The sequence below is a fragment of the Salvelinus namaycush genome, chromosome 29 (assembly GCF_016432855.1).
Source record: "Salvelinus namaycush isolate Seneca chromosome 29, SaNama_1.0, whole genome shotgun sequence".
NCBI classification, from domain to species: domain Eukaryota; kingdom Metazoa; phylum Chordata; class Actinopteri; order Salmoniformes; family Salmonidae; genus Salvelinus; species Salvelinus namaycush.
In genome coordinates, this window is record NC_052335.1 from 20,466,438 (window position 1) to 20,610,616 (window position 144,179).

Below are 144,179 nucleotides of genomic sequence, written 5' to 3' on the forward strand. Positions count from 1 at the left end.
GGAGAGCTGGTTTTCATATTTCAAATAGGTCGAACGTTTTCTTTAAATTGAGTGAATATGCACAGAGAGAATGGAATAATGGCATTCATTCAAAACTCTCCAATGTCCATAATTAACAAATTAACTGAGTTGCGATATGTTCAGGAATTTAAATGCAATAACTTTGTTCTTGAATCCAACCACTGCCTCCTCTAAAAAAAAGTTTGAGTAGGCCTGTGAATGAGGAGAGAACCATGCTTTTATTTTTAATATACCACACACAGAGGCCACAATATAATGCGCAACTGTTGGACAATAATGAAAAGCGCAAAAATGTCACACGTGGTCACCCAAATGTGCAGGTGAAATTCAAGTAGATCATTTGTAACTTGATGCCTTGATAGGAATTCATATCTAATACATGTCAAGGCTGTTACATTCTGACGTTTTTTTATCGGATGTTTCAGAAATTGGCATTTTATTCCAAAATGCAAGAAGCGCAAGAGAGCATCAGCGGGAGCAGCTCGTTCTCGAACCTCGCGGGTCCGACGATAAAGGAGGAGGACTGCGCGCGCGAGAAAGATCACCCTCCGGAGGCCGAGTACCTGAACTCGCGGTGCGTGCTCTTCACCTACTTCCAGGGGGACATCAGCTCAGTGGTGGACGAGCACTTCAGCCGGGCCCTCAACCAGCCCACCAGCTACGTCCCCGGGTCGGTCAGCAACAAGTCCATACGAGGTAGACCTACATCCACCTCTCGGAGAGGTGCCGATCACAGAACCACTCCAAACACATGTTCGCGCGCGGGGTTTCATTTCACCCCAAAACGGTGTATTTAGGCTACATAGAAGATAAAGGAAACGTTTTCATAAATATTTGCATTAATTTGGCAAGTAGGCCTAGGTCTTGCATGCAAGTGAGTTCTTGGTTTTTGGTATATTATTGTGTTCACATTCTACTAAAATAAACTGCCTTTTAAAAGTTTGGATTTTAGAACAAATCAATGAATCCCATGTTTTGCTCCCATAGTTTCAGTTGGCAGTCATTCACTCTCATTTGTGTTTGATCAAAATTACAAAGGAATCAGAAAGTCAAACAAAATTGATGGGCATGATGAATTGCTGTAAATAAGGAAGTTGAAAATATAATCACATGGGTTCTGTGGAATTTAGGGCTCAGACTTGTTCACTATATTGTAGGGGAACCTGTAGTGAGGGTTTGGTATAATTTTTCTGTTGCATGTTACTTCCTTAATTAACAAAAATGTAATTCTATGACCAATATTACACAGCCAAACATTCTCCAATTTTGATCAACCATCAGAAATTATGGACAACAACAACGATATTCATCCATGCATCTTTTCCATCATGTTCTCCTTTATTTCATCCTTACAACTGAATTGATCATTGAATGATCCGTCTTTAAGCTCTGCTATTTTACCACATCCTCAGAACAGGCTTATCGATCCTCATCCACAGATACGTTCATAGTCTTTACCATTTAATTGATCTGTGATTGAGCATTTCAGTGTGTCTGTGGTTTCCCAGATGGATCATTCCCGATGAGCCAGAGGAGTTTCCCTCCGTCCTTCTGGAACAGTGCGTACCAGCCCTCCTCCATGAGCAGTGCCTTAGGAGCCTCCCACTCAGAGATACCCTTCCCTGGGGACCCTTACTCCTCCGCCACCCTACACAGCCACCTCCACCATGCTACCCCAGAGCCCTGGCACCACTCACACCACCACCACCACCACCACCCCTACTCACTTGGCGGGGCCATCGGCACCCAGGGCTCCACCTACCCTCGACCCAGCATGCATGAGGTGTATGGCACGCACTTTGACCCCCGCTACAGTTCTCTGCTGGTGCCCTCCGTACGGCCGCTCCGGCTCCCTCAATCCACTGTCCCCGGGCCGAGCGCCTCACCGTGTGACATTGGGAAGAGTGAGCCAACCAGCTCGGCCTGGACCGGGACCTTCACCGGGGCAGGGGCAGACATCAGCCAGAGCATCGGCCTCAATGTAGACGCAGGTAATAATAGCAGTAACAACAAAAACACACTCTTCATAAAGGAGTAGTGGTTCCAAGGGCACTTCAGAATAGCCTTCATTATTTGATTGTCCCCAAACATGCGTGACTACTATTGTGGGCTCTACAATTCATTTAAGATAGAAGTTAAGAAACGTTGCGACGCCTTACACCAGGGTTATCCTTACATTCATAACACAATGTAGGGTTTCTTTCTACCTGGGAAAACTGTTGTCTTTTCAAGGCCACTCTCCAACACTAAGAAAGACCATGTCTCTGTGTTTTAACAGGTTAAGTTCTCTGTCTCTGTTCTCTGTTTCCTGGGAGGCAAAATGTTTTTTTTTTTACACTTTTCTGCTTCAAGGCTTCCTGCTTCTACCTTTAAGACATTTGATCTCCCTCTTCCTAATCGTCTTCTCTTGCCCTCCCTTCTCTTCTCTCTTTTTTCTCTTTCCTGTCCTCTCAGGTCTGCAGGCCCAGGATAAGAGCAAGGACTTGTACTGGTTTTAAAGCTCTGCTGCCCTCCAGGCTTGAGCTGGCCTCTGTGTTTCTCTGCACTGTGTGATATTGACAGACATTTTCTGTAACAGATTCTAATCTCACTTGCAGCTCGACGCTACACCCTCTGTGGCGGAAAAATCCTCAGCTGAAATTACGCCATTGTGGATACCATCTGCTGGAAATGCAGTGGACAAGGGAGAGAATCTAAAACTGAGTCTCTCCTACTTAAGAGAAAGGAGGGCAGGACTTGCTGGACAGCATGCCAGAAATACTAAGTGTTGTGACTGACAACTTTTATCTGGCCAAGACTGAACACTTTCAACTCCTCCAAAGAGGACACTTGTTGAAAAATAAAACAAATATGGTGAATGTGTGAAACTGGAACATCAAAAATGAGATTTGACAAGAGCATAGTCAGAGACTGGACAAACATTATTTGCCATTGTTGTTTTTCTATCCGTGAAAGGAGAGGAGCAAGAGAGAGGAGCATTCTCTAACATGACTGAAGTGAGCACTGGCTATTTGAAGCCACTTGACTCTATCTATATTGCTCCCCAGCAGCTGTCAACGACAACTGTTTCAGAACTCAACGGACACACACAATCGTAGTGTCACTGCACAGTGTTTGACGGGGGCTCCGGACTTCATAAAAGGAGCATTTTGTCAAATCTGAACCCCGACCCACAGGGAACAACTGGTTTGACTGGTGATTTTGAGGGGGAAGGGTGGACAGGTGGTAGCAGAAGTGGACACACACAACTGTGCTATGTATGTATGTCTGTGTGTGATCTATGGGCAGCTCTATACATGTGTAGGATCTTAATTTGATCACCCTGTTGCAGGATCACTTTTTTCTAACTTGTAGCGTATGTGTGGTTTAAAAAGGCTTCTGAAATTTGTAATTTCCACTTTGAAATTTCAGAGTTGATTTTCTCTTATGAAAAATTGATCAATCCCTACACTAATGTCCATTAATTATAATCCACATAATAATTCACATTTCCTGTTGCTGCAGGATTATTTTCCTGCTTTACCAATTCTGGCTCAAATTAAGATCCTACATCTGTGATAATGTTGTATTTAAGATTTGGATCTTTATAAACTTATTCCTCATTGTTTTTCAGTCATCCCAGGTATTTTGCAAAGTCAAACGATTACCCATTGAATATTGTATTGTGAACATATTAATATATTGCCTTTTAAAGTATTTTTTCTTGATACAGTTCTGATGTAATGTCAATGTGTTGCCTGTAACTATAAAGCAACGGCACAATGTGATTAAAACTCAACTATAGGCTCTGACTGTTTAGGCGAACATGTACACGGCAGATATGGGTGATCTTTAGAAAATACAATTTCATTGAGAGTCCGATTGAAAAGTATTATGTTTGATGATGTGTCAGTCTATTATTCTGGTTAATTTCTTCAATGATATTATATTGTACAACATCCATATCTTCCAGTCATCTGTAAGCACAACTTAAGAGTTACATTTTTATCCTCCACTAATGCATTGTCAGTGTACTGGGGTTCACATTCATCTTATTTTCTTTCTCCCCTCTTAACCTTTTACTGCAGTGGGCTAAATCAGGGTCAGACAGAGTGTTTCTTGGTAGTCTTAAACAAATCTACTTTGAAACAAAAGTACACACCTCACACACATGGCTATGGGCTTAAAAAAAGAAGACCTAGATTTGATCTAGATTTGAAATGTATTCCATTTTGAGTTTGTATCATAATACTTCACTTTATATACATCACAGAAAACTGAAATATAACAAAACGGTTTGACATAGAAACACAAGATTTTCATCGTAAAAAAACAACTTTATTAATGAGAATATTATAACAAATATCAATAACGTTCCACCCATGAGGCCAAAGAGGGCGCTTTTGGCCATTGACTGCAAGAAAGGGCTACATCATTCTCTTGTAGATATTGTCAATGCTAATGCTTCAACTTTTCAGTGTGAAGACATACTGTATGTCTAAAGGGAATTCAATACCGTACACCAGCAAAAGTGTATGAAGTATTTGTACAGAATATTATTCAGAAAGTTCTTTACAGGGAGATAGCAGCTATGCACATTCAACTGAGATGTTCTTGAGAAGAGACCACGGATATTTATTTCACTATACTCAACACCACCACTATTTGCTTTACTTTTCTCCATGAGGTCATACAATAGGCTACATACAAACAGGCCACAAATAACACATAACTTACATATCAGACGGAGAAAATAAATAGGGGTGAGAAAGAAAAATCCAAAACACAAGTCAAACAAAATAAAAGTGTGATGATGCCTCCATATGTTTCCACTCTCAGATGGTCATTTTGATTGTGTTTCAGTTTAGCACTGGACAGCTGTAGATTAATATCAGCTTCTGACAAAAGTGATGAAAGACAAGCGAGGGGTGGAGGGTCTCTCTCCCTTCCCAGAGAGCCACTAACAAAGGACTCTTTTCAGAGAGATTATTTTTCAATAATCATGGAAGCGTTTTAGCATTTAATGGGATAAAATAGGCTACATGCAGTGTTTGGGTCAATGAATTAGCCTACTGCATGTAGGCTAAGTGAAAAATTATTGATGAGTTTTTTAACTATCAGTATGTAGGCTATGTGTTCTTATAACATAATTGTTATTGGTAGCCTACCATCAAAGTGTGGGCTATTCAGCGTCATCTGGGCTATAGCCTACTATCATCAACTTGTCTAGGTGGCATGTATGCAAAAAATAACATTGCATAATAGATTGGTGTGTAGCATAGCCGCGGGAAGTAACATTGCATAATAGATTGGTGTGTAGCATAGCCGCGGGAAGTAACATTGCATAATAGATTGGTGTGTAGCATAGCAGCGGGAAGTAACATTGCATAATAGATTGGTGTGTAGCATAGCAGCGGGAAGTAACATTGCATAATAGATTGGTGTGTAGCATAGCCGCGGGAAGTAACATTGCATAATAGATTGGTGTGTAGCATAGCCGCGGGAAGTAAAGGTGCTGAGGGTGCTGCACCCCCTGTAAAATCAAATGTAAAAAATACAAATATATAAATAAAACAAAAGTAGTATATGTATTAGCGGACTGATACAGCCATCTGCAGCGCGGGAGAAATGTGCCCCCCCCACCACCACAAAACATCTTCCCACGGCTATGGTGTGTAGGCAAAAACAGACCAGTAGCAGTTTGACTGTGCCACCCAGAACTGTCAGAATATAAGTCACAAGTCTTGTTTCCAAGCCATCGGCATCACGTGGGTAACTCTGACCGGTTGCAAAGAGCGCGAGCCAGCTGGTCCTCTGGAACATGCGACGGGACACACGATAGCCTTTCGTGTCGCTATTAGGAATATTTGTGAGGTTAACATATAATCTAAAAGCAGGAACTCATAAAGTCTTGCTTGCTCATTAGAGATAGAGCGGAGCTGTCATTCACATTATCCTAAAAACACACAGACTTCCATTTCCTTATACGGAGAGTGTGATCTGGGTCCAGTTGTCACTATGTGTGACCTTCAGCAGTGGCGGGACAATGATCTACACCAGATCAGTCAGGTCCAGTACAGCAGACAGCCTATCACAAGACGTTTTGATCACCGTGTGTATAAATTACTTTAGGCTTCTTCTTTATGTGTTTTTAGGGGGTAGATTAGTTTTAATATTGCAGATTGATTGTGGCTTCCATCAACGTAATTGTCTGCATAATTTACAATCGCCCATATATATATATATATATATATATATATATATATATATATATATATATGTATATAAAATATGTATATATATATTTTTTTTTAAATATATTTTCCTTTATTATTTTCCCCTAACCCTACCACCCCTCCCATAACTGGAGTAAACTAATGGACAACAACACTTAGGCTTCTACTTCCAGCTTATACATACTATACATATTTTACAGACACAATCTATTTTACAATAGTTATCTTTTGTTTGTTTTTAGTCTCATCCTTCAGCCACCCCCAACCCCTCCCATCTATCTCTGAAGACCATCCAGTTTGATTTCTATTTGCCATATATTTTTAACTGTGATACTTTAGGCTTCTTTGCACCAATAGGCTATGCTATAGGCCTAAGCCCTATGTAAATGGATTTTTGTATATGGATAGACAGGCTATCATATTACAGCATGCGTTCTCCAAGAAGAAAAAGTTATTAAATTGGCCTTCTCACTATGGTCTCATAAAAGTGGAAACCACACTGTGAACAGGTTATTTGTGTTTGCCAAGATAGAAGGTATCCATCAACACATACTATATAATTTTAGTGTGCTTAACATTACATTTCCCCTTGTATAGTTTGTCTCAACCATGCAAAAACATTCTCTACTTCTGTAAACCATTGGCACTATTTCAATTTGTTTGGTTAGAATATCATTACCCCTATCAGTATGCTCAGAATTAAAAAGTGCATCTGATATATTCCACCCTGGAACGAGGCTTGCATTATAATATAACCTTAGAGAGTTGAAATATGATTGTTAACACATGCCAGGCTAAATGGCAGAAGACATTGTGTTTTTTAATTTAGTCCATTCATTAATAACAGTCTGATCTCTCTCACACCCTCAGCTTCACCATCCCAAGCACTGGCTTGCTCTGCTCTCATTGCCACAGTCTGTTCTCTCTGGGCAGCGTGCCACATCTCTGATTAGCGTTCAGCCTTTTCTCCATCATAGTCATACAGAGTATAGGGCTTGTGGTGGGTCTATTGCTATGTAAACGCAAGACAGGATCACTTACATGAACCACCTGAGAGACTGGTAGTGTGCTAAATGCAGCCGTGTTGCAGTAATGCCTTATTTTCCAACTCTGTTCATCTTGATTTGAGAGGAGCCCTCATGACCCCTCATGACCCCCACTATATCATGTCATCTCTTTAGCCTCTGTTTCTTTTTTTGTCTGTCTTTCTTTATGGCTCAGGAATCCATCCTTGAATTCAGATGAATGAATGGAGGCTGTTTATGAAAGAAATAAAAATCAATGGTGGGCCCTTGTAATGCACTGACAGTAAACTATATAATTAGTGGCCATTAAAAAGGTCACAGGTCAATAGTTTGAAAAGAGAACATGAGCATCTCCTACAGCATACAGTATGTCAATAATTCATAAGGTATGCCCAATAATCTTTCCAACAATGAAGGCAGGATCTTTTAAAATGATTAGTACAGTATACGATCATCTGTGTCTGTGAGCTTGCCTTTGTATTGAAACACTTTGATAATACAAATTCCTAGGGATCATATTGTAGAACGTTATTTGCTCCTGAAATGAATTAACGTCAAGGGCCACATAAAACCTCCTGGCGGGGCTCTGTGATAGTATCGCTGTTGTAATGCCTGCTACTTGGCCCTCTCACCACCATTGAACATAGGAATTGGATGTTGGAGTTTGTGTGATAATGCCTCTCCCTGGTTGTAGAGGAATGCCAACCACGCTAATGCTGAAGTTGTAGAGCAGCTCTATATGACATTCAGACCATGCACGTGTGCCACATGGCTGCCGATTCTCACACCATGGCCATTGGCATTTTGCACATTAGTCAACATAAGCACTACAAATGCGTACTTGGAACCCTGTCCACACAGGAGCATCCTGCTGGTGATATGGAGCAAACTGTTTTTAAAATGTGTTCTTAAGTGGATCATTTATCCAAGGATGCTATTGATTTGAATGTATTTCAAAGCCAGCAAAACAGAATACCCATCTACATACTACATAGCTAGAGTGACTCAACATCCACCAAGAGTATCTGTATTTCTTTAAGTTTGACCTCAGACCGACATTCCAGGTCTCAGGATGGACATAGGATGTTCCTGAACTAACAGCTGATATAAGACCATCCAAAGCATTTTAGTCAACTGGTCTGATGGGGACTTGTATTCTCCTCTAGGGTCTACTTTAGAATGGTTTATGACAACACATGGTGATAGGCACTGATGCCATTTTGAACTCACAAAGATCAGAAGGCATGTCGTTAATCATGTAAAACATACAAGGGTCATTCCACGAAATGAGTTCCTTTCGGGTAGTAAAAAAATAAAGAAACACTGCACACTGCTGCTCATGCTCCCAGGTGATTTTATTATTGCAACGTTTCCACCGTTAGATCTCCATCAGGCTCCATATCCCAGATGGGGGTGGAAGGTCCTATATATAGGGGCAGTACTCAGTGACATCACTCCCTAAAACAGGACGTAAAAATATATAACATAGGTTCTCAATATCAGCATTCAATATATCAAAATATATGAGCATACATGAGGAATGTGATCAATATTTTGGGTAGTGTAACTTGATGAAAAATGTATGTTTTATTTCACCCATTAAGTGCTAAATAAAGTAATAGGGTTGACCATAACAGGGTTGAAGATGTCATCTTAAATCAGCCATAGGGATTGACGCATTAAGTTTTCCACCACAAAACACCAGAAAATTGCCAAAAAGAGTAGAACCAGCTCACCTGCTTTTACACTATGATTGATGATTAGATGTTCAAATTATTTAAAAAGGAATAGTTTCACCATATTAAAACAAGTGTTCAGTTCAGTTCATGCAACAGAGTTGACCTTAAAATGAGGGACAGTTTTTTTTTAACCTTAAACCAAATCACTAATAACATGAAATAAATATTAACACACACACAGACTAGATAAATCAAAATCTGTGGGGCAGAATCTGTGGGGAAGAAATGTCTACTTTTACTTAAATGTCTAATTGTACTACTTTTACTGAAATGTCTAATTGTACTACTTTTACTTAAATGTCTAATTGTACTACTTTTACTTTGCACCAGTGCACATCCATCTCAGCACTGATCCATCTCAGCACAATATCCTATTTCACTGCAGCACTCACTGTTTGCATGTTAACTGGGCTGGAACACTCTTAACAATGGAAATGAATCCTCATGTCTTGTTCTAAGAATGCCTCACATATCTAATACGCTTTGCTACAGTCCTCTGGATGGGAGAAACAAAGTCAGTGGTTACAAATGACTGACAAAATGACACTGGAAGGTAAAAAATCTTGTGCCATGAAAGAGGCCTCAAAGACAAATAGTTGACATGGGAGTATTTTTAAGCAATTTTGTGTGGAGCTCTGATGGACACAAGAGCCGTCTAAAACAATGGATGGGGGACAGACAACGAAATCGTAGAAAAACACACTTTCACATCCAACCATCAAAGCAAAGTAAAAGCTTCAGAGTCGTGAACTTCAGCCACAAAAGGATTGACTTTCCACCTGCAGCCTGAGAAATCACTGGTTTTATTCCATAGCTGCATTTAGCTTTTTCCTCTCCATAGCCTGCCACTTTAGCCAACAACAACTGTCACCTTCCCCCCTGGAGTGTGTACAGTGAGAGAGACTGTAACTGAATGTGAGTTTCCACACAAACACAGAGTTTCTCTGGAACTGGAGCCCCTTGGTGAAATACATGCATCAACAAAGTCATTGACAACCCACATTAACAAATCACAAATTGTATGATCTTATTGTCAGAATCTGCAATTACTGACCAGAAATGTGGGACATTAAAAGAGAGATGAAAAAGGAGGTAGTATGGAAAAACAGCTGTGGTGGTCGCCGGCCAAGACTCCACTGCCAAAACTGTCCGTCGCTGAATAAAACAATTCTTTTTGGAAAACATACAGTAGGGTGATTTTTATTGAGGTTTGTTTATGCCTATTTGGGGTAATTCACAACACGGTCATCTGTGAACTTGAAAATGCCAACAATGTATACAAAATACATGCCAATATGAAGTTAATTTAGACCCATTACATGCTTTGCATTTTTAGTAAACATATGCAGCAGACTTTCAGGTGTACCCATCTAGAGAGTCTGATTTACAGTATTAGAACAGAAAGAAGAGCCATTGTCTATCAGAATCCCCTAGAGCAGGGTATTCAACTCTTACCCTACGAGGTCCGGAGCATGCTGGTTTTCTGTTCTACCTAATAATTAATTGCACACCCCTGGTGTCCCAGGTCTAAATCAGTCCCTGATTAGAGGGGAACAAAGAAAAAAAGCAGTGGAACTGGCTTCTAGGTCTAGATTCGAGTTTGAGGGCTCGAGAGAGTAAATACATTTTCAGTTCACTGAATATTCCATAGTTAGCTGTTATGGGTCAGGCCTTGCATAAAAAATGAATTCCAAAAAACTCAAATGCAGTAAATGCATTATTTATTTTCATATACTTTCTTCTAGAACTCAGATTGAATTCCCCTGCTTGGTGTGATTACTTCCCTTTTAAATGATATGTATACAGAGGACCACCTCCCAGTGGGATATAATTTGAGGCAGCATTTAAAGTGATGTGCCATACATTGAGCTCCAGGATTAAAGGACCACTTCATTCCTGCAAATTAAGACGGCAGATTGAGATGGAAAACTCTGATTTTCAGAGGGAAGCAGCTGGTTACATAAATCATACTCATATGAGCGGAGGTGAGCTTAAACAGTTTGCTGCTCCTATTTCATACACCCCCTCAGTGCATTCTGACCACCTCTACTTACACTCACTGCCTCCAAGGGCAGAGAATCACACACAACCAAACCTGCACAAGCAGGGCAGCAGTTCAGATGGCGTGAAAGGATCTACAGTGCCTTCAGAAAGTATTCACACCCCTTGACTTATACCATATTTAGTTATGTTACAGCCTGAATTCAAATTGATTAAATGTATTGAGTTTCTCTCACCCATTTACACACAATACCCCATAATGATAAAGTGAATCTATCTACTGAAAATTAAATACAGAAATAATCTAATTTACAGTGGCCTAAAGTACTTAAGTACAAATATTTAAGTACTACTTAAGTATTTTTGACAACTTTGATTTCACTTCACTACATTCCTAAAGAAAATATGTACTTTTTACTCCCATACATTTTCAGGGACACCCAAAAGTACTTGTTACATTTCGAATGCTCAGGCAGGACAATATCAATATAACGCATTGTAATCCCTACTGCCTCTGATCTGGTGGACTCCCTAAACACAAATACTGCATTTGTAAATGATGCCCGAGTGTTGGAGTGTGCCCGTCTGTCTGTAAATAAATTTAAAAAACTACAAAATCATGTTGTCTGGTTTGCTTATTAATATAAGGAATTTGTAGTATTAGTATAGTATTACTTTTTACTTTTACTCAAGTATGACAATTGAGTACTTTTCCCACCACTGTACTTAAATGGATACTTCGGGATTTTGAGAATGAGGCCCTTTATCTACTTCCCCAGAGTCAGATGAACTTGTGGATACCGTTTTCATATGCACGTTATTCTTTTTCATGCTCTGTCAAATTGGTTGTTGATCATTGCCAGACAGCCATTTTCAAGTCTTGCCATAGATTTTCAAGCCGATTTAAGTCAAAACTGTAACTTGGCCACTCAAAAACATTCAATGTCGTCTTGGTAAGCAACTCCAGTGTAGATTTGGCCTTGTGTTTTAGGTTATTGTCCTGCTGAAGGGTTTTTCCTATAGGATTTTGCCTGTGCTTAGCTTTATTCCGTTTCTTTTTATTTAAAAAAACCTCCCTAGTCCTTGCCGATGACAAGCATACCCATAACGTGATGCATCCACCACCATGCTTAAGATATGAAGAGAAGTACTCATGTGTTGTGTTGGATTTGCCCTAAACATAACGCTTTGTATTCAGGATATGAAGTTAATTTCTTTGCCATATTTATAGCACTTTTACTTTAGTGCCTTATCGCAAACAGGATGCATGTTTTGGAATATTATCTTTCTGTACAGGCTTCCTTCTTTTCACTTGGTAATTTAGGTTAGTTTTGTCAGGTAATTACAATGTTGTTGATCCATCCTCAGTTTTCTGTTATCACAACCATTAAACTCTGTAACTGTTTTAAAGTCACCATTGGCCTTAAGGTTGAAATCCTTGAGTGGTTTCCTTCCTCTCCGGCCTCTCCGGCAAGTTAGGAAGGACGCCTGTATCTTTGTAGTGACTGGGTGTAATGATACACCATCAAAAGTGTAATCAATAACTTCACCATGCTCAAAGGGATATTCATTGTATTTTCTTTTACCCCTTTTTCTCCCCAATTTCGTGGTATCCAATTAGTAGTTACAGTCTTGTCTCATCCCTGCAACTCCCGTACGGACTCGGGAGAGGCAAAGGTCGAGAGCCGTGCGTCCTCCGAAACACAACCCAACCAAGCCGCACTGCTTCTTGACACAATGCCCACTTAACCCGGAAGCAAGCCGCACCAATGTGTCGAAGGAAACACCGTACACCTGGCGACCATATCAGCGTGCACTGCACGCGGCCCGCCACAGGAGTCGCTAGAGCGCGATGGGACAAGAACATCCCTGCCGGCCAAACCCTCCCTTAACCTGGACGACGCTGGGCCAATTGTGCGCCGCCCCATGGGTCTCCCGGTTGCTAGTGGCACAGCTAGCACTGCGATGCAGTGCCTTAGACCACTGCGCCACTCAGGAGGCACTCGCTTTTTTTGGTGCCCTTCTTTGCAAGGTATTGGAAAACCTCCCTGGTTTTTGTGGTTGAATCTGTGTTTGAAATTCATTGCTCGACTGAGGGACCTTACAGGTAATTGTATCTGTTGGGTACAGAGATAAGGTTTTCATTCAAAATCATGTTAAACACTATTATTGAACACAGAGAGTCCATGAAATTTACTATGTGACTTGTTAAGCACATTTTTACTCCTGAACTTATTGACTCAAGACATTTCAGCTTTTCAATTTTAATTAATTTGTAAAAGATTCTAAGAACATAATTCCACTTTGACATTATGGGGTATTGTGTGTAGGCCAGTGACACAAAATCAAAATGTTTATCCATTTTAAATTCAGGCTGTAACACAACAAAATGTGGAAAAAGTCAAGGGGTGTGAACACTTTCTGAAGGTACTGTAAGTGGATAAGCTGTGCCTGGTCAGCCGGCCTCTAAGATGGCTGGCACCTACAGTACACTCTTGGTCGGCCTAATTTACGAGACTCTGTGGCTCCGTCCGTACAGTGTGCCGTGCTACAGGGGAACAGCAGCGTGGCCACCGGGTCCTCCGGACCAGCTGTTTCAGAAGCTCTCAGAGGCAGTGAAAGTTTGCCCTCTGGACGAGCTCCTTCTGCCAAAATGTCAGTGTCATATCGCATCTGCAGGATAAATTGTTCCCATCAATTGTAATCACTTTATTTTTAAGATGATGGACACTGCGTCTGCATCGGGCCGCCAGATTCTTTGAACTGTGCGGTTTGTGATTAGTATTATATCTCCCTTCTAAAAGAGGCAGACCCTGTCTGACAGACATGTTTTGACTGTGTATATAACTGTGGTCTTTGTTTGATTTTTTAAACAGTTTTTTTGGCAAAGATTCTTTATATTTTACTATAGTCTTTGTTTGATTCAAAAAAATTGTTAAAGATTCTTTATATTTTTTTGTAGTTGTTTGATTTTTGACATCGTTTTTTTAGTAAAGATTCTTTATATTTCAATATATTCTGTTAGATTTTTTTACTATTTTCTTTGGTTAAAAATTCTTGATATGTCACTGTTCGTTTGGTTTTTGAAATAGGTTTTTTTGGTAAAGGTTCTTGATATTTTATCTTAGTTAGAGTTTTTAAATCGTTTTTTTGGAACAATTCTTATTTTTTTTGTTAATTTCATGCAATTCTGCACATTTTGCCATGGGGCGTAAAGAAAATGTTGCAGTTTTAACGCAAGTTGGCTGCAATTCTACACATTTTGCCATGAGGTGGAGAAAAGATTTTGCAATTGTATAGGAAATTTCATTAAATTCTGCTCATTTTGCCATGGCGCGGAGAGAAAAATGTGCAATTTTACAGCTAATTTCCTGCAACTCTACACATATTGCCAGAGGATAGAAATGTTAGCAGTTTTTAATATGATATTTGAGTGAGAGTGACTAACAAAATTAATAGGGGCACCCGGTCGGTAATTCGACCTTGATTACTACAAGTTTAGATAGCTGGCCGCTAGACTAATTTACCAATCCAAAGACATTTAGCTGACATGGTTAATTGAGTGACTGTCAGTGGCTGACATAAGCGAAAAACTGCTGATGCACAACCACATTTCAAAATTGGACCTCGTATTCTAATATTCTAACTCTCAACAGTAAGTTGAGACCCCGACTGAGTTCTTTAAAAAATCTTTGGTGATAAACTGCATGTGCAACAATTTACTTTGACCTGAATACATGAGGGGAGTGGAAAGTTGCCATAACACAGGAGCTCTCTGACATAGATACTGTATTTGAGGAACAACATGTTGTTTTCTGTTCGTTGCTGTAATTGATAATGCACAAGAATCAAACAATGTGTCCGCATGTGTGCATGTTGGTGTAGGTGTGAGGATCATAGGGGAACACAGAGAGAAAAAAGGGCCTCTCTCTCACACCTTTAGACCTGCGCTGTCTGTCCATGGTGGGTGAGGAATGTTGAGAGCCGGGGAGCTAGAGTGCTGGATCCCACACAATGCCAGGATTAAGTATCAGCTATTCCAAATGTCAACAATTCTTCACTCTCCAAAGCCACAGCACTTTTTCATGTCCCATGACCTCCTGACTTGCTGTGATAATGGTAAACAAACATGGTCTTACCTGGCCAGGTAACATAAAACCCCCAAACTGCTCTGGCTGCTCTGGCACCCCGTAGAGCCCAGGTCCAAGCCCCCCTACCATTAGGGTTGTTCCCCGGGGGGGGGGGGGGGGGGGGGGCTTTGGGAAGCAATGAGAGGGTGCCTGGGGGAGGCATAATGGAGCTCAACAGTCAGAACGGCAAAGAGGGGAGGAAACAACAGAAGAGAGCAGAGACAGAGGAAAGAAAGAGTAGGGGATGATAAGAGATTGGTGAGGTGTGAAGGTGAGGTATGCTGAGAGCACTTCGCCTGCGAGGATCCTCCACAAGCTCAAGAAAATAGTAGAGCCTGACAGGTGATCGATAGAGACAAGAAGAACAGAGAGGGTCTTGGGAGGTTAGACTAAGAGGGTAGACCGAGAGGAGGAAGTGCATAGAGGATTTTGTCTTTCTTTGTGAGGGGGTTGTTTAATAAGAACATAGAGATTTTAATGATTGTCCTCGATATGGGAGCAGTGTTAATGTCAGAGGAGCCAAAGATTTCAAAGGCTTCATACGTAGAGCAAAGAGCATAAACAATTGACATACTTGTTTACTGAAGGCTTTATTTAAGTATGTAGAGCAAGAAGGCTTTTATTAGATGTTTTATTACAAACAACAACAACAACAAAACAACAACTAAAATGATCATATGACTGGCAATCAGGAGCACATTTAACTTGAGAGCTTTCCTCTGTCTACGTACTCAGGTCCATCCCACTTCAAGTATTATTTAGTCCTACATGTCAGTACAATCTTGAGACCTCACATTTTCTTTTGCAATCATGTATAATAGTGTTTGACAGTTATTTTGAATGAATCCAATATCAACATACACTGAGTGTACAAAACATTAAGAACACCTGCTCTTTCCATGACAGACTGACCAGGTGTATCCAGGTGAAAGCTATGATCCCTTATTGATGTCACTTGTTAAATCCACTTCAAATCAGGGAAGGAGACATGTTAAATAATCATTTTTAAGCCTTGAGACAATTGAGACATGGATTGTGTATGTGTGCATTCAGAGGGTGAATGGGCAAGACAAAAGGTTTAAGTGCCTTTGAACGGGGTATGGTAGTAGGTGCCAGGCGCACCAGTTTGAGTGTGTCAAGAACTGCAACGATTCTGGGTTTGTCACACTCGACAGTTTCCCGTGTGTATCAGGAATGGTCCAACACCCAATGGACATCCAGCCAACTTGACACAACTTTGGGAAGCATTGGAGCCAACATGGGCCAGCATCCCTGTGGAACGCTTTCGACACCTTGTAGAGTCCATGTCCTAATGAATTGCAGGCTGTTCTGAGGGCAAAAGGGGGTGAAACTGAATATTAGGAAGGTGTTCCTAATGTTTTGTACACTCAGTGTATAAGTGATGTTACATCGTTCACACAGAGTTGATGGTTTATGGGAAGGGGGGGTCAGGGACGCTGATTAAATGTGTTTTTCATGTCAACCCAAACCACGCAACACAGTCACACCCCACTCTGTCTGTTACTGGGCAGTTCCCTGGTACTGTAACTGTATGGAATTGGATTTGCAGTCTTCATTCATACATAGGGATTTTAAGTCTCGTGGTTGGGCTCATTCAGGAGAATCACCTTTTGATCTTAGCAGCAAACATGGGACTCTGTTTTCTGTGTATTTCAAGTTCAGGGACTGTAACAACAGGCTGCTAAACGTTTAATTCAATGGTATTATTTATACATGAACATTTATAACTGACTGGCCAAATATCAAAAACATGATCCGATTGGGCCATATCTCATGTAAGACAAAGGGCATTTTGTGAGCTACGTCGGCTGTTATGTACAACCTTTCCGTGCTAGAGCTATGCAGGTTGGAATTATAGCGACAGGGTTGAAAGTGAGAACACGTGGTGCAAAGTGAAGGAGTAAGACAACACAGGGGCAAGGATTGATGCTGAAATGCTACTGGTTGTGACACACGTAGGCCCAGTGTTGGCCAGGACACAGCCGGGCCGCGGCCGGTTCTGATGAACAGGTGGGCATAGCGCCTGTCAGCCTGCTGGAGATTGATGCTGTGGGTTAGAGCGAGGCCGGGTATTCTCTTACAGCGTAGACAGCTGTGCTGGTCTCTGCCTCGATGTGTTGTCTTTTACCACAACGGGACACTCTGGAGCCTTGGGTAATGGGCCAGTTGAACTCTGAGGGCCTTCTGAGTCAGGGACGAATTGTTGCACCCTCTCTCTCGTAGTTTATTTGATTGTCTGAAGGTTGATATACAGTGTGAAGGGGATAGTTGCCATTGAGAGACAGACACTTCTAGAATAAAGGAGTCATACAATCATAGTCCTCATTATTCGCATGAAGATTAATTTCAACATGTGTTGTACCAAATAAACTGGGCCTATGTTACTATTATAGCATTATGTTAGCATTATTGAATAATTTGGTCACACTTTGCAGTACACAGGCCTTGTGCCAGAGGTACAGCAATAGAATATCCTATGTAATTACTGTGTTATATTACAGGAATGAAGCATGTAGTTACAGAATACCTATTGCATTTTTTTCTATATGTTATACAGAGCATTTTTACTTTCAGTTGTTTGTGTTTACTTGTTAAACCAAATTAGCAGAAGTAAGTTCTATGTAATCACATACTTGCTTTGGCTTACATTATTTTCTTTCTTTGACAATTTTTTTTCCTTCTATGATCTGGAAACAACATGGTCTGTCTGCTCTGCCCTTCTACCTTCATGTGCTTCAATGAATAACAAGAATTCAATTGATTTTGTTTATTGGGAGTGCAACATTCTTAGAATTACTTGTCTCATTTGACAGCAAGGCAATTACAGTACAGAGGTACAGAACCATCAGAAACCCCATTTCGTGTTCAGTCCTAAATAAGTGAAAATAGGTTATCTTTTGAGTTTATTCTATTAAAGCTTTGTAATTAAAAAACCTGAGCAAGAGAATTTGTGTGGCTGACCGGTAATGATCAACATGCTTTCATGTTCAGTTTGTGGGTTTGCAAGCTTGGGTGAATTAAAATTCCGTATCCCTCAAACGTTTACAGTAGCTTGTTGCCTCCTGTCTCTACTGCAGAGATGAAGGTGTGCTGGGGACAGCTGTATTTAAACTCTCCTTTGGTGTTGTTCCATCTCAACAACAATATCTCAAAAGAGGATGCACTTGATTGTTGCACACAGAGGAAGGCTATACACAGGTCTGGGATAAATAAATAATCCACTTATTTTTGTCAATGGAACCTATAGGAACATATATGAACCCCTGTAAGAGACGCCAGCATCACAGTAATTACACAAGTAACAGCTTCTCTATGGCATGGGATGTCTTTTTTGCCAGTTGAGGCCTTCACCCGTTTTCAGTCTGAAATTAAGAATTCAAGAATTCTAAAACCTCAGCCGTATTCGGCTGCAGTGGTGCCTCTCTCTGGTTCAGTCCCAAATGGCACCCTATTCCCTATATAGTGCACTACTTTTGACCGGAGCCCTAGAGCCCTGGTCAAAAGTAGTGCACTACATAGAGAATACGATGGCATCTGGATGGAGCCTCTGGCAGTCTCTACACAAATTAATACTGAAAATGAACAGAGGAAGAATTTCTGAAGAGTTCAGTGAACTACAATTCTACATGAAATCTTCCCCCACACATATTTCTTAGCTATTCTATCTTTGCATTGATCTTGTAACTTGTAATGATAAAAGTTCATCACAGTTTACTACTCATATCTCAAATCCAGATATCACAAAACCAATGTGGCATTGTTGGAACACTGGTATACAGGCTACAATATTACATTATTATTTCTGAGCTGCTGCTGCTAACAATGGGAGCGCGTACCTTCAGACTACCTGTCCCCTGTCAGCTCACGCTTCCTCCATCTCAAGGCTTTTATTGGTTAACACAAAATCCTTCTGTCCTTCAATCTTTTCCATATTCAACTATAGAAATCGTGTAAAATATATTGCTGCAGTATAGGGCTGAGTTCAAAGATGGAAGCGGATGTGGATGAAAGCATACAGCATTGTCCAATGCATCCCTTTCATCCCTGGAAGACAGTCCCTTCTCCTTCTGTTGGCTTTTAAAAAGCCTCATCTGAAAGTCCAAACAGATAGGAGAGTTGTACGACAGAACAGCACCAATCAGTACCTTATTCCTAATCGGCCATGTGATAACATGTGGTTTGTATTTCACTTACATCTCTCTTGTATTGTGTATTGACCTTTCTTTATCGTTATGCCTTTACTATCCGGTTTGTTTCCAAACCTAACAAAACACAAGACAACAAACAAGCACTGTCTTAATGATAACGGTAGTCGAAGTCTATATGAAAGATTTAGCTTACAGCTTTGACTTGCATTCCACCACATGGTGGTTTATGTAACAAGCACTTATCAAGTGGAAATATTTTCATTGCCAGTTAAGAGGATTAGTGTGAGTGTGAGATTGTTTACAGATCCCTGCTGTGATCTGGTACAATAGCTGCAGTTGTCAATTTTTCTGCCGATTTTGAACACTATGTGAGTGTAACGGCCTTCGTCTGGAGAAAGAGAGGAGGACCAAAGCGCAGCGTGGTAAGTGTTCATGATGAATCTTTAATAGAACAAACTGAACACTGAGATACAAAACAATAAATTGAACTACTGAAAACCGAAACAGTTCCGTGTGGAACACAACGACACGGAAGACAACCACCCACAAAACACAATAGAAAACAGGCTACCTAAATATGGTTCCCAATCAGAGACAATGACTAACACCTGCCTCTGATTGAGAACCATATCAGGCCAAACGAAAAGCCCAACATAGAAACACAAAACATAGATCAATGCCCTAACCATAATAAAACAAAGAAAATACAAAAGAACTAAGGTCAGAACGTGACAGTAACCCCCCCCCCCCCCCCCCCCCCCCAAGGTGCGGAAGCCGGCCGCAAAACCTGAACCTATAGGGGAGGGTCTGGGTGGGCATCTGTCCGCGGTGGCGGCTCTGGCGCTGGACGTGGACCCCACTCCACCATAGTCTTATTCCACTTTAGTAGCGTCCTTTGAGCGGCGACCCTCGCCGCCAACCTAGGACTGGCAACCCTACTAAAGGGCCCCACTGGACTGAGGAGCGCCTCTGGACTGAGGGGCGGCTCCGGACTGAGGGGCGGCTCAGGACTGAGGGGCGGCTCCGGACTGAGGGGCGGCTCAGGACTGAGGGGTGCTCCTGACTAGCGGGCGGCTCTGGCGGCTCCTGACTGGCGGGCGGCTCTGGCGGCTCCTGACTGGCGGGCGGCTCTGGCGGCTCCTGACTGGCGGGCGGCTCTGGCAGCTCCTGACTGGCGGGCGGCTCTGGCAGCACCTGACTGGCGGGCGGCTCCTGACTGGAGGGCGGCTCCTGACTGGCGGGCGGCTCCTGACTGGCGGGCGGCTCTTGACTGGCGGGCGGCTCTGGCGGCTCCTGACTGGCGGGCGGCTCTGGCGGCTCCTGACTGGCGGGCGGCTCTGGCGGCTCCTGACTAGCGGGCGGCTCTGGCGGCTCCTGACTGGCGGGCGGCTCCTGACTGGCGGGCGGCTCTTGACTGGCGGGCTGCTCTGGCGGCTCCTGACTGGCGGGCAGCTCTGGCGGCTCCTGACTGGCGGGCGGCTCTGGCGGCTCCTGACTGGCCGGCGGCTCTGGCGGCTCCTGACTGGCGGGCGGCTCTGGCGGCTCCTGACTAGCGGGAGGCTCTGGCGGCTCCTGACTGGCGGGCGGCTCTGGCGGCTCCTGACTGGCGGGCGACTCTGGCGGCTCCTGACTGGCGGGCGGCTCTGGCGGCTCCTGACTGGCGGGCGACTCTGGCGGCTCCTGACTGACGGGCGGCTCTAGCGGCTCCTGACTGACGGACGGCTTTAGCGGCTCAGGACAGACAGACGGCTCCGATGGCTCTGGACAGACGGGCGGCTCAGATGGCGCTGGACAGATGGGCGCCTCAGGCGGCGCTGGACAGACGGGCGGCTCAGGCGGTGCTGGACAGACGGATGGCTCAGGCGGCGCTGGACAGGAGGGAGACTCAGGCGGCGCTGGACAGGAGGGAGACTCAGGCGGCGCTGGACAGGAGGGAGACTCAGGCCTGCCGAGGCACACAGTAGGCCTGGTGCGTGGTGCCGGAACTGGTGGTACCGGGCTGGGAACAAGCACCTCAGGGCGAGTGCGGGGAGCAGGAACTGGAGGCCTGGTACGTGGTGCCGGCACCGGAGGGCTGGTGCGTGGGGCTGCCACAGGAGAGCTGGTGCGTGGGGCTGCCACAGGAGAGCTGGTGCGTGGGGCTGCCACAGGAGAGCTGGTGCGTGGAGAAGGCACCGGATAGGCCGGACCGTGGAGGCGCACTACAGGTCTCGAGCACCAAGCCTGCCCAACCCTACCTGGCTGAATGCTCACCGTAGCCAGGCCAGTGCGGCGAGGTGGAATAGGCCGCACTGGGCTATGCACACGTACAGGAGACACCATGCGTAGGGCTGGTGCCATGTACCCCGGTCCGAGGAGACGCACTGGAGATCAGATGCGTAGAGCCGGCTTCATGGCACCTGGCTCGATGCCCACTCTAGCCCGGCCGATACGAGGCACTGCTATGTACCGCACCGGGCTATGCACACGTACTGGAGACACCGTGCGCTCTTCCGCATAACACGGTGTCTGCCCGTACGCTCGCTCTCCACGGTAAGCACGGGGAGCTGGCTCAGGTCTCCTACCTGACTTAGCTACACTCCCCGTGTGCCGCCCCCCAATACATTTTTGGGGCTGCCTCTCGTGCCTGTTGCGCTGCCGTGTGCGTGTCGCCATTCTCCTGTAACCCTCCTCGCACTGCTTCAGAGAATCCCAGGCGGGCTCCGGCACTCTCCTTGGGTCGACCGACCACCTTTCTATTTCGTCCCAAGTTGTATATTCCAGATCTCGCTGCTGCCCGATACCACGCTGCTTGGTCCTTTAGTGGTGGGTGGTTCTGTAACGGCCTTCGTCTGGAGAAAGAGAGGAGGACCAAAGCGCAGCGTGGTAAGGGTTCATGATGAATCTTTAATAGAACAAACTGAACACTGAGATACCAAACAATAAATTGAACTACTGAAAACCGAAACAGTTCCGTGTGGAACACAACGACACGGAAGACAACCACCCACAAAACACAATAGAAAACAGGCTACCTAAATATGGTTCCCAATCAGAGACAATGACTAACACATGCCTCTGATTGAGAACCATATCAGGCCAAACGAAAAACCCAACATAGAAACACAAAACATAGATAACCCACCCAACTCACGCCCTGACCATACTAAAACAAAGAAAATACAAAAGAACTAAGGTCAGAACGTGACAGTGAGTGTGTAATGGCTTCAAGACTACGAAATTAATTAGGTATAAGTAAATAGTTTTGTATGATAAAGTGGGGACCCTACCAGGTAAAATACTCACTCTGCCACCTTCCTTTTTCATGCCCACTCATCTAGTCTCTGTCTAAAACAGAGATACTGTAGGAATTAAGTTAATGAGAGGACTCTGTCAGCAAGAATAATGGCAAGGCTAAAAATATATAACCCCTGATTCCCCTATCAGAGAAGTGAGCCCCACTCAGCCACCTCCAGCAATGACTGAAATGACAAATTACTCTGTATAGCCCAAAACCAGCGAGTCACGCCACAAATGTTCTTGTCAAGAAGCTGTTTTATGTCATGGCCAGCTTTCGTGTTTCAACTACTGCCAGTCACATAGAAAGAGACATAACAACCAAGGTCTCAACAGCATTCCATCTTTGTTTTCAGAGAACTGATATATTGCAGCTTGGTCTGCAATCTTCTTGCTAATTAAGGGGGAAATGTGCTCAACATACCAACGTACAAACAACATTTAAAAAAGTAGAATTCAGAGATGCTGGACAGTTCACTTGTTGATATGATATGGCATTTGTTCATGCATTTTTGTGCCTTGCAAGTTTTGTGCCATTCTATTTTCCATGGCTTAGCATATATAACCAATATAGCTATTCCAAAATTGAATTTAAAATAAACTGTTTACTATCAAAATGTTTGGATTTGTGATTCATAGGGGCAATCTGCAGTTGCTGCATCCATTTCTGGACTCTTATTTTAATGATATATACCCATTGATATACACTGTACCTTACAAATGCCCATAGTCGCGGGAAGCAGGGGTGCTGAGGGTTCTGCAGCACCCGCTGAAAAATCTGAATAAAAAATTAATAAAACAACATTTTTTTTTTTTTTTTTTTTTAAATCAACAAAAAAAGTTGTGCGCTGGACCTTTACTAGTTCTGTATTAGCAGACCGATATAGCCATCTGTAATGCACTCAACAACAACAACAAAAATATTCTGCCATTTCTCCAGCCCCATGCTTCAGCTATTTACCAAAACATTGGCTGGGCAACCGCTTGTTGTAGTTTGAACTGCAGATTGTCCCTTTAAGGGAAGCTTATGCAGTTGTCCCAAGATGGGTGGGCTTAATGCTTTAGGTGGTTTACCGGTATGAAATCAATTACATTGCAATTCGATTTGAGGATATTTCTTCAAAGAGTTCAGAAACTAGTCAGATGGTGTCTTTTTTTGTTGTTGATTTCTTTAAAATATATTTTTTAAACTATTTCACTTACGAACCACTGCTTTATGATTTATGGCAGTGGACTGCAGCCAAGGGTAAGAAACAGCGCAGCCTAGTGTAAAAATATGGAGGACACACATTTTCAATGGTACCAGCAAGTCAAGGACATTCAGTAAACTATACTGTAGGTTCTCAACGTTTCATCATTCCTACATTAATTATATGGAAAGCAGACATTGTAACAGTTTCAAGTGTGTTTTGATATTAAAAAGTCTATCCATGATTTTTTTATCGAATGTAGACCTATTCATGTTTTTCATGTGGGAAAATTGTAAATGTCAAAAATATTACATAAAATAATGCATGATGAGTATGCACAGTAACAAGAACCTCTGAAATTTTAGGGTCAAAATGTGGGTGAAGAAATTAGATTTGTAAACAACTTCACAGCTGAAAAACAACTGAACAGGTTAACCATTTTCTTAACTGGTGGATATAAAAACAAAATTTAACTCCTCTCCAAACAAATAAAATAGCAGACCATTGGATACAACTATAATTGTGTTGTGGAATTAACATTAAAAAGTGTTTTGGCTTTTGTATTATAAAAATGAAATGGAACCTTGAGCGAGACCATTGCAAAGAAAGCCTAAACCCTTCTTTTCATTAAAAGAGAGACACTTTAAATTGTGGTCTGAAAATGGGATATTGATTTAGCACAAGCCTTGAATAGTGAAGTGCCCTCACCTTTCTAATGAAACCTTGGAAAAAGTACTATTGTACTTTTGTCGTTATAGGACAGACATTGGTGCCCTTGAACTTTAAAAACTACAACAACATGGACGTGTGTATTCTCTCAAATTCTATTCAGTTTAAACAAGGCATATGAAGACCCCTAAATCTAGAGTTAGAATAGCGAAATCAAATGCAATTTCTTCATTCATAGGGCCCTATTTTCACCCACCACTTCTGCTCTCAGAGTCATAACATTAAGAATGCATGATAGAATGCGCAAGATGTGTAAAAAAAATCTCACATGTGGAAAGATAACCAGCCTTGATTCAATCTAACGAAAGAGAAAACAGGCACAGTATGACAAGGACTATAAGATAAATCTTCACCAAAGCTGTTGGTGCATGAAACATAACCATAACCATCTGGACATTATTATCGTAATTATTTTAATTTTATTGATGGTAATTTGATTTAGTTATTGCAATCTGCTTTCAGCTGGAAATAGTTTTGGGATAATGGTGAATATGCTGCAAGCTTGGTGCATATTGAGAACCATTCAGCTGTAATTGCAGGGATATAATCTAGTAAATCATCTTTGAGTTCCTCTTAGTTTTCTCCTTGTACATGAAAATACACTGTATAGATCATCAGTTATGGAAAATCATTGCCTTCACTTATCAACAATGGCTCTACAACATACTGTCTGATTAGCATTAAGTGCAATATGAGCAGGTATATGAATATGTTCAGTGGGGGGGAATTAAACCTGCAAACGCATTTCTTTTTTCATTGTGGCATGGCGTCAGGGAGATTCAAAGCAATGATCTTCTGTTCTCTATCCATGGAATTAGTCCACTGCGTCACCAGGATGGAGCTAGCATGGAATGTTGTTTTTTTTTACTCAAAGCTGTTCATTTTTACGTTGTTTCTTAACATTCTCGGAACGTTCTGAGAACATGACATTGAATGGAACATTGAGGAAACCTGTAGAAAACGTTACACTGAAGTACTGAAATTCCCATAGCATTGAAACATATGGTTCTCAGAACATTATGTGCTAGCTGGGTAGTGTGCACCATTCCCTGAATGTTGTGGGAAGGTTGTATGCAAAATAACCATAGGACAACCAAGCTCTCACCAAGCTCTAAGAAGCATATGGTTCTCAGAACGTTATGTGCTAGCTGGGTTAAGATACACTTAGGTGGGTTGGTCAGGGAAATGGGTCGGAAAACTCCACCCAAAATCTACATTTTGGTATTTGTTTCATTAGTCCATTGTTGACATAGTCCCAAAAATGTTTTCCTTGTCAGCACTCAAGTTTTTAAGATATGTAACTTTCAAAATACAGACATCATCTTCATATGATGCATTTTGCATCATATGATGCTGCGTTTGGAACATATTATGGCTGATTTAAGATGAAAGCGTTAACCCTGTTATGGTCAATCCTTTTACTGTCACGCCATGATCTGTTTCACTTGTCCTTGTGATTGTCTCCACCCCCTCCAGGTGTCGCCAGTTTGTCTTGTATGTTTCCAAGTCAACCAGCGGTTTTCCCGTTCTCCTGCTTTTTGCATTCTCCTTTTTCTAGTCCTCCTGTTTTGACCCTTACCTGTTTCTGGACTTTGTACATGCCTGCCTGATCATTCTGCCTGCCTTGACCACGAGCTTGTCTGCCACTGTACCTCCTGGACTCTGATCTGGTTTTGACCTTTTGCCTGTCCCCGACCATTCTCTTGCCTACCCTTTTGGATTAATAAACATTGTAAGACTCCAACCATCTGCCTTCAGTGTATGCATCTGGGTCTCGCCTTGTGCCTTGATATTTACTTTATTTGGCCCTTACTATAGTTTTCACCAAGTTACACTACTGACAAATAGTTGAAAATAATCCAGACAAGATCTTGCCTGTCCCCTGTGAACACATTTACTGAAAACTGTAGGTCAATGTCATTTGAAAATAAAATGTAATTTGAAAATAAAATGTAAACTTTCTGAGGGCAAAGGAGAGTAACCAGCCTTATGGACTTTCATGAAATGTAGGCTACTGTAAATTACAGCCATAATCTATTGAGTCTGTTCCAGTGGCAACCAACGACTGTGCTATTTGTTCAGGCTCCTCCCTTTTCTTTTATTGAAAATTGTTTCTCACCTTGGGGTCATACCTCATTTAGGTTCAATATAATGTGTAGGTAATAAGCACTGAGACAAGAGTAGTCGCCATTGAAATGGGTGTTATTCCCTGTATAGAAAAAAGAGGAAGAGATCCCTTCCCAATCAACATCGCCATCTGCAGGCTGCTATATTCTATCCATATTTGTTTCAACACAGCGGGCCATTTAGACGATTATTTTATCCAAAGTCAGTGATTCAATCAATTACAGACAGTGAATTTCCAGAGCGCTTTCAGAAGTGCGTTTGCTTTGCACAGCAAGTGTAATGGGTGACACGTGAAATAGTTGTGTAAAAAAAGGAAGTCGATGCTTTCTCTGCCTTCAGTACAGAAAGTCACATACTTCAGAGTGACCTCAAAATAACCTCAAACCATTTTCAGACTCAGTTCTGTAATAGGAACATCAACAGAATGAAATATTTGCTGTAGATCACTCTGCATCTCTCCCAAATATAACTAACCTCTCATGTCTCTCCTGTGCCTACAATTTTTGAAGTTTGCCTAACATGTAGTGCACAGAAACTCCACTAGGATGAGATATAGTTCCACTATTCAATTTATGGACCAAAGATAAACATTAAAGCACAATCTGTAAGATTCCTTGCTGTTTAATAATCAAAGTAAAAAAGGAGAAAAATAGAGAAAAAGTACATCAAGGGGATTAAATATATGACTAACAAACGATGGTCCACAGCATTAAGACAGTCTGTCCTTATGAGTCTGCCTATCTGGATACTTCCTCCCGTTTTAACTCATTACTGCATAATCATGTCACTATAACACTTTATGTGCCTTTGGTCCCCACACTTAGTTCTAGCCAGCTAGTGATTTACTCTGCTTGATGTGATCTATACCAGGTAGTAAGCCTAATCCCCAGCTGCATTTTCCATTTTCCATTATCAAAACCATAAATGTATATGGATTCCCTGGTCAGTCTATGGCAGAAGTGTTTTGTCTCATAATTTATTGTGATATGATATGTGATAGGAGCCCATGTAATAGAGGCAGTGTCTAATGGAGCTCAGATGTAGACGTGTCGACGGGTTTGTTGCAGCTAGCAGCAGGCCCTGTAACAAGGATAGGGGAGCTCCCACAGTCACTCATCATCTCCCCTGAGAGAACAGCACTGTGACTGTTTGACAGTGTATAACTGCTCTGTCTTTGGCAAGAGAGCAGCAGGGGGACAATTTGGAGATGGCCCTTACAGTAAAGTAGATCTTTGTTTAATTATCATTATCAATAACCGTCAGCTACGCTGTTCATCCACCAATAACAAATGTTCTAGTCACATTTTATAAAGTCACATCTATAAACAAGGAATTTAAAAAAATGGATTTCCCTAAAATGGCCCCAACAACAGTCAATCAAAAATGACATTTGAATGTCTGGATAAAGACTTACAGAGACAGGGCAAAAGAGAAGCATGCATAAGGGTATTTGAACTCCATGAGTGTGAGAGAAAACAATGTGTGACATTATTTGAAAAGTTAAACTTCATATAAACATGATCTAATCAACCCATTATATACAAAACATTAAGAACACCTTCCTAATACTGAGTTGCAATCCCCCCGCGAAAGCGTGTCGAAAGAATTTTACAGGGATGCTGGCCCATGTTGACCCCAATGCTTCCCACAGTTGTGTCAAGTTGGCTGGATGACCTTTGGGTGGTGGACCATTCTAGATACACACAGGAAACTGTTGAGTGTAAAAAACTAGTTGCAGTTCTTGACACACTCAAACTGGTGCGCCTGGCACCTACTAACATGCACCGTTCAAAGGCACTTCCATTTTATGATCTTACCACATTCACCCTCTGAACGGCACACATACACAAACCATGTCTCAATTGTCTTAAGGCTCAAAAATCCTTCTTTAACCTGTCTCCTCCCCTTCATCTATCATAGCTTTACCTTGTCAATCTATGGCATGAAAAGAGCAGGTGTTCTTAATGTTTTGTACACTAGGTGCATGTCTTTCACATATACTGCACAAAAATATAAACGTAACATGTCGTGTTGGTCCCATAATTCATTGACATAAAAGTTCCCAGAAATGTTTAATACGCACTGTTAGTGAGCATTTCTCCGTTGCCAAGATAACCCACGTGACAGATGTGGCATATTAAGAAGCTGATTAAACAGCATCCTCATTACACAGGTGCACCTTGTGCTGGGGACAATAAAAGGCCACAAAAATGTGGAGTTTTGTCACACAACACAATGCCACAGATGTCTCTAGTTGAGGGAGCGTGCAATTGGCATGCTGACTGCAGGAATGTCCACCAGAGCTGTTGCCAGATAATTGAATGTTAATTTCTCTACCATAAGCCACCTCCAATGTTGTTTTAGAGAATTTGGCAGTACATCCAACCGGTCTCAAAAACGCAGACCATGTGCAGACCATGTGTAACCACTCCAGCCCAGGACCTCCACATCAGGCTTCTTCACCTGCGGGATCGTCTGAGACGAGCCACCCAGGCAGCTGATGAAACTGTGGGTTTACACAACTGTAGACCTTCTGCAAAAACTGTCAGAAACCATCTCAGGGAAGTTCATCTGTATGCTCGTAGTCCTCACCAGTGTCTTGACCTGACTGCAGCTCGGCGTTGTAACCAACTTCAGTGGGCAAATGCTCACCTTCAATAACCACTGGCACACTGGAGAAGTGTGCTCTTCATGGATGAATCCTGCTTTCAACTGTACTGGGCAGATGGCAGACAGCATGTATGACATCATGTGACCGAGCGGTTTGCTGATGTCAGTGTTTTGAACAGAGTGCCCCATGGTGGCGGTGGGGTTATGGTATGGGCAGGCATTAGCAGTGGTTGAAAAATTACTCAATTGCAATACTTGAGTAAAAGTAAAGGTACCTTATTAATAGAAAATAACTCAAGTGAAAGTCACCCAGTAAAATACTACTTGACTAAAAGACAAAAATTATTTGGTTTGAAATATACCTCAGTGGGCCTCCCGAGTGGCGCAGCGGTCTAAGGCACTGCATCGCAGTGCTTGAGGCGTCACTACAGACTACAGACTTGAGGCGTCACTCACAATCGGCCGTGACTGGGAGTCCCATAGGGCGGCGGCGTCCGGGTTAGGGGAGATTTTTGGTTCCAAACGCTGTGTCTTTGTGAGATGCAGAGTAGGTGAACGGATGATCTCCGTATGTGTGGTTCCCACCACGAAGCATGGAGGAGGTATGATGGTGCTTTGCTGGTGACACTGTCTGTGATTTATTTAGAATTAAAGGCACAATTAACCATCATGGCTACCACAGCATTCTGCAGCGATGCGCCATCCCATATGGTTTGCGCTTAGTGGGACTATCATTTATTTTTCAACAGGACAACGACCCAACACACCTCCAAGCTGTGTAAGGGCTATTTGACCAAGAAGGAGAATGATGGAGTACTGCATCAAATGACCTGGCTTCCACAATCACCCGACCTCAACTCAATTGTGATGGTGTGGGATAAGTTGGACTGCAGAGCGAAGGAAAATCATTGACTGACCTTCTTCATGTCTTAAAGTAATGATGGACTGTCGTTTCTCTTTGCTTATTTGAGCCGTTCTTGCCATAATATGGACTTGGTCTTTTACCAAATAGGGCTATCTTCTGTATACCACCCCTACCTTGTCACAACACAACTGATTGGCTCAAACGCATTAAGAAGGCAAGAAAGTCCACAAATGAACTTTTAACAAGGCACACCTGTTAATTGAAAAGCATTCCAGGTGACTACCTCATGAAGCTGGTTGAGAGAATGCCAAGCGTGTGCAAAGCTGTCATCAAGGCAAAGGGTGGCTACTTTGAAGAATCTCAAATATAAAATATATTTTGATTTGATTAACATTTTTTTGGTTATAACATGATTCCATATAAGTTATTTAATAGTTTTGATGTCTTCACTATTATTCTACAATGTAGAAAATTGTCAAAATAAAGAAAAACCCTTGAATGAGTAGGTGTCATTAAATAAATAGCTAGAATAGCCAATGACCAATAGCATTGCAATTTATTACAGAATAGTAGGCCTGTATGAAGTAGGCCTACTAGTACCTCCTATTTGGCTGTTTTATCACTGGTGAAAGTCACCTATCTTCTTAGGGATTGTTAAATTACATTTGGCATGTAGCCTATGTAAGCCTACAGGCTTAATGGTTAACCATTGAACTAAGTACTACTATACTTACTTTCAATATTCCCCTTCTAAGATAATACAGCTCAGACAGTTTCAAGGAGTAATGTTTGAACTGGTTCTATTTTAGTCTGAGTTCTCAGTACCTCCTATTTGGCTGATTTGAGTTAGTATAAAAGATCATAGGCCTATCTTTCAGCAGGGGTGTGCAGTTGAACAATTATTTTGATCAAGTGTTGCCTCTTGCCTGTCTTGGCTGCTAAACAAATATAGTCCTTTCCCCAACGACACCGTGGCTGTCAGACTGGTTGGTCGACCTGAGCACTGGGTGCCGCCTGTGGATGAAACACGGAAGAGTTCATTCAAGGAATCTACTGTGGAGATACAGGCAGGATAGAAGCGCAAGAAGCGCATCGGGATCCTTTGATTTACAGCAAACCTTCCTAAAGAAAATTATCCCATGAAGACGAGACAAATGTGTCTCCATATGCGATTTCGTTGCGTTACTTTGGATAAAATCTGAGATGTTGGGAAAGGAGAAACTTAATGGATTCTTTGTCGTTTGGACTATACTTTCCGCGTTTGGCGAAAAACTCGGTAAGTAAACTAACCGTCGTTAAAGCAACAGCGATTTACACGATTACCCATAACTTATTTTTTTAAACTACAACAGATTTTAGGTAACAGGTCTCGCTACTTTATATTCGATGGAAACTGAATATTCTTTAATTCAGCATGGCACCGATAGTTTGACATTTTACTAGACTTTGGTGTGCCATGTGTTGAAAGCACACCAGACGGTGCCTTAAACACATGACACATAAAGGGTTAATAACACATTGTGTGTGGCTTGTTCAATAAGCCTCGAATGTTAAGTACTTGTCATAACTGGTTTGCCAATAATCAAATGTAACAATAGTGTGTGTCGTGTAATTACAATGAATCGTGTATTTGTTACATTGAATCACTGTTAGGCTACATTGAGTTGAGATCAAACATGCAGGACGTTGTGAGAAAATATAACCAGTCATTTTTTACAGTTGTCTTTCAAACATTACTCCTTAACTCTCTGAGCTGTTTTATCTTAGAAGGGGAATATTGAAAGTAAGTATAGTAGTCCTTAGTTCAATGGTTAACCATTAAGCCTGTAGGCTTACATAGGCTACATGTCAAATGTAATTTAATAATCCCTAAGAAGATAGGTGACTTTCACCAGTGATAAAACAGCCAAATAGGAGGTACTGGAGCTGAAACTATAATAGTTGTGTGATTGATCATCCTCCTGTATCACCACACTAATGGGCGGCATGGCTCGATTTTGTATTATTTAGCCTGATAGGCTCATAGTAGGATACGTGCATTATAATGACAATGGAGCAGGGCCATCCTTTTGTGCCTGTGCTCCTGTGGTATTGTCTCTCAGTACCAAGGAGTCACCACTGGCTGCTGAACAATGCCCTACAGCGCCACGCATGCCTTAGCAGTTTAGGAGACTCAGCCAAAGCTCTCCCACTGGCTGCCTTTGGGATCCTTGTGTGGATCCATGCAGTGAACAGTTTTAGTCCAATGCACATTGTAGTCTGACAGAGCCCCTCTACCTGGTATTACTGTATGGTGAGCCTCCCTGCCTGTTACATTGCATCTGCTTCCACAGCTCCCCCTCTGAGTGTGTGAAGTGAATATTTCATGTTTGTCCCGAGGGCAGGAGTCAGGTGTTCAGGAGAGACGATGAGAGATGCACTGGCATTTAAAATTTAAATAGCATAATTATATTCTCTGTTAGTAAAAATAAATGCATGAGTTTGCTGGTGTATATCAGTTTGACTGAAGTGAAATAAGGATGCATAAAGGTTTTACTCTAGTGAAGTACAGTATGTGCACTGCATAGAGAGAAATGCAACCTTGCTATGAACGAGGAATCTCAAGGAACAAAAAAAAGGCAATAAGTGAAATCTGACTGAAACCTCAAACACATGAGCCCATATCTGAGAGGATCAGATAAATGTCTAGGTCATTGAAGATATATATAAACAAAACAATGTCTTAGTAGGTCTATCTGCTGGGGACGCTGTCATGTAAAAATGTTGTTGTACAGTACGTATTTAAAGTGCATGTGGGCTGAGCCTGGATTTTTATTGTTCCAAACAAACCACTACTCGAAAAGGCTCTTGAGGGGATCTTAAAGGGCTCACTCTGACCTTCTCCTACTTTACCGTTGTGTGACGATGCCACCGCTCCTGCGCTTGCCCCCAGGTGGGTAGTTGCATCTTGTTTACATTTTTAGGTCCCGCTGTGGTGTCCGCCCAGCCTCACATCTGGACTGAGTCCAGCCTTGGACCACAAAGGCCACTGTGTGTGCCTGCCCAGTGTGTGACGCTGACGTAACCATCGCTGCATGGCTGTGGACTGGCCAGTCAAGTCAAAGCTGCCATCATGTGTTTTTTAATAGCCTCATTCATTTGTCCACAGGCCAACTAATTTTCTTTAAATGTTTTTCCATGAAATGTGATTTACCTTCCTTGGAAAGAAGAGAGATCCTGTAGAGATCCTTATCCAGAAACCAGTGTTATTTCATGCATGTTTTAGGCCTGTGTGAAATGATCCAGCACTGCACAGATCCTGCCATTGATGTCTGGACTATGTGTTTCTGTTCTACATACATCTAAATTCAAGGGCCCAGTCCAAACACTAGCCCCTATCTCCAAGCCCTAACCTGCTAGGCACTTCATGTAGGCTAGATCTGAAATAAATTGAATAGGTACGATGCATTGGGGATAGGTATAAGCATAAGACGTGATAGTAGCGTAACTTTGCCCTATGATAAGCTAGGTAGATTTTTCACCATATTGTTAATAAATATTGCTAATAATTTCACATCTACATGAAGTCTCTAGGGATTAGAGGGACAGGGCCTAGGTCTGTGTGAAGCAGTCCCGGTGACTGGTCTCTGTGGGCCACAGCTGCTATGAAGCCCTTGCAGGCCTGTTAGTGCTGTCACAAGTGTTAATGCCACACCCAGGGGGACAGTGGATTAACCTCTCTGTAAACAGTGTCCACCGTGTCACCAGGGTGCTGAGCTAGGCCCGAGGCGTGGGAGCCACTGACACACCACACACACACGAAAGGGAAGCCCCACACCTTCTGAAAGAGCCTGGAGTTGGCCTAGCCCAAGCAGCTGAGCATCTCAGACAGACACCCCACCTCTCGTGCCACCCAATGGGAACCTCTAGAGTCTAGAGAGAGAGAGCATTGCCTTTCTTGGGGGTTGTGATTTTTTTGCTTTGCTGTGTCTGCATTCTTAAGCAGAAATGCATCAGCCAGGTATTTCTGTGAAGTAACTCCTATTTGTTTTGACTTGTCTGTTTGAGAAGACGTCCACTCATTGAGACATTGGCACATTTTTTCTCACTTTGATGTAATTAAGACTGCCTTCCAATAGCTGTCATCAGAGCTTGTATTTGTCTGACACAATGCAATATGTACAGTGTCTTTTGTTTTGCTTGTCTTGACTTGTCTCCCTCCCTCAATGTCTACTTAACATAAGTGATTCCTTTCATATGTACTGGCACATTCTCTATGTAGACCTGCTGCTTTCCTTGATTCATTTCAAACTGTTAGCTTAGTAAAATTAGTCATGTTGGCTAGCTAGCAAACTGAACAATATGTCTCATTTACTGGTGAGGTTGTTTGGCGTGTTTGTGGAGTGAAAGTTGAGCCTTGAATGGTGAATGTTCTTATTCGCCTTCCAGTTTGAGAGAGTTCGTGTTTTTCTCCACCTAACTCCACCATCACGTGTGTTCCTCATATCATGGTTTAACTAGTCTTAAAGAATGTAACAGAAATACAACACCAAAATGGAGACGGAACTTCTTCTGATCTAACTTGACTTCTCTCCTATGGTTTTGTCCAGATGACGGTTGTGGCCACTCCATGCTGGGCCCAGAGAGTGGTGTCCTCTCCTCTAAGAACTACCCGGGAACCTACCCCAACAACACCTGGTGCGAGTGGAAGATCCGCGTGCCAGAGGGCAACAGCCTGGTCCTCAGGTTCGGAGACCTGGACGTGGAGGCACGGGATTGCCAGTCGGACTACGTTAAGGTCCTCAAGGGTGTCTACGGAGGCGAGCATGGTGAGTCTGAGTCAGCCATCTTGGCCTTGGCTATTGTCTCTCTGGTTCTATGTGGTGATGAAAGTGTGACCTAGCTAGCGGTGGTGCTGCACAGACCACAGTCTTCATAACATTCCTTTTCCACAGATGAAAAGCACATGTCAGACTGAGCTTCCCTATTCACTGAGTCAAGGACAGAGTTTCTTCTGGGGTATTTTTTTATATATAAAGAGCCGGAGGAGAGGGCGGATGTCTTTGTTGTACTTGAGAATAGCCTCACACAAAGAGGAAGTTGTGGGTGATCCTGATGGTCTGAGGACATCCAAGCCAACAGAACGACATGGAGCTCCAAAAGTATTGGGACAGTGACATTTTTTGTTGTTGTTTTGTCTCTGTACTCCAGAACTTTGGTATTTTCATCCATATTGGGTAAATCATTTACAGCATTTTTTGTACATAGTATTTTAGGGGACCAAAAGTATTGGGACAAATTCATTAGCTGTAAAAAGTTTAGTATTTGGTCCCATATTCATAGCATACAATGACTAATAATCCTGAATGAATCGTGAATAATGAGTGACAAAGTTAGACGCACAAATATCATACCCCCCCAAAAAATTCTAACCTCCCCTGTTATTGTAATAGTGAGAGGTTAGCATGTCTTGGGTGTATGATATTTGTGCGTCTGTAACTTCCTCACTTATCATTATTCATGATTCATTCACGATTATTGGTAATCATGGTAGCATCCACATTTAATGTAGATGTGTTTAGAAACATATTATATTCTTATTTACAATACAAGTGATTCCAAAACGACACAATACATTATTTACAATATTTCTATTGGGCACAAAATAATCTGAAACACAACCAAAACTAACAGCAAATGCATCCAACAATTTTGTAGAGTCACAAGCTTGATGTATACTGAACAAAAATATACATGTAAAAATGTCAAAGATTTTACTGAGTTACAGTTCATATAAGGAAATCAGTCAATTGTAATAAATTAATTTGGCCCTAATCTATGGATTTCACATGACTGGGAATACAGATATGCATCTGTTGGTCACAGATACCTTAAAAAAATATGGGCGTGGATCAGAAAACCAGTCCGTATCTGGTGTGACTACCATATGCCTCATACAGCACGACACATCTCCTTTGCATAAAGTTGATCAGGATGCTGATTGTGACCTGTGTAATGTATTTTTTTGTTTTTGTATTTTTTTCATAATTTATTTATTTGTTACCCCCCTCTCCCCAATTTCATGGTTTCCAATTGGTAGTTACAGTCTTGTCTCATCGCTGCAACTCCCGTACAGACTCGGGAGAGGCGAAGGTTGAGAGCCATGCGTACTCTGAAACACAACCCAACCAAGCCACACTGCTTCTTGACACAATGCCCACTTAACCCGGAAGCCATCCGCACCAATGTGTCGGTGGAAACACCATACACCTGGCGACCGTGTCAGCGTGCACTGTGCCCAGCCCACCACAGGAGTTGCTAGTGCGCGACAAGGACATCCCTGCCGGCCAAAACCTCCCCTAAACCGGATGACACTGGAACAATTGTGCACCGCCCCATGGGTCTCCCAGTCGCGGCCGGCTGCAACAGAGCCTGGACTCGAACCCAGAATCTCTAGTGGCACAGCTAGCACTGCGATGCCATGCCTTAGACCACTGCGCCACTCGGGAGGCCCGGCCTGTATAATGTTGTCCAACTCCTCTTCAATGACTGTGCGTAGTTGCTGCATATTGGCGGGAACTGGAACATGCTTTCATACACGTCGATCCAGAGCATCCCAAACATGCTCAATGGGTGACATGTCTGGTGAGTATGCAGGCAATGTAAGAACTGGGACATTTTCAGCTTCCAGGAATTGTGTACAGATCCTTGTGACATGGGGCCGTGCATTGTCATGCTGAAACATGAGGTGATGGAGGCGAATGAATGGCATGACAGTGAGCCTCAGGATCTTGTCATGGGGTCTCTGTGCATTAAAATTGCCATCGATAAAATGCTATTGTGTTCGTTGTCCGTAACCTCACCGACACCATGGGACATTCTTTACACAACTTTGACATCAGCAAACCGCTCGCCCACCTGCCCGGTACAGTTGAAACCAGGATTAATCTGTGAAGAGCACACTTCTCCAGCGTGCAAGTGGCCATCGAAGGTGAGCATTTGCCAGGTGTCAGGTGGATGGATTATCTTGGCAAAGGAGAAATGCTCACTAACCAATGTAAAGAAATGTGCACAACGTGAGAGAAATAAGCTTTTTGGGCTTACGGAACATTTCTGGGATCTTTTATTTCAGCTCATGGGACCAACACTTTACATGTTGTGTGCTATGAATATGGGACCAAATATGTAATGTTTTGCTACTTTAATACACATATATGTGGATTTGTCCCAATACCTTTGTTCACCTAAAATGGGGGGAATATGTACTAAGAGTGCTGTAATTTGTAAACAGTTCACCTGATATGGATAAAGAATTCCCCAAATTAAAGCTGCCAGTATGCACTTTAACCTCAGTCATTGTATCATTTCAAATCCAAAGTGCTGGAGTACAGAGTCAAAACAATCAAAAATGTGTCACTGTCCCAATACTTTTGGAGCTCACTGTATTCCATTATAGGCTCTCTTTTACCTTGAGATCTCTATGGGCTTTGATGGGGTTTGACCATATTTGTTGGTGGGTTTGACAAGTGCTGTTGGGTAGTTCCACCTCAAAAAGCACAAGAAAGGATTTCAACACCAACCATATCAGATTGTTCTGAAATCTTTTCTGTTGTTAGAAACAGATAAGATTAGCATTGCTGCAACATTATTTTGTTTCTAATATTATTTTATCTTTGAGAAATTAAGCTAATTGATTGCATCTAAATTGGTAATTTTAATTTATAGGATTCATATAATATTCCAAAAATATAGTACCTAACATTCGATTTGGACCAAACTTTTTTCTAACAATGAGTTAGACCTGAGGAATCCAAAGGAAAGGTCAAAAGCCACTTACCGACCCCCATCCCCCCCCACACACACACACACACACACCCCACGCCAATCCCACCGAACGAGTATATAGTATTAGTTCTCTGTGTCTGACAAGTAGTATGGGCCTGCGGCTTGGACTATTGTTTCTTCATCCTATGAAATGTATTCCCAGTGAATTTGGTGATGTTTTTTCCCCCTTTTCAGAGAAATTAGTCATTGAATGTGTTAGGTTTATGTCCCATCCTACATCTTGATATTACCAGGTTCTGACTAGAGGTTGACCGATTAATCGGAATGGCTGATTAATTAGGGCCGATTTCAAGTTTTCAGAACAATCGGCATTTTTGGACACCAATCATGGCCGATTACATTGCATTCCACGAGGAGACTGCGTGTCAGGCTGACTACCTGTTATGCGAGTGCAGCAAGGAGCCAAGGTAAGGTGCTAGCTAGCATTGATTGTTTTTTTAAAGATACATTTAATCTTAACAAAGTCACTAGTTAACTACACATGGTTGATGATATTACTAGTTTATCTAGCTTGTCCTGCGCTGCATATAATCGATGCGGTGCCTGTTAATTTATCATTGAATCATAGCCTACTTCGCCAAACGGGTGATTTAACAAGCGCATTCGCAAAAAAAGCACTGTCGTTGCACCAATGTGTACCTAACCATAAACATCAATGCCTTTCTTAAAATCAATACACAAGTATATATTTTTAAACCTGCATATTTAGTTAATATTGCCTGCTAACGTGAATTTCTTTTAACTAGGGAAATTGTGTCACTTTTCTTGCGTTCTGTGCTACAGAGTCAGGGTATATGCAGCAGTTTGGGTCGCCTGGTTCGTTGCGAACTGTGAAGACTATTTCTTCCTAACAAAGACAGCCAACTTCGCCAAACGGGGGATGATTTAACAAAAGCGCATTTGCGAAAAAAGCATAACCGTTGCACGAATGTACCTAACCATAAACATCAATGCCTTTCTTAAAATCAATACACAGAAGTATATATTTTTAATCCTGCATATTTAGTTAAAAGAAATTCCTGTTAGCAGGCAATATTAAACTAGGGAAATTGTGTCACTTCTCTTGCGTTCATTGCACGCAGAGTCAGGGTTTATGCAACTAATTTGCCAGAATTTTATGTAATTATGACATAACATTGAAGGTTGTGCAATGTAGCAGGAATATTTAGACTTATGGATGCCACCCGTTAGATAAAATATGTAACGGTTCCGTATTTCACTGAAAGAATAAATGTTTTTTTTTCAAAATGATAGTTTCTGGATTTGACCATATTAATGACCTAAGGCTCGTTTTTCTGTGTGTTATTATGTTATAATTAAGTCTATGATTTGATATTTGATAGAGCAGTCTGACTGAGCGGTGGTAGGCAGCAGCAGGCTCGTAAGCATTCATTCAAACAGCACTTTTGTGCGTTTGCCAGCAGCTCTTCGCTGTGCTTCAAGCATTGCACTGTTTATGACTTCAAGCCTATCAACTCCCGAGATTAGGCTGGTGTAACCGATGTGTAATGGCTAGCTAGTTAGCGGGGTGCGTGCTAATAGCGTTTCAAACGTCACTCGCTCTGAGACTTGGAGTAGTTGTTCCCCTTGCCCTGCAAGGGCCGCGGCTTTTGTGGAGCGATGGGTAACGATGCCTTGAGGGTGGCTGTTGTCGATGTGTTCCTGGTTCGAGCCCAGGTAGGGGTGAGGAGAGGGACGGAAGCTATACTGTTACACTGGCAATACTAAAGTGCCTATAAGAACATCCAATAGTCAAAGGTATATGAAATACAAATGGTATAGAGAGTAATAGTCCTATAATTCCTATAATAACTACAACCTAAAACTTCTTACCTGGGAATATTGAAGACTCATGTTAAAAGGAACCACCAGCTTTCATATGTTCTCATGTTCTGGGCAAGGAACTTAAACGTTAGCTTTTTTACATGGCACATATTGCACTTTTACTTTCTTCTCCAACACTTTGTTTTTGCATTATTTGAACCAAATTGAACATGTTTCATTATTTATTTGAGGCTAAATTGATTTGATTGATGTATTATATTAAGTTAAAATAAAAGTGTTCATTCAGTATTGTTGTATTTGTCATTATTACAAGTAAATAAATAAATACATTAAAAAAATTGTCCGATTAATCGGTATCAGCTTTTTTTGGTCCTCCAATAATCGGTATCGGTATCGGCGTTGGAAAAATCATAATCGGACGACCTCTAGTTCTGACCCCCCTTAGTCATAGTATTTCTGACAAGTAATGAGACGTCTTGGGTGTTCTCCATGTTAGCAGTGCGTAACACCACACAGAAAGCATTTGTCATGCAGCACTATAGCAGGATGTCTCTCCTCCAGCCTGCCACTGCTACTCTGAGTAAGAATTACTGGGCTGGAGGGAGGCTGGTGTGAAGAGCAGGATATGGGCTGAGGGTAGTGTTGAGCTGCTATATCCATCATGCTGTAGTGAATGATCATCATGCCCACTTTGCAACCCACCCACAGCTGAGGTTACCAGTACAGAGGCCAGGGTGTCAGAGGCCCTTTGAAACCTCAGTGGTGAAACACCTTGGCTTCTCTCCTCAACAGATTCCTGGTGAAGGTATTCCATCACTGACCAGGTTTCACATGTTTTGCTCATAAATATCCATAGGAATTAGTGATATTTACAGTATCCCATTCCCGGTCATACCTTGAAAGTTGTATTTTCACACTTCTTCGAAACTCCTTATATGACCCTTCAAATGTTCCGTAGGGCAATAGGGCTGGGGAATGTAATTATTTGTTCATCATGAAATCCCTCAGTGTTGTTGACGTGTAGTTCAGTGAGGGAGTGGATATAGTGATTTCCACCCAGAGGATGTGGTTGCCATGGAGCTGACTGGTGGAGGCCTCATGTTTCATCATGGTTGTCAGGTGAAGCAAAGCCACACAGGCCATTGAGACCAAACATAACCAGCACGGGCTGCCTGGCTGAGACCCGGGCTTTGGAAAGGGCCCTGGGCACTGTGCTGGGTTTGGGTGTCTCTCTCTCTCTCCCCCTCCCTTTGTCTGCCCTGCAAATTATTTACAGTGAGATTCCTGTCGCTGACAAAAGGGAAGCATTTTTTCCTCCTGTGTGTGATAGAGAGGAAGAGCGGTTCAGATGACATGTGGTTTGGGTTGTTGGGGCTGAAAATAGAGAGCCTTGTCAGGGAGACCTGGAGGGACAAACAGCCCCTGTGGGGTGGTGGGTAGGGGGGACCGTGTAGATGGCAGGTCAGAACCTGTCTGCCTCTCCCACCTCTCTGACCTCAGATATGGTCGCACCATCTTGTGTTGGTCATTTGGAATATGAAATGAGTTCATATTGCTGTCAAAATGCAGATGAATGGTGGTTATGATAAACCTATGTCCATCTCTCCTGTTGCAGTGTATGGGACCTTCTGTGGCAGCCTGAAGTCCTACCCCAGAGAGGTACACACGGACTCCAATGAGGTCATCGTCCAGTTCCGCAGCGGGCGCCACATCTCGGGCCGAGGGTTCCTGTTCTCCTACTCCTCAGGGGACCACAGAGGTTTGAGCCTCTCTCTCTCTAGATCTACACCTAAACTAATGATTCAATGCTGTTTCATGCCAAAACAAGGATCTTGATAAGAATACACCGTTGTCTGAATTCTACATGTGTGTTTTTCTGTGCGGTCCTTTGGTTGACCTTCTCTTTCCACTGAGGACAGTCAGTGCTACTGGTTAATCAATCAGCTGTGCCACGTGCCACCACTTGCCTGTCCTGTCCTCTCCTTAGGGTAAACCCAGAAGGGTTGGGGCTGTTTCTACATGCAGCATTATCAAACACAGCATTGACTGCTGTAAGTCAGACCATATTGAATGACACACAGTCACGCTGTGTATGTGATGATCCAGGATATTCCAGGAGTTTACAAACTGGTTTTGGTGGTTATGCCTGTTTCCACCATTATGATGTTGTTGACCAAAACATCATGTAGTTGATCACTAAGAGCAATGACTGTGTGCGGTGCGTGTGTGTGTCTGTGCGGTGCGTGTGTGTGTCTGTGCGTGTGTGTGTGTGTCTGTGCGAGTGTGACATTAATGTTCATCCCAGAGGGAGTGAAGGAAGCAGGGTCTACATCCTGTTGTTGTGGTCCTTTCTGCTCCACAGGGCTGGTTTCCTCTGTCTGCTCTACTACTGGTCACATGGTATTTTCTCCCCTCATTGTCTCTCGGCTCCTCCCCTGTTTTCTCTCCTCAGATTTGCTCACATGTTTGGATAAAGGCAGCCATTTCTCAGACTTAAAATACAGGTAAGGTTGTTTCGTATGTGGTTGTGTGTCTGAGACAAGTCAAATGTCTTGCTTGAGTCCTTGATTAACTGTAATGGCAATAGATTCCTAGATTGATTATGGGCCTTAATGAAAAATGTTACCCCTTGTTATCCCTCAGCTAGTCAATTATCGCATTTCCTCAATATTCTGATATATACAGTTGAAGTCGGAAGTTTACATACACTTAGGTTGGAGTTATTAGAACTTGTTTTTCAACCATTTCACACATTTCTTGTTAACAAACTATAGTTTTGGCAAGTCCTATATCGACATATCCTGAAAGGCCGCTCAGCAAGGAAGAAGCCACTGCTCCAAAACCGCCATTAAAAAGACAGATTATGGTTTGCAACTGCACATGTGGACAAAGATCGTACCTTTTGGAGAAATGTCCTCTGGTCTGATGAAACATAAAAATAACTGTTTGACCATAATGACCATCATTATGTTTGGAAAAAAAGGGGGATGCTTGCAAGCCGAAGAACACCATCCCAACCGTGAAGCACGGGGGTGGCAGCATCAGGTTGTGGGGTTGCTTTGCTGCAGGAGGGACTGGGTGGACTTCACAAAATAGATGGCATCATGTGAAGGAAAATGATGTGGATATATTGAAGTAACATCTCAAGACATCCGTCATGAAGTTAAAGCTTGGTCGCAAATGGGTCTTCCAAATGGACAAAGACCCCAAGCTGTCACGACTTCTGCCGAAGTCGTTGCCTCTCCTTGTTCGGGCGGTGTTCGGCGGTCGACGTCACCGGTCTTCTAGCCATCATCGATCCATTTTTCATTTTCCATTGGTTTTGTCTTGTCTTCCCACACACCTGTTTTCAATCCCATCCAATACCTCTTGTGTATTTAACCCTCTGTTTCCCCTCATGTCTTTGTCAGAGATTGTTTTATGTCAAGTGTTGTTTCTTGGTGTATAGGTGCGCGACGGGTCCTCGTACCCATGTTTATTTTATGTATGTACATTTTCGTGTTTGGAGCATGTTAAGTGGACATTTATTAAAAGTCTCCATTTACACTCCGTTTAACTCTCCTGCGCCTGACTTCCCTGCCACCTATACACACGACTCTGACACAAGCATACTTCCAAAGCTGGTATTGGAGTGGTCATCACAAAGCCCTGACCCCAATCCTATAGAAAATTTGTGGACAGAACTGAAAAAGCGTGTGCGAGCGAGGAGGCCTGCAAACCTGACTCAGTTACACCAGCTCTGTCAGGAGGAATGGGACAAAATTTACCCAACTTATTGTGGGAAGCTTGTGGAAGGCTACCCGAAACGTTTGACCAAAGTTAAACAGTTTAAAGGCAATGCTACCAAATACTAATTGAGTGTATGTGAACTTCTGACCCACTGGGAATGTGATGAAAGAAATAAAAGCTGAAATAAATCATTCTCTCTACTATTATTCTGACATTTCACATTCTTAAATAAAGTGGTGATCCTAACTCACTTAAGACGGGGCATTTTTACTTGGATTAAATGTCAGGAATTGTGAAAACTGAGTTTAAATGTATTTGGCAAAGGTGTATGTAAACTGTATATATACAATTTAGATTCAAGTGTCTTATACTTCTCCATTAAGTCCATTTTGTCCCATTAGAGTGTAGTAATGTTGATGGTGTAAGCAGAGACCGTCTCTGGTGTGAAGAGATTACTTACCACTCCACTGAACCGTGTCCATCTGGTGAAATTGACAGGATGGGGCCAATGTGTTGTCAACAAGTGTGTTCTATTGTTGTCTACCCCCACAGGAAGTACTGTCCGGCAGGATGCAAAGCAGTGGCAGGCGACATATCCGGGGACATTTCCCAGGGTTACAGGCATGTAAGTAAAAGTCTAGTCCTTCTCAAAGGTAGCCTATTCTCTGGCTTTTTTCCAGGTTTATAAAGAGGACAGAAATGCTGTTTGGTCACTGCCTCCCCCCTGGGGAAAGTTTTTAACCACAGATGTGGGTTTGCAGAGTAGGTATTTACGAGGCATCGTTGTGTTGTTGGAAGCCTTGGCAGCAGTTCTGTCCTAACAGGTTCTAGTCCCCTGAAGCAGCCAGCCAAGCACTTGTTTGTTTACCCTTGATTACATTGTCCTGTCTTCTGTCAGAGGAACACGACTGTTCTGAGGCACCACTTGGAGCACCTCAGCCCAAAGGTGCTTTGAGTAGTAGTAGGTCTGAATGGGCCCTTGTTAGGCGCAGAAACAGACACACCAGAAGCTGGACAGGAGAAGTTGTCCCCAGGCTAACCAGTCGTTGCTGGGGCTTTTGTCTGGCTGCTGCTGTGGAACACACATAAAGTGGTTGTGGAGGTATATTGGATGGGTCATCTGTTTATGTAACTGTGGTGCATTTTTACTCAGCAGCAGAGCTGGACTTTGCTGTTAGATTGCATCACAGGGCAGCCAAACCACAGGGGCAAGGCAACTGTAAAACCTGGTGTTTGTGTGTAACTCGGTCTGCTTTGTCTTAGGGCTTGTGTACTGTAGAATGCTTTGGGCTCATTACACATAGTTAGAGCTAGAGATGTCTACCTCTCTTTGTAAGGCTGTTTCATTGTAATACCTGGAAATAGTAGCTAACGTGTAATACCATAAGATGTCTAACACTCTGAGGTGAACAGCCAAACACACATATAGACTAAGCTCTGTGAGAAGATTCTGGTCACTGTATTCACCAAAATACTCCAGAACTGTAGTTATACTAGTCCTCCTCTCTATGGGGCTCAGGATGCATTTCATGTGGGTCACCTGGATGGGTCGATCCCAGTGGTCCTCTGGCTCTGCTACCCTGGCCAGCCCTGCATGGGTTTCAGTATCTAAAAAGAGAGGGGCTTTCCAGACCAGGGACTTTCCAAGCCTCCTGAGGTTTTGCTCTCTCTGGGGTTTGATTGGGGCTATTGAGCGGCCGCCCACCGGCCAGGCGGTCAGTGTGACAGACAACTCCAGGCTTAGGAAGCCCGGCAGGGAGCCCCAGCCCCACAACAATAGGCCTGGAGGAGCACAACAACAGAGAACTTCCCAACCGTCTGCTGGGAAGAAGGATGAGCGTCGAGGGCTTGGCGTGCGTCGAGGGCTTGGTGTGCATCCCAAATGGCACCCTATTCCCTTTATAATGCACTACTTTTGAACAGGGCCCATAGGGATCTGGTTAAAAGTAGTGCACTATATAGGGAATAGGGTGCCATTTGGGAGAGACTGGGCCAGAGCGATTGATTAGTCCGCGTAGGCTATTGTATAGGGAGGGTTTGGTGGAGGGCCTAGATTATGAGGAGATGATGCATGTGGAACAGAAGGTGTTTATCTGTCCACTGCACCCATTCAATAGACACACTCATTAGCATTTAGACCAACACGTATGGCATTAATGGTTCCTCAGAGTGTATTTATTATAACCATACAAGACCTCTACACATTGTGGCTATGTATTTTATACACTGTGTATCTGTAATTAATGTGGTTATCATACCATATGTCATAATTCAGTGTTAATAAGCACTAAGTGAATTAATAATTTAGCAACATATTTTGTTGGTTGAAAGGTCTACTTAGTTAGTGCTTATGACCCTTGGGAAATAACAGCAGGGAAGTAAGTGACAGCAGGGAAGTAAGTGACAGCAGGGAAGTAAGTGACATTTTGATAGTTCCTCTCCTACTCTGTAGTATTCCACACCCCTAAAATGAAATAGTCCGCAGAGGTTTAGACAAGGAGGTTAACAGAGGTAGGATACATGGACAATCTCAGTTAGAACCAGACGGTCTTTGGCTGATGTAGTCAAGCCATTATCTAGTCTAATACGCTCCTACTAGTAGCAGTAGCACCAGCCTTGAACCCAGCCCTGCTCCAGCAACAGTCCATGATTAGTCTCTAGCCATAACTCTGACTGGGGCCATGATATCATATACAAACTACCAGAGCCTATCCATCTGCTCCACCGGCTGACAGACAGGTAGGGCAGAGTTCAATGTATTTACGGTGTGGTAGTCGGCCAACCCGGCAGTGTATAAATGATCAGAGTAATAATAATGAGACAGTTAAATCTGACCCAAGAGCAGCTGTTAGTCCAGATAAGCGACAGCCAGGCCTCTGTAAAGCAGCTCCTCAGGGCCCCAGCCACTGGCCCCCGATCTGTACCATGGAGCTGTCGAGCAGCCTCTCCCCCTCCCTCCCTCCCTCCCCCACTCAGAGGAGAATAGTGCTCACCTATAACACCTAGTCACCAGACCAGCCAGGCTTTTTACAGGGACAGGGAGGAAATAGCTGCAGGCTGAAATGAGCCGTAACTGATTTTAACACTGAGCTTTCACCTTGTCTCCATGTTGAAGTTAGATTATATATTTATATTTCTTTCGGTCTTTTTTATCATGTTTGAACAACAATACGTTTTCAGAAATACATTTTTCACCTATATTAGTGTTTGAGTGCTTGTTTCAATAGATCCTTAATGGACTTTATTGAAAATTTTATCGGCAGAGCTACGGTTCATTTTTACAGCACTCCAGTGATTGCTATGTTAATTGTAAGGCATTTCACGTTGTCTTGTGGAGGAAATGCCTGTTATACACTTATCCATCAAAGAGCTCCTTTTAACCTGTCCCAGCCCTTCATTTCAGCAGCAGGGTGGCGCAATCTCTGAGAGGTAAGCATCTAGCTATTCCAAAGGTACTGAATGTTAAGTGACAAAGTACTGCTTTCCTAAGTAACGCACCACAGAGAAGTATGTTTGACATTCCTCCTACAGCTGCAATTACTGTAAATATCGACCCTGAATGCAATCACAATGTGCATTTTTCCCCCACGTGTAAATTAAGTGTGATGTGATTGAGAATGCATGGGGCTTATATTAGATTAGCGTCTACTGTGGCTCCATGTCATGAGATTGCCTTTTTAATTTGGGATGAGATGCCTGCGCTCCCACTGCTGACACAGATGAATGACGGGGAGCTGCATTGCTCTCCTATGTGCCACGTTGAAGGGAACCTCAGACATGAGAGGAATGGTGCACTGATGGAAGCAGTAGTCCAAGCTCATTCACTTTTGTTGAAAGTCCAAGTTTTATGTATGTATTTCATGGCCCACACTCTCTTGGTGAAATGTTTTTTTTAATGTCTGAGTGGTAGCACCACACACAGTTTGGCTAGCTCAGACTTCCATTACAAGAGTGTCTGAAGTTTTACACTTCTCCCACCTTCGCTGTGTTTAGCCCTGGTTATCTGAGCTGTGTTTGTCTGTGTTATAGCATATTTGTCTCTTGTTTCAGACCTCTATGATGTGTTTGTCTGTCTCTATCACACCTGTGGTCTCTGTGGTTTCAGACCTCAGTTCTGTATGTCTAATATATTATATCTCTGTTGTTTCAGACGTCTGTGCTGTGTAAGGCTGCCGTCCATGCAGGGGTTATCCTGGATGAGTTAGGAGGCTGGGTATCCGTGGAGACCCACAAAGGCCTGAGTCACTACCACGCCACCAGAGCCAATGGGATCCAATCCAAAGAGTGAGTACTGGGGAATTACGGGCCATGATTCAGAGGATGGGCAGTACAACAGCAGTAGACTTGAATGTTAGGCCTCACATGTTGCCCTTCACAGCACTATAGGTTTCTGTAAGCAGAGGTACCAATTGGTGTCCACAAACATTAGCCACTGGTTTAGGATTTATTTTTTTAACAGTCTGATGGAAGTTGTTGATAATAACTATCCTAAGAGGAGCATAAACCTGCATGATGGGACAACTCTTATGTTTTGTGTCATCTCTGCTTCGAGTCTTAAATAAATGTCTGCTGCCCCAGACCTTGGCCAGGTTTACCTAGGTAGAAACCGGATTAATCAGGCAGGGCTAGCGGGCTAGCATTCCTGCACTGTTTCAATGATAGATTAGCCGGCTTCTCACAAATGTCAGAGACAGTCAGTCTTGCCTATGGCATTCATAGAGATTTATGATGGAGTTCTGAGGTGGGGGAAGAGAGAATAATAGTGTCCATCAGTCATAATTGACTAAAGCATGTAGTTGTATAGTCAGCTTTTATACATGTAACACAGTGACGCATCACTAATATTATGACAGCAGAGTGAAGGCAAAGGGGCTTGAAATAATTTGATTTGATTCTTAAAGAAATGGCCATCACTCAAGCTGTCCTTAATGTTCAGTGGGGGAGGAGGATTTTGTCATTTGAAGTAATGCATGCAAACCTAACGTGATAAGTCGTTCATATCAAATAGGCTTCAGAGACCCTAAGCCTAGCTATGTGAATGCATTGGTGCAGTGATGGCAAATCAAATTGTGACATTTTGAAATGTATAGGTTCGGTTTTCACATATTACCCTGTATTGATTTGCCCTCTACACATATCGAGCACTCCGCATCAATCAATCACTTTCTAAATGTGTAAATGTGAACTCTTATTATGTGTAGCAAATAAATCTTAATTGTAGCAGCACATAAACATGTTGTCCTACTGAACCTGTGTATTAACACATTGTACACTGACATTTTCTTTATAGCCATGTAACAACATTGTATGAGCTTTGCAAACATATTCTATACAAAGGAAACATGCATGGGGTCACATTTTCTTCATGGCATTCACTGGCTGAACATGAACTGCTGAATTGAATATGTTCAGTGTTGTTCTCTGGCTCCTGATAGAACGTTCTCTTGAAAAAGAGCTGTGTTATAAATGGACAACCCCAGCCTAATACAAGTCTTATTCTCCAAATACTTGGCCTTTGCTGAAGGGGATGAATACTTGCGTTGTGTTAGAACATGAAGTTAACTAACACTCCAACAGTATGTATAAAATGCAGCAAGGATTGGATTCTGTTAAGCCGTTGTGATAATACAAGTTTGATTTAACTTGACTTCCTAATTGGATTCTGCTGGATTAAGACATGAACAATATTTACTCTGACAAGACCCATGCCCATACTTTTCTCTCCATCAACCACAGCACCATGCTTCCCACTCCCAGGATGGCTGACCGTGATGATCTAACAGTCTCTGTCCAATTTGGAAGAAAGGATCAATATCTGTTTTGATAATGACTCTGTTATTGGAAACGGATCAGCTCAAACCAAGATGGATGCCTGTTTTTATTCATGTTGTAGCAGGAACCGTTTCTTTTTGACTGTTAGATAATAGATCATTTTGACACTCCCAGGTGCAGGTGAAAGTCAGTACCCACGTTAAAGTGTTTGATCTTTTGTACTTTGACACACACCTCTTATCGCCCATAAATATAATTTAACCACCACGTCTGCTTTTCTGAACTGTTCAAAGAAAAAAAAAATCTGATCCAGGAAGCTGGTGAAAATGATAGTGATGAGTGATGGTGGAGAAATATAAAATTCTCCCAACTAGCCCCCTGTAATTAACACCAATCCTGGTGTCTTAATGTGTTCAGGTTTATACCCCAGCTATAGAGCGCTAGGAGAGAAGAGACTACACAGGGAAGAGCAGGGGAAACAAAGCACAGGGTTCTCAGTGAAGGCTGATTTGGGAAGAGAAATGGAGGGGGGGACAATCTGGTGATGCTTCTTTGTGGCCACAATGGGTGTTCCTCCACAATGGCAGGCTCTCCACAATGGCATGCCCTCAATCTATCACTGTAATTGTAATCGTTGAAGCTAACGGCCCGCCATTGATGGATATTCTTTTTCTTCTTCCAGCGGCTCTTTGTCCGAAGCTCTCTTCACGTTCCTCATTAATGGTAACATTTGTTTTGTTCTCTTTCTCTACTGATTTTATGCTCTTAAATTGTTGTTTCTTAAACTACAGTTTCTTAGGCCATTGTTTTTATCACATAATAAAATGTGCTGCATTTTCACCAGGAAGGAATGTATCAAAGCCTACCACTTACTAAATTAAACATTTTATGCCAGCATTTCTGATGACTTACTGATAGTTGTTGAAAAAGGAAGTAATTCACAGTCAAACGGGGTAAAAGATCTGGTTTGGAAAATGAAAGCTGGTCTAGTCACACCTTATCTTGGTGTGAAGCGTGGGAACCCTCTATCTCTTGTCTGTGTGATATTTTCATACAGCTGTTTGCAGTCTGGCACAGTTTCATCCAGTCAGTCGGCTATAACTGTGGAGGTTCTGGCTATCTATATCACAGGCAGGCAGGCCTGGGAAAGCTCACAAATCAACTGTTGGTGTCACAGTACAGATGTGTTCAGACACTTGACGGTACAACAGCTGTGTCAGAAAACAGACTGCACATATTAGGCTTATTTACTCTCAGTTACTCTGGACAACAATACACATTTTCAAAGAAGTTGTGATGTAAAATGTGTCTCGTTCCCAATTTACAGTTGTCATGTTTCTTGTAGACACTCTCACATAGGCCTTATGTGGTAAATTGTTTTGCTCAAAAGGACTGCTCTTTCTAAAAGATCAATAATTGCACAAAGGGATCTTTGCTCTCCCATCAACTCAGACAGCATCAATGCTCAAATGACAAATTGACAAATGATGCCATGACATGTCTGACATATATGTTCCCTAGTCTGGACTCTTCATGACCTCATCAACACTGTCGATGTCCTGCACTTTAATTAAGACTAGCTCCTTATTGACTTTCCTCAAAGCTCCACTCTCTCATTATGTTGGAATGGTGAGGAGGACAAGAGTCATAGCTTCTTTACATAGGGTTTTAGTTGGTTGCAGAGTTAACGGGTTTAGTCAGACTAGTTGCTCCTGGGACTGTTCTGACAGGATGTCTCCTGTGGGGACGATGTCGTCGATGCACTTATTAATGAAGCCGGTGACTGATGTGGTAAACTTCTCAATGCCATCAGATGAGTCCCGGAACATGTTCCAGTCTGTGCTAGCACATCAGTCCTGCAGCTTAGCATTCGCTGATACTTCCTGTTTGGGTTTTTGTTTGAAGGCAGGAATCGGGAGAATAAAGTTATGGTCAGATTTGCCAAATGGAGGGTGAGCGAGAGTTTTGTATGCGTCTCTGTGTGTGGAGTAAAGGTGGTCTAGAGGGGTTTTTTGCCTCTAGTTGCACAGGTGACAGAAATGAGGTAAAACGGATTCTAGTTTTCCTGCATTAAATCACTGGCCAGTAGGAGCGATTTTCTTGTTTGCCTATGGCCCTATACAGCTTGTTGAGTGTGGTCTTAGTGCCAGCATCGGTTTGTGGTGGTAAATAAACAACTATGAAAAATCTGGATGAAAACTCTCATGGTGAATAGTATGGTTTACAGCTTATCATGAGGTATTCTAACTCAGGTGAGCAGAACCTTGAGATTTCCCTAATATTAGAGATTGAACACCAGCTGTTGTTGACAAAGAGACACACTCCACCCCCCTTGAGCTTACCCAACGCTGCTGTTCTGTTCTGCCGGTGCATAGAAAAAAAGAGCTAGAATATTATCCATGTTCTTGTTCAGCCAAGTTTCCGAGAAACATAGTAAATTACAGTTCTTCAGATCCCGTTGATAGGAGTCTCGAACAGAGCTCTTCCCGTTTGTTCTTTAGTGATTATACATTTGCCAATAGAACAGAGGGCAGAGGAAGTAGTGGGAATATTTTTGGTAAAATCTTATTCAGTTAGAGCAGCAGAATTGTTGTTATTTACTTCTGTTGTTGTTTTCTAGACTGTAAGAACCAGTCAGTGTTGCAGCATGTGTCTGTTAGTGCCAGTTCGTGGGGAGAAGCGATGGGTTGTCAGTCTGACTGGGCGCCCAACAGCTCCCAGGCTGACCCAGGATCAAGGGGCTGCACCTGGGCTGCAGATCAGAACGACAGCCTGCAGTGGCTCCAGCTGGACCTGGGGGAGAAGAAAAGGATCACAGGTGAGATAAGAGCCCTACTCAGGGGAACCTGCTCTCAAACATAAAGCTTCCAAATCTCCTCTCTACCTGACTCTACAAATAGAAGCTAAGTAGCACTCTGACTTTTTCCTCAGGGCTTATTCATTTATTTGGATCCCCATATTGTCTCCACACAATATTGGGCATGTCCGGCTTGCTATACTTACAGTGCCAGAAAGTATTCACACCCCTTGACATTTTCCACCTTGATTAAATTGAGATTTAATCGACCCTGGCCACACACACACGACCCTGTAATGTCAAAGTGGAATTTATGTTTTTCGAAATGTTTACAAATTAATTACAAATTAAAAGCTGAAATGTATTCAACCCCTTTGTAATGGCAAGCATAAATACGTTCAGGAGTAAAAATGTCCTTAACAAGTCACATATTAAGTTACATGTACTCACTCTGTGTGCCACACATACAATTATCTGTAAGTTCCCTCAGTCGAACAATGAATTCCAAACATAGATTGAACCACAAAGACCAGGCAGGTTTTCCAATGCAAAGAACGGCACCTATTGTTAGATGGGTAAAAATAAAAAAGCAGACATTGAATATCCATTTGAGCATGTTGAAGTTATTCATTACAATTTGGATGGTGTATCAATACACCCAGTCACTACAAAGATAGTCAGTTGCCAGAGAGGAAGGAAACCGCTCAGGGATTTCACCATGAGGCCAATGGTGACTTTAAAGAACTTAGATTTAAAAGGTTGTGATAGGAGAAAAATGAGGATGGATCAACGACATTGTAGTTACTCCACAATACTAACCAAATTGACAGAGTGAAAAGAAGGAAGCCTGTACAGAATATAAATATTATAAAACATGAATCCTCTTTGCAACAAGACACTAAAGTAAAAGTGCATCAAATATGGCAAAGCAGTTCACTTTTTGTCCTGAATACAAAGTGTCATGTTTGGGGCAAATCCAATACAACACATTACTGAGTACCACTCTCTATATTTTCAAGCATAGTGGTGGCTTTATCATTGTCACGTTCCTGACCTGTTTTCTGTTGTTTTGTATGTGTTTAGTTGGTCAGGACGTGAGCTGGGTGGGAATTCTATGTTGTGTGTCTAGTTTGTCTGTTTCTATGTCCAGCCTAATATGGTTCTCAATCAGAGGCAGATGGTAATCGTTGTCCCTGATTGAGAATCATATATAGGAGGCTTGTTTTGTGTTGGGATTTTGTGGGTGTTTGTTTCCTGTCTCTGTGATTGTCTGCACCAGATAGGTCTGTGTCGGTTTTTGCACATTTGTTATTTTGTATTGTTGTTTGTAGTGTTTTACTTGTTCTTTATTAAACATGTTTAACACTAGCCGCGCTGCACTTTGGTCCTCTCCTTCACCCCTGGAAGAAAACCGTTACAGAAACACCCACCAAACCCGGACCAAGCAGCGTGGCAACGGGCAGCAGCAACAGCAGCAGCAGTACAAGGAGGAATGGACATGGGAGGAGATTCTGGACGGAGAAGGACCCTGGGCAGAGCCAGAGGAGTGTCGCCGTCCCAAAGCGGAGCTGGAGGCATCAAAAGCGGAGAGGCGGCATTATGAGGCGCTTGCAAGGCAGAGTGGCTGGAAACCCGAGAGGCTCACCCAAAAATTTCTTGGGGGGGGGGCTAAAGGGGAGTGTGGCGAAGCCGGGTTGGATACCTGAGCCAACTCCCCGGGCTTACCGTGGAGTGAGAGGGCGTCGTACTGGTCAGACACCGTGTTATGCGGTAAAGCGCACGGTGTCCCCAGTACGCGTGCTTAGCCCAGTGCGGGCTATTCCACCTTGCCGCACTGGGAGGGCTAGGTTGGGCATCGAGCCGGATGTCATGAAGCCGGCCCAACGTATCTGGCCTCCAGTACGTCTCCTCGGGCCGGCGTACATGGCACCAGCCTTACAGGTGGTGTCCCCGGTTCGCCTGCATAGCCCAGTGCGGGTTATTCCACCTCGCCGCACTGGCAGGGCTAGGGGGACCATTCAACCTGGTAAGGTTGGAGAGGCTCGGTGCTCAAGAGCGCGTGTCCTCCTTCACGGTCCGGTATATCCGGCGCCACCTTCCCGCCCCAGACCAGTACCACCAGTGCCTACACCACGCACCAGGCTTCCAGTGGATCTCCAGAGCCCTGTTCCTCCTCCCCGCACTCGCCCTGAGGTGCGTGCCCTCAGCCCGGTACCTCCAGTTCCGGCACCACGCATCAGGCCTATTGTGCGTCTCAGCCGGCCAGAGTCATCCGTCTGCCCAGCGCCGTCTGAGCCATCCGTCTGCCCAGCGCCGTCTGAGCCATCCGTCTGCCCAGTGCCGTCTGAGCCATCCGTCTGCCCAGCGCCGTCTGAGCCATCCGTCTGCCCAGCGCCATCTGAGCCATCCGTCTGCCCAGCGCCGTCTGAGCCATCTGTCTGCCCAGCGCCATCTGAGTCATCCGTCTGCCACGAGCCATTAGAGCCGCCCGTCTGTCCCGAGCCATTAGAGCCGTCCGTCAGTCAGGAGCCGCTAGAGCCGTCCGTCAGTCAGGAGCTGCCAGAGACGCCAGCCAGTCAGGAGCTGCCAGAGACGCCAGCCAGTCAGGAGCTGCCAGAGACGCCAGCCAGTCAGGAGCTGCCAGAGACGCCAGCCAGTCAGGAGCTGCCAGAGACGCCAGCCAGTCAGGAGCTGCCAGAGACGCCAGCCAGTCAGGAGCTGCCAGAGACGCCAGCCAGTCAGGAGCTGCCAGAGACGCCAGCCAGTCAGGAGCTGCCAGAGCTGCCCTACAGTCATGAGCTGCCCTACAGTCATGAGCTGCCCTACAGTCACGAGCTGCCCTACAGTCACGAGCTGCCCTACAGTCACGAGCTGCCCTACAGTCACGAGCTGCCCTACAGTCATGAGCTGCCCTATAGTCATGAGCTGCCCTCCAGTCATGAGCTGCCCTCCAGTCATGAGCTGCCCTCCAGTCATGAGCTGCCCTCCAGTCGGGAGCTGCCATTAGTCCGGAGTTGCCCCTCTGTCCTGAGCTACCTCTCTGTCCTGAGCTACCTCTCTGTCCTGAGCTACCTCTCTGTCCTGAGCTACCTCTCTGTCCTGAGCTACCTCCTAAATCATGTGGGGGCCTTGGGGAGGATTCTTAGGCCAAGGTCGTGGGCGAGGGTCGCCACTCAAAGGACGCTAAGGAGGGGGACAAAGACAGTGGTGGAGTGGTGTCCTCGTCCTGCGCCGGAGCCGCCACCGCGGACAGATGCCCACCCAGACCCTCCCCTTGAGTTTTAGGGGTGCGCCCGGAGTTCGCACCTTGAGGGGGGGGTTCTGTCACGTTCCTGACCTGTTTTCTGTTGTTTTGTATGTGTTTAGTTGGTCAGGACGTGAGCTGGGTGGGAATTCTATGTTGTGTGTCTAGTTTGTCTGTTTCTATGTCCAGCCTAATATGGTTCTCAATCAGAGGCAGATGGTAATCGTTGTCCCTGATTGAGAATCATATATAGGAGGCTTGTTTTGTGTTGGGATTTTGTGGGTGTTTGTTTCCTGTCTCTGTGATTGTCTGCACCAGATAGGTCTGTGTCGGTTTTTGCACATTTGTTATTTTGTATTGTTGTTTGTAGTGTTTTACTTGTTCTTTATTAAACATGTTTAACACTAGCCGCGCTGCACTTTGGTCCTCTCCTTCACCCCTGGAAGAAAACCGTTACAATCATGTTATGGGTATGCTTGTAATCGTTAAAGACTGGGGAGTTATTCTGGATATAAAAGAAATGGAATGGAACTAAGCACAGGACAAATCCTAGATGAAAACCTGGTTCAGTCTGCTTTCCACCAGACATTGGGAGATGAATTCACCTTTCAGCAGGACAATAACCTAAAACACAAGGCCAAATCTATCAAATTTTCAATCAAATTTATTTATAAAGCCCTTTTTACATCAGCAGATGTCTCAAAGTGATATACAGAAACGCAGCCTAAAACCTCAAACAGCAAGAGATTATAAGAGTACATGGCCATTTAAGGCCAGATTGTTCTTCAAGAGGTTCAAACGTTCATAGATGACCAACAGGGTCAAATAATAATCACAGTGGTTGTAGAGGGTGCAACAGGTCAGTACCTCAGGAGTAAATGTCAGTTGGCTTTTCATAGCCGAGCATTCAGAGGTCGAGAGCAGGTGCGGTAGAGAGAGAGAGTTGAAAACAGCAGGTCCGGGACAAGGTAGCACGTCCGGTGAACAGATCAGGGTTCCCTAGCCGCAGGCAGAACAGTTGAAACTGGAGCAGCAGCACGACTAGGTGGACTGGGGACAGCCAGGAGTCTTCAGGCCAGGTAGTCCTTAGGCCTCCGGGAGGGGTGGTAGAGTGAGAGAATAAGAGGGAACGTATTCACACAAGACACCATATAGGACAGGAGAATTACACCACATATAACAGACTGACCCTAGCCCCCCGGCACATAGATTATTCCAGCATAGATACTGGAGACTGAGACAGGGGTGGGTCGGGGGACACTGTGGCCCCATCCGACGATACCCCCGGCCAGGGCCAACCAGGCAGGATATAACCCCACCCACTTTGCAAAAGCACAGCCCCCACAACGCTAAAGGGACATCAACAGACCACCAACTTACTACCCTGAGACAAGGCTGAGTATAGCCCACGAAGATCTCCTCCACCGCACGAGCCCGAGGGGGGGCGCAAAACCAGACAGGAAAAGCACGTCTGTGACTCAACCCACTCAAGTGACGCACCCCTCTTAGGAACGGCATGGAAGAGCACTAGTAAGCCAGTGACTCAGCCCCCGTAGTAGGGTCAGAGGCAGAGAATCCCAGTGGAGAGAGGGGAGCCGGCCAGGCAGAGACAGCAAGGGCAGTTCGTTGCTCCAGTGTCTTGCCGCTCACCTTCGCACCTCTGGGCCAGACTACACTCAATCATAGGACCTACTGAAGAGATGAGTCTTCAGTAAAAACGTAAATGTCGAGGCCGTGTCTGCGTCTCTCACATGGATAGGCAGATCATTCCATTAAGATTGAAATCTATAGGAGAAAGCCCTGCCTCCAGCTGTTTGCTTAGAAATTCTAGGGACAATAATAAGGATTGCATCTTGTGACCGTATCGTACGGGTAGGTATGTACGGAAGGACTAAATCAGAGAGATAGGTAGGACCAAGAACATGTAATGCTTTGTAGGTTAGCAGTAAAACCTTGAAATCAGCCCTAGCCTTAACAGGAAGCCAATGTAGAGAGGCTAGCACTGGAGTAATATGATCAAATTTTGGGGTTCTAGTCAGGATTCTAGCCTTGGTCTGACGCCATTAAAAGGAAATGTACCACTTTCCCGAGTGCAGTCTCAGTGCTATGATGGGGTCTAAAACCAGACTGTCTTCAGGAAGGCAGTGAGTTGCTGCGCAACAGATTTTTCCCCAAAAAATTGAGAGAAATGGGAGACTAGAGATAGGCCAATTTTCATTTTTTACATTTTCCGGGTCATGGTTTGGCTTTTTCAAAATAGGCTTTTGTCGTGACGTTGCTACCATTAATGCGATGACGGCTATTCATCGAATAATTACATACCACGTTCAATTATTACGCGATTCAATTAATCATATAACTATTAATTAAGTAGTAATCTGGGGCACCACGAGAAAAGTTTATTTAACAAGTTACCATTTCCCAAATTAACTCAAATATCAGATAATCTCAATATACTATCCGTCATCCATCAATCATTTGCTCCTATTTCAGTCTCATTCTGAACGTCGTAATATCCTGTAAATCTGCACGAACTCTAGTCTCCATGATGAATCAGTTTACACAAATTTGCTTAATTATTTATTTACTAACTAATGAAATAATCCCACAGAAATACATAAACACACACACAGGATAAATTATACACTGATTATTAACATGATGCAATGAAAAGTCCCTAGTGGACTAACTCAATATGACGGTGTGGTTACACAATGAAAGGGGGTGGAGAACGAAAGAGTGGGAGAAGGAGAGACAAAGGAATTCAACTATTGTACATACAGTTGAATAATACGCTCATCGTAAATATGGATATTTAGCACCCTAACAACCGCTCATTCAGATTTAGAAAAGCAATGTACATATTTACGCTTGTATGTCTTTGTCGTCTCTCTCTCTTTAAAATCGCCCGGTCCATTTTCTGGGGAGTCAGTCAACAGAAAGTCTCTGGTTGTGTAAGTCTCTGGTTGTCCACGAGAGGTAACCATGTGCTTTGTAGTTGTAGCTTCTTGGTCTAGGAGTGTCTGTTAGAACGGATCTTCCTTAGGTGTACCACGCGGTGTTCAGCGGGCCTTGTCCTTTACTCAGATGGTTTAGAATAAATTCCACCTATAGTAGTGAGAGGAAATTGTTCTTTGTCTCTCGTCTTTGGTAAAGTTTCCTAGGCTAACAGTGCATACACAGCTGCAGACTGTACGGACAGAGAAGGAGTAGAAGACAATTTGTTCCAACCATTGTTAGCAGTGTGTAAACTATTTTAAAAAAGAATTCTACACTGTAGTTCCTTACCAAGATGACAGGGAATGTTCCTGAGTGTCAGTTTTTACTTACTAAGTTACAGTTTTTACTTACATCTGCTATGGCAAGACCTGCAAATGGTTGTCTAGCAGTGGGCAACAAGCAATTTGACAGAGCTTGAAGAATTTTGATGTGAATTAATACTTTCTGAAGGCACTATACCTTTTAGTTTACCAGGCTAAGTTATTTGAAGGTGTTTTTCACATCTGGAATTTCGAGATTTGGTTGTAGCCTACTGGTACAGATTTCCACCGTTGCCAATCTCTCTCTCATGATGAATGGCAATCCCTTCTTACTGGGCCTGCTCAATGCTCAGCATACTGTTAACATTACAGTTAACTGTAATAAAGTAGGAGCCTTGGTGTTCTTGGCCAAGTCTTATAGGATCAATGGCAATTTCCTCCCCCCGTGGCATCAATTAAAAACAACCGTTTAGATTTAACCCTCTCCTGCCTGGCTGTTTCCCCCCATTCGTAGCCCTCTGTAGAGGATGGTAATAGGATTAAGGCTCAACACGTACGTATATATACACACACACACACACACACACACACACACACACACACACACACACACACACACACACACACACACACACATCTGTCGGAAAAAGATGAGAAGGGATAGAATGAGATCTGATCCAGGGGGTTGTTTAAATGGGGGATGTTCTCTTATAAATGGGCCTTTCTTTTGATTTAACTCTGGAGGGCTCACCACTGCAAAACTGTAGCACATGTGCACACACGCAGACACACACACACACGCAGACACACACACACACGCAGACACACACACACACGCAGACACACACACACACGCAGACACACACACACACGCAGACACACACACACACGCAGACACACACACACACGCAGACACACACACACACACGCAGACACACACACGCAGACACACACACGCAGACACACACACGCAGACACACACACACACACACACACACACACACACACACACACACAGAGCATTAGACCAGTAATCTAATGTATTAGACCAGTTCTCAGTAATGCATGAAGGGAGAGAATGCCCCTCTGTGCTGCTCCTCCACAAACAAGAAAGTGACTTTCAAAGGCCTGTTTAAGTGTAGCACAATGCAATAGTTTATTTTGAGTGTGGTGTGTGTAGTCAGCAAGTCCCAAGTTAATTTCATGCTACTTTACAACACATTGGGTTCCAGTCAATGAAGAATGTCTAGCTTTGTCTGCCGGTTCAGAAATCCAGAGCTAAGGGGAACGTCGTTTTGATTGGAATGCGGTTCCTTGAAAATGGAAGCACTGTTGTCGTAGAATTGTTGTTGTGCAACAATCGTAGGACTCTATAGCCTGAAGAATACAACCCTTTCTTTCCTTAAGGATCCTGCCTTTCTGATACTCATATTATGGCAGATTGGATTTCTGTTGTTGCCGGTGTCAACAGTTGTGCATTGGAAACCCCTGTTGCTCTTTATGCAACAAAAGTACATTTTAGCCGTGAAACCAACAAATACCTTGAGAGTCTGCGATTCTGTATTTGAAATATGACAGTCATTTCCTATAATGATAGGTTGCACTGCGTCTCCATATGAACCACAATGCCCTGTGTAATGACATGTTGCGGGTCACCCGTCTGCCGCCATATTGTTCTGGCCCTGTGTCAGGCGCTCATCTGCCACAAAAATGCTCATCATGGCTGTCTGGGAGCTGCAAATGACTGGGAGGGTTTCCCCTTGGTGTTGCAGTGACTGTTCTGCTCTCTGAGGTGATGTCTCCTTTCCCTGTTCCAGCACATTCCAGGGCTGACCAACGGGTGACATCACTGCCCTGGAGACAGACAGAGAAAAGGGGATGAAAAATGTTGAACAATAGAAAGTGAGTTTTAGAGTTTTTACCTTCTCTATTTTTGTTTTCCAGGGATTATCACGACTGGCTCTACTATGTTGGACTATCACTACTATGTGAGGAGCTTCAAGATAGTTCACAAGGAGAGGAGTCGGTGGAGGACGTACACACAGAACAACAGCACACAATACATGGTGAGATTCAGATTCAATTATCTAATATCTGACTCCAATATTGAATTTCCTGATTATGGAACAATATACATTTCGGTATGTGTTTTTGGGCAACAATTTATTTTTATGTACTCAATGTGTTAGGTTGCCGATGAATCACAAGAATGCATGCCTTCTATTAAACCTTGCGACCACCTCCCCCTCACTCCCTCTGTCTCTCCCTTCCTCCCTGTCAGATATTTGAGGGGAACCAGGACAGTCTGCATCAGACCAGGAACACCTTCCACAATCCAATCATAGCCCGCTACCTGCGGATCATCCCTCAAACCTGGCACCAAAGGATCGTCATGAGGGTAGAGCTGCTGGGCTGCACCCATCTCAGAGGTACACATCCTAACCCCCATCTCAGAGCTACACACCCTAACCCTAACCCCCATGTCAGAGGTACTCATCCTAACCCCCATGTCAGAGGTACTCATCCTAACCCCCATGTCAGAGGTACTCATCCTAACCCCCATGTCAGAGGTACTCATCCTAACCCCCATGTCAGAGGTACTCATCCTAACCCCCATGTCAGAGGTATTCGTCCAGACCACAGTACTGAGTGTGGGTCTGGCTACAATACCAGATAGTATTATCAGTGAGTTAGTAGATAGTGATTGATGACTACATGTACAGTTGAAGTCAGAAGTTTACATACACTTAGGTTGGAGTCATTAAAACTCGTTTTTCAACCACTCCACAAATTTCTTGTTAACAAACTATAGTTTTGGCAAGTCGGTTAGGACATCTACTTTGTGCATGACACAAGTCATTTTTCCAACAATTGTTTACAGACAGATTATTTCACTTATTATTCACTGTATCACAATTCCAGTGGGTCAGAAGTTTACATACACTAAGTTGACTGTGCCTTTAAACAGCTTGGAAAATTCCAGAAAATTATGTTATGGCTTTAGAAGCTTCTGATAGGCTAATTGACATCATTTGAGTCAATTGGAGGTGTACCTGTGGATGTATTTCAAGGCCTACCTTCAAACTCAGTGCCTCTTTGCTTGACATCATAGGAAAATCAAAAGAAATCACCCAAGACCTTAGAAAAAACATTGTAGACCTCCACAAGTCTGATTCATCCTTGGGAGCAATTTCCAAACGCCTGAAGGTACCACGTTCATCTGTACAAACAATAGAACGCAAGTGTAAACACCATGGGACCACACAGCCGTCATACCGCTCAGGAAGGAGACACGTTCTGTCTCCTAGAGATGAATGTACTTTGGTGTGAAAAGTGCAAATCAATCCCAGAACAACAGCAAAGGACCTTGTGAAGATGCTGGAGGAAACGGGTACAAAAGTATCTATATCCACAGTAAAACAAGTCCTATATCGACATAACCTGAAAGGCTGCTCAGCAAGGAAGAAGCCACTGCTCCAAAACCGCCATAAAAAAAGCCAGACTACGGTTTGCAACTGCACATGGGGACAAAGATCGTACTTTTTAGAGAAATGTCCTCTGGTATGATGAAACAAAAATAGAACTGTTTGGCCATAATTACCATCGTTATGTTTGGAGGAAAAAGGGGGAGGCTTGCAAGCCGAAGAACATCATCCCAACCGTGAAGCATGGGGGTGGCAGCATCAAGTTGTGGGGGTGCTTTGCTGCAGGGGGGACTGGTGGACTTCACAAAAATAGATGGCATCATGAAGAGGGTAAGTATGTGGATATATTGAAGCAACATCTCAAGACATCATTCAGGAAGTTAAAGCTTGGTTGCAAATGGGTCTTCCAAATGGACAATGACCCCAAGCATACTTCCAAAGTTGTGGCAAAATGGCTTAAGGACAACAAAGTCAAGGAATTGGAGTGGCCATCACAAAGCCCTGAGCTCAATCCTATAGGAAATGTGTGGTCAGAAGTGAAAAAGCGTGTGCGAGCAAGGAGGCCTACACACCTGACTCAGTTACACCAGCTCTGTCAGGAGGAATGGGCAAAATTCACCCAAATTATTGTGGGAAGCTTGTGGAAGGCTACCCGAAACGTTTGACCCAAGTTAAACAATTTAAAGGTAATGCTACCAAATACTAATTGAGTGTATGTAAACTTCTGACCCACTAGGAATGTGATGAAAGAAATAAAAGCTGAAATAAATCATTCTCTCTACTATTATTCTGACATTTCACATTCTTAAAATAAAGTGGTGATCCTAACTGTCCTAAAACAGGGAATTTTTACTAGGATTAAATGTTAGGAATTGTGAAAACTGAGTTTAAATGTATTTGGCTAAGGTGTATGTAAACTTCCGACTTCAACTGTAGATAATCTTTCTGAGAGGACAATTATGAAACAGAGTTTCATATTAGATAACTACTGATCTGTTGTTTTATAGTACATTACAATAAAGTGGGGAAGTATGTTAGTTCTGTTATTTTGGTTTTGGGCTGTATCAAGTTTTTGTCAAACCTGCTCACAGCTACCCCCCCCCCCCCCCCCCCCCCCCCGCTCTCTCTCTTCCTCTTCGCTCCCTCTCTCTCCTTAGTGAACATGTCGTCCCAGGTCACATTACCCACCAAACCCAAGCCTCCGGTGGGGGACGAAGAGATCACTGAGCCAGTGCCCTCCCAGGCAGACTGCGGTACCCATCTCATTAAAACACTGCATTAACCATCCACCAGATGCCTTCTGTTTGTTTATGTAATAGCTGGCTAACATGTTCGCTCCTCTCATCTCTATTCTCAGGGAAGCTGGCCATCATCATCGTACCCATAGTCTTATCTGTGGTGCTCCTGCTGGTTGGGATTTGTGTATTCAAGATGCTGCAGAAGTAAGCGACTTGTTCATGTCATTTGAATAGATAATGTAATGTTTTTAGAGACCGTAATGTAAGGTTGTGTAAGGAGAGCTTGCACCTTCATAACTTGTGCATTTCCTGTCCCCATGACAACATGACTGACAAACTCAGATTAGCCTGACCTTATACGTCCCCATAGCAGCGGGTTATCTCTACCGTGTGCCTACTCCCTAAAGTATGTCTGTTACGTATGTGTGGGAGATGTTGTCTGTCTGCCTCTGTCAGTATGCATGAGAGGGAGATGTTTTCAGGAGAAGGGAGAGTGGAAGAGAATAAATAGATTAGAGTGAGGGAAGATAGAAGAAGTTGTGCCCCTGTTAAGCACAAGTTTTATATCAGTAAGGGCTTCCTGCACAGCTGCAAAATTGGACTGTAGCCATGTCACAGCCAGGTCAGCTGTTGTGGCAATTGCGTACAAAATAGTATCATCAGCATATAGATTATTATTTTATTTTTTACAGATTGACTAATAACATTGATATAAATACTGAAAATAACAGGTCCTAGTATCAACCCATGCTGAACCTCTTTATATATTTCAATAAATTAGGAAATTCTGACACTAAGATAATCATGAAACAATGAGCAGGCATCAGAGGCCATGCCAATTGAGGACAACTTGTTCAATAAAATAGCATGATCAACAGTATCAAATGCTTTTGAGGGGTCCACAAACAAGGCAGCACAATTCATTTTAGCATCTTAAGCATTGAGAATATCATTAACTAATGTGGTTGCTGTGATATTGCTCTGCCCTGGCCTAAACCCAGATTCACTTATATTCAAAATACCATGCTCAGATAAAAAAGAGCGAAGTTGCTTATTTACCAAAGATTGAAGAATCTTAGCTAGATATGGAAGCCTGGAGATGGGATGATAATTATCAATATCACTATCCCCGCTCTTATTGAGTGGCAGCACATAAGCTGTTTTCCATTCCTTTTGGAACATTTCCTGATAACAATGTTAGATCTAAGATATGGGTTACTGAGCCAGCAATGAGGGCGGCAGCACATTTGAGCAGACCCAGTTCCAATTGGTCAGCCCCTGTAGATTTCTTGGTGTCTTGGCATCAAATACTTATTTTTCTGTGAATTGACAATAATTTTCTGACTAAATCTGCAAAATCCCAGAATCAGCGTTTAGCCCACTCTTAGAGATGGTAGGGTTAGACGCTCTTTAAAAAAGATAGCCAGCTCAAATAAAATGCAGATTAAATGCATCAATTATGACATTTTTGTCTGTTATGTGGCCAGAATTAATTTGCTGGGGCAAAGAGGAGGAAGTGCAACCCTTGAAAGATTTGACAGTTTTCCAGAATTTTGCCGGATTCCCCTTACAGTCAGAAAGAGTGGTTACATAATAAGCAGGTTATGCCTTTCTGATTAGTTTTACGCATTGATTACTCAGTTGCCTAAAATATTGTCAATCCGGGCTTAAGCCTGTGTTTCTGGCCTTGAACCAGGTAACATTTCTCTTATGAATGACTTCGGATAATTCAGGAGTGAAACAGGCATTCGATCTACCTTTAACTCTCAGTCTTAAAGGAGGCATTATTATCTACAATAGAATTGAAGACATTTGAAAAAAAAGCTTTAAGCTAAATCAGGTTCAGGGATAGCTGAGATATAGTCATGGTCACTAAAATAAAGATCATGTAAAAAAGCTTGTTCACGTAAGTTTTTTAAGTTCTCTTAGTGACGACACAAGGCTTAGATTTATGCATTCTCACAGCTCTGACAGAGACAACCTGACCATGGTCACTAAAATCCATTGGGAAAACCGCACTAGCAGCATTTTTATCTGGAGTATTCTCAAAATAAGATCAGTCAGACTAGATTCCGATGGATCTTTAGGATTGGGCTGTGTAGGCTCAGTTATCAGCTGAGACCGGTTTAGCTCAGAGCAAATATCTTTCAGCATATCTGACACTGGTGTCCTCCAATCAATATTAAAATTGCCCCAAATTATGAATTAATGTTTACCATACTTAGATAGCCATTAGATAGCCAATGATATCATAACCGCCATCGATAAGAGACATTACTGTGCAGCCTTATTCATCGACCTGGCTAAGGCTTTCGACTCTGTCAATCACAACATTCTTATTGGCAGACTCAACAGCCTTGGTTTCTCAAATGTTTGCCTCGCTTGGTTCACCAACTACTTCTCCGATAGAGTTCAGTATGTCAAATCGAAGGGCCTGTTGTCCGGAGCTCTGGCAGTCTCTATGGGGGTGCCACAGGGTTCAATTCTCGGGCCGACTCTCTTCTCTGTATACATCAATGATGTCGCTCTCGCTGCTGGTGATTCTTTGATCCACCTCTACGCAGACGACACCATTCTGTATACCTCTGGCCCTTCGTTGGACACTGTGTTAACTAACCTCCAGATGAGCTTCAATGCCATACAACTCTCCTTCCGTGGCCTCCAACTGCTCTTCAATGCAAGTAAAACTAAATGCATGCTCTTCAACCGATTGCTGCCCGCACCTGCCCGCCCATCCAGCATCACTACTGGACGGTTCTGACTTAGAATATGTGGACAACTACAAATACCTAGGTGTCTGGTTAGACTGTAAACTCTCCTTCCAGACTCACATTAAACATCTCCAATCCAAAATCAAATCAGAATTGGCTTCCTATTTCGCAACAAAGCATCCTTCACTCATGCTACCAAACATACCCTCGTAGAACTGACCATCCTACCGATCCTCGACTTCGACGATGTCATTTACAAAATAGCCTCCAACGCTCTACTCAACAAATTGGATGCAGTCTATCACAGTGCCATCCGTTTTGTCACCAAAGCCCCATATACTACCCACCACTGCGACCTGTATGATCTCGTTGGCTGGCCCTCGCTTCGTACTCGTCGCCAAACCCACTGGCTCCAGGTCATCTACAAGTCTCTGCTAGGTAAAGCCCCGCCTTATCTCAGCTCACTGGTCACCATAGCAGCACCCACCCGTAGCATGCGCTCCAGCAGGTATATCTCACTGGTCACCCCCAAAGCCAATTCCTCCTTTGGCCACCTCTCCTTCCAGTTCTCTGCTGCCAATGACTGGAACGAACTGCAAAAATCACTGGAGCTGGAGACTCATATCTCCCTCACTAGCTTTAAGCACCAGCTGTCAGAGCAGCTCACAGATCACTGCACCTGTACATAGCTCATCTGTAAATAGCCCATCCAATCTACCTCATCCCCATACTGTATTTATTTATCTTGCTCCTTTGCACCCCAGTATCTCAACTTGCACATTCATCTTCTGCACATCCTACCATTCCAGTGTTTAATTGCTATAATGTAATTACTTTGCCACCATGGCCTATTTATTGCCTTACCTCTCTTATCCTACCTCATTTGCACATGCTGTATATAGATTTTTCTACTGTATTATTGATTGTATGTTTGTTTATTCCATGTGTAACTCTGTGTTGTTGTATGTGTCGAACTGCTTTGCTTTATCTTGGCCAGGTCGCAGTTGCAAATGAGAACTTGTTCTCAACTAGCCTACCTGGTTAAATAAAAAAATAATTTTTGGGGGGATAAATTGTTAAGAGAACATGAGGGAGCCGAGGGAGGGCGATACACTCCTACTAGTGTCAGCTGGTTATTATGACCAAGGCCCACTTTAAGAACGAGACAATCGTGGCGCAGCAGTCTAAGGCACTGCATCGGAGTGTTGCGGCGTCACTACAGCCTGGGGTCTGGGGTTTGATCCCAGGCTGTGTCACAACCGGCCGTGACTGGGAGTCCCTAATGGCGGCGCACAATTGGCCCAGCGTCATCCGGGTTAGGGGAGGGTTTGGCCAAGGGGGCTTTACTTGGCTCATTGCGCTCTAACGACTCCTTGTGGCGGGCCGGGCGCCTGCAGGCTGATTTCGGTCGTCAGTTGAACGGTGTTTCCTCTGAAATATTGGTGCGGCTGGCTTCCATGTTAAGCGAGCGGGTGTCAAGAAGCGTAGCTTGGCGGGTCATGTTTCGGAGGACGCATGATTCCACCTTCGCCTATGCCGAGCCCGTTGAGGAGTTACAGCGATGAGACAAGATCGTAATCACGAAATTGGGGAGAAAAAGGGGGTAAAAATTACAACAACAAAAAATATAGACCAGTCAAAAGTTTGGGCACACCTACTAAAATCTAAATATATTTTATATAAATATAAGTAGCCTTGATAACAGCTTTGCACACTCTTGGCATTCTCTCAACCAGCTTCATGAGGAATGCTTTTGAAGGAGTCTTGAAGAAGTGTGCAAAACAATCTTGACGGAGTTCCCACATATGCTGAGCACTTGTTGGCTGCTTTTCCTTCACTCTGTGGTCCAACTCATCCCAAACCATCTCAATTGGGTTGAGGTTGGGTGATTGTTGAGGCCAGGTAATCTGATGCAGCACCATCACTCTCCTTCACGGTCAAATAGCCCTTACACAGCCTGGAGATGTGTTTTGGGTCATTGTCCTGTTGAAAAACAAATGATAGTCCCTAGGGATGCACAATATATCGGTGAACATATCGAAATCAGACGATATTAGCTAAAAATGCCAACATCGGTATTGGCCCGATGTCTAGTTTGTGCAAAACCGATGTCAAAGCTGACGCGCATGCCTATATAACGTAGGTACATGACATAACGACGCCATATAAAATTTTGCGCTACACGTGCAACACAGCATTCCTAACCTAGCCCACAATGTCTGCTGTGTGAATCGAGCAGTCATCAAGTCGAGCAGTCATTTGAAACAGTAAGAAAATTTCAGCGAGACAACTCAAAGGCGAAATCCATTAACGCGAAGATAATAGAATTCATTGCCCTTGACAATCAACCGTTCTCTGTCGTGGGTGATGTTGGCCTTCGCTGACTGGTCGAGCACCGGTACACACTACCAAGTGCGCTATTGTTCAGATGTTGCCCTACCGGAGTTACACGGTAATAGCATCATTGCTATTAGCTTCATGACTGACATTTGGACCAGCGATATCAGCCCTATGAGCATGCTGAATTTGACAGCACAGTGGGTCGTCGACGATTTCGTACTGAGGAAAGTTGTATTACCTGCTCATGATTGTGCTGTTTGTCATACCGCTGCTGCCATTTCAATGGCATTTGAGAACATGTTTGAAACTTGGAAACATGAACACACTAGCTTGCTCCATTCAAACAACTGACTCAAGAAATAAGCTCATCAACTGCACCTGCAGCAGATTTGATACCCTCTGTCATGGCAATGAAACGCCTGCTCAACAAAACTGCCGACAGGCTGTGAACAAGCAATTCGGTGGCATTCTCTCTTTACTGTGTCGCCACCATGCTCGATGCTATGTACAAGGACCGCTACTTCAATGCAGACAAGAAACAGGGTTTACGTGAAATGTTCAATACACAGCTGGACAAGATGGAAACGGACACAGTGACAGTGCGCACCGAGGAAGAGAGGCCATGGACAGACAGAGCTGAAACTTCACTGCTTGACATGTATGATGAAATCCTAGTTGAGAATGAAACGACTGAACAAATGATCAACAAAACAGCAGGGCAAGTAAGTGAAAGAAATAGGTTTTGAATACTGGTAATGGGGACCTATGTAAATGCCAACAAAACAACTTTTTGGTCAGTGTGTGTGTGTGTGTAACGTTTATTTAACTAGGCAAGTCAGTTAAGAACAAATTCTTATTTACAATGGCGGTCTACCCCGAATGACGCTGGGCCAATTGTGCACTGCCCTATGGGATTCCCAATCACTGCCGGATGTGATATAGCCTGGATTCAAACCAGGGACTGTAGTCATGCCTCTTGCACTGAGATGCAGTGCCTTAGACCACTGTGTCCATGTGTGTGTGTTAACTATTTAACTGTACTAGAATGCTTAAAAGGCCGCAAAAAAAATTCGTATCGGTATCGTTTTTTTGGCAAGGAAAATATCAGATATCGGTATTGGCCAAAAATGTAATATCGGTGCATCACTAATAGTCCCACTAAGCGCAAACCAGATGGGATGGCACATCGCTGCAGAATGCTGTGGTAGCCATGCTAGTTAAGTGTGCCTTGAATTCTAAATAAATCACAGACATTGTCACCATTAAAGCACCCCCACACCATCACACCTCCTCCATGCTTCATGGTGGGAACCACACATGCAGAGATCATCCGTTCACCTACTCAATGTCTCACAAAGACACAGCTGTTGGAACCAAAAATCTCAAATTTGGACTCATACCAAAGGACAGATTTCCGCCGGTCTAATGTCCATTGTTTGTATCTTGGCCCAATTAAGTCTCTTCTTCTTATTGGTGTCCTTTAGTCGTGGTTTCTTTGCATCAATTCGACCATGAAGGCCTGATTCATGAGATCTCTGAACACTTGATGTTGAGATGTGTCTGTTACTTGAACTCTGTGAAGCATTTATTTGGGCTGCAATTTCTGAGGCTGGTGACTCTAATGAACTTATCCTCTGCAGCAGAGGTAACTCTGGGTCTTCCTTTCCTGTGGCGGTCCTCATGAGAGCCAGTTTCCTCATAGCGCTTGATGGTTTTTGCGACTGCAGTTCTTGAAATGTTCTGGATTGAATGACTTTCTTCATGTCTTAAAGTAATGATGGACTGTTGTTTCTCTTTGCTTATTTGAGTTCTTGTCATAATATGGACTTGGTCTTTTACCAAATAGGGCTATCTTCTGTATACCACCCCTACCATTGTCACAAGACAACTGATTGTCTCAAACGCATTAAGAAGGAAAGAAATTCCACAAATGACCTTTTAACAAGGAACACCTGTTAATTGAATAACATTCCAGGTGACTACGTCATGAAGCTGTTTGAGAGAATGCCAAGAGTGTGCAAAGCTGTCATCAAGGCAAAGGGTGGCTAATTTGGAGAATCTCAAATATAAAATATATTTTTGGATTTGTTTAACACTTTATTGGTTTCTACATGATTCCATATGTGTTATTTCATAGTTTTGATGTCTTCACTATTATTCTACAATGTAGAAAATAGTAAAAATAAAGAAAAACCCTTGAATGAGTAGGTGTGTCCAAAATTTTGACTGGTACTGTATATGTGGCAACACCCCCACCTCTGCCAATTCTGTCCGATCTGTAAAAATTAGAACCAGTCAGAGACACATCAGAGTCCAGCACAGAATTATTGGAGGTGGTAGGGAGAGGGGCTTAAGGGGTCATGGGTCAGAACATGTGGCCACTGCATGAGTCCCTAGAGAGAAGAGAGAGAGGGTGAAACGAAGATAAACGAGAAAAGGGTACACAGCAGAGCCAGGCAGTTGTGTGTATAGGGGATAAAGCCGACCCTACATCCCCCTGTCTCAGCGCCACCTTCCCTCCCAGGAGGTTATCATGGGAAAGGGCGAGGGGGCATCCCTGTCCTCCCTGTCACTGGAGTTCACCCCAGCATTTGTCTTTCTGTCACAGGAAGAAGACAAAGGAGAACTCATACGGATCCTCTGATACCCAGAAAACAGGTCAGCGAACAATCTCTCAACTCATCTCTTTGTCATAGCAATGAAGCCGAATGTTAGTCTTTACTTTGTCAAAGATGTCATACGTACCGTACATCAAATGTAATCATTTGTATGGTGAAGATGAGCCTTAGAAATAAGCTATAGGCAGGAAAATATAAGCAATAGAAAAATCCATGTTGTTATGCTAATACCCAGTCAGCTAACAGGTTGTATATTGTTCCTTATCATCATGACTGCTTTAATGAAACTGACAGATGCCAGCTTTATTGATCTGTGACAACATGTCTGTCAGTCTGTGCGGTGGGGGGTTGTGGGTAGTGAAAGCCGGTCAGGGCTTGTCTCTGAGAGCAGACAGACGCGCTCCAGCAAGCACACCGGGCCACATCCATAAGCATAGGTCCAACTGCCAGCATCTCACCCCCCTTGCCCTGCCCTCATCCACTTCTATCCTCCACATGACTAAAGCAGACAGAGAATTTGAAACAGAACCAGATCTATAGTAGAGCATGACTCTCGTTCCTGGCGTCTCTAAAAGAATAGCTCACATATGGAAGCCTCAGCAGTTTAAACCAGCCGGTCAGCTGTAATTTGGTGCTTATCTCTGTGTTGTCCCTGCTAGATTCCTGTCATTATGTCTGTCTGTCTGTGGAGTTAACCATTGTCTTTTTACTGTCTCTGCCTGCTTTCGGTGCTCAGGTTGCTGGAAGCAGATCAAGCAGCCGTTTGCCAGGCACCAGTCCACAGAGTTCACCATCAGCTACAGCTCAGAGAAGGACCCCATGCAGAAACTAGACCTGGTCACCAGCACCATGGCAGGTGAGGACACATGCACACACAGAGATGTATGCCCATACACCCACACACCTGTCATCCCAGCTCAAGAGCCTATGGAGGCACCACCACCTATTGAACTTCCATTTTCCTCCATGAGTATCTGAGTTACTTGTATTGATTCATAATAACTCCACAGCCCAGTCAGTGTGTTGTGAAGCTCTCCATTCTTTACAGACATAACCCCACTCACAGTAACCGTGAAACACTCTGTGGTGATTAGTTTACAGTTCTCTTCTCAGTCCATGGCCAAAGCAATCTAGAACTCATTGTAAGCTCCTGTCTCAGTGTCTGAACGAACCATACAAAGAAGACTTCAGTGACAATCCTCTCTTCTCTGGCTCGTATCAGTAATTCAATGTAATTCTGGTGGAGCTAGAGAGGATTGATCATCAAAGCTGGAGCCAGCAGGAGGCTAGCTAGTGTAATCCTTGACTTTGGGAAGTCCTCTAGTAGTCTGCTGAACAGTTCCTGACGGGCTAAGAGGCAGCCAGATGAATAATGGCCTTCTGTTGCTGTTAATAATCCACAGCTTTCCTTTAGGGCACCAATTATTGATGATTCACATACTCTGCCAGGGTTGAATATTGAGATAGATCACTATAAACCTGCTACCAGTAAATGCAGATCAATGAAAGGGAGCATGTCTGTGTTGAAAGACAATCGTGTCCTTTTGATATATAAAGGAGTCATATTATTCATTATAACTGAGTGAAAACAATGAAGTTGGTGTTTTGAAAGCTCTGACGAAGGCCTTGAGGCCGATACGTAGGGCTTGATAAAGAGCAGTGATACTATCAAGAGTGGTGTGCGGGTTTCTTATTTTTTCTCATTTTGTTCAGCTGTTACCATGCACCTGCAAAAAAGATAGCTCAGATTGTCACGTTCCTGACCTGTTTTCTGTTGTTTTGTATGTGTTTAGTTGGTCAGGGCGTGAGTTGGGGTGGGTATTCTATGTTGTGTGTCTAGTTCGTCTGTTTCTGTGTTCAGCCTAATATGGTTCTCAATCAGAGACAGCTGTCAATCGTTGTCCCTGATTGAGAATCATATAAAGGTGGCTTGTTTTGTGTTGGGGATTGTGGGTGGTTATTTCCTGTCTCTGTGTTTGTGTTCTGCACCAGCTAGGACTGTGACGGTATGTTCTTTTGTTATTTTGTATAGTGTATTGTTTTGTGTTGATTAAATTCATTATGGAAAATTACCACGCTGCGTATTGGTCCTCTGATCCTTCTCGCCTCTCCTCGTCTGAGGAGGAGGACGAAGTAGACTGCCGTTACACAGATGTGCAAGTGCCTTTTGAATTTTGAATATGCTCATTCCAAAACAGTCACGTTTGATCACCATGGCACTGGTAATAAAGTTCTGCTCTTAAGTGACCTGTGTCCTTGTGTCCTCCAGAGTACCAGCAGCCTCTGATGATTGGGACGGGCACAGTGACCAGGAAGGGCTCTACGTTCAGGCCCATGGACACCGAGACCAAGGAGGACCCTAGCGACCCGTCCACCCACTACAACTACCTGCACACAGCCAACCAGTACGCCCTGCCCCTCACCAACCAGGAGCCAGAGTACGCCACACCCATCATCGAGCGCCACACCTTCCACAAGGATGGCTTCCTGCCAGACCCGGCCAACTACTGCGTTCCAGGGATTGTCCTCAGCAAGACTCCCTCCTTTAAAACCATGGACAGGAAAGCAGGGGTGGGCTCCTCCGGGGGCTACCAAATCCCCCAGGTCAAAACAGACCGGGGACACAGTAACTCTGAGGGGGTCTACGACAGCCCCAAGGTGAACAAGCCTGTGGCCCAGAGCAAGAGCTGTGGCTGCTCAGACTACCAGAGACCCCAGGCCAAGCTGGCAGAGCTGGAGAGCTACTCCAGCCCCAGGGACTGTGTGAGGGTGGCACCCGCCATTGGCCACAGGCCGGACCATCGACCAGACCCTGAGGGCAGCTCTGGAGGAACCTGATGATGGAACATCTATGGGACTACAGGACAAACTGTCAAACTGTGATTTCCATCAGTTCACGGCCGTTTTAGACGGAACTCACTGTAGTAAACACAACCAATCTCATCTAAATGGTAAATTATTTCTCAACTGACTTCCGGCATGCGGGAGACGACAGTGTTTGTGTTTGCTGTGTGAAACGGACCTACAGGATGAACTGGATGCATCTCGGAGGCTGTGCAAGCAGACATCAAAATACAGATGATTACTTTTATTTTCCTCGTTATGAGGTGATTTATTAAAAAGCAAATAGTGATGAGACAGGACATGTCCCTAAAAATGGGAAAATACCTCCCCTCATTCTCAACTGTGACTGATGTTTGTGACTGTAACATAAGATTGAAATAATGTGACTCGGTTCCTTAACTGTACAGTATATTTTGAGGTCGTGATAAAGCTTTCAGAATCTCTCGGTCTGAGGTGAAGCTGTTTTCAGCAGGAAGACATAGAGGAAGCAGAGTGCTTGTTAAGTAAAGCAGCACCCAGTTTAAAGTGGCAGATTTGTGTGTCCCCAGCGGGTCCTACTATAGGGCGATTTATGCAGTCAGTGGAGTTGGCTCTTAACAGAGAACTGTAAGGACACATTGTGACTGAAAGGACTGGTGTCACCGCATGGGGTCCCCCACAATGGGGGTTCTGTTACCATGTTGCAGGTGGCTCTATGCTCTAAAGCCGAGCGGCTGCATCGCTGCTCTGTATCAAAGTCTGGAGGCAGATCTGGCCAGTGTGGGCAGAGAGCCCATGAATAGGCAATGGGAGAGAGTGTACAGTTAGTCTGGCATATTTAGAAACACCCAGCTGGGGATTTAGGGGAGTACAACTGGACTACAACACATCACAGAGCTGTTTTTATATGATCTGTTTAACTGAACTAGATCAAGAACTACTGTAAAGGCCTGTACTTTTTTAAATGGATGTTGAACACAAAGCCATGTTAAATGGTACCATTACTACAGTGTGTACATACATGTGCATAGTTTGAACATGTTTATTGCCAAGAGTAAAGAAAAAAAAAATAGAATTGCTGTCCTGTGCTGTCGACTATATTAAAAGCACCAGTGAGTGTGGTTTTGCTGCTGTGAACGAAAGAGAGACCTTAGGATGTAACTAAGAACTCTTTAATTTCTGTGAAATATTTTGTGGAGATCTTTCGAGCGGGGTTGTATGTAAGTGTAACGGATGTGAAATGGCTAGCTAGTTAGCGGGTACGCGCTAGTAGCGTTTCAATCAGTTACGTCACTTGCTCTGAAACCTAGATGTAGTGTTGCCCCTTGCTCTGCAAGGGCCGTGGCCTTTGTGGAGCGATGGGTAACGATGCTTCGTGGGCGACCGTTGTTGATGTGTGCAGAGGGTCCCTGGTTCGCGCCCGTGTCGGGGCGAGGGGACGGTTTAAAGTTATACTGTTACATACGTACAGTACTCCGTCTGATCGTTGCAAAAAGTTTGTCACTCTCATTCAAAGTGTGTCTACTGACTGTTGGCTGTAAACTGAGCCCTGAATAAAAACCAGCAGTTGACTTCCACATGTCAAGGTCTCTTTACTATGTGAAAATGTGTCTCAGCAGCCTAGCCTCAGCCCTGGGACAACCGGCTTTCCAGTCCCAGCACCTCCACCAGCACTCCGCCTGTTTCTGTCTGTGGAGGAATGTGGTAGTTTGGTGTCAGTCTGGGAGTAGCAGCTGCTGCCCAGTCCTCCCAGCTCTGGGCCCAGCTGAGGAGAAGAGGGGAGAGGGCTGATTTGGGGGTATGACAGCCTCACTGAGGGCCCTGATAACACATTACTGGTCTCTCCATAAGCGGGGGTTAGAGTGGTGGTCTGGTGGAGATAACCTTAGTCTGAGAAGAGACTGTTTGTGGCTATGGTCCTTAGTGTGTGATGAGAGCGGGTGTGTGTGAGGTCATGTCTGCCAGTGGGCTGGGCCTAGTCCAGCGCGTTCACACAGGGGTGTGGAGCACCGTTTACACCTCCAACCCAAAGCTACCTGAAAGCTCAGACTCAGAGCAGCTCTCTCAGTGACCACACTGCTCCTGGCTATTCAGTTTATCCCCACAAATTCCTGTCATGTCTCTTCTTGCGGACTGACGACTTTGTGATTTTAGCTTTGTTCATGTGAGCTTGAAGAGTATCAGTTTTGAACTGTGTCCCATTGGTATATTCTAAATGGCAGGAAAAACATTAACCTAAAACTGGAGCGTGTTTACAAGTATTTGGATAAATAATTATTCTGTATGAAGTCCTTAGCAGTTTGATATGAATCGTAACTGTATGTTCTTTCGTTTGCTAAATGTTCAGTATGTGTCTATTCACTGTGAATAATTGACGACTGCTGTTTCTATGTGCTGTATTGATAAAACTCAGAATGCACTACTAGTGGTTCTAGCGTTTACATCTCCCCCTGGTGTTCATTGTAGTTCACTGAAGAAAAGCAATAGTAACAGTACACAACAGAAAAATAACTTCCAGTTTAATCATTGTCTGCTTCTCATTGTCAGAAATGTGGATCTTCACATTTCAACCTAGTGAAGATGATCTCCCTTTCATATATTGAAGGAAGACAGGCTATACACATACACTATACAGACCAGATTGGGCAAATACATTGAAGTTTATTCAAAGGTTTCATGTTATACATTAACTACAGATATGACATTTATACCAAATCATCCAAGATTTCAGAAACACATTTTATGACAAAAATAAGTTATTTTATTCCTCAAAAGCAAAGAAAACAAGGTCAGGTAAAACCTGTGTCTAAAAAGGGAGCCTTTGTTTCTTCAGTCAAAAGCACTGGCAACAAGCGATGTGAACATTCTCTATGACATGCTGCGCCAGTGTTCAGGTGACACACGATGTCTGTGTCTAGTGCCACTGTGTGTCATTTCACTAACGTTAAGCAGGGAACTGTCCTTGGCTTGGACACGTCCTTCATGAAGAGCATTTGAGTTTGATCAAAGCGCAATTTATACTGACCAAAAATATAAATGCAACATGCAACAATTTAACTGATTTAACTGAGTTGTAGTTCATATAATGAAATCAGTCAATTGAAATAAATAAATGAGGCCCTAATCTATGGATTTCACATGATTGGGCAGGGGAACAGCCATGGATGGGCTTGGGAGGGTCCACCCATTTGGGAGCCACGCCCAACCAATCAGAATTATTTTTTTCCCCACAAAAGGACTTTATTACAGAAATAAATACTCCTCAGTTTCATCAGCTGTCCAGGTGGCTGGTCTCAGACAATCCTGCAGGTGAAGAAACGTGGAGGTCCTGGGCTGGAGTGGTTACACGTGGTCTGTGGTTGTGAGGCTGGTTGAACGTACTGCGAAATTCTCAAATACGACATTGAAGGCTGCTTAGGGTAGAGAAAATAACATTCAAGTCCCTGGCAACAGCTCTGGTGGACATTCATGCAGCTTCTTGTTATGCCATACCTGTCAGGTGGATGGATTATCCTGGCAAAGGAGAAATGTTCACTAACAGGGACACAAACAAATTTTAGAGAAATAAGCTTTTTGTGCATATGGAAAAATTCTAGGATATTTTATTTCAGCTCATGAAACATGGGACCAACACTTTACATGTTACATTTACATTTTTGTTTAGTGTAGATAAAAAATTAAATAAACAGTAACTGCAGATTAGCTATGAATGAGGTCAAGATTGGAACAAGGCTGCAGGTTGTCATGACCACCTCAACCCATCAGTCCCTCTATGGGGGTACATTTGTAATGAGTACAGTAGAGAGATGCTAGCTACTACAGTAGCTAAATTCCAATATGATCTACAGAAATGCACTGATTTCATGTTTTAAAACAGCTAATACACACATACGCATAACTTTCTATAGTCTCAAAGATGATAGTTTGTGGATTTTATTTTTAAATTGATCTTCAGTGCATAAAAACCTGTTTGCATGTACACAAACCTTTTGGTTGTGTGAAATTCATAGATTAAAGCTGGAAACTCCCATCCCTCAACAGGTTGATAACCCTCTGACAGCTCTTAATATCAGAACACAGTACAGCCGACACGCTGCGGTCAGTCATCTTTGGGTCCTAACGAGTCTGAAAACACAGCCACTGATACAAGATCACAGCACACCAGTAATAGAGAAGGGTGGGAAAACAATACAGCGAAGGACTTCAGGGACAAGCAAGATATGTACTTTGTGTGAAAAGGGACAAGAACAAAGGCGGTAAAGGAGAAATCCTAGTTGAGTTTAAAGATATTGCACTTCTAATTTCTGGCAATGGAGCTTGTGGTAATATATATATATATATATATATGAAAGAAATACTTCCAGAGATACCAGAAACTTTGTCATACAGAACTTGTTTTCAGAGAACATTAGCCAGTGTGTGTGCCTCAGAGTAAACGGCAAGGACTTTGAACAGTATGAAGACAACGAGGTAGCACACAAGATGCATTGCTCAGAGTGCCCCATCTTTAAATTCAAATGTGTAATGAGGACTATGGTAACATTCTGTGATACCATTGATCAAACACAGAGGGCACACCCTAATAGTTGAAATCCTTTGAATTCTGACAAGTCTTTCCCTGACTGTACATTCTGTTTCGACATCCAATAGGTGAATGTGGCTGTTCTATATTCTGAACACTTGAGGGCTAAGCCTACTGGTAGGTGGATCTTACAGCGGTGCAGGTTTGACATGGGAATAAACATTGAGATCATAATCAGTGGTAGAAGATGAACATTACAGTTGAGGGAAACCCCTCTACACAAGCTACATGTGTAAGAGATAAATAAAAGCCAACATTTATGAAGAGAGAAGATTTCCTCAGCCTAGTAAAACAGTATTCATTACCAGCAGGGCAGTCTCACAGTAAGGAAGTGTAGTCTTAATGTGGGGGCAAATAGGATCAGTAACTATACACACAGAAAAATACCACTCAGTCCATCCATTCAATCATCTAGACCCACATCTTCTCCTCAATCTGTGGTCTTCTCTCATTGGCTCCTCACCGTTGCAAAGATAGTAACATAAATTTAACAGAGCTTTGAGTGCGTTTCCATGACGACTTAATGATGAGCCGACTTTATCCCCATTTCTCCCCTCATACATCCTCCATTGGACTCTGATGCAGTCCAGTCTCTCAAATCTCATACAGTATAGTACAAAAATACATGTGTAGTCCAGTCTTTCAGCTCTTCTCCCTCCTCCTCTGCACCCCCCTATCACCCCTCCCCCATTCCTCCAGATCCTCCCTGCCCCTCTAGGAGGTGCTCTTTCCGGACTCAGCGGTCTTAGACGGGGTCTCTTCCGATGGCGTCTCACTGAAGATCCCTGTGTCTCCGTTCTCTGGGCCGTCACCCACGGACATCTTTTCCAGGGCTGCTGCAAGCACATAGAGAAAACATGAATACACACTCTCTCCTTAATGTAACATCTATCACTCTTGTACCAGCTGATATGCCATATTTTCTGTTCATTCACATATGCTCATATGGTATTGTGGCAGTCTAAAGTCCATTTACTAGGCTTGGGCGGTATACTGTATATCAGGGTATTTGGAAATAGCCACAGGAGGCTTCTTAACAGCTTCTACTACCCCCAAGCCATAAGACTCCTGAACAGCTAATCAAATGGCTACCAGGACTATTTGCATCATCTCCCCCCCACCATCGATTTTACACTGCTGCTACTCTGTTTATTATCCATGCATAGTCAATGTACATATTACCTCAATTATCTCAACTAACCTGTGCCCCCGCATATTGACTCTGTACCGGTACCCCCTGTATATAGCCTCACTACTGTTATTTTACTGTTGCTCTAATTATTTTTCTAATTTTCCTTCTATATTTGTAATTACATTTTTTTTAACTTCAGTTTATTTTTGTAAATACTTAACCAACAATGCAGTTAAGAAAAATAAGTGTTAAGGCCTTTTAAGTAAGCATTTCACTACAAGGTATATTCGGTTGTATTTGGCCTATGTGACAAAAAAATATAGATTTTATGTTTTTTTAATACCGTCAATACCGTTGAAATTTCTTTGAATTTTTTTTATACATTGAATATTTTTTCTGCTTTTTAAGTAAATACCTGTAGTCAACTTGTGCAATATGTTAGGTGATAAAAAAGGTTGCGTTCATTTCACCTGTCACATTATTTTTCATTCTGAAGCTTACCAGTGTTCCCTAGTCATGTTGTGTTTGTTTACAAGCACTCAACGAAGAGACACCGGAGCCGTGTGAGTCTCTCACTGTTGTGCAGCACACGCCAGGTGATCTAGTTACAGTATGGAATTCACAACTAAATGTTTGCCAGCTAGTTATCTTATAACTATTAAGTTAACTGTCTAAAATGCTCCTCAGTTGTGCTAAGTGGTTAGCGTCATCCAAAATCAAGTATCGCTTGGTAACAGCAGAGAATCCCTTCCTGGATCAAGAGCATTAATGTCTAATATTTGTTTTGCATGTGCAGCCAACTGTGAGTAACATTTTTGAGTTACTTGTATAACTTTATGAGCTGCGATGTCTGTCCTGCAAATACTTTAGGTCAGAGACTGTATAAAATGTTTGCAATGCGCTTGTTAGCATTTAGTTAGCAATCTTTATGGGATGTTACATGTATATTGAACAAAAATATACATGTTTCATGAGCTGAATTTTTTTTTCTTCCAGAAATGTTCCTTAAACACAAAAAGCTTATTTCTCTCCAATTTTGTGCACAAATTTGTTTACATCCCTGTCAGTAAGCATTTCTCCTTTGCCAACATAATCCATCCACATGACAGGTGTGGCATATCAAGAAGCTGATTAAACAGCATGATCATTACACAGGTGCAACTTGTGCTGGGGACAATAAAAGGCCACTCTAAAATGTGCAGTTTGGTCACACAACACAATACAGATGTCTCAAGTTTTGAGGGAGCGTGCAATTGGCATGCTGACTGCAGGAATGTCCACCAGAGCTGTTGCCAGATAATTGAATGTTCATTTCTCTACCATAAGCCGCCGCCAACGTTGTTTTAGAGAACTTGGCAGTACATCCAACCGGCCTCTCAACTGCAGACCACGTGCAACCACTCCAGCCCAGGACCTCCACATCCGGCTTCTTCACCTGCGGGATCGTCTGAGACCAGCCACCCGGACAGCTGATGAAACTGAGGAGTATTTCTGTCTGTAATAAAGCCCTTTTGTGGGGAAAAACTAATTGGCTGGGCCTGGCTCCCCAGTGGGTGGACCTATGCCCTCCCAGGCCCACCCATGGCTGCACCACTGCCCAGTCATGTGAAATCCATAGATTAGGTCCTAATTTATTTATTTAAATTGACTGATTTCCTTATATGAACTGTAACGCCGTATAAATCGTTGAAATTGTTGCATGTTGCATTTATATTTTTGTTCCGTACTCAGAGGCTCAGTGTGGTTTCAAAATGGCACCCCATGTGCTCAGTGCCGGTACTACCGAATATCCGGGTATGGCACAAGGTCAGTATGAGTATGACAATTAACACAGACTCCCATTTTTATAATGCAAGTGAATGTGAAGTAAAAACCCTTTAAAATGCACGTACATGAAAATAAAGCCCTACTACTGTGACAACTACGTGTGCGTTTTTTATGATCAATGAAAGCCCAGGACTGAGGTACAGCAGAGATAATTTGCCTTGTAGTGATGCTGAGTCTGCTGTGCCGTTGTTCCTGCTGGCGGCTGACCCCTCCTCCAGCTCATCCAGGTAGAGGCGGTAGCGATGGCCGCTGTCATCCTCATACTCCACGTTCTCGTCGTCAGAGTCCACCTCCGGGGCCACGTACACCACCTCAAACTCTATCTCTCCCCTCTGGGAAACACAGAGGCAGACACACGCAGACACACACACACACACACACACAAACAGACACGCGCACAAACAGACACGCACACGCGTGCACAAACAGACGCGCGCACAAACAGACGCGCGCACAAACAGACGCGCGCACAAACAGACGCGCGCACAAACAGACACGCGCACAAACAGACACGCGCACAAACGGACACGCGCACACGCGGACATGCACAGACGGACACGCACAGACGGACACGCACACAGACAGACACACAGACAGACAGACAGACACAGACAGACAGACAGACACAGACAGACAGACACAGACAGACACACACGGCAGTGTGAGAGAAAACTTAACAATAGGTTACCCAAAAGCTTAGTTGGTTTGTTTGTTTGCCGAGGCATGATTAACTGTTTTTCCCCTATCCACAGCAGCAGTCCCACAGGCTAAATGAACCAACCCCAGCATGAACCTTCATTCAATTACTCTAGAGAGTGTGGGCTGACTAAAGTTAAGGATAGACATGACTGACTCAGTAAAAGTTGGAACCCCCAGGCTAAACACTAACTGGGTGTCACAGAGAGGGTGACAAAAGGCTTTTGAAATGTGGATCACAAAAGGAATGTATTCGCTTTTTACTATGGTTTTACTTAGCCTGGTCCCAAGCTGTATATGCTGTAGTCAACTCTTCCACTGTAGCTTGTCACGTCATAATACATACAGTCATAAATTCAAGATGCAACCCTTCTCTCTTCCTGGGGCTGAGTCTGACCTGTTGTGAGAGGATGGTGACAGCCTCCTTGTGTTTGGCGTCCCTCAGGTTGATGCTGTTGACAGCCAGGATGGCATCGCCCACATGGAGCCCCCCACAGCGCTCTGCAGGCTGGGTAGGATGGATCTCTGAGATCAGGATGGGTACCCCGTGTTCCTTACCACCCTGTCCATCCAGAAATAACACACAGACATGCACATAAATATTAGGGCATGGACCATTACAGATGAGCATCACACTATGGGTTGAGACATAGCATTTAACATTTTCTGGTTTGGGCAAAAATTGGTGGTGGAGTTTACCGTGATTGAAATTCCAAGTCCCTCGTGATCTTCTTTGGCCAGCACTACTTTACGAATAGGACCAACTCCTTGAGTCTTCTTCAGTATGTCTGTTTCCTGAGGGAGAGATAAAACAAGCAAACAATTAGCGATACACAAAGAGGAAACAAATATTTTCACTACAATGAGAATCAAACCCCTCTACCCTGATGTCCACTCACATGCCCCACTGGAGACGCTAGGGGTTTCTTGGGGTCGTTGCGCCCCCTACAGGCCCGGATGACTGTTTTGTGGCGGTGGAGGTGGATCTCAGCCTCCAGCTGGTTCCACAGCTTGTCGTGAGCGGGCCCCTTCATGTCCCGACCCAGCAGCTGGATCTGCTGTACTCTGGAGATGATGGATCCAAAGACAACTAGTTACCACAGTCAGCATTATTGGTTATTTCAGTCTAAGCTAGGGTTAGGGTTACCTTCCAGCCAGCTCCTTGTCCAGGTACTTGGCTGCCAATCTGGCCCCATAGACCTCCGCCTGCAGTACAGCAACGTGCCTACGGAGGGCCTCATTCTCCTTCTTATGCAGCTTGACCTCTGCCTCCAGCTTCACCTCCTTCACCTTCTCCTTCTTGTTGGCCTGCAGCTCCCTCTCCTGTTACACACAGGCAGGCGGGAGGGCGCGGGCGCGCACACACACACACACACGCACGCGCACACACGCATGCGAAGATAAATAGTTGAGTTAAACTCTACAGAGAGAGCGAGTGCTGTGCTACATCCACAAATACCATGTCAAAGACAAACATGGATACAGTATAGATGAAAGTTAAATTAAATATCTACTTGAGGACAAGACACACACAGGACACACAAGATATGTAACTGTGGATTTGGCTATTATAAGTTCAAAGCACTAATCCTTATGGTGACCATGATGAACAAGTTGTCCATAGCGGTTAAGTTAGAGATTGAACAAAGGGTCAAAGATGTGAACTTAATCTTTAGAACACAGGTACAGCCAGTTGGTTCATTTAGAACTTTGCATCAAATTGCCAACCAGAACAATTGGTAATTTCCTTTTGGAGAAAATTTGCTTACATTTTCTGATTTGTTATGATGAAAACATGACCACAATCACATATCAATTAAGCACAAAAACTGTTTTAATTGCGAAGTAGGCATTCGTCTGAAGCCAAAAAAGGAAATTCATGAGCACCACAATGCCTACTTCACCCATGCTCTACCAAGGTTTTAGAGCACACAGCTTTGACCTACTACTGTAGCTATGTTGGTATTGTACTTCAAACTATGTGTATGCAGGTTGCTTAGGGTTCAAAACATCTCAAACAGCCTAATTCATACTCTTAGCGGAGGTGCTCCCACAATAATGTGATTCGTACTGCAAACTTACAAAATAAACTATTGAATGCTTTTCACCTCACACCAAGACATTATCCCATTCTACTACTTTTTCAAACTTTTTAAGTGATATGAAAGTAAGCTTTGCTTTTGTAAGACCATCTGGCTTGATTGAATGAGCTTTTTTGTCTTGTAGTAATTTATGTGGTACCTATTTCCCTTTGCGCTTCGTTGACTATTGAGACAAAACTCTTTCCAAGTATCAAAACATGCATTTTCCTATCAAATCGGGCAACACGAATATACATGAATAGGCAATAACAAACAACAATGCTACAGTAATTCCATATCTGATATCACTGTCAGTCATTGCTAGCACAAGCCCCATAGAGGGCCTGTTGGACTTATTAATGAGCAACTGTTGTCAGCAAGAGCAGGAAAAGACCAAACTTGAGGTTAGGATGAGTACACAGACCAAGGCACAGACACATGCAAGACACAGACGCACAGCTATCACTAACCACAAAACCAGACACACAGACGACATGCACACACTTACCATCTCCTCCACTGAGGGAACAGGCTTAAGGTGAGAAGAACAGAAGGGGTCAAAGGTTAGAAAGGCAGAGTTAAAATCACAGCCAAGCAGTGGGGAAGAATACCACCATTTACCACTTTACAGACCCACTGGAACCTCGGCAGGTATACCCCAAAAATATATTAGCAGTCGTGTGTGTGTGTGGTGCCCTACCATCCTGTCTTTGATGGAGTCAGAGTCCACAGTCTGTCCAGCCTTGGCATGAAGCTGCAGCTGCATGGCATGAAGGTGGAGGAGCTGGTCGTGGACCTCCCTCTCCACCACCACGTTCTCCGCCTGCACGTCAGTCAGCTCCGAACGCAGGTCCACCAGCTGAGCCTGGAGGAGGGAGAGAGTTACATAAGTGTACGCTTCTTCTGACTTCCAAGATTCTTAGGAACCCTCATCATTTATATATAGTGCAATCAGTGTGCCATGCCCATGCCATTATCCCAGCACAGATCAAATTAGATTTTGGATTGGTCTGTTTTACATTCTCTCTCTGTTCTCTTCCAGATTTTTAACAAGTTTTTTCTTAGAAAGCAGGCTACTATTTATTCAAGCCTGAATGAATTTTGCCAAAATGAATAGGCCTACAAATCCTGCACTCAGGGTTGTCTATTGTATGCGAACAAAACCCTGAAAAAAAAAATCACTCAGTAAAAGTGTGCTAGTCTCTGGAGCCTACTGAGCTTGGTAACATGGGAAGCAGACTTAGGTTCAGAGACAAATCACTTATTTATTTATGCCATTGAACTGGGGCCACCTGCCCGTCACAGCCGTGGGAATGAATTAATCTATGATATGAATGAGGTTCATATTTTAGGATTCACTCCACCTATGATGATGAAAGAAGAGTGTGCTTATCATGTGAATCTGACTGAATACTAAACAGCCTCTGTCTCCTAAATGATTTATCATCATCCTCGGACAGAGACTCATCTATCACTGTTATAGTCAGGCCTTCATTATAGAGACCCAGTCTAAATCAAATAGAATACTCTATAGTACGAATATTCTATAGCTTCTCAAATGTAAGATAGGTAGGGGGAAACAGTGACACACACACACACACACACACACACACCAAAAAGGGCAGGACATCCTGATTGTGACACAGTGTGGAACGTGGGCATCTCTTTGCTGGAGGCTGAGTCACTGAGAGTGATCTCTATATTAAATTTAAGTTTCAATTTAAGGGGCTTTTTTGGCATGGAATTTTTATTTATTTATTTAACTAGGCAAACCCGGACGATGCTGGGTCAATTCTGCGCCGCCCTATGGGACTCCCAATCACGGCAGGTTGTGATACAGTCTGTATTCGAACCAGGGTGTCTGTCATGACGCCTCTAGCACTGAGATGCAGTGCCTTAGACCGCTGCGCCACTTGGGAGCCCCAACCATCGCCAAAGCAAGTGAAATAAACAAAACAAAATATCAACAGTAAACATTACACTCAAAAAAGTTCCAAAAGAATAAAGACATTACAAGTGTCATATGTCTATATACAGTATTGTAATGATGCGCAAATACTTAAAGTACAAAAGGGAAAATAAATAAAGATAGTATTTACAATGGTGTTTGTTCTTCACTGGTTGCTCTTTTCTTGTGGTAACAGGTCACAAATCTTGCTGCTGTGATTGCACATGGTGGTATTTCATCCAATAGATGTGGGAGTTTATCAAAATTGCATTTGTTTTCGAATTCTTTGTGTGTCTGTGTAATCTGAGGGAAATATGTGTCTCTAATGTGGTCATACATTTGGCAGGAGGTTAGGAAGTGTAGCTCAGTTTCCACCTCATTTTGTGGGCAGTGTGCACATAAGCCTGTCTTCTCTTGAGAGCCAGGTCTGCTTTGGCTGCCTTCCTCAATAGCAAGGCTATGCTCACGGAGTCTGTGCATAGTCAGAGATTTCCTTCATTTTGGGTCAGTCACAGTGGTCAGGTATTGTGCCACTGTGTACTTTCGGTTTTGGGCCAAATAGCATTCTAGTTTGCTCCGTTTTTTTGTGTCTATATCCGTGCTCTCTAATCTAATCAGAACGGCTAAGACACGGGTCCAGCTGACCTGTCCTCTTCCTGATAAAATATGCCAGAGTAACAGTCCGGAGCCGAGACGGAGGAATTCTTAATAGCTGAGCCATCACTTTATGTTTGGTCATTATTCTACAATCTATTTTGTTTGCATAAAAAAAACCTTGCTCCCTCGACAAGAGCAAAAAGCTAAACTGTGTCTCAAGTGTTGGCAACATAATGACAGAAAGTAATTCCCTGAAGCAATTCCCCGGCAGACTTACATCTTCCACAGTTAAGCTTTTTAAGTGGTTCACACACATGCAAAACTGATTCATCTCACATAAGTAGATAAAGCCCCCATTTAAGTCTCAGTAGGACTATGGAGAAAATAAAGAATAGTTTTAATAGATTTTTAACGGAGGGGGTAAAGTAGATTACACCAGCGGACCCCATCCTCATGGGGTCTGAAACAGGCACCAGCCAAGACACCAAATGTCCTTACCTGTAGAAACACTAAGTCACTGAACATCTGGGTACCAGAGAGGCCCTGGACCTGAAGACATTCTTCCTCTTCAGTCTTATGGTCTTCAGCAAATATAGATCCAAATGTAAATCTAGCCGATTTACACTTGTATTCATCTGGAATTCTGAGTTGGCCAAAATTCTGAATCTAGAAATGGATGCCCGCAATGAGTTCCAATGGCTGGGCAGGAAAAATGGGCTTGACTCACCAATCTGAGCCTTCAAGGTCTAGAAAACCTTCTACTCTACTTTCATGAGTGTTTACTAGCTATTCTGACAGCACAGCAGCATTGCTAAGAATAACATGCCAACAGACCAAATAAAATGGGTTAAGGTGCAACTACACTAGGTCATTTTTAGCCAACACTAGTTTATATGCTGTTATAAACTGGGTAGTTCGAGCCCTGAATGCTGACTGGCTGACAATTGTGGTATATCAGACCGTATACCACAGGTATGACAAAACATTTGTTTTTAATGCTCTAATTACGTTGGTAACCAGTTTATAATAGCAATAAGGCACCTCAGGGGTTTGTGGTATATTGCCAATATACCACAGCTAAGGGCTGCGTCCAGACACTCCACTTTGCGCCATGCTTGAGAACAGCCCTTAGCCATGGTATATTGGCCATATACCACACCCCTCTGGCCTTATTCTTTAAGTAAAGTCCCAATGAGTAGAAGGCATGGGTGTCAAACTCAATCCCTTGAGGGCCTAGAGTCTTGCTGGCTTTGGTTTTTAATTTCAATTAAAGATCAAGACAACCAGGTGAGGGGAGTTCCTTACTACTTAGGCTGCGGTCCAAACACGTAAAAGACACACCCTATCCCCTCAGCCCTCAAATTAAGTGGACACTTCTGATGACGTTTCATGACGTCTGACGAGTATACACTTGCAGGGCAAGGGGCGAGGGAGGAAGGAATGGTTTTTAAAATGGACTGCCCTTGTTCGGAAATTCGTCACTTGTTCATCCCGCGATGATTGTGTGTTCAGCCACTGGTAGCTTGTGGGTGCTTAATATGCGCTACAGTCAATTATGATTGCATGTCCACCTATATTAACTATATAATTATTAATATGCCTACTGTATGATAGCAAGCAAATTAATTTGCTAACTACCGTTAGCCTGCCTAGCTACTTCTGAAGGATAAAAAATATTTCTACAATTTCCAAAAGCTAATCAAACAAAAACATCTTACTTTTACGAGACGTGTTTGTGCATTAGTAGCACAATTTCTAACTTCTTTACATTAGTTTTTACTTACACTTGTATTTTGACTCCATATTCATATTGAGATTTAAAGTTTTGCCGGACTTTTCTTAGCTGATGTACAATCGTCACGAATTGAATTATGGGGTGTTTTAGGCCCCGGAGTGAACATAATTGTACACTCGCAAACTCGACTAAAAACGAGGGCTGAGGGGCTTACGTTGCAAACTTCCCTTGCTTGGCTAATCATTTGCACCACCCTCCAAGATGGTGATGGGGATTCCCCCAAGGGCATAAGGCGAGGGTAAGTGGACGAGGGTGTGTCTTTTAAGTGTTTGGACTGCAGCCCTGGTGACCTTAATTTATCTATCAAGTACAAAGGAGGCAAGAAAACTCAGTGACACAGCCCTCCGTGGAATGAGTTTGACACGTGATATAAAACCCTATTCGCACAGGAATAGTATTAGTAGAGAACGTGGTAATGTGTTTCGACAGGATTCGTTTTTTTTATGCAACAAATTGACAGTTACAACAAAAACCTAGAGTTTTTTTTAAATTTAACTACGCAAGTCAGTTAAGAATCGGTTAAGAACAAATTCTTATTTACAATGACGGCCTACCAAAAGGCCTCCTGCGGGGACAGGGGCCTGGGATAAAAATAAATAAATACTATATAAATATAGGACAAAACAGACATCACAACAAGAGAACAACACAACACTACATAAAGAGAGACCTAAGATGACAACATAGCAAGGCAGCAACATATAACACAGCATGGTAGCAACATAACATACAGTTGAAGTCGGAAGATTGCATGCACTTAGGTTGGAGTCATTAAAACTCGTTTTTCAACCACTCCGCAAATTTCTTGTTACCAAACTATAGTTTTAGCAAGTCGGTTAGGACATCTACTTTGTGCATGACACAAGTCATTTTTCCAACAATTGTTTACAGACAGATTATTTAACTTATAATTCACTGTATCACAATTCCAGTGGGTCAGAAGTTTACATACAATAAGTTGACTGTGCCTTTAAACAGCTTGGAAAGTTCCAGAAAATGATGTCATGGCTTTATAAGCTTCTGATAAATGATGTCAAGTAGCCTGAGTCAATTGGAAGTGTACCTGTGGATGTATTTCAAGGCCTACCTTCAAACTCAGTGCCTCTGTTTGACATCATGGGAAAATCAAAAGAAATCAGCCAAGACCTCAGAAAAACAATTGTAGTCTGGTTCATCCTTGGGAGCAATTTCCAAACGCCTGAAGGTACCACGCTCATCTGTACAAGCAATAGCACGCAAGTATAAACACCATGGGACCACGCACCCGTCATACCGCTCAGGAAGGAGATGCGTCTCCTAGAGATAAACGTACTTCGGTGCGAAAAGTGCAAATCAATCCCAGAACAACAGCAAAGGACCTTGTGAAGATGCTGGAGGAAACGGGTCCAAAAGTATTTATATCCACAGTAAAACAAGTCCTATATCGACATAACCTGCAAGGTCGCTCAGCAAGGAAGAAGCCAGTGCTCCAAAACTGCCATAAAAAAAGATGGACTACGGTTTGCAACAGCACATGGGGACAAAGATCGTGCTTTTTGGAGAAATGTCCTCTGGTCTGATGAAACAAAAATATAACTTTTTGGCCATAATGACCATCGTTATGTTTGGAGGAAAAAGGGGGAAGCTTGCAAGCCGAAGAACACCATCCCAACCGTGAAGCACAGGGGTGGCAGCATCATGTTGTGGGGGTGCTTTGCTGCAGGAGGGACTGGTGCACTTCACAAAATAGATGACATCATGAGGATGGAAAATGATGTGGATATATTGAAGCAACATCTCAAGACATCAGTCAGGAAGTTAAAGCTTGGTCGCATATGGGTCTTCCAAATGGACAATGACCCCAAGCATACTTCCAAAGTTGTGGCAAAATGGCTTAAGGACAATAAAGTCAAGCCCTGACTTCAATCCTCTAGAACATTTGTGGGCAGAACCGAAAAAGTGTGTGCGAGCACGGAGGCCTACAAACCTGACTCAGTTACACCAGCTCTGTCAGGAGGAATGGGCCAAAATACACCCAACTTATTGTGGGAAGCTTGTGGAAGGCTCCCCAAAACATTTGACTCAAGTTAAACAATTTAAAGGCAATGCTACCAAATACTAATTGAGTGTATGTAAACTTCTGACCCACTGGGAATGTGATGAAAGAAATAAAAGCTGAAATAAATCCTTCTCAACTATTATTCTGACATTTCACATTCTTAAAATAAAGTGGTGATCCTAACTGACCTAAGACAGGGAATTTTTACTAGGATTAAATGTGAGGAATTGTGAAAACTGAGTTTAAATGTATTTGGCTAAGGTGTATGTAAACTTCAACTTCGACTGTAACAACATGGTAGCAGCACAAAACATGGTACAAACATTATTGGGCTCAGACAACAGCACAAAGGGCAAGAAGGTAGAAACAACAATACATCCAACAAAGCAGCCACAACTGTCAGTAAGAGTGTCTATGATTTAGTCTTTGAATGAAGAGATTGAGATAAAACTGTCCAGTTTGAGTGTTTGTTGCAGCTCGTTCCAGTTGCTAGCTGCAGCGAACTGAAAAGAGGAGCGGCCCAGGGATGTGTGTGCTTTGGGGACCTTTAACAGAATGTGACTGGCAGAACGGGTGTTGTATGTGGAGGATGAGGGCTGCAGTAGATATCTCAGACAGGGGGGAGTGAGGCCTAAAAGTGTTTTTTAAATAAGCATCAACCAGTGGGTCTTGCGACGGGTATACAGAGATGACCAGTTTACAGACTAGGGGCGGCAGGTAGCCTAGTGGTTAGAGCATTGGTCCAGAAACCGAAAAGATGCTGGATCGAATCCCTGAGCTGACAAGATAAAAATCTGTCGTTCTGCCCCTGAACAAGGCAATTAACCCACTGTTCCCCTGTAGGCCGTCATTGTAAATAAGAATTTGTTCTTAACGGACTTGCCTAGTTAAATAAAATATTAACAGAGGAGTATAGAGTGCAGTGATGTGTCCTATAAGGAGCATTGGTGGCAAATCTGATGGCCGAATGGTAAAGAACACCTAGCCGCTCGAGAGCACACTTACCTGCCGATCTATAAATTATGTCTCCTTAATCTAGCATGGGTAGGATGGTCATCTGAATCAGGGTTAGTTTAGCAGCTGAGGTGAGAGAGGACCAATTACGATAGAGGAAACCAAGTCTAGATTTATCTTTAACCTGCAGCTTTGATATGTGCTGAGAGGAGGACAGTGCACTGTCTAGCCATACCCCCAAGTACTTGTATGACGTGACTAGCTCAAGCTCTAAACCCTCAGAGGTAGAAATAACACCTGTGGGAGGAGGGGCATTCTTCTTACCAAACCACATTTGTTGTAGAGCATTTAACACAAAATCCAGGGAGGGGCCAGCTGAGTATAAGACTGTATCATTAGCAAATAAATGGATGAGAGAGCTTCCTACTCCCTGAGCTATGTTGTTGATGTAAATTGAGAAGAGCATGGGGCCTAGGGTCGAGCCTTGGGGTACTCCCTTGGTGACAAGCAGTGGCTGAGACAGCAGATTTTCTGACTTTATACACTGCACTCTTTGAGGTAGTTAGCAAACTAGCCCAAATACCCCTCAGAGACACCAATACTCCTTAGCTGGCCCACAAGAATGGAATGGTCTACGGTATCAAAAGCTTTGGCAGCACAATATTGCTTAGAATCAAGGGCAATGGTGACATCATTGAAGACCTTTAAGGTTGCAATGACACATCCATGACCTGAGTGGAAACCAGATTGCATACCCGAGAGAATACTATAGACATCAAGAAAGCCAGTCAGTTGATTATTGACAAGTTTTTGCAACACTTCTGATAAACATGGCAAAATAGAACCTATAACAGTTAGGATCTTGGTTCCCAAATTTCTAAACCATACCAAACCACCTTTGGTATAGCGTCGCCATAATATTTGAATTTAGAAAGTGTGTTCATAATCATTAGGATATTTTATGCACTTGATATGCGTTTTAGGCTATGAATGAGGAAGTGAACTTGTCATTTCCAAACGTTTAGTTCAGTTGTATGCTGGTTGCATTAAATAGACGCAATATTTTTTATTGATGCATTTGGCAATGTTCAACTCATTCGCACATAACGTATAAACAAAAGCATTCCCTGTGAAAGTTGATACATCTAGGCCCTTCATATATAGGCTATGCACAGCACTGTTCAATTTATCGAGTCAGTTTCCTTGCTCAAAGTGCAAGCAACACCTGTCAAACTCAGACATTTCTCTCAAAACACAGGAATGTCGATTCGCATGGGACTAGTATTATCAGATGATTTTGGAGTTTGCCAAAAAAAACATTTGGTTATTCTGGCTGGAATTGTTACTCTCCTGCCATGTAAAAATTACTGACATGGCAGATTCGAACAGGACTAAAATTACAAAGACGTGGTGTTTTGTGCTTATGCACATATTTGCACCAACCTTCCTCCCCAGTAAAACTAATCCAGTCCGAATAGGGTTTTAGGCAACCTAAAACTCTTCTTGAGCCCTATTCGCATGAGACTAGTATTACTAAAGAACGTTGGTTATGTATGGTCTTCTGTGTGAGAACCTAGATTAATATTGGGCGATTCCACGACTGCTGAAAATATTTTGGGCATCTCAGATCTGTTCTGGCAATTCTCACATAGGAACTTCATTCGGAGGAAGGATGTTTAACATGCTTTTTACATAATTTTTTTTATCATGATGAAATTGTCGATTTTAGGCCCTTTTTAGACTTATATTCCTTTTAGTGCTCCCTCAAATATGGAGTAGCCTATGTCCAGTTCATGAAAGACATTTTCACATTCATTTATTCAACATTTAAAAAATCTCAAAACGACCCTTTTTGATTTTGCCTATTTTTAGACATATTGTTTCAAGGCTCTACAGTGCGACCATTTGACTTGCATATGCGCCTAAATACTTTGCTGTGCGACCTGGAATTTTAATTTAGGAGCACCGGTGCGCCTAGAAGAATTAAGGATTCTAGCTTTAATACCTCATAGTTTTCATTGCGTTCCTAAATGTCTTTGTGTGCACCTACATTTTTCAAATGAGGCACAGACGTGCTCCTTGTAAACTAAGGTCAGCATAGAGCCCTGTGTTTGCAACAATATACTCTTCAAACACATCACATTTCCAGAGTGGGCTCTCTGCTACTTTTAAAAGATATGACCCATTTTTTGTTCTTCTTCATAGAAATAGACATTACAGGTCATTAACCAATCACAGTTCTCCTTTAGGATTGCACATTCAGAAAGTCACCAGCAGTGGGAGAACCCTTTGAATCCATTTTCCCATTCACAGTGTTGGTGGTGCTCATAAAATTGATCACACCGTCAGAATTAGCAGAGAGCCCACTCTGGAAATGTGATGTACTTGTAGAGTATATTGTTCCAAATAATATGTCTTAAAATCAACAAGGGTAGTTGTGGTGCTGTAAACAGCAAACCCTCTTACAATGCCCTTCCAGCACTCCCCAGTTAGGAGGCTAATAGAGCGCAGCTGAGGTTCATTAGTCAATCATGTGTGTGATTGTTCAGCCAATCAGACCAAACAGTTGAGTAGGCTGCTGCTGCTCACATTCAAGGGGAGAAAGGACTGGAGACAATAGCAGACAGGCTGGGAGCTAAAATACTTTAAGAGAGACCTTAGTTACTGAAGTTATATGTTAAATAACTTAATCTTGAGCCTTTATGTTTGTAAAATGTAATACATCTGAAATTTTAACAGTTTACTCTTCCTCTACCCTGAGACCCCTTCTAGTTCTGGTCTGTGGCCCCTCCCAAGAATCTGCTGCAGTAGTTGAGATTCATATTTTTGATATTGAATAAATGAAAATTGTATTAAAGAATCAAGAAACTTTTAAATTTAGAGAATAATAATACCAAGTAGAGGTTGGCCGATTATGGTTTTTCAACGCCGATACCGATACCGATTATTGGAGGACCAAAAAAGGCCGATACCGATTAATCAGCCGATTTTTAAACATTTATTTGTAATAATGACAATTACAACAATACTGAATTAACACTTATTTTAACTTAATATAATACATCAATAAAATCAATTTAGACTCAAATAAATAATGAAGCATGTTCAATTTGGTTTAAATAATGCAAAAACAAAGTGTTGGAGAAGAAAGTAAAAGTGCAATATGTGCCATGTAAGAAAGCTAATGTTTAAGTTTCTTCCTCAGAACATGAGAACATATGAAAGCTGGTGGTTCCTTTTAACATGAGTCTTCAATATTCGCAGGTAAGAAGTTTTAGGTTGTAGTTATTATAGGAATTATAGGACTATTACTCTCTATTCCATTTGTATTTCATATACCTTTGACTATTGGATGTTCTTATAGGCACTTTAGTATTGCCAGTGTAACAGTATAGCTTCCGTCCCTCTCCTTGCCCCTACCTGGGCTCGAACCAGGAACACATCGACAACAGCCACCCTCGAAGCATCGTTACCCATCGCTCCACAAAAGCCGCGGCCCTTGCAGAGCAAGGGGAACAACTACTCCAAGTCTCAGAGCGAGTGACGTTTGAAACGCTATTAGGGCGCACCCCGCTAACTAGCTAGCCATTTCACATCGGTTACACCAGCCTAATCTCGGGAGTTGATAGGCTTGAAGTCATAAACAGCTCAGCATTGCGAAGAGCTGCTGGCAAACGCACAAAAGTGCTGTTTGAATGAATGCTTACGAGCCTGCTGCTGCCTACCATCGCTCAGTCAGACTGCTCTATCAAATATCAAATCATAGACTTAATTATAACATAATAACACACAGAAATACTAGCCTTTGGTCATTGATATGGTCGAATCCGGAAACTATCATTTCGAAAACAAAACGTTCATTCTTTCAGGGGAATACGGAACCGTTCCATATTTTATCTAACGGGTGGCATCCCTAAGTCTAAATATTGCTGTTACATTGTACACACTTCAATGTTATGTCATAATTATGTACAATTCTGGCAAATTAATTACGGTCTTTGTTAGGAATAAATGGACTTCACACAGTTCGCAACGAGCCAGGCGGCCCAAACTGCTGCATATATCCTGACTGCTTGCACGGAACGCAAGAGAAGTGACACAATTTCCCTAATTATAAAAAAATTAATGTTAGCAGGCAATATTAACGAAATATGCAGGTTTAAAAATATATACTTTGATTATACTTTGTATTGATTTTAAAGAAAAGCATTGATGTTTATGGTTAGGTTTGGTGTAGGCTGTGATTCGATGAGAAATTAACAGGCACCGCATCGATTATATGCAACGCAGGACACGCTAGATAAACTAGTAATATCAACCATGTGTAGTTAACTAGTGATTATGTTAAGATTGATTGTTTTTTATAAGATAGGTTTAATGCTAGCTAGCAACTTACCTTGGCTTCTTGCTGCCCTCGCGTAACAGGTAGTCAGCCTGCCATACAGGCTCCTCGTGGAGTGCAATGTAAGGCAGGTGGTTAGAGCGTTGGACTAGTAACCGGAAGGTTGGAAAAACGAATCCCCAAGCTGACAAGGTAAAAATCTGTCGTTCTGCCCCTGAACAAGGCAGTTAACCCACCGTTCCTAGGACTTCATTGAAAATAAGAATGTTTTCTTAACTGACTTGCCTAGTTAAATAAAGGTGTAAAAAAAAACATACATTTTAAAAATCGGCCAAATCGGTGTCCAAAAGTACCGATTTCCGATTGTTATGAAAACTTGAAATCGGCCCTAATTAAATCGGCCATTCCGATTAATCGGTCGACCTCTAATACCAAGATGTCTGTATCATGTAGGCCTACTGTTCACCGATCAAAGGGTCTCACAGGAGGCATGTATAGGCCTAAAATGGGCACTTACTTTCATGATATTCTCAATGGTTTGTGAAAAAAGCATTTCAAACATCCTTCCTCCCATTGAAGTTTGAGAATTGCCAGAACAATCTGCAATACCAAAAATATTTTCTGCTCCTGCTGATGTGGAATCTGACAATTATTAGTGAACTTCCCATGCTCCAGTATTTGACATTTCTATGCCCTTACCTTGGTGCCTTTGATGTGTTTTATCATGGGCTTCTGACCTGACCTTCCTGCTGTAATGTGACCATTGTGTCAACCTGTCATTAGCTCAAAGCTACCTTAGGTAGGTGGAAAACATGTAGGCCTAGTTAAAAATGTAAAAATACAGATCTAACCTACTTTCTCTAAATAGATCTTAACATAAATCTAATTGGTCACACACCAACGGCCGTAACCAGTGGACAGAAAACAGGCATTTCACAAATCCAATCATAGCTGATTTTCCACAGATTTGGTTTACTTTAGCCATGTCATATACCCTTAGGCCATGACTTTGTAGTAGGTGTTGTTGGGTGCCAACTGGTTGTGTAAAGCCAGAATTCCTGGTCTCAGCACTATACTGCGCTGAAGGTAGAGGCTGAAATGCAGTATCAATTTACATACAGGCAGTAATAGGTGTTGACAGAGTCAACTACACCACTGACCAAACAATGGCTATTGAGCATGGTAAGGTCATACATGGTGGAGTAAGGGTCAGGATGATCCTTGTTTCTGTTTCTCTCATCAATAGATTTGATGGCTTCTCACAACGTGAAGTGGCTGTCAAATATTGTGTGTGTACTGTCACCTAATTCTTATTCTGTCAATTGCCAGAGCAGAAATGCAGATTGTCAACACAAGTTACACAACAGATATTGATACTGAGTGGTCAATTTCAAACTTTTAGGAAGGGACAATGTACGGAAATTGTTGTTTGGGATTATGTCGGGCCATCTACCCTCGACCGGTCACTCAACTGGATGTCCAGAGACGCACTGTCATGCATGAAGAGAGCTATGGAGGACATTCTAATTCTGACAGCTATTTAGCTAACTAGGAGCTAGCTTGTTGGCCTACACAGCATAAGTACACCATTAACATATCAAATGATCATGCGCATCCTTTTTAGCATTTATACAAGACAAGTTTGCGCTCACCTCTACTTTGTGATTAAGTTGAAAAATCGTCTGGGCTTTGTGGCAAAGCTGAGCAAAACAGGAGCTGAGACTTGTCATCTTTTGACGACCCTCGTATGTGATGTCAGCTTGATCTGGGTCGATTTCTCCAAGTAGTAAATCGACGTCAACAAACGCCTTGTCAAACTCCTTCTCCAGAACCTCAAGCCACCGAAACATGGACATCCCCGTGCCTGGACTGACCAGGGCCGTGCCCTGGGCTGACGGAGAGGCACCGGCCGAGGCAGACATGTCCAACAGTGCAGGCTAAAAGCTAAAGCTAGCTGACTAACCGATTCCCTTAACAAATAAAATCAGCGCTTTGTTTCCGACACCCTGTATAAGTTAACTGAGTCGTAATACCAGAGTTACACTGTACTCTAAATGCCCTAATCATACGAAAGTGTTTCTTTTCAGAGAAGACTAGCTAAAATAAATGTATTTGGTTCTTTCCCAAAACCCTAATGCTACCAGGAAATCCGAAATCGGATACGGATTATAGCTATGAATCGACTACAACAGTCTGCCACACAACAGAGAAAAAGCAATCGATAGCATATCTAGTCAATCTGTGTCGAGTTCTTGGGGGCAGTTTCCTGCCACTCCTTATACTGGCAGACAGTAGCACATATTATTGTACCTTTGTCGTTAACAATTGCAGTTAAATGCTTTGCTTTTTACACTTGTTTTTGTTGGCCACTCCCTGTGTCTAAAATATCTTGTTGGAGAGTGTAAACATTTCTTATGTCATTGTAGGCATGGTGTGAGTGGCTATGCAGACAGTATTACATATTTTACATAGCTACTTTTTGCATTAAATAAATTACTTTTAATTGTATTTGCTAACCTCTTATCTCACACCATTGTTGGAATAATCAGACAAATATTTTATTTATTTAATGTTCATGAGAGAGAAATATACATTCCCTGGGTGGCACTACAGAAGGCAATCGTTCAGTTAAAAGACAAGTGGTCGTTGTTCATTAATCTGTATTAAATGTTACTAATAATATATGCCATTTAGCCAACGCTTTTATCCAAAGCGACTTAGTCACACGTGCATGCAGTAATCAGGGTTAAGGTAGTTCATCTAACATATCTTAAAACATAACATGCAAATATATGGCAACTCCTTCAAGACAGTGGCAGACAGAGTATTCAAATAGACAGAGGAGGAAATAGTTTTTGTTTAACTGAATGGGTTGTAAATGGTTTATCAGCAAGTTTCTCACGTCCGCAAACAGAAGGGCTATCTATTACTGTTTGTGTCAGTTCCTTGTCGGTGTCAAATGTTGTTTTTTAACCAAGATAAACATCTCTGCCATTGTTCCAAATGAAACAGAGCACCTACTCTCTCCCACATAATCCTTGCTGAGGTATTTAAACCCCAGAGCAAGAGGGAGTGCTGTTCTTTTTTACTGAGATGCCCAACTAGGCTGGGTGTTCATGATGCGGTTTCTCATGATCTTGCTGGCAAGTATTACATTGCATACTCTCGTGTGCATCTGTAGCAATGTTTGTCCAAAGAAGTGTGTGTGTGATAGTGCAAAGTCAGTGCAGTGTTTCAGGTTGCAGTCTTTTCCCACTGGAATCACTAAAGATGTGAGGAAACTAAACCTGGGATACAACCACATCAAGCAACTAAAGGTAAGAGTGGAATTGCTAATTTGATAATAACCATTGAGAATCAGTGACATTGGTAACAATAGATTCACTATCAAACCATTTTCAGACCTTTCATTTTAGCAATCTTGTAATTAATCCTTAGAAATCAGTTTGATTTAAACACACTGAGGGATGATTTACTTCTGATTAATAGCATATTGTTTGTATAATGGTGCACATTAGTTCATATCTTCTCCTGATATGTTTGTCTTTTCCAGGGTAGAGACATATCTGGCCTGACAGAGCTGGAGGAAGTGATCATTTCATCCTGTGGAGTGGAGGTGGTGGAGGCCAATGCTCTCAGGGCTCAGGGGCTACTAAGAAGCCTGGATCTACAGAAGAATAAACTGCATCAGATCCCCCGTGGTCTCCCACCCAGCCTGGAGACCCTCAACGTGGGCCACAACAGGATCACAGGCCTCCAGGAGTCTGTCTTTGAGGGGCTGAAGAAACTACGTCTGCTTGATCTTCAGAATAACCAGATCACCAACCTGCGTTCCAACACCCTCTCCACCCTGGAGAAGTTGGAGTGCCTTTACCTGGATGGAAATCAAATTGAGACAGTGCAAGGTGCTCTGAGACTCCCCCAACTGAATCTGTTGAGCTTGGGGAACAACAAGATCCCCTGTTTTCCCTCATCCTTTTTCACACCACTACAGTCCTTGACGACACTGCGTTTACCAGGGAACCTCCTATCAAGAGTCCCACTCGATCTCCCTCACGCCCTGTCCTACCTGAACTTGGACAGGAACCAAATACGAGCACTGAGAAACCGCGAGATGGGCCAACTCCGCAACCTCACGTCTCTGTCTGCGTCCTACAATAGGTTGGTTTCTGTGGACGGTGGCCTTCGCTTGCCCAACCTCACAGTGCTGGAACTGCCAGGAAACCACCTGAGGGTGCTGCCCAGTAGACTGAGCCCCAAACTGGAAAGACTGGACTGCAGACAGAACTCCATCCAGGAAGTCACCTTCCAGCACCTGTCTGGAATGAAACAGCTGAAGCATCTCTTCCTAGAGAATAACACAATCTGGAACTTTGAAGCTAATGCTCTGAGGAACAGCGTTCACATAACCAACCTGGCTCTGGAACAGAACCTCCTCTCCTCTATTCCAGACGGGTATGTATTTCATCCCTTGATATGGTGCTTTATTAGCATGTTGTAGACTAACATTTGGGATCATATTTATGAATTCATGAAATACATTATAGATGTGTTGTACATTCAATTGAGTATTACTCATTTGTACAATAATCTTTGTACAATACATCGGTAGAATAGTGGCCTAACCACATTGTAGGTCTTTGGTTAAACATATTTGAGTATAAAACCACAAGATGATAGATAAACACATCTTAACTGTAGATCCATGTGACTCCTTTGGCCTTTTGGTAAGAGCAGACACAACTGTGCACTGTTCTGTTAACATGTCTCTCTGGCAGGCTTCCAGAGAGTCTGATCCGCCTGGACTTGAAAGGGAACCGCATCGAGGCCGTCCAGGAGCAGGAGCTGAGATCCCTGAAGCGCCTGCAGGTGTTGAACTTGAGGAGAAACAAGCTGACCTCCCTCCCCCAGATCACCCTGGACCTGCTTCCCCGGCTGAGGACCGTCTACCTAGACGGGAACCCCTGGAACTGCAGCTGTGAGCTCCTGGGGGTCAAGAGGACCCTGCTGGCCAGGAGGGTGGAGATCCCTAAAGAGCTGTGTAACGAGCATGTGAGTGCGCCGGGGGACAGCTGGAGAGCGTACCTGATGGCCCAGGACAGATGTGAGGAGTACTTCATGGAAACCGCACCTGAGGACCAAGTGGAGCAGACAGACACTGAGGAGTATTATGACTATGATTCGTAGATGGAGAAAATAAATGTAGCGGGGGAATTTCATGTTTAGCTGAACATACTGGGTATTTTGAATGTTTTAACATTTTACTGTAGTTTGGCAATTAATACTAAGGAAGTTACCTTTAGCTGTGTAGTCTATAGAAAAACATTGAACTACTGTATTAACAAACAGCCATTGCAATATACATTGGTAAATAGGTTTATGTAGAATATACCTTAAATACCTAATGTATAATAACATAATAATAAATAAACAAGTATATCATTACAGTTTTCATTTACTTGGCACAAACAGATGCAAATAATCTGCTATAGGATAAGCCACGTAATTACTTTTGTGTGTGTTTGTTTTGTTCTGAATTTAGTGGCATCTTAGTTGATACTGTAAAAAAGTGTTATGCACACTTTGCAAAAACAATAGACAAATAAATAAATACTAGCTACAGATAACTAATGACTTGCACTTCTAGGGTGCTTGACCTGCACGGTTTCCACTAGTTACCACAGCCACAAAGTCAAAATGGTCTATATCGTAAAAATGTATAAAATCTAAAATGTGCTTTTAGATCTTCATTTGAAGTTAAGGTTACGGGTAAGGTCTATACATATTTACCTCTATCACTACAGTATAGTATCCCTGCACACTGTACATTTGGTATTGGGAACTGACCCTGTTTAAAGCTTCTTACCATCTCGTATTCTTCTTATTTCTTATTTGTATTACACGTGTATTTTTGTTCTACCTTATTTTTTAGTACTACATTGATATTGATCACTATATTGCTGAGTTTATTGTTCTGTATTGCTGAATTTTATTCATCACATACACATGGTTAGCAGATGTTAATGCGAGTGTAGCAAAATGCTTGTGCTTCTAGTTCCGACCGTGCAGTAATATCTAACAAGTAATCTAACAATTTCACAACAACTACCTTATACACACACAAGTGTAAAGGAATGAATAAGAATATGTACATATAAATATATGGATGAGCGATGGCTGAACAGCATAGGCAAGATGCAGTAGATGGTATAGAGTACAGTATATACATATGAGATGAGTAATGTAGGGTATGTGAACATTATATAAAGTGGCATTGTTTAAAGTGACTAGTGATACATTTATTACATCCAATTTTTTATTATTAAAGTGGCTAGAGATTTGAGTCAGTATGTTGGCAGCATCCACTCAATGTTGGTGATGGCTGTTTAACAGTCTGATGGCCTTGAGATAGAAGCTGTTTTTCAGTCTCTCGGTCCCAGCTTTGATGCACCTGTACTGACCTCGCGTTCTGGATGATAGCGGGGTGAACAGGCAGTGGCTCGGGTGGTTGTTGTCCTTGATGATCTTTTTGGCCTTCCTGTGACATCGGGTGGTGTAGGTGTCCTGGAGGGCAGGTAGTTAGCCGCCGGTGATGCGTTGTGCAGACCTCACTACCCTCTGGAGAGCCTTACAGTTGTGGACGGAGCAGTTGCCGTACCAGGTGGTGATACAGCCCGACAGGATGCTCTCGATTGTGCATCTGTAAAAGTTGTGTGAGTGTTTTTGGTGACAAGCCAAATTTCTTCAGCCTCCTGAGGTTGAAGATTCTTCACCACGATGTCTGTGTGGGTGGACCATTTCAGTTTGTCCGTGATGTGTACGCCGAGGAACTTAAAACTTTCCACCTCCTCCACTACTGTCCCGTCGATTTGGATAGGGAGGTGCTCTCTCTGCTGTTCCTGAAGTAGTTGAAATGGCAAGGTTTGTGACTTTGTGGCTGTGGTAACTAATGACGACCTGCCTGCACTTTACCTCTAGGTTCTGTCGTCACTAGTTACTACAGCCATAAAGTAATAAACCCCACATATTTCTACAATTTATCTTAAAAATGGGATTTTAAACCTAACCCTAACCTTAAGCCTAACTTTAACCACACTGCTAGTCTTATTCCTAACTCTAACCTTAAATTAAACACAAACAGCAAATGTTTTGTTTTCATGTTTGTTAATAATGAATGTTTACAATATAGCCAAATGTGAAATTGTGGATGTGGTAACTAGTGGACACCTCTAGGTTCTGACAAAAAGAACAACCAGAGTATCTCGGCATGCGTTTGAGGGGACGGGCGGACGGGAAGTGGGAAGATGGCGGAAGTGGATGCTGAGTTCGAATCCAGTAGCGCGTCAAGCAAATTTGGTGAAGACGAATGTTCTGAATGGACAACAGTAGTATCAAAAACTGGAACAAAAATGACATTTTCTAAAATTGCAGTGGATAATACGTGTGTGAATGATAATGAATCTCTTCTTATTGGGATACGTTTGTTGAGTAAGGATGCATATGTGGCAAACCCATTTGAGGTGTCGAAGATTGTGAAGCATGTGCTTGGAAAAGTGGAGTCTGTCAGAGTGACCAGGAGTGGTCTTATTAATTGTATTTCTGAAGAACAGGGGAAGATTGCAGTGGGCCTCAAGAGAATCCGGACAACAGAAGTGTTGTGTTTTGGATTTGAGTAGAGCACCCGTCAAAGGAGTCATCTCAGGGGCGACAAAGATCATTCCTGGTGTGGTTGGTGCCCTGCGTCTGACCCACTGGGTGAATGGGGGAAAATGAAGAAAGTCTGTCGGTCCTGTTGTTTTTTGATAAAGAGCAAATACCTATGCATGTGAAGCTTGGTTACGTAAGATAGGCTGTAAGAGCTTTCGTCTCCAAACCACTGCAGTGTTAGAATTGTAAAGGATTTGGCCATGTTTCAAGTGTGTGCAGACAAAACAGTATACTGAAATAAATGTGTGTAGAAGGATGACAGTGTTGCAATTGTGGTGGGGATCATGATCCTGAGTTACTGGAGTGCCCTTTAAGGGTGAAGGAGATTGAGGTGGCAAAAGCTAGAGCGGTCAATCAAATCTCCTATGCAGAGGCGATTAAAATCATTGAGTGACTAGTGATGCTAGTGAATATATGGTAGTGGATACACCACAGCCTATAGTAAATGTTTGCTGCCAGACAAAAGATACCGTGTGTTAAAAATGTGGATTTTGTTGTGTTCATTAACACATTTATAAACTGTAGAGCACAAGTCTCAAAGAAGTCTATGAAACTGGACATTATTGTGGCTGCAGCAGAAAAGTTTTGGGGATTTAAGGATTTTACATCTGAAGACTTGCAAGGGCTACTGGCGCCAGAAGACCCACCCTACCAGATTCGCCTTGAGCCTGTGTAGGTGTAACAGATTTAGCTTCCGTCCCTCTCCTCGCCCCGAAACAGGGACCCTCTGCACACATCAACAACTGCCTCCCACAAAACATCATTACCTATCGCTCCATAAAAGCCGCTGCCCTTGCAGAGCAAGGGAAACAACTACTTCAAGGTCTCAGAGCGAGTGACGTCATTGATTGAAACGCTATAAGCCGCACCTGGCTACCTAACTAGCCATTTCACACCGATTACATAGGGATCAGATCTGTTTAATTTTTTTAACAGAAAGGTTGTTTGATTTATTGTATTTTTTTTGTAATTTGTTCAGTTTTTTTGGAGGGAATCCTGTTTCCATCCCGCATAATAGGTGGCGGGATGCACATTAATTTGTGTGATCGTTAATATACTGTAACGTACCTGGGTTTATAAGCGCGGATATCGACTCTGCCGCTTGAGGATGCTTTTGCAGGACAGTCGATAGCGCGCTGGACTTCGGGCTAGAAGGTCGAGGGATAGAGACCTGCTCCCTTGCCTGTTTCATTAAATAGAAGAAAAAAACAACCCTACGTAGATCTCGCGTGATTTCATATTTGCTGAATCGTCCAATCAGTGAGCTACGTGTATCCTTCGGGTTCAGAGGGTAAAGGTTAGATGAAGATGGCAGCCGTGTAAACTGAGGCGTTGGCAGTACGCTAAATGACTCACAGGAGTAGATTAGTGTGTATCCATATCTAGACTTGAAATGCAGAGCTCGGTAGATACCTGATAATTATTCAATTTCGAGATTTTGTCGAGGAGGGCGGCATAATGGCAATAGTGTACGAGTTCGTGTGGCAGGTTCTGCATGTCCTTCTTCACATTCATAGAACGCTTATCACTTGGTTCCGACTCCGTCTTCGGAATTGGAATGGGCAACTGTGGTCACGAGCCTTAACGGCGCTTATTGTGCCGATAGCTCTCTCGTTTCCTAACCAAAAAAATATTGTCCCAGCACCCGGTAAACGCGTTGGTCGTCGGTATCGCTGGGGGGCGGATGGGAAATCTCTGGAGAAGCTGCCTGACCATATCGGCTTATTGATAGCGGAAGAGGAGCCACGGTACACAGATATAGCCAACCTTGTGGTGTGGTGCATGGCAGTCGGCATATCTTATGTCAGTGTGTACGATAATTACGGTAAGATTATTTCATTTCTTCGTTATTTTATTTATAATAATTGACACCAGGAAGTGTTGCTAAATACCGCACCACCAGACAGTCACGTGCGCTGCAGTGCAGACCCTTGCCAGCCAGCCATATTTTGATTTGCTTGTAATCAGCGATTGTTGAACTTTCCTATTCATGGTACGTTGTTAGTTGCCTTGGATAACTGTTACCTAGCTATCTATTATCAATTCTGATAGTCAAATAGCTTTACCCAGTCTTCTTCCATAATTTGTGCCATATCTGCTTAGGCCTCAGGTGCCTAATGCTATTATAAACAGGTTAGCCACGTAATTACAGCAGTACAATTGAATGTTTTGTAATTACCAGTAAAAAAAAACGTTTTGTCATGCTGTTGTATATGGTCTGATCTACAACGGTTGTCGGCCAATCAGCATTCAGGGCTCCAACCACCCAGTTTATAAATTGTCTTTGGGCTCTGCCCTCGTTCCCAAATGGCATGTCTTGTCATTAGAGAAACCGCTGGAGTGTAATAGTTTATTTTCTATCAACTCTAACAATGTTGTATAGCTAGATTATAGAATATGATTTCAACTGGTGGAGTCCCGACTCTCAATAGGCTTTCAAGATTTGCCCTGTGGCTTTTTCACCTATTCTCTGAGCCTAGAGGGAATTGGCTTAACTGAAGGTTATACACACACAGTATTTCTGTTCTTGCTTCCCGAGTGGCGCAGCGGTCTAAGGCACTGCATCTCAGTGCAAGAGGTGTCACTACAGTCCCTGGTTCGAATCCAGGCAGAATCACATCCGGCTGTGATTGGGAGTCCCATAGGGCGGCGCTCAATTGGCCCAGCGTCGTCCGGGTTTGGCCGGGGTAGGTCGTCATGGTAAATAAGAATTTGTTCTTAACTGACTTGCCTAGTAAAATAAAATTTACCACAGCCACTCTTACTGGGTCATGCTAGTTGTTTGAAAATATTGTTTACGCCTTCTTGAGTGGTGTGGTTCCTCAATGTCTGCTGACTTGTGTCATCAGTCTCTCACAGCCAAATCTGGCATATGATGCATTATTCCCCCCTAATTACGAGACTTCTTATAATATTTTGTTAATTTTAGGTATCAGTTTTGAAAGGTTGCAAATCTCCTTGTTTTTTCGTCTTTCAGTTAAGTTCGGATGTGCCCAATGTTCCTAACCCCCAGTGAGAGGTTGAAACTCCCCCCTCCCCCCAACAGATAACATATCCATTTTGGTTGGTCATGGCTAGAAGGGATCCAGCTTTTGGGAAATTAATGTCAAAAGTAGATTTTATTTTATTTATTTTAGCTAGCCCTTTCCCTAACCTTAACCTAATTATCCTAACCTGCTATGTTAATTCTCCTAAACTGCTGCATAAGTTCTCCTAACCTGCTACAAAAAATAAAATCTGACATTAATTTGACTAAAGATGGATCCCTTCTAGCCATGACCCTTTTGGTTCCCAGGTGTCTTCAGGAGGAACAACTCAAGGCTGATGGATGAGATCCTGAAGCAGCAGCAGGAGCTCCTAGATCTAGAAGGCTCCAAGCAGCTCTCTGTGGAGTTCCTTAACAATGGCACTGACAAACAGGACCAACAAGGTGAGACACTTGAACACTGAACACCAGGGGCTGTATGCATCTCAGATTAGGAGTGCTGGTCTAAAGCGTCTAAATCAATAATTACACACATACAATCCTAGTCTATGGAAGCTGGCATAATGCTAATCGCGAACTAAATGCCAAACGTTAACTCTAATACAGGTTGCTACCAGTGGTGGTGTAGATCAGAATGTTTGTTCAAGGGAATGTTCTGAATCAACTGAGCAGATCTTCCTTTATCAGGAGATGTGCTTCAAATGTAAGTAGGATTCATATAGGCCTTATATAAGCTATATCCATCAATTTAATAATCTATTTTTCTGGTGCGCTTAAATTTTATGTGGTGCTCCTAACTTTTCAAAATGAGGAGCACCAGTGCTACCAATAAAACAAATTAATTTAGAGCCCCAAGTGCCACGGCAAAAACTAAAATGTGCACCCCTTTCGGTCCCCGGGACCAGGATTAAGAAACACTGCACTAAACTGATCTTAAATCAGCACTCCTACACCTACTCGACGCTTGATACATACGGCCTCTCAACATCTGGAACAATGGGACATGCCCTGTGGTTTCTCTGCTATTCTCCGTCCTTACTCCTGTAGTATGCCATAATCGGGTTAAACCAGAAGAGAAGAGGCATTCAGAATTCTGCCATGTGTAGTATGAATAATCAATTCAATTCTATTGGATACTAAATAATATATGAAACCCTTTAGGGCAATTTAGATTGCAAGGCAATCTGGAGTAATATTCACAATTCATCATCACTTATTGAATGAAGTTTGAAACGGATTATGAATATTATTCCAATACACCAGGCTTGAAAGCATGATTGCATCATCATCTGTGGCATTTGTTTATTGAAGAGCATGTGCACTGCAGCCAGCCTGTATTGACTGATTAAGATCTATTCTATTGTGTAGTCTTACTAGCGTCTGCGGTTGGCAACTACACCATTATCCCCTGAGCAAGTCAATCTGTTATGACACACGGTCTCACACACACACAGACCATATAGAGTAGTAAAGGAACACAACCCAGAATAATTCTCTTCAAGGAATTCTTGTTTTTCCCTTTCATAGAACCTATAATTCACTTGTATAACTTACAAATTATAGGATCTCTATGTTCTCTTGTTATTCATTTGTTTTGTAACCTATAAATGTAATATTAATATGGAACGCCGTTTGGGTCTTTGCGTGTCAAGAAAGATACACATCAAATTACACTTTAACGCATCAAATAAGCTTGTTGACCAATCAGGATCTGAATATGACTGCACGTCGCGTAATAATGTAGCACATTCATACATTTTTTTACATAGTTATGACACATTGATTACACTGTCACTCGTATTTCATATGTCACAACGATTCACCCGTTACGTATCGTATGATGCTGGTAAAGTTGTCTCGCGCACCTTCTGCTGCCATACGTGCGCAGACACACTTCCCCAAGCGCTGGACAGTGCTGGTCATAAAAAAAGCTAGCTAGCTGATGGATGCAAACAATGTTCTTTCCCAAAAACATAACAAAATGACAATCTGTTTCAGTAGCTATTGTTAGCTAGCTAACTATCTAGGCTAGGTGTCATCTAAAATACCCATAATATATAAGACAGTTCTTACATGCTGACCAGACCGCTCGCGCATGTTGATTTTTGTCCATCCACTCCAGATGCGATCAAGACACGCAGGTTGAAATATCAAAACGAACTCTGAAAAGGCTATATTAATTTGGAGACATGTCGAAAAGCATTAAACATTTATGGCAATTGCTGTTGCTAGCTAATTTGTACTGGGATAAAAACATTGAGTTGTTATTTTACCTGAAATGCACAAGGTCCTCTACTCCAACAATTAAACTCCAACAATTAATCCACAGATCAAAGGGTAAACCGAGTTCGTTTCTAGTAATCTCTCCTCCTTCAGGCTTCTTCTTCTTTGGACTTTATACGTTGTGGTGGCATATTTCTGCTTTACCAAATGAGGAGAGTTACAAACTACACACCAGTCAGAGTTATAGTTAAACTACTTCTTTAATAATAAGCTTTGCAATAGCATTTGACTTTCAACAATTCACTATTTCTAATGAACCGTTGAGAAGAGACTACAGAAAATTACAAGGATCTTTTATAGCCAAGATACACCACTCTCAACTTACATGACGAATCACAGATCTTAGGAACTGTTCACAAAGAAATACTTTTTCTTGAGAAAGGACTATCCCATAGCCAGATAACATTCGCTATTAATTATCGTTGAGTTTGGTCCCTCAGACGAGGTTCTAATCTCGTTGCTGTTACTTCAAAAACACCAACTCATCCAATGGCATATATCAATTATTGACTCTAGATACTCCCATCTCAAGTAAACCCCCTCTTGACCCCACTCCTGGACAAGCTCACTGAGGGGAGCGAGCCTCTAGGTCATACACTATCCCAGGATAAGTGTAAGATCAGAGAGGACATACAATGTTTCCAGACACTGCCATACACCTCCCCCCAATGGGAAAAGGAGGGAGTGACTGGCACACAGACATTGTGGAGACAAGTAATTGGTTCCCCATTAATCACGCCATCCCTTCACATGGTTTAAAAATAGGTAAAGACACATTCACATATGAAGACAATGTTCCGTTCTGTCCTCTTCCCTTTCTGATATTCTGCATAGCACCAGGGACATGTGAAAGACAAGCCTGACCTCTCCCCTCTCTGGGCCCCAAGTGACTGAGCCCTAGCTGAGGGAAAAGTACAACTGCCAACACTATAGTCCAAAAGGATACATTCTAATGACAAGTATCTCACATAAGCATATTATGCAAATAAAACATCTTAATTATCTATGTTACCCAACTAATTCTGATTCATCTGCCACAACGTCGGTTGCCAACCAACTTTAAGGTGCATTACCACTACCGACTGGATTGTGGACCTCAGTTCATCCTTCATTCACCCACATGGGTATATGCTCCTAAAAACCAATGAGGAGATGGGAAAGGCAGGACTTACAGCTCATCAAACGTCACAAATGGAACCAAGTTCTATTTTAGCACCTGGCTACGCAGACAGCATTGTGGATTTAATGATTGAATAACATGTATGTGTAAATTTATTTTGCGCCGCGTGCAGTGAGGTCAGCATGTTATTTGATTAACGGTGGTCGGACCCGCCAATGTGAAGCTAGACACACAATAAGGATTAGCCACAATAGTGGAATTTTGTGGTTTGCCTTCAAAATAAGTCTGTAATTGACAGTGATGCAAATGAATACAAATAGTGGAATTGTGCCATAATTTAATAAATCATGCTAAACAAGGTTGAAATGTTATATAAATTTAACAAAGGCTATTTGTTAATTTGACAAAAATATGTTTAAATCACACTCGATGTATTAGACTTTAAAATCAAATCAAATTTTATTGGTCACATAGACACGGTTAGGAGATGTTTATTGCGAGTGCTTGTGCTTCTAGTTCCAACCGTGCAGCAATATCTAATAAGTAATATCTAACAATTCCACAACAAATACCTAATACACACATCTAAGTAAAGGGATGGAATAAGAATATATAAATATATGGATGAGCAATGTCAGTGCGTATAGGCTAAGATGCAATAGATAGTATAGAATACAGTATATACATATTAGATGAGTAATGCAAGATATGTAAACATTATTAAAGTGGCATTATTAAAGTGACTAGTGTTCCATTTATTAAAGTGGGCAATGATTTCAAGTCTGTATATAGGCAACGGCCTCTCTGTGCTAGTGATGATTGTTTAACAGTCTGATTGCCTTGAGATAGAAGCTGTTTTTCAGTCTCTCGGTCCCAGCTTTGATGCACCTGTTCTGACCTCACCTTCTGGATACTAGCGGGGTGAACAGGCAGTGGCTCGAGTGGTTGTTGTCCTTGATAATCTTTTTTGCCTTCCTGTGACATCGGGTGCTGTAGGTGTCCTGGAGGGCAGGTAGTTTGCATTGGGGGCATACTTATTTCACTATACAGCCTTACCTATGGATTGTGGATCAATGACATGGGTTATCAGTCTAATCAGTGACAACCACAGAACACAACTGTGAAGAGTTTACACAAATATTATCGCCGTAGCTCTTATCAGGGACTTTGAGGGAAATCACCTGCCCAGTCAGCTTATTGTGCATACTGACAATCATATTACACTGTACAGTCTTACCTATGGTTTGTGGATCAATGACATGGGTCATCAGTCTACTCAGTGACACCCAGAGAACATTTGCGTTGTAGCTCTTATTGCGGGAATCTGAATTGAGCTACATTTGTATCAGTCATCCTACTATGTGTATTGAACACGCTTCCAGAGGAAAAACAATACAACGTGGCTTTTTTGGGGTCTAACTCTGAGGAGGACGTTGTGGGGGAACCACTTGTGTGTACTGAGTAGACTGCTAAAGCTAGCTAGCTACTGCAGAAGTTGCTAATAAAATCTGTATCAAAGATATTCGCAAGCATTTTTGATCCTGATCTTATTTCAAATGTTCACACAAACGTTTTCCTATTCGGTTGAACACATAATGCCTTATTACCCACGCGGTATTGTGAACACATCGTTCGTGGCCGGTGTGTGCTTGTTTGCAGACAATCATAGTGGATCGTAGTGGTGGAGCGTGGCTTGCTCGTGCAAATTCAGCACACAACTTTCTATCATATAATTGTTTTATTTGACAGTGTTATTTGACGTGTATAGTTTTTGACACCCAAATACCCAAACGGCATTCCATATATTAAAGCGTAACAGCAGGATTGTAAAGCAGGCATTCCCACCCACTAACCTTCAGTCAAACAGACACCTGACACGTTTACCATTGATTGTTATGATTAGTGTGTGTGTGTGCGTGCCTGAGTACCGGTATGTGTGTTTGTGGGGCGCATTATGACTCTATTCCTCTGTTTCCACAGTGCTGTCGTGTCAGTCTGTGTTGAAGGTGCTGTCTCCAGAAGACGGCAAGCTGAGGATCGTGCAGGCAGCACAGCAGCTGTGTAGAGCTGTGGAGCAGAGGGAAAAGACATCCAAAGACATCAATGTCACTATGTTGGACTCCCTACTCAGAGGTGAGGAGGCCCCAAGATCAGCAGGAGGACATGCCATTGGTTCTTACCGGTCTTTAGTGTATTGTTATTCGTTGACTGGGACAACACCTTTATTTAATTGCTTAATCGTCAGGATAAAACCCATAGACATTCTATTGATCATAAAGGTATTAATTACAAGCTGGAGTACAGTCAGTGAAGCTTAGCTCACCAGCTCTCCTTTGGCATGATGTTCAGAGTAGCAATTTCACTCTATTTGAAGCTCAGGAAGGATGGAGGACAGAAATTGGGTAAAGGTCAAGGAGCCCCCTGTTAGAGCAGCTCCAACAGTGTTTGATCAAAAGATGTAGAAGATGAAGCACTCTGAGCCAGAGCTCCTCTCTCAATGTGGGTTTTTTGACCTGAGCCCTCTGCCCGCCCCGGCTCTGCCCATCGTTAGCCCCTGGCTAAGACTGATCACCCTCACTAGCTGTAAATCACATCACCATTACTTTAGTGGAACACATCCGTTTGCACTCACAAATCATAACTCTTGTAGAAGGTGATGGATGAGACCGAAGGCAGAAATGTGAACAAACTGATGAGAAAGATGGTCTCCAGATAGAATATAAACTACAGAGGATAGCAGAGTTCACTTCAGTGCAGTTGAGTCGAATCCAATCACATCCAGTGTAGTGTACAGTGAAGTTATTGTGTGTTTACTTCTCTGGGCCAGTGAGTGCAGCTGTTCCTCAGCAGTCAGTGTCTATGGGGCTTGGCAAGCTGCTGCTGTAGTGCTCTAACACCCCCCTCTCAAAAAAGAAAAGGCATTTCAGATGGTTATTTCTTAATCTTTTCCACAGTCCTTATGCAAACCAACCTCTGAAATGCTCGAAACGGTGCACTCTGAAATTTCCAGTGATTGGTTGTTCCATTGATCTCTCTCCATGCTGTCTCTGTATGTGCAGAGTCGAAGAGTACACCAGATCCAGACCTGGTTCTGAAGTTCGGCCCAGTAGAAAGCACCCTGGGATTCCTGCCCTGGCACATCAGACTGACAGAGTTCATGTGAGTATTGTACAGTGTCTGTCTGTGTGCACACGTTCGATAAGGCTGCCTCACTCGTGTAGAAGACTGCTGGGATAGCCGCTGCTCTGAAGAGCTGGACACGAATAACAATGAGGTTCCTTTCTTATTCCTCATAACCACTCTGTGTGTGTGTGACAGAGAGGGAGAGTTTGTGTGCATGCCTTTGCTTTGCCTCCTGAGTAGAATTGATATGGGCCTGTTGTGCTTATCTGTGCAGATTAACTGGTAAACCTGCCTGCTGCCTAATTTGTCTCCTGTCTTGACAGATTGACAAGGCTTTTTAAAACGCTGCTGTGAATCCAGTATAAATAGCAGTGCTGTTTTAATGGAAACGGAGGGGAATTATGCAGTTCAGCCTTCATAAGATGCGACTTGACAGATTATGATGCATCACTAAAAATGGCAGAAATCCTATTTCTAGACATTAGCTATGTTTCCATTAACTGGTCCAGTGATTTAAAAAAAAAAAAAAAAAAAAAATCATAGAAAATCGACAATTGCATGCTAGGCTACATTTCCATTTAACTATCTTGTGTTGATAAAGATAGCTGGATGTGATGGCATCACTTCGGAAGAAAACGAGTGTTGAATAAAAATGTAGTGGTTGAAGTGTTTCCTATGTAGGCAAATTGGGTATTAATAAGTTGGTGACAGCCTGTATGCCCTCCCACCTATCTGTTTGATGTATCAGGTAGGCCTATAGCCTGCGAAAGCCAGCATGTAGGCTATAGAATGCAATAATTGACTAATATTTGCCTAATATTTACTGGACATTGCTTTTGTCGAGTAAACCTGGGTCAATGGAAACCTGACTATAAATGTATCGTTATTTGGCAGTCGTGAAGTTGTCAGACTGGCCCACATTATTGAATGTGGGTCTTTACAAAGCAACATTTATTTTTCCCAGAAATACTTTATTTGCAACATGAGAGAAGACACTTCTTTGTATCTGTCACATTATGGCATTTGTGAGCACACAGGCTCCATTTTGAAGTTGTCAATTTTCTTCTACTATTTCCATTTTTTACATGTTTTATTTATTTTTTTAACCTTTATTTAGCTAGGCAAGTCAGTTAAGAACAAATTCTTATTTACAATGACAGCCTAGGAACAGTGAGTTAACGGTCTTGTTCAGGGGCAGAACGATCGATTTTTACCTTGTCAGCTCGGGGATTTGATCTAGCAACCTTTCGGTTACTGGCCCAACGCTCTAACCACTAGGCTTCCTACCGCCCAAAAAGTTGGTTAACAAACTGAAAGGGTGTTTGCTGCCACCTACAGTTATGGAATGTTTGCTCACAAGTTTAAATCATTAGCTGATCCCTTCTGATGACCTGGATAGAATTATGTGAACCTTCCTTAACCTATAGGAAGTCCCACCCAGTTGAGGACTTTCACTATTTTGAAGTAGTCAACGGCGCTGCCCATGCTTAATAAACAGGCTTTTGGGCACTAGAGTCCTATCATTGTCAGGGATTTGCAAGGACATTTTGGGCCTTGACCTCCATCAAACACTAGATGGCCATATAGTGCTGTAACTGCTTTAGACATTAACTCAAGCAGCAGCTTTCGGGAATCACAGGAGATTTTTTACATAATTGTATTTGGAGTACGCCTTTTAACTAATGTAACATGGTAACATTTCTGTTCATCACTTATTGCTTGGTATCTATTTTACCAACATTATTTTATATTCATAGATTTTATTCTACTGCCCATAGCTACTGCCATCTGAGGTAGGCTAGAAGTGTCTCTGTAGTTTCTCTCTAACATCCTCCCTCTCTCCTGCAGCTCCTTACCCTCCCATGTAGACGTCTCCTATGAGGACTTATTCAGCGCCTTGCAGCGCTACGCCTCCTGTGAGCAGCGGCTGGGGAAGTGAGTGATTGGCCCCGCCCCTCCAGAGGAAGGGGAACGACAAGGGTGTGGGGTACGGGTCCGCCCTAGCCCCTCTTCCTCCCGGGTCTCTATGTTTGCAGTACAGGCACTAGAGAACAAGCAACCAGCCAGACAGCGTACTGCCGCATCACATTGAATCTCACCTCCACCCCCGCTCACTCGGACTCACTGCTCCTCCGCAACGTGAAAGTGTCACCAGGCTGCCTCTGTGAGGCATGCTGGGTAGTACGGACCCTGACAAGGTAATGGCACGCACTGAACATCAGCGGGCTTGGAAGAGATCGGCCAATGCCCCTGCGTCAGCTGTATTAACGAGGAACCAACATTACCTGGAGGACATTGTTAACCGTATGGTGTAAATCTAGTGTTGCTTTGCTTCTCTCTCGCTCTCTCTCTGTTTGCTGTAGATCCTGCTGTGCCCCTGAGGTATGAATGAGGATAATGGATAAAGCTTTCTGCTGCTCTGGAAGGGAGTGATGTGTTGGGAGGAATGTGCCAGGCAGAATGTTTAATGCTAAACAACAACATTGCTCTTCAGGTCTCTCCATCTCTGTAAAGGACTGCATGGAGGACCTTGGGGTTTTTCTGGAAATATACTTTATATAAGTGTGCTTCAAATGTAGCGCTTGATCAATATGGTACTGGAGGATGTGGAACGAGAGCTCTGTGATACGGGACTATACTCTGCATGTTAAGGATGTCTACATGGTTGTGCTGTGTCTTCATTCAGAGTTACTATTGGTGGACTGTGTGTGTGTCTGCTTTTGTACATGTGTGAAACTCAGCCAGCAAGTTACACTAAACCTACACAAAATCCAATCTTTGCAATCAATCAGGATGAAAAATAAAGCAGTTGTCTGTATACAATTTCCCCCATGACCAACACTATTTTATTTGGTGTTGAATTACTAGGTTTTCACTCCGTTGTCCATAACATTAAGATTTTTGCATGTTGAGCCCCTTAATCCTCAATGCTGCTGTCTGTTGTTGTTAATCCATGTGAATATTGACTTACATTTGTATTAAAGTGTTTTGCTATTTCTTTCATCTCATGAACTTGTTTAAAACCCAGATTCAGTATTTTATTTTCCTTTCTCTCTGGTTAGATGGCATACAGGAGTATTTACACTGTAGGGATATCCTAGATAGAGGACTAGTGCCCAAATGCCAATTTTAGCATGGGCAGTGCCATTGAGGACTTTAACCATTTTTGAAGTAGTCAACTGGGTGGGACTTCCTATTGGTTAAGGAAGGATCACGTGATACCATCTTGGACTTCGGGAGGGATCAGCCAATGAATTATACTAGTAAGCAAACATTCCATAACTGCAGGTGGCAGTAAATCGCCAACCTGGGCTTTATGCCTTTTCAAACAACACTCCAGGTGGCCGTATGCATTTACACCATAATGCTAACTGATTACCTGTGGGACTGAAACTCCCAATTCCTCACTAGCCAGTGGTTGGGTTGTCATAGGAAGGTTAATCAATAAATGTTACTGAAAACCCCATATATGCAGTACACCTATATGCTTTGTTTGGGTTGGATTCCCTCAGCATCTTCTAAAGGTAGACTGAACAGCTGATAATGTCTTCATAATCTTCCTGCGAGCTAAATTGAACCGATGTAAAAGGTTGATTTGTAGAGTTGTGTTGTCTGATCTTGTTCTCTGCATGTCCCCTCACATGTAATGTGTTCTATGGTAAGGTGAACAAGTGTTTTACTCCCTGTAATGTATGCACCGAAAGGCCTGCTGGATTTAACCTCAAATGATCAACTATTGAATAATGGACTGAGAGTGAAGCTGTAGTAACCTTGGATGTGTTAGATATTAATTGAATGTTTTATTTGCACTGGCACCGGTGGTTTGCCGTTCTCTGATCATTGTGTCCCAATGTAACGGATGTGAAATGGCTAGCTAGTTAGCGGGTACGCGCTAGTAGCGTTTCAATCAGTTACGTCACTTGCTCTGAAACCTAGAAGTAGTGTTGCACCTTGCTCTGCAATGGGTAACGATGCTTCGTGGGCGACCGTTGTTGATGTGTGCAGAGGGTCCCTGGTTCGCGCCCGTGTCGGGGCGAGGGGACGTACTAAAGTTATACTGTTACACCAACCCATATAACCAAGTATGTGTTTCACCATCTGAAAGCTGTGTGCCTAGGGAGAGGCACTCGGATGCAGGATTCTAGTCATTCTGAAGTGATATGCAGCAGTCATTCAAATGCATGGTGGACTGCACCATCATTCAAAGGGAAAGCATCTTTAAACGCTTCATTTTAAATACTAATGTGTGTTGTGTTTTCGATACAGGCAGGCTTACACACCTGCAGCTGAGAGCAGCTCAAACCACTGTACTGCTACTCTACTCTCTGATGCAGCACTTTACATAAGTCTTAACATCCCCCTCAAATGGAAGAGGGTTGGGTGTAGTGTTTTCAGATGAGGCAGATTTGCTTTAAATCCACCCTTAATGTCAGTCTTTTAGACCAAGTGAAGGCATATGGGCTGCAGAAATGGAGAACTACATGAAATTACGTTGGGCGATGTCAACCTTTGTCCTTGCGCGATTATGTACCCATACAACATTGTGATATACGACGCTATCGTCCCCCTATTGGCCAACCCTAAACATTTTAATAAATGTTGAAAACGGCAGTCATTGAGAACGAAGTGAAATTGCGTTATGTTCATAACGCATCCTTGCAAGGGAGAGGATTTTCCTCTAGTAAGCTTAGGAATTTTTTAACACTGAAATGTTGGTGTCTCATTTATCCAAAGTGATGCCTTTAGGAGATCAGATTTGACCCAGTGTAACATGAGAAAAGGTGACAGACTGTGAGCTTCTTTCTCTCTCAATACAATAAATTGGTTATTTTGTAGAGGTTTATTGTCTTAAAAGATTCCTCCTATCCATGAGAATTTAGCTGTAAAAAAAATTGTCTTAAAGTGATGCCCCCGAACATTTCTATAATTTCAGTAGTTTTGAAAGTGGTACTAGCTCACGAGCCAAAATGGGTGCCCATTTTTGTTCACTACTTCATCCAATTGTGTACTACGTCATCCATTTAGTACGATATGTTAAGTCATGCAAACATTATTTGTTTTTGTGCTAAAGATCTCGGACTGCATCTTTAAGTAGGATATCAGTCAGATATGAAGGACGCATTGGGAGTAAAATTATTGACATTGACCCAAAAGTATTCCCCTATGTGCTGTGCTGTCATGGCCTCTTAAGCTGAGGGGATGAAAAGAGAAGTCAAACTGAAGATATTCTCATACCCATTCTAGAACCAACCAGTAGTTGTGTGTGCTAGATTCAGGCTCATTTCTGTTTTTATGCAATAGCATTGTGGGGCCACTGAACCACAGGAGGTTGGTGGCACGTTAATTGGGGAGGACGGGCTCGTGGTAATGGCTGGAGCGGAATAGGTGGAATGGTATCAAATACATCAAACAGGTGCTTTCCATGTGCTTGATGGCATTCTATTTGCTCCATTCCAGCCATTATTTTGAGCCGCCCTCCCCTCAGCAGCCTCTGCTCTACAACAGAAAGTCTTATATGAGATATTAACATAGTTTTTACAGCTGATGTAGAACGACTAAAGCATATTTTAATTACTCCTTCCTTTCAGTTGACTGTTCTCCCTGCTGATTGATCAACAAGGGGATGCCAGAAAGCACTGTCAGTTTCCAGTATGCTGGCTAAAAGCAGCTAATTATAAATAGGGCTGTGAGTGCATTAATTAACAATTATGAACATGTGACCTTGTAGGAGGCTTGTACTTAATTTGTGAATGTTTATTTTAATCTTCATGTTCAGTCTGGTGGGGAAATAAACACATGCACAGACATGGGCTTCTAGTTGTAAACAGTGTCAACGCCACTGTGAACTGGGGTAGGGCCTGGTAGGGGTTTGGGAACCCCTGATATAAACTGTTACAACCTATGGAAGAGAAATGTTTTGATTTTCATCCTGCTTGTGTTATGCTTTTAAAATGTGTTACTTTTCTCTCAAATTATGTCAAAAGCCCAAAACCAGCATTCCAGACTCTTTTAAGGGTTCAAATTAGCAATTGTAGTGTATGCTATTCACTGGTCAGAAAATAAGTAATTACTGGTCTCTGCAAATTCTGTGACAGTGGTCATCAGCATAATGTCAAGTGGAGAGTCTGGGTGAAAAATACCTGTCAAGCCCCTTTGTTCAGTGGTGTGTCCCAGTCAATCATAAGTTTGCCTTTTTTCTCTTTTTTATTATTTGAATTATATTTATTTATATATACACTACCGTTGAAAAGTTTCGGGTCACTTAGAAATTTCCTTGTTTTTGAAAGAAAAACAAAAAAAAATTGTCCATTAAAATAACATCAAATTGATCAGAAATACAGTGTAGACATTGTTAATGTTGTAAATGACTATTGTACCTGGAAATGCAGATTTTTTTTATGGAATTCGCATTGTGAATAATGTTTCCTGTGTAGCGCTGAAGTAACCATGGCAACCATGTTGTTCATCTGTGTATGATTGTAAATAATATGTCAAACATTTCTTATTGATTTAGAAAAAGGATATAGAATCCAATTAAATGTGTACCTATTTTAAATGAATTGAAATGGAAAACTGGTTATAAACTGCTAATTTATGATGTAGGATCCTGCTGTCTTTTTTGTTCACTTCTGTAGTTTCATCCTTTCAAGATAAATGACTCAATACTTAAAGGCAGCATTAATAGACCTTGGTCTACTACTACAATAAACAGCACTCCTTGTCTTTATCAGTAATAACCTGTGGCAGTCCCCCATTTTGACTTGATTCAGTATTAACAGTAAAACTGCAGTGAATATCCATTTGGTTTAAGTTGAGAAATATCACAGTATGTTGGTACTATGAATAGTATCAGATCAATCTATGGAAAGAGCAAAGCCCAACCCCAGTGTTGGTAAATCTACATGAATTATTCACAGCATATTGATTCAGAATAATATCTTGGTGGATTAGTCCAAGGCTAAATCATAATTTCAGGTCCCTTTATATATACACAAGCCCAGTCAGGACACATTAGGGAAGACATAAATACATCCAAGGACTATTAGGTTTTATTAAGACCTGCTAGTGGCCTCTGTTTTATTCATTTGAATGATTTAGCCTACTATATTTAGTGCCTACACAGTTGGGTCGTTATTTCTTTGCCTTCACAGGACGTCTGTCATGCTCCACTAACACAGCAGATAAGATGAATACCCCCTGATGGATCACTACACAGGGTTTGAAATTGGAAATAGGGTTTGGCTACTGATAGCCTTTCAGACAGCATCACAATTATATGGCAGTGACTGATTCCTCTGTGTGCTTATTCCTCTAATAATGCATCTCAGCTTACGAAATCGACAACGACAACAAAAACAGATCCTGCTAACTGCCACACTGGCTGATTTGTTACTGTTTTATTAATGCCTAGTTATCATGAATAATCTATGAGTACCTTGAGGGCTGCCTCGAGGAATGCTAAAGAAAGACTGGCGCTTGAAAAGATTGTACTGAATATGAACAGACAAAGCCGCATAGTACCACATCAACACGTTGAAAGAAATGATCAGTCCTTGAACATGCACAATGCTGCACGTGTGGAGAGTTCGTGCAACAAAATAACCATAGACGTGGACTGGGAAGGGACCAGCTACTGTATCTCTGAGGATTCCTTCCTGTATTGAAAGTGACCCTTGAGTGGAGTTGACACACAGAGACCAGAGAGAGTGTGTGTGCCTGTGCGTCTGGAGGTGTTGTGTGTGTGGCAGAAATGCTACAACTCCCCCAGATCGTTGTATGTTTCCATGACAACTCTGATAGGTGATAGCTGGAGTATTGGTGCATGACAATGTTTCGCAGCGCCTTTTCAACCTCCAGCGGATGGATGATTAGTGCTGTCTGGGAACATGTAATTGTTGGAAGCAGCCATTCCAAACATGTACCAACAGACGTAAATAAACCACATCTGAATGACTACATAATAATAATGTAATATGTAGCCTAATTAAAGTGTGTGTTAGCAGATAATATCTAGAGTGTTCTAACTGGCATCGGTCCGTTTAACAAACAGTTGGATGGATTTATTAGCTCCACAGGTATATTGTTCGGAGCAACACAGGTCAATACATTGACGAGGTACATCCTTGACCGCACCCGTCTCTCGGTGTACTAACAACCTGCTAAGGTTCTGAGGGGCTGAGACGGACAGTGAAAGTGTGTGTCATCAGTTCAGCCCATAAACAAGACTATGGCTATGTTTACACACGCAGCTTAATTCTGATATTTTTCCACTAATTGGTATTTTGACCGATCAGGTCAGCTCTTTTGCCAATAATTGGGAAAAAGATCAGAATTGGGCTGCCTGTGTAGGACCCATCCCAATGGATGACCAAAATAGAGGAAGGAGAACACCCAGCATAGTTAAATATAGTCAGATATTTATAAAGTAAAGTAAGTCCATTTGTACACATATGGCCCCCATATCAGGAATACAAGGTCAAAGCTGTTCCATTGTCTCTAAGTCCGAATAGGATGAGAATCAGCGGTCTAGGACAGACTAAATCTTACAGACGGACAGTCACAAGTATTAGAGGTCTAGGATGGACTAAATCCATAGCTGCTATCAGCTACCCTGAGCGTTTTCCTCTGTTCCAGTGAAAAGTGATCTGTCCTCAGCTAATTCTGTGACTCCAGCACACAAAGAATAGGCTACTGCAAAATGCTATTGCGACAGAGATTCAATGGCCATTCACATCTTCCACAGCAGAATGTCTGTATTGTTACGCAGAAATATTTATACATACAATTTATTTATAGAAACAATTTACTTAATCAATTTCCCTGTCAATTACCCTTTAATTATGTGTTTCATTCTGCCTAATTAACAAGAGGGGTGAGAATGAGTCATCGTAATTTGTGCAGCAGCCAGCAGGTTGACAGGAAAGTGCAGTTACTTTCCAGATGCACAGGTAGTAGAGAGACTTCCTCAAACTGTTAAAGGCTGTGGAGGCACTTGATGTGGGCCACAACGACCCCACGAAACCCCTGCCATCTCCAGTGGGCATGTGAGTGGGCTGTTGGAGCCAACACTAGGGATAATATATTCATTGATATTCATTGTAGTTAAGGTATTTTTTTCACTGTTTGATTATCACTGATTATTTATTTGCCTGTTTGATCTCTCCCTCATGAAACACATGTACTGAAGAAGACCCAAGGAGTTGGTCCTATTGGTAAAGTAGTGTTGGCCAAAGAAGATCACGGTAAATTCCACCACCAATGTACCCCAAACCAAAGCCTTTATATTACCATAATGTGTTGTTCACCTGTCATCGTTCATGGCCTCATGATGATGTGTGTGTGACAGGGTGACGGATCCACATGGTGTTCCAGGTTGAAAAACCCCCACAGTTCTCCAGGACATAGGGACTGCTGTGCTGAGCCATGAAAATGGCTTAAATAGAGGCTGTAGTAAGCCCTCTGACACGGTGTAACATGGCCATTTGAATGACAATAATGACACCCGATGATTCAACAGTATCTAGATTCTCATACACTGTGCTGCTGTAGAATTACATCAGAGAGAAGAGGCCTTTCCCTCCTATTGCTGCTAAGATTACATTTCATCATTCATAATTTCATTATTCATGGAACATGCTGTTTTTCTCCCTGTAAACATTGTGATTGTCGCTCTGAGTGACTCATGTGGTTTCCACCAGAAGATTGACAGCTCCAAAACAAGCCCGTCTTGACTGTCTGTGAAAATGTCCCTGTGTGGGCAGAGAAGCAGGGAGATAAAAAAAAAGACTAGGTTATGTTGAGGTGTCTTTCTGACTAGAGGAAGCAAAGCTCAGCTCACTGTTTTTAGTTGTGCCTAAGTTCAAAACGGTCTCATCACCACTAACCCGTCTGTTGTTTGTGACAGCTTTCCTTGACATCTGATCTTGTGACAGCTAGCTTCGGTACAGAGTTAGGGAGGGCGGCAACACGAGACTATGCAACAGCTAACTTGACTTCAAGGTAGAGAGATTTTAAGGTTTGGTGAATAAAGTAGACATATTCAAAGGCACTGGAAACATTGCTGTGATTCAACTGATATGGATGACATGACATTTATTTGAATTAATATACAAATATTCCCTTTCTTTTATCCATTAAAATAGAATCAGTAGGTTATATCCATATGGAATATTCAGTCAGTCCAGACCCTTTTGAAACTGAAAAAGTCTAAATAGGTTTACATCTCCATAATGCTTATTTTCACCAATGAACACCTGCATTGCTTATCTGTTATAACCCCACACCAGACTATTTGTAGGGACTATGTATATAGAGCACAACTATCCGCTTTATCTGCAGGCTATTTACATTGCTGTATTCCAACAGTAGGCCTAAATCAGTGGGTTTATTCCTCAGGTTCAACAGCACCAACTGTGGTGAAAGCACTCTCCCTGCTGGCTAATAAAGGTAGTTCACGTCCCTTCCAAAACCAGTCGCCTCTCATAATCACCGCACAGTCTGAAGCAGGCATTCAGAAAATGCACACTGACGAACCGGGGTACCTCTGCAAACATTTCATTAAGGAACAGGTGCATCTTTCATGAACTCCCCGCGTGTGTGGCCAACACACATTCTTCACTGTTTGTAAATACAGCAGCGTCATCATCTTCACCTGTGTGAACCATGGAATGAATGCTGAGGTTGTCCATCACGCGCACCGATAATCGGATCTAGTCCCTCGTGGAGTACCCGAGCCCTACGTCCTCTCCCTGCACGGAGCAGAATGCACCCTGGTTTCTGATCGTTAAATGTTTAGTTCAGAGATGATATCCTCGCAGCAGAATCATGTTGTCACCACCATTGAGACAATGCCTCCTGAAACCATTACGGCATCGCCGACCCTGGTTCAAAGGATACGAAAAGTGTTTAGCAGGTAAGAATGAGAAATGTTAGGTTACTCCCGACTTGACTGGACCAAATGTGATAAAATGCATACAATTCAAGCATAGGCTATGTATAATTATTCGTTTTTGATTTTACATCAAACACTTGACATAGCGTATTATTGTTGCTTCATTCGTTTCTTTTGTAAAGCACCACTTGCCAAGTTTAAATTCAGTGCACGTTTATCAAAACGTCATTTTCTGAAACAGCGGAGCAATTGGTCAGAGCAAGAAAAACATATTTCAGCAGTGTGTGAATGCAGTTTTACAGTACCCTACATTGTCGTATTTCAATAAATATTGAAATGCTGTTTTTGGTTATGTGTTTTTGATATTTGTATGGAAACAATAGTGTTGTAGCATGAAGATTCAGCAATCATCAACCACCTGCAAAAATCACAATTACCTAAAGTAGTAGCCTAGTGGTTCCCAAATTGTGGTGTCCAGTTGGGTCGCGCGGGTAGTCCATTCATAGGCGCTGTCTTCTGCCCTTGGGAGTACTGTTATCTTTTGGCCGGGGGACGCATATTTTTGCCGGGGGGCTTGGACTGAACTTTAAGCATCACTTGGGGTTACGGTTTTGGTATATTTCATATCAGCAAGATATAATTTTCAAAAAATCTAAAGGTTAAATTACTGCACACCGTTATAGGGTTAGTGTCCCAACACATCTCCATCTTAAAGCGCTTGTTACTAATTAGCTACATTATCTAACGTGCTTGAACGTCTGTTTGTGAGTGTAACTGTGTAGGACGTATAGCGTAAGTGTAGTTAATCAACTGGAGACGCACCAGAAACCTGCTTCAGTAAGTGTACCTTTTTTATTTGAAAGATTATTTCTTGCTGATATGAAAGGTAAATTCCATATGTTTTGAAAACCATATCGCAAGTGATGATTGACATTTCTAAACGTTAAAACGGAGCATTGGGATTGTCGTTCACATGGTATCACCTGTATAGCTGATAACCCTATAATGCAGAATGCCTTGGTCCGTTGTATTTTTTTTGCATTGCAACTAAAACTTAAAAAAATAATTTGTATACATTTTCGAGATGAAAAAAACAACACTTCCAGTGTAAACATAGACTAAAACAAAGTATAGAAAAGATAATGGACCCATATTTTGAAATAATAACCTAATAATACATTTACAGTCAACAAAATAAAAGCTACACAATCAGGTCCCCATTGATTTTGTTATAATGTTTGAGCATAAGAACACAGCACTAAGACATGCTTCGGGAACTTCGGAGACTACTAAGTATTTTTTTTAAATCTCCCGCTTTGGGCTGGATGTGTCATTGTGTAGTTCATACATGCATAATATGTGAGCAGAATTACTGTTCTACCTCAGTTCAACACAAAATCCCTAGTTTGAAAGCAATTTATTATATGGAAGCTGTGCCATTTTCCCCACATGGGCCAGCCCCCTAGCAATTCGAGTTCTAGCCAATGAGCTTCAGGCCCTGGCCATTTGAGTAACAGCTAGCAAGATGCACACACAGCAGAGAGAGAAAGGGCAATGGCGTGGTGTACATATCTGCACATATGTGAATACAGTATGCAATTTTCTGAGACTGCTTTTGGCTTGTGAGCGCTACTTTAAGAATTACTGGTTAAGAAGTATACAAAAGTACTGGAAAATCTCTTTAGATTTTGTGTAGAATTGCAGGAAATTAGTTTAAATCCAGAATGGATAGAATTGCAGAAAACTTGCCTTTAAAACTGCATCACTTTATTTCAGGTCCATAGCCAAATGTTCTCTCCGCTGCCAAGATTGTTTTTGACTTATTCTTTGGTCTGTTTGTTTTTCACCGCTCAACCCTTTTGGTGGGTTGCGACTCAAAAGACACCTCAATTGGCAGGTCACGAAGCAAAAAAGTTTGGGAACCCCTGATGTAAACTGTTACAACCTATGGAAGAGTAATGTTTTGATTTTCATCCTGCTTGTGTTATGCTTTTAAAATGTGTTACTTTTCTCTCAAATTATGTCAAAAGCCCAAAACCAGCATTCCAGACTCTCTTAAGGGTTCAAATTAGCAATTGTAGTGTATGCTATTCACTGGTCAGAAAATAAGTAATTACTGGTCTCTGCAAATTCTGTGACAGTGGTCATCAGCATAATGTCAAGTGGAGAGTCTGGGTGAAAAATACCTGTCAAGCCCCTTTGTTCAGTGGTGTGTCCCAGTCAATCATAAGTTTGCCTTTTTTTCTCTTTTTTATTATTTGAATTATATTTATTTATATATACACTACAGTTGAAAAGTTTCGGGTCACTTAGAAATTTCCTTGTTTTTGAAAGAAAAACAAAAAAGAATTGTCCATTAAAATAGCATCAAATTGATCAGAAATACAGTGTAGACATTGTTAATGTTGTAAATGACTATTGTACCTGGAAATGCAGATTTTTTATGGAATACCTACATAGGCATACAGAGGCCCATTATCAGCAACCGTCACTCCTGTGTTCCAATGGCACGTTGTTTTAGCTAATCCAAGTTTATAATTTTAAAAGGCTAATTGATCATTAGAAAACCCTTTTGCAATTATGTTAGCACAGCTGAAAATGGTTGTGCTGAGTAAAGAAGCAATAAAACTGGCCTTCTTTAGACTAGTTGAGTATCTGGAGCATCAGCATTTGTGGGTTCGATTACAGGCTCAAAAGGCTAGAAACAAAGAACATTTCTTCTGAAACTTGTCAGTCTAATTCTTGTTCTGAGAAATGAAGGCTATTCCATGTGAGAAATTGCCAAGAAACTGAAGATCTCGTACAACGCGGTGTACTTCTCCCTTCACAGAACAGCGCAAACTGGCTCTAACCAGAATAAAAAGAGGAGTTGGAGAACCCGGTGCACAACTGAGCAAGAGGACAAGAACATTACAGTGTCTAGTTTGAGAAACATACGTCTCACAAGTCCTCAACTGGTAGCTTCATTAAATAGTAGCCGCAAAACACCAGTCTCAACGTCAACAGTGAAGAGGCGACTCCGGGATGCTGGCCTTCTAGGCAGAGTTGCAAAGAAAAAGCCATATCTCAGACTGGCTAATAAAAATAAAAGATGGGCCAAAGAACACAGACACTGGAACTCTGCCTAGAAGGCCAGCATTTACAATGACGGCCTAGACCGGCCAAACCCGGACCATGCTGGGCCAATTGTGCGCAGCCCTATGGGACTCCCAATCACGGCCGGTTGTGATACAGCCTGGATTCAAACCAGGGTGTCTGTAGTGACGCCTCTAGCCCTGAGATGCAGTGCCTTAGACCGCTGCGCCACTCGGGAGCACCCACATGGGTCTTACAGCAAAGCCTATCCAAACCAGTTGGAGACTCATTAATTGAAAACAAGGGTTTACTTGAGTCATCCAAACCCCAGGACCAGAGTTGTTAAATTAATAGTCTGTTGCTTTTTTTATTCCTCTCTCTGCTAAGATTTGGTTTGGATCAACAGTGTGTGTGTGTGTGTTTGCCAGTGCCATATCACCTTAAGAAGTGTGTTTGTGTGTACACTCTATACTCGAGCAAGTGGTGCTTTGTGTTGGTTCCTCTCTTGTGGAATGTCTGTGGCATGTGCTTGTGTATCTGCTTATTGTGTGTGCCTCTGAGCCTCAGACCGGGGTAATGGAGGTCCAGCTGCGACAGTGAGAGGGCACAGTGGAGGATGACAGCTGGTGGTCTTGCCTTGGTCTGTCTACTCTCTACTTTCTCCCTCGCTTTGCCATCTGCTGCTCCTCTTCATCCCTAGAACTCCCATATAGCCAGAGAACAATGTCCCGCGAGGTGTAATCTGTGCAGGCCCAGATCGGGCTGCCCACTCGGCTGCTTTGGGGCTATTGTTGTCCTGGAGGGAGAAAATTCCACTCTCACTGTGAAAGTGACTCGCTGTTGTTTTTGTTATCAGGATGTTGCTAAGGGCTGCCCCAAATAATCAGGCTTCAAGGTTTCTGTGACCAGCTGGAAGTTACTGTACTGAACTGTCCAAGAATACAATAATACTCTTTCTATGCCAAGAGATATGAAAAAGGCCATCTCTGAAATGGCTGGATGGATGCAGATAAATGTGCTTCTGATGGATTGGAGCATTCTTGTATCAGGGTTGTGAAGTGTTGTGTTTGCGGAAGCTTGGATTAGCTGATGCCATGACGGAATATCAGAAAAGGGAGTCTGCTACACCACTAGATAGTAATCTATCACCTACCACCGATGAGTAATCTATCAACTACTCCTGTTTTTTTCCCATCATCTCTCTAACCTTTTAGCTATAGGCTAATGGCAGCTTCAGGATCTATTTGTTTTGATAAGGCTAAAAGTTTACATGCAAATCAATATTTGAAACAAAAACATTCATCAGGTAGTGTAATGTAGTGAGCAGGTAAACAATAGGTTTGTAAACTGCAGTATATAAATTATGTAAAGATGTACTCTATCCTAAAGGGGAATGGTGAACAATTACAAGCAATACAAGTTTCGGAACTGCTTTTCCCTTTAGGGACTGTGCAGTTTTATTGTTTTGCAGCATGTCACAGACTAACTTGAGGGAATTCATCAACACAACAACAGAGAACAACAGAGTAGCACAATTGCACCAAACTTGATTTCTGTCTCTTGACTTTATTCAGTCGAAGCAGATCTTTGGCTCTGTGGTAATTTCCCACAACAATGCGTTTACTGCAATGATCCATCTTTTTTCGCAGCTTTTGAGCTTTTCTTGGCTGCCTGACACTTTCTATTTTTTATTAAATATTACAAGAACTGTAATAACATTCATTGCTTGAATGGTGGGTTGTAAGACGAATAAAAAGAGACATGTCCTCTGAATCCATTATCTTATGGGTCATTTTTATCCAGCCTGGCCTCAGGGCACAAACAAGACACATTTTATGCTTCACTGTAGAAAATGGAGGCTCCGTCTCCTTCAATGGAGCTCTTTTATTTCAATTACCAACCTTGTTGCGTTCTGTCACCTCATAAGATGTATTTCTTTGACTATCTTGCAATGGTGCAACTGGGCAATGTACACTGAGTATACCAAGCATTAGGGCCACCTCCATAATATTGAGTTGCAAGCCCCCTTTTGCCCTCAGAACAGCCTCAGTTCATCAGGGCATGAACTCTACAAGGTGTCGGAAGCCCATGTTGAGTCAAATGCTTCCCACAGTTGTGCCAAGTTGTCTGGATATCCTTAGGGTCGTGGACCATTCTTGATACACACAGGAAACTGTTGAGAGTCAAAAACCCAGCAGTGTTGCAGTTCTTGACACAAACCGGTGCAACTGGCACCTACTACCATACCCCGTTCAAAGGCACTTAAATCTTTAGTCTTGCCCACAGAGTTACACATGGAGTAAAACAAACATACAGTCAATAATACAGTAGAAAAATACGTCTATATACAATGTGAGCAAATGAGGTGAGATAAGGGAGGTAAAGGCAAAAAAAGGCCATGGTGGCGAAGTAAATACAATATAGCAAGTAAAACACTGGAATGGTAGATTTGCAGTGGAAGAAATACACAATACATACACAATACATACACAATCCAAGGCTTAAAAATCCTTTAATCCGTCTCCTCTCCTTTATCTACACTGATTGAAGTGGATTTAACAAGTGACATCAATAACAGATCATAGCTTTCACCTTGATTCACCTAGTCAGTCTGTCATGGAAAGAGCAGGTGTCCTTAATGTTTTGAATACTCAGTGTATATCTGTAATGACAGTACTTTAGGCTGAGATCGATTACACACAGGGTTGAGAGTGATCTAATCAGTTATAATATAGTAGTAAGGATAGATTCTGCCAGACATAGGATCTCTTTTACTCATTAGTTGTTGTCATTCAACCTTGTGAAAGTCAAGCAGATGGAGCACTTCAATAGGGAGGTTCATCGTTTCAACTCCTGAAAAGAGCTCCTGAGCAAATTTTAGGCAATGGCACTCTTCTTATCTGCAGCTGGAAATACAAACTTGTTCCACCTCTTCACACAACAATAATTAAACATGGATCAAGAAATGTGTGTGCTGAAGCAAAACATTTTTTTCCCCGGTTCCTGCATTGCAAAAGAAAAGGCTGTTTGATAGAAATAGCTAGAAATTAACGGTGGCTTTGAAAATTTAGTGGCCGGCCGGTGGTTATTTTCATGGCTTTTAAACCAATGCTTTTTGGTTGTAATGTGTGGTTGAGGCTCCAATAGGAGGGTTCCACTGCCAGGCAACCTGGGGTATAATACATGGAATTTGGGCGGCTGTCTGAGGAAACGGCAGGCGGCGAGCATTGTTCTGGTGCATCCAAGCCATTCACATGGCTAGGCAACACTTCCTGGGTCTCACAGCGCAACTTTGTTCCTCTTTCCTATGGCAGCATGACTAGGCACTGAACAGCTGAAGTTAAAATGGTTAGAATGTCTGGAACTATTAAAGGGAACCCCAGAATCTATCTGGCCCTTTAAGATGGAATGTGAAGACTGGTGCTTGGTTGAATCAAAAACTTTCAAATATAAATTGATAACATTTTGTGAAATATTTGAAATACTTAACTCAGCATGATATAGATAGTCATACAGAGCTTGGTCTAACAAGCAATCCTAGTCACTGTCTCTGAAGCAGATCATCAATACTAAAGCTCTTTGCTGAGCCATGGTTGAATGTCACTTGCAGTTTTGTAGTTTAATTTCGGAGTGTAATTTCAATGTAAGTCAGGTCAAAGAGCCTTACATGAGAGTCACTCTGATGTCAAATGGAACCATATAGAGTCAGACAAAAAGTTAACTCTGAGCAAAAGTTGAAACTGAAAATGGGGTATCCAGTCCCAGCAGGGCTAACCTTTGTCAAGTCTCAGATGTACAATGTCCTGTTTGTGTTTAGTTTAATACTGACAAATGCTACATTAGGGTGATTCCTCATGAAACTAGAACAAAAAAAGGCCATGATTTTGGAGATTTTCACGAAATGTAATTAAAGGGTCCTTGTTAAAGGGGCAGTGCAGTTTAAACATGTGACTTCCTGTTTTTTTAATGATATTTCCACACTGAGGTTGAAATAACACTGAAATTGTAAAAATGATAACAATCCTATTTTTGTGTAATTTCAGCCTGTTCAGGTGGGATGGTGTTTTTGGCCCAGATCATGGCATCACAATCTGATCTGATTATTCTGACCAATGACCAGTCATCTTTTATTTGCATATATGTATCCTCCTTCTTTGAAGGGGTAAGGCGTATTCAACTCTTACCCTACAAGCTTTTTTTCAGTTCTACCTGATAATTAATATTATCCACCTGGTGTCGCAGGTCTAAATCAGTCCCTGATTAGAGGGGAACAATGAAAAACCACAGTGGAACTGGCTTCGAGGTCCAGAGTTGAGTTTAAGGGCTCTAGATGATCCTATCCGCCAAGCAGGGCTGTGTATGTAAATATATTTACATTTGTATCAACAAGCCCACACTATCAGAATGAGCATTTCAATGGCAAAAGGAGGCTCAGAGAAATAAACACACAGTGATGTATTAGACATACAGTGATTTAAAAAGTGCATGGGTGCTTTAACATATATTTAAAATGTGTATCTTAAAGCATGATTGAGAAATAATTAATTGTAAATTGGAATATTTGAGATATTTTTGCCTTACCCAGGCCCCCTTTAAAGAGATTCTTTGGTACTTTTGTATACTTTTTAGCCAGTAATTCTGAAAGTAGCGCACACAAGCCAAAAGTAGTCCCAGAAAATTGTGTATTAAGTCACATGTGCCAATATGTGCACCACGTCATTGCTCTCGCTCTCGCTCTGCTCTGTGGGCGTCTTGCTAGCTGTCACTCAAATGGCAAGGGGCTGAAGCTAGAACTTGAATTGCTAGGGGGCTGGCCCACATGAGGGAAAATGGCGCAGCACACTTTGCAGTAAAAAGCTGCTTTCAAACTAGGGATTTCATGGTTAATTGAGGTAAGACCATAGATTATGCATGTATGAACTACACTTTATCTAGGTATCCATCCAATTGGCGACAGATTTTCAATGCAAATATTCAAAAATATGCATAAAGAAAACTGAAATGCGCCATTTCCCACCAGTGGTGTGTTTCCACCAAACTGACTTGTTACGGTTAAAAATCAGTGCGTAATGACATAATAAAAATCAAAAGTTCAATGTGTTTCCATCACATTTTCCACTCCAGGCTAGGTAGGCTAGTCTACATGATGAGATCATTATGGATAATATTTTTACTTGTCAAATGTCAGTCAAGCATTGATCATCATGTCAACAGGATAAGACGCTCTATTTATTGGAAAGGAGCATCAAGCTCATTACCGTGCACGTTTACTTCCCTGTGAAGTTCATCATAATTTATCGTAGTGGGAGGACCACACACCATATCATTGTGTGACTCCAAGTTTACTTTGATATGATGGATATTATGTCAATATTTCCACTGCCATTTCTCGCATAATTTATTTTACAGACACAAAAAGATCTCACCATGTTGAACGAACAAATGATCTGTCTGCATTTATAAAATTGTACCAAAAATTCCTGTTTCTATCACAGCTGTTGTGATTTTTTTTACTGTATGACTTTACTCACATGGAAACTGTGGATGGAAATGGGGATATTGACACATCCAGCCCAAAGCCAGAGGTTTAAAAATACTTACTAGTCACCAAAGTTCGGAAGCATTTCTTTAAGACTCCATAATGTTTTATCTGTAGGTGTTACAAAGCAAAACTTGGTGTCATATGAAGACTTACCGCTTGCTCTGTAGGCCTATGAATAGTATTTTGATGTCAATAATAATTTTCGTACATTAATTTACTAATATTGAAATTATAAACCTGAATATTGAAAATATTACATTTTTGATTTGGCTAATATTTCAGTTGAACATAATATACTCTACGGGCATATCAAAGTTCCAGAGTGGGATCTCTGCTACTTTTTAGCGTTACGATACAATTTGTAAACATTACCAACAGAGTGAAGGTGAAATGGATTCAAAATGGTCGCCCTCTACAGGTGATTTGCAGGATTTGCAATGATATACAGTAAGTGAAAGGAGGACTGTGATTGGTTACGTTGACTATGACAATGTCTATGTATAAAATGGGCCTGACTTTAAAACTAGTAGAGATCCCACTCTGGAACTTTAATATATGCCCGTAGAGTAGATTATGTTCAACAATATATGAAAACATTAGCCAAATAATTTTTGACATATTTAAAATATTAATGTTCATATTTTTCAATATTCATAAATGAATGTAAGAAAATGGATATTGAAATCAAAATTCTACGTTTTCTTTGTAGCATTTACCGATGTAACAGTAGAGTCATCAACGAGGTCTGGGCAAGGCCAAATTGTCACAAATGTTCAAACTTCAATTAATTATTTCTTAATTATGCTTTAAGATACAAATGTCAAATACAGTATATGTCAACAATCCTTCCTCAAAAGGACCATTCTATGGATTCAATTACGTGGAAATCAAATAAATCATGGTGTTTGTTTTGTTCTTGTTTCATGAGGAATCACCCATTGCATCACGCTCTATTGTGACCACTTCACTGCTCCTTTTGCAGTTAAATGTCATTATTCACAGGCTGCCACACTCCTCAAAAGAAAATAATGAGTTAAGGAAAAGGCTGTCACAACTATGAGATTCATGGTCACGCGATTGTCAGTTTGTTAAAAAATGAAGGATGCTGTCTGCCATTTACATCTGCATTTGAAAATAACCTTGTTGTCAGCCATCCCCCTTTACAAGAGTTAATTGACTGTACAATGCATTCGGAAAGTATTCAGACCCCTTGACTTTTTCAAAATTTTGTTACATTACAGCCTTTTTCTAAAATGGATTAAATAGTTTTTTCCCCCTCATCAATCCACACACAATACCCCATAATGACAAAGCAAATGTATTAAAAATGAAAAACCGAAATATTACATTTACATACACTACCGTTCAAAAGTTTGGGGTCACTTAGAAATGTCCTTGTTTTTGAAAGAAAAACACATTTTTTCGTCCATTAAAATAACATCAAATTGATCAGAAATACAGTGTAGACATTGTTAATGTTGTAAATGACTATTGTAGCTATAAACGGTAGATTTTTTAATGGAATACCTACATAGGCATACAGAGGCCCATTATCAGCAACCATCACTCCTGTGTTCCAATGGCACGTTGTGTTAGTTAATCCAAGTTCATCATTTTAAAAGGCTAATTGATCATTAGAAAACCCTTTTGCCGTTATGTTAGCACAGCTGAAAACGGTTGTGCTGATTAAAGAAGCAATAAAACTGGCCTTCTTTTGACTAGTTGAGTATCTGGAGCATCAGCATTTGTGGGTTCGATTACAGGCTCAAAATGGCCAGAAACAAAGAACTTTCTTCTGAATCTCATCAGTCTATTCTTGTTCTGAGAAATGAAGGCTATTCCATGCAAGAAATTGCCAATAAACTGAAGATCGCGTACAACGCGGTGTACTACTCCCTTCACAGAACAGCGTAAACTGGCTCTAACCAGAATAGAAAGAGGAGTGGGAGGCCCTGGGGCACAACGGAGCAAGAAAAACCAGTCTCAAAGTCAACAGTGAAGAGGTGACTCCGGGGTGCTGGCCTTCTAGGCAGAGTTCGTCTGTTGAGTGTCTGTGTTCTTTTGCCCATCTTAATCTTTTCTTTTTATTGGCCAGTCTGAGATATGGCTTTTTCTTTGCAACTCTGCCTAGAATGCCAGCATTCAGATTAGGGCCTAATGTGAAGAGTGTTGCCTCTTCACTGTTCACCTAAGAAGCTTCTAAGTGACCCCCTGAGAAGCTTGATGGTAGGCAGCTAAGGCAGTTATTTAACAAAACAAGTAAAAAATGAATCCACGATTGTTTTGATGTGGTAATATTCTGCTAATCAGACATTGCAGTGCATTTCAACACTGCTGTATCGGATGCCTTGCAAATAGCTTGGAGCTATGGCTCAGTGAACTGGTACTTTTTTCCCCAGTGGGGTAATTCTGCTTTTGTTTTGTTTCACACCAATGGAATCAGGAGATATTTTCTGTTTGGAATTTCAGCCCCTGCACATTTAAAAAGCAAGGCAACAGTAAACATTTAGTCCCCACGAATGATGCAGTGCCCCCCACCCCATTTATTGAAAATGAAAAACGAATATCTAATTTGCATAAGTTTTTACAAGCCTGCGTCAATACATGTTAGAATTACCTTTAGCAGCGATTACAGCCGTGAGTCTTTCACGGTAAGTCTCTAAGAGCTTTGCACACCTGGATTGTACAATATTTTCACATTATTTTTTTTGTGATTCTTTTAATCTCTGTCAAGTTGGTTGTTGACAGCCATTTTCAAGTCTAGTTTTCAGGCAGATTTAAATCAAAACTGTAACTAGGCCACGTCTTGGTAAGAAACTCCAGTGTATATTTGGCCTTGTGTTTTAGGTTATTGTCCTGCTGAAAGGTGCATTTTTCTCCAAATATCTGTTAAAGCAGACTGAACCAGGTTTTCCTGCAGGATTTTGCCTTTGCTTAGCTCTATTCCGTTTATTTTTATCCTAAAAAAACTCCCTAGTTCTTGCCGGTGACAAGCATACCCATAGCATGATGCATCCACCACCATGCTTGGAAATATGAAGAGTGGTACTCAGTGATGTATTGTGTTGGATTTGCCCCAAATATAACACTTTGTATTCAGGACATAACGTTTTTGCAGTTTTACTTTAGTGACTTATTGCAAAAAGGATGCATGTTTTGGAATATTTGTATTCTGTACAGGTTTCTTTTCACTCTGTCATTTACACTGAACAAAAATATAAATGCAACATGCAACAATTTCAAAGATTTTACTAAGTTACAGTTCATATAAGGAAATCAGTCAATTGAAATAAATTCATAAGGCCCTAATCTATGGATTTCACATGACTGGGAATACAGATATGCATCTGTTGGTCACAGGTACCTTAAAAAAAGTGGATCAGAAAACTAGTCAGTATCTGGTGTGACCCATCTGGGTGGCTGGTCTCAGACAATCCCACGGGTGAAGAAGCCGAATGTGGAGGTCCTGGGCTGGCATGGTTACACGGGGTCTGTGGTTGTGAGACCAGTTGAACGTACTGCCAAATTCTCAAAAATGACGTTGGAGATTTGTGGTAGAGAAATGAACATTCAATTCTCTGGCAACAGCTCTGGTGGACGTTCCTGCAGTCAGCATGCCAATTGCACGATCCCTCAAAACTTGAGACATCTGTGGCATTGTGTTGTGTAACAAAACTGCACATTTTAAAGTGGCCTTTTACTGTCCTCAGCACAAGGTGCACCAGTGTAATGATCATGCTGTTTAATCAGCTTCTTTTTATGCTGCACCTGTCAGGTGGAAGGATTATCTTGGCAAAGGAGAGATGCTCACTAGCAGGGATGTAAACAAATTTGAGAGAAATAAGCTTTTTGTGGGCATGGAACATTTCTGGGATCTTTTATTTTAGCTCTTGAAACATGGGACCAAACTTTACACGCAGCGTTTTATATTTTTGTTCAGTGTAGGTTCGTATTGTGCAGTAACTACAATGTTGTTGATCCATCCTCAGTTTTCTCCAATCATATCCATTAACTGCAACTGTTTTAAAGTCAGCATTGGACTCATGATCAAATCCCTGAGCAGTTTCATTCTTCTCCGGAAACTGAGTTAGGAAGGACGCCTGTAGTGACTGGGTGTATTGATACACCACCCGAATTGTCATAACTTCCCCATGCTTAAAGGGATATTCAGTGTCTGCTTTTTATTTTATTTTGACCCATCTACCAATAGGTGCCCTTCTTTGCAAGGCATTAGAAAACTTCCCTGGTCTTTGTGGTTGAATCTGTGTTTAAAATTCACTGCTCGACTGAGGGACCTTACAGATACAGTGCATTACAAAAGTATTGAGAAAGTTACAGACGCATAAATATCATAGCCCCCCCCCCCCCCAAAATGCTAACATCCCCTGTTATTGTAATGGTGAGAGGTTAGCATGTCTTTGGGGTATGATATTTGTGCGTCTAACTTTCTCACTCATCATTATTCACGATTCATTCAGTATTATCCGTAATCATGGTAGCATCCACATCAATGTAGAAGTGTTTAGAAACATATTCTATTCTTAGTTTGAGGGTTCTAGAGGATCTTACCAAAACACAGCATTTTCTCATCATGTTTGAACATGAGGGAGATAAGCGAGACGAAGAGAAATTAAATGGGCTTTTTTTGTTGGCTGCTGTCACCTGAATTTGAGAGACACAGTGTATTCAGCCACTCTCAAACTGCAACAAGGGAAGATTAGAAAGATGGGGGGGGTGGGGTGGGACAACTTATCACAGCTCTGGGGTTAATTAAAATGGCAGGATCACTGTGCCTGTCTTGCTGGGGTTTGACTTTCAGGACCTTACTACTGTAGCGCACGCTCGGCATGGCAGTGATTTACCATTTCCTGCTTCCACACCAGCCTGTGATAATGTGGCGTAGCTTAGATGGCAGGGACATTTCAGGGCCATGAGTCATTCCACAAGACACGTGCTACATATATTCTCAGGCTGGACATGGAAATCAACACAGTGAGAGTATATTGAGGGGTGGTAAAGGCATTATCTTACAATCATGGAGGTCTTCTGTCAGTTCCTGTGTTGTACTAACGTGTGTTGGTACAGTACAGGATGTTGCTAGAGAACACTGTTTCCAGTGAAGGAAATATGAGGGCACCACTGTGTGAGTGCTTCAGCTTATAGCATTAAGGAACTTATGCAGCAAATTCAATCTCAATCAGGAACATTCTGAACTTTGAGGAAAATGCTTTAGGAAGTGCTGCTGCCGGAGGATTGAGTAGGACCATTCTCTCAGGAGTGTCACAGTGACTCCTGAGGAATAGTGGGGAAAGTGTTGAGGAGGGACAATAACTAGGACCTCTCCATCTTTACAATCAGTGGCACTAACAACAGAGAACAGACATTCATTTCTAGAAGATAGTAGATGTAGTTTTATACTATCAAACCTCATTGACCGAGATTTGTAAACAAAATGATATGCTTGGAGACATCTATTTAATGCAATGATTTAATGTTGACTGTCATTTAATTGATGATAGGTTTCTATTGATCTCACTTTGATTGAGCATGTGCCATACGAAATTAGCAACAACATACAATGTGCCACTGCACATTAAAAACATACCTGCCGGCATATGGAGAGACATTTGTCAGAGTGAAACCTAACACTGCACAGATTCATCATGGCATATGCACTATTAAACCTTAAGTTCCCCTGGTGCCAGGCGTCACATAAAACACTGTTATCTAATGGTGGAGAACAACTGTCGATTAACTGCTGAGGAAGTTCACTTTTTTTTTTTTTTACATTTCGGTAATTTATTAGCAGACAGAGCAACAATTAGGGTTAAGTGCCTTGCTCAAGGGCACAAGGGCAGATTTTTCCCTGAGTCGTCTCTGTGATTCAAACCAGCTTCCTTTCGGTTACTGGCCCAACGCTCTTAACCGCTAGGCTACCTGCCGCCCCTAAGTTTATTAATTACATCACCTCCATGCTTGATATTCCCATCCTGCCTGACAGTTTTTTTTACATGCAGAGTGACCACTCACTCAGACAACCACACCAGGCCACCGACATTCCCCCAGGACCCAGGGAGTTTAGCAGGCTCCGAAAACACAGCCCCACGAATGAATAGGGATCTGTGGGCGAGAGAGCTGAGAGTGCTGGGTATAATCCCTGAATGTGACTGTCTGGATGTAACTAATTAGCTAGTGGTGCTAGCCAGGTCTATCCCGGCACACTACAGCGCTCCCCAACTATTGAGGCCAGGCTTGGTGAAGTAGGTCAGCGCTGTGAAACAAGCCGTCAACCACCATGGACCCAGCAAGTCCATCCCCTGTGACACTGGTGGAGCAGCCTTCATTTGACCAGACAGGGTGAGACAAGGGGAGGATGATGAGAGAGAGAGGAAGAGGGAGAGAGAGAGGCAGAGAGAGAAAAAATATTTTGAATTTTGAGACGAAATAGAGAGACAGAGCCTGAGACAGGAGGAAACAGAGAGAACACGACATTATCTTTCTTCCATGTCTCAATAAGGACTTTTTCCATGCAAGCTTCCTCACACAGAGGCGATGAATGGCCATGTGTGTGAAGAAGTGACCCCCCACAAAAATACTGGTTTACTCCTCCAGGGGTCATGAATTCGGGATAAGGGGGAACAAAGAGGGATTCTGTGGACCGCAATGATGAGATCACACACAGGACACACCAGCTCTGTCCCTGACTGTTATTCTTAAGGCACTGAGCAGTGAGGCGACTGAGTCACAGGGCCTCAGGCCTAGAGTATAACCCGCAGCAATACAGTGTAGCCTGATTCTGTCCGTCTGTCGGTTGGTCTATTAAGCTGTCACTTTCTGTGTTTTTCTGTCACTGTATCCGTCTGTCAGTTAGGCAGGAGAGAAGGTAGCTATCCTTTCCCTGGCTGATAGCTGATTGAGATAGCATTGGCAAAAGCGCAATGAGGAGAGACTACAAATGGAAGGATTCTCTACACTGATAAGAAACCTCTGTCTTCAAATAAATCACTGAGCAGTGATTGCTCTGTGCTTGAATACTGCAGGCCACTAGTGTTTTACCTTATGTTCAGTGTGATATAAAAAATAAAGATATCTCTTCCGGTATCCAGTAAGAATTGATATGTTTTATGTTTGAAATATAGGTGGATTCAAAGCTATTAACTGAGGTAATTTATCATACTGTGATACTATCATACTTTTATATTCAAAGTTCGACACAGCATTGTGTTAAAGACTAAATCATAACTCTGGTTAAAGACTTGTGTTAAAGACTAAATCATAACTGTGAGTTATTTTTACCATGTGGAAAGCCCTGCTGTGTTATGTGAATGTCTTCCTATAATGTCATCCTATTGGAGCCATTATTCTGGCTATTTTAGGGTAACACATTTTTGGAAGGGAACATTGCCTTTATTATTTCTGATGTTTGCATGCTTATACACATCAACACAAAACTTGATTGCAATCACAGCCCGGTTGTTGACAATGCATTGCATTAGGAAGTACTCACAGTATGTTTGTGGCATGCATTCCTTCCTGGAACTGGGAGTGCTGTTTGTGTGGCAGAGTCTATTGATTACTGCCTTGGACTCTTTATTCATTCCCTTTTGAGTGTGAAGGTTTCTGAGGGGACTTGAAGTTATCGAAAGGTGTCTAGTCAATACCCAATTCATTACCATATTACACTGAACAAAAATATAAACGCATCATGTAAAGTGTTGGTTTCATGAGCTGAAATAACTAGTCCCAGAAATGTTCAATACGCACAAAAAGCTTATTTGGTGCACAAATTTGTTTACATCCCTGTTAGTGAGCATTTCTCATTTGGTATATCAAGAAACTGATTAAACAGCATGATCATTACACAGGTGTACCTTGTGCTGGGGACAATAAAAGGCCACTGTAAAATGGGACGTTTTGTCACATAACACAATGCCACAGATGTCTCAAGTTTTGAGGGAGCGTGCAATTGGCATGCTGACCCAAGGAATGTACACCAGAGCTGTTGCCAGATCATTTTATGTTTATTTCTCTACCATAAGCCGCCTCCAACAACGTTTTAGAGAATTTGGCAGTACGTCCAACCGGCCTAACAACTACAGACCAGGTGTAACAATGCCAGCCCAGGACCTCCACATTTGTCTGAGACCAGCCACCCCGACAGCTGATGAAACTGAGGAGCGTTTCTGTCTGTAATAAAGCCCTTTTGTGGAGAAAAACTAATTCTGATTGTCTGGGCCTGGCTCCCAAGTGGATGGGCCTATGCCCTCCCAGGCACACCCTTGGCTGTGCCTCTGCCTAGTCATGTGAAGTCCATAGATTAGGGCCATATTAATTGATTTCAATTGACTGATGTCCGTATATGAACTGTAACTCAATAAAATCTATGAGATTGTTGCATGTTATTGTTCAGTATAGTTGCATGTTAGGTTTACATGACCTGTACCACATACTGAACCATGTATCGTAACTACCATTTACTCAAAGTAGCTTACTAATCTACAGTAGGTGATGGATGGAAAAGAACAAGCGATGGAAGCATGCCTGGCAGTTGAATATGCTAGCAATATGCACCATCATAGGCCTGTCCACCTGCTGTGTCTGTCTGCTGTGTCTGCTGTTGGAACAGTGATGAACTGTTCTATTCAGAACTCATGGAGCTGCCAGTGCATGGATTAAATATGCATCTCTTAAAGCAGGTAGAAAGATGAAGGGCTCTGCTCAACACTGGCTTCACTCGCTTGCCCATGTTTGACAGGTGGCCAGACTGATGGGACAGTGGAGAAGTGCTGAGGGCTGCTGACTTTATTTTTGAAAAATTGCCATAGTCCTACTAGTCAGAGGTCCAAAGGCCTAGTGGCGCTGTCTGTAAAACCCTCTGAGAGGAGAGACTGCATACATAGACATTGTGCACGGACCATTTTTTATTCCTTTGTTCTAGTCATGTTTTCTCCACCGCATATGGCTTTGTGCTTTTAAAAACAGCTTGTCTCGGCAGTAGCTTGTTTGAACTAATGACTGATTCCTCTGCTTGCAGACTGATGAAACACTCGTGTGTGTTCTTTTTTTAGAATGGCTATCTGCTTTTTTATCTAGACAGTCCTGCTTGATGGTGCCTCTATCACTATGAGTAGAGATGTTGATGGAAGACAACAAAAAAACTAGCTTTTTGGTAGCTTCTTTCATGACGAGAAAAAAATGCATGGTTTCATTCTGCTTGCATGCTAGACAATGTGTACAACAGTCTCTGGTGCTTTTGTCAGTGTGCTATTCCTTTTGACATGTTTAAATCAGAACATTTATTGCTTCAGGTGTCTGTATATTTGTCAGCGCAAGACACAGTACATCTCTGAAAGAAAAAAATGGCTGTCAAAATAGCAAACAGCACACGTCTCCTGTCACAGCTCTCCAGTGACTTTCAGTGTTTGCTCTTCTCAGCGAAAGTGTCTTGGAGCCAAAATAATTTCCATTTGAACTATCTTGGCTACACCTCTGATGCCAAGGCTATGGGTTTTTGTAGTTTATGTATTTTTGGGATAAATATTTCAGGTTCGGCAGTCATCGTTCGTTTTATGTACGCAGACAGTTGGGTGAACAGTCAAAAGGGAATGGGAGAGAAAGAGGAAGGGAGTCAATTGAAATGGAAACTGGTGTTCTTGCCTTCCGGGCCTCAGCAGGACAGTTCAGGTTCATCTGGATGGGGCTCAGAGAGCACCAGGGAACTCTGCATGTTAACTGTTTCTTTATCTTACACTACCTTCTGCTCTGAATTGATAGGTGCATACTAGAGCAGAAGCAATGGGGGAGACTTAGCTCTCTGAGATTCATCCCTTTCTGCCCGCTGGTGTCAGGAGATGCACTGTTGCAGTTCTTGACACAAACCGGTGCGCCTGGAACCTACTACCATAGCCTGTTCAAATAAAGGTTAGATAAAAAAAATTAAGTACCATACACTGTTCAAAGGCACTTAAATATTTTGACTTTCCCAGTCACCCTCTGAATGGCACACATACACAATCCATGTCTCAATTGTCTTGATGCTTAAGATGTCTTCTTCATCTACACTGATTGAAGTGGATTTTTTTTTTCTTGTCTTTAACTCTGCATTGTTGGAAAAGGACCCGTAGGTAAGCATTTCACTGTTAATCTAAATCTGTTGTCTACGAAGCATGTGACAAATCAAATATGGTTTGATTTGAAGGAAATAATCAACAACACGGCCCCACGGCGGTGGAAGGAATGGCGTGTCTACATTTTCAGGTAGAAAAAAGTATGTAGAATGCCGGAGCGTATTACAAGGAGCCACCCCTTTTGTGGCGAAAAATGTCATTGCAACTCTCTGAATCTTGCGTCTGTATATAGAGCTTGTAATAGGGTAAGCTTTAGTGGGGGCACTAGCAGCAGAGGGGCCAAAACACCAGCATGGTAGAACCTGCTGTAGCCAACTAGCCAGCCATGTGTTTTCTTCTGCCTGACCAAAACATGATGATGTTCTATGATGAACACCATCCCAACCGTGAAGCACGGTGGTGGCAGCATCATGTTGTGGGGGTGCTTTGCTGCAGGAGGGACTGGTGCACTTCACAAAATAGATGGCATCATGAGGTAGGAAAATTACATGGATATATTGAAGCAACGTCTCAAGACGTCAGTCAGGAAGTCAAAGCTTGGTCACAAATGGGTCTTCCAAATGGACAATGACCCCAAGCATACTTCCAAAATTGTGGCAAAATGGCTTAAGGACAACAAAGGCAAGGTATTGGCCATCACAAAGCCCTGACCTCAATCCCATAGAACATTTGTGGGCAGAACTGAAAAAGTGTGTGCGAGCAAGGAGGCCTACAAACCTGACTCAGTTACACCAGCTCTGTCAGGAGGAATGGGCTAAAATTCACCCAACTTATTGTGGGAAGCTTGTGGAAGGCTACCCGAAACGTTTGACCCAAGTTAAACAATTTAAAGGCAATGCTACCAAATACTAATTGAGTGTATGTAAACGTCTGACCCACTGGGAATGTGATGAAAGAAATAAAAGCTGAAATAAATCATTCTCTCTACTATTATTCTGACATTTCCCATTCTTAAAATAAAGTGGTGATCCTAACTGACCTAAAACAGGGAATTTTTACTTGGATTAAATGTCAGGAATTGTGAAAACTGAGTTTAAATGTATTTGGCTAAGGTGTATGTTAACTTCCGACTTCAACTGTATAATGTAAAACTCTATCAGTATCAACAACTCTTGACCAAGCAATGGACCTACATGGTAAAGGAGAGGGGGGACGGCATTTTATTTTCTGATAAAAATATAGAATATTTCTTACTGTAAACTCTACTTTCTTCCTGTAAATTTCATTTTGTGAGCTCAAATAATTGACTCCTGACAGTACGTAAATGGTTTTATGTTTATACAAAAGATTGTTAGTGTTGTCATGTCGGTTAATATGTGTAACGAGGTCCTGCGTTATGTGTATTGTATAATGTGAAATCGAAATAAAATATTGATCACAAAAAAAAAGAACTGGGACAATGTTTGAGGTTACACCGGAAAGTACAATAATATTTGCCAGGGTATTTTATTTTATAGCTAACTTGCTATGTTTTTAGCCTTCCGAAAGCCAGCTAACCAGGCTGCCAGTGTGGCTACCCAATGAGCTTGGGCTACATGCACAAGGGTCCGTTGTTGCAAGGTTCCGTTGGACCCATAGTGACGAATGGGGTTGTTTTGATAGCTACATTTCTCTATGTGGCTACATTAGCATCAACTATGGGTTTGAACTTCTCTTAATGTTACGACAAG

The 144,179-nt window shown here is 42.5% G+C and overlaps 5 protein-coding genes across 7 annotated transcripts in view; 4 read left to right on the forward strand and 1 right to left on the reverse strand.

Moving 5' to 3' along the window:
• Positions 1–2,659, forward strand: part of LOC120024121 (transcription cofactor vestigial-like protein 2) — a 3,696-nt gene extending 1,037 nt beyond the window's left edge. The window contains exons 2-4 of the mRNA XM_038968270.1: positions 447–744; positions 1,530–2,012; positions 2,619–2,659. Of these exons, the coding sequence (XP_038824198.1) occupies positions 447–744; positions 1,530–2,012; positions 2,619–2,659 (822 nt within the window). The remainder of the gene's footprint in view (positions 1–446; positions 745–1,529; positions 2,013–2,618) is intronic.
• Positions 2,660–31,170: 28,511 nt separating this feature from the next.
• dcbld1 (discoidin, CUB and LCCL domain containing 1) lies at positions 31,171–74,957 on the forward strand. Its single transcript, XM_038968207.1, has 15 exons — positions 31,171–31,373; positions 34,687–34,905; positions 41,322–41,465; positions 42,159–42,210; positions 43,988–44,060; positions 47,586–47,719; positions 49,890–49,930; positions 51,828–52,025; positions 60,453–60,574; positions 60,790–60,937; positions 63,091–63,186; positions 63,291–63,375; positions 70,831–70,880; positions 71,577–71,696; positions 73,110–74,957. The coding sequence occupies exons 1-15, from the start codon at positions 31,301–31,303 to the stop codon at positions 73,676–73,678; spliced, it is 2,124 nt and encodes a 707-aa protein (XP_038824135.1). The 5' UTR covers positions 31,171–31,300; the 3' UTR covers positions 73,679–74,957.
• Positions 74,958–77,233: 2,276 nt separating this feature from the next.
• LOC120024083 (Golgi-associated PDZ and coiled-coil motif-containing protein-like) lies at positions 77,234–97,815 on the reverse strand. 3 transcript variants are annotated; one of them, XM_038968205.1, is made up of 9 exons: positions 97,308–97,815; positions 84,682–84,846; positions 84,490–84,513; positions 83,048–83,223; positions 82,800–82,965; positions 82,600–82,695; positions 82,298–82,462; positions 81,362–81,536; positions 77,234–79,078 (listed from the first exon to the last, which is right to left on the reverse strand). In XM_038968205.1, exons 1-9 carry the CDS (start codon positions 97,575–97,577, stop codon positions 78,960–78,962), a joined length of 1,356 nt encoding a protein of 451 aa, XP_038824133.1. In that variant the 5' UTR covers positions 97,578–97,815; the 3' UTR covers positions 77,234–78,959. The 3 variants fall into 3 exon arrangements, with proteins under 3 accessions (XP_038824133.1, XP_038824132.1, XP_038824134.1); XM_038968204.1 differs by having other exon boundaries at positions 77,234–79,081; XM_038968206.1 differs by lacking the exon at positions 84,490–84,513 and having other exon boundaries at positions 77,234–79,081.
• A 268-nt stretch (positions 97,816–98,083) lies between these two features.
• Positions 98,084–100,842, forward strand: LOC120023997 (nephrocan-like). The gene is made up of 4 exons (XM_038968087.1): positions 98,084–98,088; positions 98,837–98,972; positions 99,209–100,110; positions 100,434–100,842. The coding sequence occupies exons 1-4, from the start codon at positions 98,084–98,086 to the stop codon at positions 100,840–100,842; spliced, it is 1,452 nt and encodes a 483-aa protein (XP_038824015.1).
• Positions 100,843–104,631: 3,789 nt separating this feature from the next.
• nus1 (NUS1 dehydrodolichyl diphosphate synthase subunit) lies at positions 104,632–115,877 on the forward strand. Its single transcript, XM_038968471.1, has 5 exons — positions 104,632–105,187; positions 106,658–106,792; positions 111,732–111,884; positions 112,811–112,910; positions 114,723–115,877. The coding sequence occupies exons 1-5, from the start codon at positions 104,821–104,823 to the stop codon at positions 114,811–114,813; spliced, it is 846 nt and encodes a 281-aa protein (XP_038824399.1). The 5' UTR covers positions 104,632–104,820; the 3' UTR covers positions 114,814–115,877.
• Positions 115,878–144,179: the final 28,302 nt, after the last annotated feature.

What these genes read in the sequence shown, in the direction of transcription:
- dcbld1 (XM_038968207.1), top strand. Translation starts at nt 31,301, where the DNA reads ATGTTGGGAAAGGAGAAACTTAATGGATTCTTTGTCGTTTGGACTATA. An exon ending in CTCCTCAGGGGACCACAGAG is followed by an intron (nt 41,466 to 42,158) that starts GTTTGAGCCTCT and finishes TTCTCTCCTCAG; the next exon opens with ATTTGCTCACATGTTTGGAT. An exon ending in GCCCTCCCAGGCAGACTGCG is followed by an intron (nt 63,187 to 63,290) that starts GTACCCATCTCA and finishes CTCTATTCTCAG; the next exon opens with GGAAGCTGGCCATCATCATC.
- LOC120024083 (XM_038968204.1), bottom strand. Translation starts at nt 97,577, where the DNA reads ATGTCTGCCTCGGCCGGTGCCTCTCCGTCAGCCCAGGGCACGGCCCTG. An exon ending in GACTTGGAATTTCAATCACG is followed by an intron (nt 82,463 to 82,599) that starts GTAAACTCCACC and finishes CTGGATGGACAG; the next exon opens with GGTGGTAAGGAACACGGGGT. An exon ending in TCACCATCCTCTCACAACAG is followed by an intron (nt 81,537 to 82,297) that starts GTCAGACTCAGC and finishes TGTGTTTCCCAG; the next exon opens with AGGGGAGAGATAGAGTTTGA.
- LOC120023997 (XM_038968087.1), top strand. An exon ending in ACCACATCAAGCAACTAAAG is followed by an intron (nt 98,973 to 99,208) that starts GTAAGAGTGGAA and finishes TGTCTTTTCCAG; the next exon opens with GGTAGAGACATATCTGGCCT. An exon ending in CTCTCCTCTATTCCAGACGG is followed by an intron (nt 100,111 to 100,433) that starts GTATGTATTTCA and finishes TCTCTCTGGCAG; the next exon opens with GCTTCCAGAGAGTCTGATCC.
- nus1 (XM_038968471.1), top strand. Translation starts at nt 104,821, where the DNA reads ATGGCAATAGTGTACGAGTTCGTGTGGCAGGTTCTGCATGTCCTTCTT. An exon ending in GTTGGACTCCCTACTCAGAG is followed by an intron (nt 111,885 to 112,810) that starts GTGAGGAGGCCC and finishes CTGTATGTGCAG; the next exon opens with AGTCGAAGAGTACACCAGAT. An exon ending in ATCAGACTGACAGAGTTCAT is followed by an intron (nt 112,911 to 114,722) that starts GTGAGTATTGTA and finishes TCTCTCCTGCAG; the next exon opens with CTCCTTACCCTCCCATGTAG.